Here is a 144179-nt window from a genome sequence, read left to right as displayed (position 1 = left end):
TTATTGATAAAGTCTGGAGCATGTTGCATTAGACTAGTCTTATTTTCTAAGCTACATATTACAACTAAAATTTATATTTCTAGCCAGAAGTTCATTCCTGGTTTTCATACTTTAATAAATATTCTTGATTTATGATACTAACTTTCCAAACATATTATTAATTGATCAATAAAGGTAAACTGCTCTAAGATGAACTTATCCACTTGATGTAAAATCAAGCATGTAATTTTTAAATGATGATCCATATAGCTGATAGTGATCTACAATATTTAAAACACCTACAGGTAAAAAATCATGCTAGTTGGAAGTCATCTATGAATGTATTATGATTTTTTTCTATTTTCTATCATGGTTTAAAAACAAAACTAGGATTTCAAATTAGGTTTAGACTGACAGCCCCCAAAGCTTATACCTCCAATTTTAAAACTAAAGATAATCAACCCTCAATTTAAAAAGCTAATGCTTGTACCTCTGATTTAATCAACCTCTGGTAACAAACAAGGAAAGATAATAAGTAATCAAAAGTCTAACATACATAAAATCAGCAATCAAAGATCTAACATGCATAAAAAGCCTGGTTAAATCAAAGATCTAGGATCCATTGTCTCCATTTTCCTCTTAAATATCAAATTAATTTTTGCGATATTTACAAGATGTGATTTTCTTACCTGAGGAGAAGGAGGAGGAAGAGGAGAAGCTATGGTGGAGGGCTCTATAGAGGAGGAGAAGAAGGAGGAGGAGGATGATGACTCTCAATCGGAGAAGAGAAGATAATTTGGGGCTCTTGGCCGAAAAAGAGAAAGGATTTGGAGCTCTCAGCCAAAGAAGAAAGAAGGGTTGGGCTCTCCATCGAAGAAGAAAGTAGAGTTGAGGCTCTCAACCAGAGATAACGTGTGGATTTTGGGCTTCGGTGAAGGTTTTGCGATTGCCACAAGAGGAATTGGGGTTGGAGGAGGATGGAGGATCGAGTAGGGTTGGAGAAATATATGACTTCCGACGATGCTTTTAAGTGTCATCTTGTTATTGGATTTCGACGATACTTAATCGCGTCGTTTAATATCATTGATGCTTATATGCGTCGGCTAATTTCTCTTTCAATGACAACGCTTACCAAAAAGCATCGATAAAATCTTGAGGTCCATTGCCGATGCTTTTAACCATCGTTATTTGCCGACGCTAATAAACAACAAATTTTGGTGTGATACACAACTTACCAACGCTTTTTTCTAATGTTGGCAAATAATAGTCGGCATTACCTTTTATATCTGTTGTGACTACATGTCCATATATCATTTTTAATTTTATATTTTAACTCACTTTACATAAATATTAATATAATATAACACTCAATGTTATAATCATAACATAATATATTTTAGAACATACGACTAATATAGAACATTTAATAATAAAAACTATTGTTTAAATAAAATATTATATATATGAATGATAGATGTAGTTATTATGGTGATTTTTTTAAAATTATAATTACTATGTTATAATATATCAATAATTACTATAATATATCCTGGTACATTGATATATTATATATTATAATATTACAATGTTTACTATAGCATTAATTATAATAATATTTTATACTAGTAATTCTATATGATTTATTATATTGTATTTATAAGATTGATTATCGTATTATAATATTTATACAAGATAATTGATAATATAAAATTAAAACTATAGGTACTCTCCAGAGATGAAATTGCAAGGATGGGCACAAGGCTATTGCAACATGGATATGAAATAAACTATATGCAAAAAAATGGTAATAAAAAGTTTTGATCAAGCATTATCTATTCCAGATCTACTCATATTTTGCCAATGGTTTTTCACTAATATAAGATCTTGTTCCAAATCACAAGATGGATATGAAATAAACTATATCCAAAAAATAAGTATAAGAAGGTTCAACCAAGGATAGTCTATTCGAGGGCCATGCCCAATTTGCAAATGGTGTTTGATTGATATAAGATCTCTTCCGGGTCTTATGCTCCTATCAAACACAGCCTTAAAATTTTATTTTTATTACTATTATGTAATTGTTGGGTAAAATCCAGGTATATAGTGTGGCATAGGATCTTGGGCTGTATATATTGGTCTCTTTGTGAGATATAGCATTAGCTCCTCTACAAGATCAGACATTGTATCATATTAATTAAAAACGAAATATGCCATCATAAATGAAATTAAAAGAATAAATTAGAAGAAAATGCTATGAGTGGATTGGCAGTCTGCTATATTTTTTCAGAATGGTGGTTATACATGGTGCTAATGTGTCCAGCAGCAGGGGCGGCCCAATGTATTTTGGGGCCTAAGGCGAACTCACTAAGAGAGGCCTTTTTAAAAATAATAATAATAATAATAATAAATTTTTAAGAAGAGAAAAATTATAAGAATTGTAACAAAATTAGATGAATTAGAAGCAGGAGATTATAAATTTAAAAAGTATGTTTCTTTAGAAACAAAAAATAGTGAAGGAAATTTTATTGGAATAAAAAGGGGATCAAACTATCCTAGTATAACAGCACCTGGAGCCCATTCAATCAGAAATTCTCCCTTCACTGCTCCAGAAGATTGTTTTCGTTAGTTATAATTCTATGTAAGTTGTGGAGACCATACATGAGATGATAAGTCAATAGTTGCAAAGCATAAGAATGTTCATGCTGTTTTCCATCAAATTCTCCTACTAACTATTAACAGCTTCTACTAACAAATAACCTATTTGCTCGAGGTGCCAAGGCTGCAAGGCATATCGATCATAAGAAGGATCCCATGAGCTCCCCACGCTGACCAATTTTACAAAGAGAAAATGATTAAAATTACATGATAGATTACATGATAGATGAATCCAATGGACTTTCGGACTTTCCCATCCTTTGCCTAAAAAACAGAAAGAAATAACATATGGTTTACTGGTTTAGGCATTTCATCAAACATGTTTAAGCCAGAGAGAGACTTACAAGTTACAACTCAAATGCAGTGCAGGCTGCAGCAGCGAGCGCCGAGCGGGTTGACGACCTGATCTGCTGATCACCTGACGTGAAGAAATCAAAAAGATGGGGTCGTAGTGTCGCACCGTCGTCCGTCGCAATCTCACAGACGTGAGTCAGGGGACGGCCGGACGGGAGCCTGGAGGGAGGCGAGGAGGTCGCCGGTCGCGGGATGCCAGGGAGGCGGGGACGACGGGGAGGCAGAGCCGCAGAGGAGACGACCTCGCCGGCTCGCTGGTGCGGCGAAGACTTGCAGGCAGCCGGGAGGGAGGCGAGGAGGTCGCGGCCTCGCGGGATGCCGGGGAGGCGGGGCGGGGAGGCGGAGGAGATGACCTCGCCGACGAGGCAGCGAAGAGGATTTTAAAGTTTAAAGGCTTGGGCCGATGTTGCAGAGGATTGAGGAATGAGGAGGAGTGGAGCTGTGGAGGAGGATGATGAGGATTTTAAAGAAAAAAAATGATGAGCGATGGCCGATAGGATTGGGACGGGAGTCACCGTTCACGGAATGGCGTCGCGGCGAGACACCCTCACTCCCTCAGTAGCTCAGGCCTCAGGCGTCTTGTCGTCGAGGTAGCCGTTGCCTCCTGCCGTCCTGCGGCCCTGTACTGTACACTATAGGCTGTAGCAGTGTAGCTAGGAGTGGCCGAGACTGCCGAGTGGGACTGGGTGTGGGAGCTGGAGCCTGGGACGCTAGGATTAGGAGTCGTGGTCTGCGGCATGACGGCATCTGCCGGTCTGGCGGGGGCCTTCCTTCAAGCCGGGGCCTTGGGCGACCGCCTAGGTCGTCTAAGGCTTGGGCCGCCCCTGTCCAGCAGAATACTTGCTTTAAATTTTAAAGAGTGTTATTATAGAAAGCTGAAAAAGAACCTCCAAGAAAAAGAGATGACCTAGCCATGTCCTCCAATTGGAAAGAGCTGCTAGCCCTTCCTAGATCCTAGAAGGGTCTAAAGGCTTTCTGATGGGTGGCAAAGCAGTGGGAGATGCAGAACTAGTTGCCCAACGCAGTTCAAAAGTTGCGGGCACTGCTTAAAGGGAATGGAATGAGCATTCCAAGGCAGGAAAATTTTGAGGTTTGTAGTGGGGAGAGAGAGAGAGAGAGAGAGAGGGGCTGGTGGTGAGTTCATGGTCCTCGCCCCCCAAGGTGGAAGAAGCGTTCGAGGAAACCTCCAAACGTACAGTGGGGTGCTTCCTCCGTTGTGTTATCGTCATCACCTGAAGAGGAGAGCCAGCCATCTTTTCACAACACTTCGTAACCCGTGAAAAGGTTTTTGGATTGGACTGCTCAAATACGGCTTCCACTATCACCCTGAGTTTGATTGCGCCGTAACTAGCGATAAAAAAAAGAGATTCCCGTCCCTCTTTTTTTTTCTTCCTTTTTCTTCTATTTTTCTAGTACAAGTAGGGCACCGAGCTAGAAATCTGAAAAACTACCACCCAGCATATTACCTTATTACATCTAAATGCCAAGAGCCACAGCCCATATTAAACAGAACATAGCAACTTGTACACCAAAACTGCAGCATAAGAGCTTATCTGTATGATGGATTAAAGAGTCTCCTTGCACAGCTACCTTCGCCAGAAAATCTCTCTGTTGATTAGCTTCATGAAAGATATGCAAGGCGATAAAACTCCAACAAGATAATTTCCTGGCTATGATATCTCTAAGAATCACCGGGGTTCATGTTTGGTGTCATGCCTTATTGAAAGAATTTCTCAAAAAAGAAGCCTGTTGTTTTAAAGCTAAGTCCGGATCTCTTTTGATAATGATAGCTAATTTATTATTAGATACAGCATATAATGATAGTTATATAAGTACGATGCATAAATTTGCTCATGCTCTGAAACATTTTTAAGTGTCATGATCCAATTTTTTTCAGAAAAAATATAACTATCTACGTGGTTTTTCCATCCACAAGCGATACTTGTAGGCTACTTGTCGGCTTGTGGGCTAATATACAACAATTCTTTGGCCATTTTTGACTATATGTAGTAAAAAAATCTCAAAATATCATACTCAATATACCAAATGACTTTGAAGATATATGCTGCTTCCAACTGTATATTTACATGAACTTATCAAATTATCCAAAATGAAATAAAAGAAACCATCTAGTCCTATTATTGATAGCTCCGCTGCCTTGTACCTTCTGAATGGTACCCTTTCTCTAAAGTTCTAATCATACCAGTGGATGCTACCAGATTGAGCCATCTCTTGAAACTTTGAAACCAATCAAGCATGGAATTCAACCCCTTCCCTGAAAAATTGATCTGTGCCCACCTTATTGAACTCCATTGAAACTTCAAAACCAAATGCACAACACTACCATGAAATCGACTTCGAACTCCTTCAAGCTTAAGTTCATCAATGCTGAGCAAGAAATAAGCTTATGATGAGCTTATAAAAAGGCCACGGATGATCCTCTTGATGCTCTTGCTATCCTATATCGTCCGTAGCAAAATTTTCACTTGGACGAAACTTGAATTGGCATATTTTTGTCCAATTAATTTTGTAATCAGCTATTTTAGTGGCTCGAGAATAAGTACCTTTTCATCAAGAATTATATCAGCTTCAACTCCCAATATAGAACTCTAAATTATATCAGCTTGAGGTCTTTTGCTACACACCAAGAACTTGATGAATCGATGCACAAAATTGATCTAAGATCAGATGGTGTTTATTGGAGGTGTAGCACACCTTCTATATGTAGAGACCCCACTAACTCCACCCCAAATAAACTTTTTCAATTAGATGTTCAAAACCTTAATGATCGTTATAAAGAAAACTAGGTTCCGAAACTTGACTCATCTTCGGAATCCAGGCATGGAAAAGCAACTGGGCTACGGCTGCCTTACTGACGGCCGACCCAAATGGATCAAGGGGAAACATTATATAAGGGTGAGTGGGAGTGTCTTGTAAGGATAGGAGTTGTATCTTTCACACAAAAAAAGGATTCATCTTCCTACACGCAATCCACCATTGGATTGCGCAATGGTTAATTTGAGATCCGCACAGGTAGATAAATGAAGGAGTTTGGAGTGCTTGGACATATGTGCAGGGTACGATCCAATGGCTAATGTCATGAAGGAAGATTAATCAATATTTGACTTGAAAGATATCCAAGCCCGTCTTGTAGAGGATAGAAATCCTCTAATAAGGCTCTTTTAATATGTCTTACAAGGAGTGCCTCATGGCAAGCCACATTCCCCATCTCACACCTCCTAAAACATTCTAAGAGACAAATATAGAGAGCTAAGTCCATTAGCTTCCTTTGCTATAAGAGCATATGGGAGATCAAAAGAATTGGTGCTCTTAGAAAAGATAGCATGGATTAATCATGGTATATTGATGTATCTATCATATCCACTAAATTTCTAATATTCTTTTTAAAATTGTGACAATATATTTGAAAATAAGAAATAAAAAACTAACTAGAAGATTAAGTTGCCAAGAAGTCACCAAATTTAAAGTAGAACTAGAAAGAAAGAAAGAAACATAAAAAAGAAACAGAAAGTTGTCCAAAGTTGCACCAAGACAAGAAGGGCCTTCGAGTCATAAAAAGGATGCTACGGAGTCACTACAGTAAAATAAAGTCACACCCTCCAAAATACTCCCAAAGGCACTCAGAAAGTTCGATTCAATTTACCATGATACAAAGAAAAAAAAAGGAAAAGTACATAAGTATTTATAGAGGATATTTTCAAAGACCCTAGACTTTCCTTGTTTCCATAAAATAAAAATATAATAATAAAAGATAGTCTTCTAAGTCTAATAGGACTCATAGCATATCTAACAAGTATTTCTAGAACAAAAACTAAGACTAAAATTATAAGAAAACCATCCTTGTTTCTAATTGCCACAAGATGATATTTTTTCTAAATAACGACAACTTCACTGACAAAGGTACATCTGCAATCAATCGATCATAACTTTCTCATCCAATGATCAGGTAGATTCTTCAAACTTGATGTAGACCATTTTGGCCACTATAAGTAGAGTTAGATAGGATCCAAGAGTGAGATTAGCCCCATTGGGTAGCTAAGTCGCAGGTCAAATTTTTTGAGGCCATACTTGGTCATAAAACATCTAATTGAGATGATCTTTTTTTTTTTAATCGGTTTTTTTTTGAGATCTACGATGTGGCCCAAGCCCTTTAGGGAGCGGCGCCCCCTAGTGATCGAACCCAAAATTCAATGTTTATGGTCTGAAATGAGCCGGTCAAATCAAAAAAAAAAATGGTTAAAACTTTGATTGGATATAGCTTTCTATCCGAAAAAAATCAGGCGAAGCGATAGAAGGTAGAAGTCGAGATCTATCTCCTCAAATCTTTAGCTTTTTCTAAAATATTACTATTGATGTCTATTTTAGGAAAGAAAGTCCTACTAGAATTAGAAAGATTAATCTAATCCAAATTGTTCAAGGGTGGATCTCATCACTATATATAGAGGCTATGTACCTCAGTTTTTAATCATCAATGAAAGAGAAAAGAATATAAACCCTACTTTCACAATTCTTCCATCTTTTTCTTTTTTTTTTGAGAGATTCGAGTTAAACAGGTTGAAAAAAATCTTCCTTCTCTCTGATCAGATCATCCAATCTCTAATTAATATGATTCAGAATGCATTGAAAAAGTAATCAGAAAGAACTTTTATCCTAAATTTTTATCTACCCAACTTTGATGAATTTGAAGTTATCCATACCCGTAACTCATCTTAAGTCTGCAAAAGTTTGACCTTTTTATGCACTGATGAATCAACTGTCACCGAGGCTTTCTACTAATTACCCATGTTGTCTTCGTGCTGCTCATTTGTCCCTAGCGCAAATCTCAAAATATCGATTTTTGGTTTTATTCCAACTTCTTTTTGGGTATATTCTTGTCATCTTCTTGATTTTTTAGTGTTTCTTACACCATTGTGTGAATTTGATGCAAGAGAAATCTGAGTCACATAGCCAAAACCTAGGGTTTTCTAGCTCCCACCAATCTCCAGGTAGCCAATGAGGTGGATGTGGAGGCAGTGCCGGGATCCACTTTCACTCTTATGTTAATATTCTATTTTAGTAATCTTAACCCAAGATACTATAGAATATTGCATATTATGAATTGGGGTCAATTTGTGAATATAGATAAGGAGGGCATTTAGATGTAATAAGCATACAATATAAGAGACAATATATAAAAATTTACCATGGAGAAAAGCTGAAAGGGTTAGCAATCCCCATGCTTGTACGTTGTTACCAAACTACAACAACTTGACCAACTGAACTAGTTAGCACCCACCAAGCATTCCCTTCCTCGGCCAGACCAATTGCCTTAACTCACCGGCACCAACAGACCCCTTAACTATTGATGATCAAGGGCGAGAAAATTTAGGTAAACAATGGGGCCATTTTCAGATATATCTTGCCAATGCTACCTGGATATTTGTTAAAGAGGTGAAATTCTGCTACGATGTTAATCACTCTCCAATTTGATTTCATAAATTCTGCTAGATGACTTGTGTCATATATTGGGTCCAAGGTGTAACTGAAGGATATCTCCATGTTTGCATTAATCGAGCCTTATGTTGCCTATCCAAGCTAAAGTCGAAGAGTCAACATCTTCCCCAATTCTTATCTTGGTGAGTCTCCTACAAATTTCAGTATCCATTGCTTGTTTATATATTGGCTATATCATTAATGCATATAGAGTTATATTGATTCCCTTGCTATCTGTTACTAGCATTTTAGTAAGTGCATCTAAGCGGACCTTGTTTCATAGCAATTAGCAAATTTATTCTGTTTTGAGGAAAAAATAGGAAGCATATGCGACTATTGACAAAGGATTATAATATTGTATTTTTTGTGTATGTAATATAAATGGCAATATTAAGAATAATTAGTTCTTTGATAGATGGTTGTCAGATATCTCACTCGAAAATGTGTTTATCCAACAAAGGATTGCACTTCACTTGTCTAACACCCCTAAACTTTTCCAACTTGTATAAGCAATTTTAGTTCATTCCTTGGCTAGAAAAACTCTCTCTTAATCTGAAATAAACATATCCCATGCCTGCGTCCCTAGTTTTGAGTCATTTAATGCTAGGGTCTTGCCATGTCTTAATTTGTTTCCACTTTTTATCAATATCAAGATTTTACACATAGTGTCTTCTTGCTATATAAACATTTATATACAAGCCCAGCACTAAAACTTTTGTGCTCATCAAAATTAAATATCAAGAATAGATCTGTGCTCAACAATCTTTTGATCGCATTATGATAGGCTGCAACTGAAGTGGTCCCTATTTTTTTTATATTATTAGCATAAAGATAGTTCAGCTCCTAGACTAGTTCTTGGTGGACTACAAATTAATGTTGTGTCTGTTTATATTAGATTATTATGCATTCATTTTGAAAAACTCTTTTAGCTATTGAGTATCTTTAAGTGATTATATATGGAGCATATTTGGTTTGCAATCGGAATCAGAATCAAAAGCAGAATGGATTAGAATGAAAATCGGAATAGCCATATCCCCTGATGTGTTTGGACTATGATCAAAATAGAAATGAGATAAATCGAAACGTAATTTAAATACTAAAAAAAGTACGGATTAGGTTTTAGAAGATTAGAGCATTTTCATTCTGTTGCTGGAAATTGGACCCGAGGGTGACCACTGGCTGAGGAGGGGAAGCTCCGACGGGTGTGTCAGTGGGCAGTGTTCTCCGAGGACCTGCAAGAAGCCGGTGGCCAGGGTTTCCGGCGCCGGCCCTCCAATGCTTAAGTCAGAGGGGGCTTAGCTTGGAGAAGGTGACAAATATAATGTTACTGGAAATCAGCGAAAAAAAAACCCCTCTCACGGGGAAGAAGTTCCCCTTTTATAAGAGGGGTGCCGAGTTATCTGAGATATGACTGGACGAATTAATGAGTTACCGTCATGATTGGGCATGATCGTGCGCATTAATGAGTTGCCGTAGATGACTGAACGGGGAAGAGTGAGTCAACGAGTTACCGTGGATGGTCTGAGATTTTGAGTAAGCTGGAGATCCGTAGAGAGCATGCGCATTTATTGTTGAGTAAGCCGGAGATCTGTGGAGGCCATGCGCATTAATTGATGGCAGTCGTTCAGGGCATATGGTCCCCGATTTACATATCGTGGCATGGCTGGTGAGCGAAGCATGACGCGGTGAAGTTGCCGCAGGGCGTGGTAGCATGTGGACAACAAGGTCGGCCTTCTGAGGTCGGCTCGGCATTTTGAAGTCGGGGATGCCGAGATCGGGCGCCTCAGGGTCGGGCGCCTTGAGGTAGGGCGCCTCGAGGTCGAGCGCCTTCAGATCAGGCGCCTCGAGGTCGGGCGCCTTCCATCACGTGCCGGTGATGCATCCACGTGTTTCGAGGCAATCCATTTTTCTCCAATACTATCTTCCGACTTTCGAGTTCAAGCCGCTTACGAGCTCGGACGAAGGAAGTAGTTGCCTTTATTGTAGTAGTGGGGGCCAGGCAGCTTTAAATCGTTCCGCCGTTCCGCGCGCTTCGGGGCGTCTTTAATGGGAGACGACGGGGCGACGCCCTTCAGCTTTTCAAGGATGCTCCGGGCTGTGGGCTCATCATGAGGCTCCGGGATCCGATGGGATGCCGCCTCGATTCTACTTTTAAAGCGTCGATCCAGGTTGATACGCCGTTTCGATTTTCGGAGCTGACACGTGGCGCAATCCGGACGGAAGGCGGAATCTGGTCCTGCCGATCTGGGCCGTCAGGAGGGTCTATATAAACCCTAGGCCTGGCCCTAAAAGCTTCTATTTGGCCGTTGCTGCTGTTGCTCTCCTCTCCTTCCTTTGTCTCCCTTCTTCCTCTCCCATTCGCGACTAAATCCTCCCAGTGGTGCCCCAAAGTGATTTCCGGCGGACCCCATAGTAGGTCACTTACCCTCATTGGCTCAGAGGATTTTTCTTCTTCCTTTTTCTTCCTTCTTCATCCTTTGTTTTCTTCCTTGCCTTTCTTTCTGAAATGGGTCGCGGTCTAGACGAGGTCAGGTCTAGCCTGACCAAGGAGGAACTGGAGCTGGTCCGCATCCGGTTTTTCCTCCGGAACGGGTTTTATCTCGAGCTTGCAGGGTCGGAGGACAGGATAACGAGACCTCCTCCAGGTCGGATTGGGGTGTACATAGAGACACTCTGGGCCGGCCTTTAGTTCCCCCTTTATGAGTTTGTGAACGAGCTTCCAGTGGCGTATCAGCTTGTCCCAGCGCAGCTCGCGCCGAACTCATGGATGACCATCATCAGGTTCTTGTTCCTTTGCCTTGCGCACGGGATACCGACCTCGGTGAATGTCTTCCGCCGGTGCTTCATGTTGAATACCAGCTCGGTGGATAGGGAATGGTTCTACTTCCGAGGTGCCCCTTCTTCCATTCGTGGGTGGAAGGAAAATTTTTTCTTTCTTTCCTCCGAGCGCTCATGGGAATTTGACCCAAGGTGGGAATAGCCCCGGCTCAAGGCCGTCAATAAGCTTTCCCATCTTTCGGCGGACGAGCAGGGGGTTCTCGATGCTCTTCATGGCCTCGGAGGAGATATCCTTCCGAACGACCTCCTGAGCGAGGAGGCCCTGGTGAACGTCGGCTTAAGCTCGGCACACCCCGAGGGTAAGGGCGGTTGCACTGCTCCTTCTCTATTTTGTCATCCTTCGTACTATTTAATCCTTCTCCTTTTTTATCATTATTTTTGGTGCCAACCTGATATTTGGAATTTTCTTCTTTTCAGACATTGCCAATATGGTAACTAGCAACACGGCCCTCTTCGCTCGACTTAAAAAGAGGGTGGCCGAGGCCGGGGGGCCTCATCCCGAGCCCAGAAAGAAGGCCAAGTCGGCTTCGACTTCTGCCCCTGCCGAGAGGGCAGGTCTTGAAGCCGGGACTTCTGCCCCTGCCGAGAGGGCAGGTCCTGAAGCCGGAACTTCCGGATCCGTCCAAAAGGAAACCCCATCTGCCGAGCATGCGGGCTCGAGCTCACGGGGGCAAGGGATTCGGCGGCCCTAGCCTGCCCGGCCCCCATCTCTCAATGGCCGGGTCGGCAAGTCATTCGCCTGCGGCGCTCGGGTCCCAAGCTAGGCCGCTGCCTTGGGGTCCCGAGCTCCTCGCATCCTTCTGCTCCGAGCTCGGGCAGGCCAAGCTCGTCGAGGGCCGACGTCCCGAGCTTGTCCGGGGTCGGAGGCCGCTCCGAGAGAGGGCCTGATGGCTCGGAGTCTCCGATCGGCGAGGGCGATTCGGCCCTCCGTGATAGCAACGTCGCGCGCGAGATATTTCGCCATGTGTTGCTCCCAGCTGACCGGGCCAAGTTCGAAGCCATCGATCCCGGCAGCTTCATCGACCATACTTACTGCACTGCTATTCGAGTAAGTCATTTTTCGTTTTTATTTTCTTGCTTCAATTTTTGCATCTTCCCGACCTTTACTTATCGACTTTTTTCTACAGCATCTTCATGACATTGACATGCTGGTGCTCACAGCGTCGGAGTGCCAGAACAATGCTCGGAGGAGCTAGAGGCACAAGGAGGAGGCCCAGGAGAGGCTTGCCGAATCCGAGGCCGTGCGGAGGGAGGCCGTCGCGAGGATGGAGGCCGCCGAAGCCGAGCGGCGATCGGCAGTTGACCAGCTGGAGGAGGAGAAGGCCTCGCATGCCTTGGTGAGATCGGAGCTGCGCGCCTCCAATGCACATCTTGCCGAGGCCCGCTCCGAGATTACCGACCACAAGTATGAGGAGGAGGTCCTCCGCTTGAAGATCGAGCAGCTCGAGGTTCGAGAACAAAGGGCACTAGAGCAGGCTCGAGACGCGGTGCAACTCTTCTAGGAGTCGAAAGAGTTCCGCGATTAAATGCAGGAAGAGGCCGTGGACGGATTCATCCACGATTTCGAAAACTTTCGGAGGCAGATGCAGCGGTACTGCCCCCAGCTCGACCTCCAAGTTATCCGGCCCAGAGTGGGGCTTGCTGCGGATGAGGATGAGGGCGAGGGCGAGCATGCGGGCTCCGATGCCAGGATCGACTGTGTGCCCGCAAGCCCTGGGGCCGGAGCCGAAGTTGAGGCAGCCGAGGAGATAGCCCAGGGCGTTCCTCCTGGAGAGGTTGCTGTGGGCGCTGCCAAGGAGGTGCCCGAAGGTGCTCCCGAGGCCGTCGATGAGGCCCCTACCGAGGCTATTGCAGATGATCTCGGGACAGCTCCTGCCGAAGCTTCCGAGGTGATCGTTGTGGACGACCCCAAAGCCGATGCTGCTCCCTCCGCTGCCTTTTAGGACTTAGTTTCTTCTTCTTTTTCTTCTTTTTTGTAAGTGAGGTTAGCCTTCGCAGTTATTGTACGGCCGAACCTAAATTTTGTACTTAGCCTTCGGGCCTTTATCAATGAAAAACTTTCTTTTTCATCTTCTATCATGTGCTTCGACTTGTGCAACCAATAAGCTATTATCTTTGATTGCCTGAGTTGAGTTTCTGTTTGGCGAATTTCTCCAAGTCTTCAAGCTCGGCTAAGTCTTTAGACTTAGGTTCCGGTAGAATTCGCTAAGTCGTTAGGCTCAGCTCTGAAGAGGCCCCGCAGTAAGCCATTTAGTCTTGACTTTCGGAGAAATTTTACCAAGTCCTTGGGCTCGATCTCCGAAAGAACCTATTAAGTCCTTGAGCTCGGACTCAATAGTGTAGGCCGAGGTCGGGTCGCCATCGGAGCTTGCATGCTCCTTGATCTCGAACTCGGTCGAGGCGTCATCCGGCAGAACTAGAGTTCACAGCCAGTGACTTGGCATTTTCGAGCCCGGCCGGGACATCATCGGGCAGGGCTCGAGGTCGTCGTTGCAGGCCATCTCGGCCTAGGTCGGTGTTCGGACTTGGCCAGGCCTTTGTTTGGAGAAGTCTGAAGTAGGTGAAGATCGAGCTAGATATTGGCGGTATGGAGCATTTTGAGCTTAGTCAGAAGGTCGCGCGCGAGTTCGAGGGAGGCTTGGCCCGCTAATCGACTCGGCAATGCTTTCTGAGGCCGAGGGAGCTTGGATTCGTTGTTGACTCCGCGAAGCTTCCTGAGGTCGAGGGAGCGTGGGCTCGCTGTCGACTCAGCGGGGCATCCCGACCTTAGTCAGGGGACCGTGCACGAGGTCGAGGGAGCTCGGGCTCGCTGTCGACTCAGCGGGGCATCCCGACCTTAGTCGGGGGACCGTGCTTGAGGTCGAGGGAGCTCGGGCTCGCTGTCAACCCCACGACGCTTTCCGAGGTCGAGGGAGCTTGGGCTCGCTGTCGACTCAGCAGGGCATCCCGACCTTAGTCGGAGGACCGTGTACGAGGTCGAGGGAGCTCGGGCTCGCTGTCGACCCCGCGATGCTTTCCGAGGTCGAGGGAGCTTGGGCTCGCTGTTGACTCAACAGGGCATCTCGATCTTAGTCGGAGGACCGTGCACGAGGTCGAGGGAGCTCAGGCTCGCTGTCGACCCCGCGACGCTTTCCGAGGTCGAGGAAGCTTGGGCTTGCTGTCGACTCAGCGGGACATCCCGACCTTAGTCTGGGGACCGTGCACGAGGTCGAGGGAGCTTGGGCTCGCTGTCGACCTTGCGACGCTTTCTGAGGTCGAGGGAGCTTGAGCTCACTGTCGACTCAGCTCTCTTGAGAACGAGGTCTTCCACTTTGAAGAGCTTGGCCTTGTTAAATGTATACCTTAGAAGCCAATCTGGCTGACACATTGTTAATTCTAGGACATAATTTTGTACTTGACTATTTATTATTGAATAAATAAAAGGCAACTTTTTCATTCATATTGTTTATGTGTCTATGAATCGTCCAAGAAATTAATAAGATGATGATGCATATTCTCAAGAGTTGAAAATTTGAGCCATGTATCATTGGTGACTAATTTCTAAATGCTCCTGATCGATGGATCATCACGAGGACGGTGATCGATCCGATGAGATCAGTTCACACATTACTTTTCTTGTGGAATGGACGAGACTCGAGTCCACGGTGTCGCGACATTGAAGTAATAGTGCAGGTGCTTGTTAGAGAACAAGGGTACTGAGCGTGACTAAGATAAGAAGTCACTTGGATGTCTATCCACTCGTCAGTGACTTGCTTGATGTTGCAGTAGTGTGACTAGTCTTTTGACCTGCAGTACTTCGGCTACTCACAGTGAGGTTATTGTAGTTTGACTGCACATATACATGGTCTCTAGACATATGGATCCATGTAGTGTAGATTGGCTGCAATAGGTTCACTGTAGGAGTAGGGTATGCACTTATATGGAATCTATCGACCTTGATAGATAAGGAGAGATCTTATGTGATTTATAAGACTGAGTTCGTAAGACCTCGGCCGGAGCAGTAAAAACAGTGAAGAAAGAGTTTTTCACTCTCGAACTTAATGTTAGGATCTGATGCATGCCGCAGAAAATTTCAAAAATTTTTCAGATCTGCAGCGGAAGGCATACAAGATCTCGTTCATCGCGTGAACGTATTTTAAAACCGTCGTTTATAGATAGATTAGGATTAAATTCTTATAAACCATTTACGTGGATTTGTTGAACGTTCGATGGAAGCCGCAAATCTGATTTACGTGGATTTGTTGAAGGTTTGATGGAAGCCGCATACGCGTCCGGCCTCTATGGGTATCCACACAAAGTAGTGAGTCGATCGAAACTTTTGGATCTTCCCGATGTGCTAGCTTTCTTGCAGAGAAGGCTATTGATGGCTGAAGTCCTCTCCTTTGAATCAACCTTTGATTGGCTTGAGAGGAAGAGTAAGAAGGAAGAACCAAGGAAGAAGATTGAATGCCTCTGCGCAGCCTTTTTCTTTTCCTTTTTTTGGAACCAAGATGAAGAAGGAAGAGGGCGTCCTAGGCTCTTCTTTTTCTTCTCTTGATTGCAGCTCAAAGGAGGAAGATGGAGGAGGGTGCTCATGGCTGGAATGAGGAGAAAAAGCATGAATAGTGGCCGAAATCCCATGCTCCCTTTTGAAGTATTAAGGGATAAAGATGAGTTCGTATTTTTTAGGAACTCATTCTTATCCCTTTAGATGGCAAGCAAGGAGGGGCGTAGTCCCCTCCTTTTCTTCTCACGCAAGCAAGGGAGGGGCGTACGCCCCTCCCTCTTCTCCCCTCTATTCCCACACCCCACTTAATCACATTAAGTGGGGGGGGGGGGGGGGGGGGGGTTAGCCACATAGGTTATGATCCAATCCTTTTCTAAAAAGGATTAGATGAACCCAATTTAATTCCTCCAAATCCTAATCCAATTAGAATTTAATTGAACCATGACTCTATTGAACTCTTCAATCCTAATCTAATTAGGAGTCATTTAATTAATTAGATTAAAATTAAAATAAAAGGACTTAAGAAAATCCTAATCTAATCAAGACTTGTTTAAATTTCAGCCCTAAGACAATTAGGACTTTAGAAATCCTACTCCAAGTAGGACTTTAATTTAATTTGAAATTCTAATCTAATTAGAACTTCAAGGATCCTACTCCAAGTAGGACTCGTGATCAAGTCCAATTAATTAAAATAAATTGCAATCCGATTGCATTTGTTCTTTCTTCTAACCACTAACTCTTAGCGAGTTATCCATTTATCAATCTAATTGATCATATGTGATTCTTAATCACAATTCAACCATCGGATCGATCAATCTTATAATGTGTATGACCCCATAGGTTCTATTCTGACTGGTAGTGAGATATATTGTGATCTCTATCACAATATCATTGAAAACTCCTTTCAATGGGTTGAAACAATTCCAACTCAACTCACCAGGAATTATCGACCATCAAGATGATCCCTGTGAGTCTCACCATCCACCAGTGACACCTAGCAGTATGTAGTGGCTACTCAGCAGAATAGAATGATGAACCTCTAGGTACAGTTATCGTATAATACAGTCCTTCTATCGTGGATCCCTACAGACCGGAGATCATGGATAACTCGTCAAACTCCGTCGTATGTCATATATCTAGATTTATTCGACTTGAGTCCGATAGTGAAAAACTCTTTCTCCACTGTATATTACTGCCCGGGCCAAGGTCTTAGAACTCAGTCTAATAAATCACATAGGATCACTCCTCTTCTATCAAGGTCGATAGATTCTATGTAAGTGCATACCCTACTCCTACAGTTAACTTACTGCAACCAATCTACACTACAATGACTCATATAACTAGAGACCATGTATATGTGCAGTCAAACTAGAATAACCTTATTGTGAATAGCCGAAGCACCGCAAGTCAAAGGACCAGTCACACTATTGCAACATCAAGCAAGTCACTGACGAATGGATAGACATCCAAGTGACTTCTTGTCTTGGTCATGCTCAGTACCCTTGTTCTCTAACAAGTACCTGCACTATCACTTTAGTGTCCCTACACTGTGGACTCGAGTCTCGTCCATCTATAAGGAAAGCGATATGTGCACTGATCGGATCGATCACCGTTCTCATGATGATCCATTGATCAAGAGCATTTAGAAATTAATCACCAATGATACATGGCTCAAATTCTCAACTCTTGAGAATATGTATCATCATCTTATTAATTTCTTGGACGATTCATAGACACATAAACAATATGAATGAAAAGATGCCCATTTATTATTCAATAATAATAAAGTCAAGTACAAATTTATGTTCCAGAATTAATAATGTGTCTGCCAAATTGGCTTCTAGGGCATACATCTAACACTTAAGTCGAATAAATCTTGATATATGACAGACGATGGGGTTTGACGAGTTGTCCATGACCTTCGTTCTGTAGGGATCCACGATAGTAGGACTGAATCATACGATAACTGCACCTAGAGGTTCATCATTCCATTCTGTTGGGTAGCCACTACATGCTGCTAGGTGTCACTGGTGGATGGTGAGACTCACAGGGAATATCTTGATGATCGATAAACCCTGATGAGTTGAGTTGGAACTGTTCCAACCCATTGAAAGAAATTTTCAATGATATTGTGATAGAGATCGCAATACATCTCACTACCAGTCAGAATAGAACCTATAGAGTCACACACACTAGAAGTATTGACCGATCCGATGGTTGAAATGTGATTATGAATCACGAGTAATCAATTCGATTGATAATCAGTTGAAGAAGGAACAATGGAAATTGATTAATTAGACTTAAAACACGAATCCTACTTGGAGTAGGATTTCTGGAGTCCTAATTGGATTAGAACTGAGAATCCTACTTGGACTAGGATTGGGAGTCCTACTTTGAGTAGGATTCCTACAATCCTAATTAGATTAGAATTTTGAATTCAATATGGATTCCTACTTAGAATAGGATTCCTAGAAGTCCTAATTAGATTAGGACTAAAATTAAATAAATCCTAATTTGATTAGAATTTCTTAAGTCCTAATTAATTATTAATCTAATGAATTAACATGACTCCTAATTGGGTTTGGATTGAAGAGTTCAATTGAGTCATGGTTCATTCAAGTTCTAATTGGATTAGGACTAGCATTGATTAAACCCAAAATTGGTTCACCCTTGGTCTAAGCCTAATTAGATTAGGACCTAACCATAAGTGGCCTTCCTAATCCTCCTTAGAGGAGGATTAGGTTAACCTAGAAGGAGGGGCGTATGCCCCCTCTCTTTTTCCTCCTTGGTGCGGCAAAACAAGATGGGCCGGCGCCCCTCTTGGAATATTGTCAAGGAGCTCCTAAAAGTTAGGAGCTCCACTTCCTTTATAAAGGGGTATGGGGCGGCACACTAGGGCAATCAATCCCTCTCCCTCTCCAAGCCTTGGCCCCCCTCTCGTCTTCCTTGGTTCAGCCGCAAGCAAGGAGAAGAAAAGAAGAAGGCCTTGGCGGCCTCCTCCTCCTCCCTTCCTTCTTCCAACGTAGGAAAAAGAAAAAGGCTAGGTCTTGCCTTTGGTTCTTCATCCTTCTTCTTCCTCCTCCCAAGCTCAATCAAAGGTTGATTCAAAGGGAGGACATCAGCCATTAAAATTATCTCTGCAAGGGAGCTAGCACCCAAGAAAACAAAAAAGCTTGGATCGGTTTTTGCTTCGTGTGGATACCCGTAGAGGCCGGACGCATGTGCGGCTTCGAGCGAGCCTTCTTCCAAAACTACGATCATCAGTTTGCGGTGATCATCTACCCACACAAGGTGAAGATTTGATCTTCCTAATGTTATTAAAAGTTTTTAATCCTAATTCATCTACGAACGGTTTTTGAATAACGTTCATGAGATGAATGTTGATCCCGCTCATGCCAATTCCGTTGCCGTCTGAAATTTTTTAATTTTTTGCGGCATGGGCAGGTTCCCAACAGTGATATCAGAGCCTAGGCTTCGTACTTTAAGGTTAGAATTAATTATTAAAAGGCGTATAAGATTTGAAATTTGAAAGGTTATGCATGCTGAAATTTTTTGCATGCAGAATTTCAGGGTTGCTGATTTTTGCATGCTGATTTTTATGTGCATAAGTTAATGATTCTATTGCATTGTTAATGAGATTACAAAGGTTTAGAATCATGTACTGCACGATCAGCAACTCATGTGATGATGTAATCAATTAGAATTCAAGTTTAAAAATTATAATTGTTGCATGTGGTGATGATCATAGGATTCAAACCCTTTTGGTATCAAATGTAAAGACCTGCGATGTGTTCTGTGATGTCATGTAATTTTTCAGATGCTTGCATGCATCTTATTTGATGTTTTGAGAGGCCTGCATGCCTCCTAAAAGGGATGTAATTATTATATATCTGGTTGTATTTCTGTGATGTAATGTATGTCAACGATCAGTCGAAGATAGTACATGAAATGAACGGCGATCTGAGCGGTTGATGGTGATTGGATCAAGAGTTGATCAGGGATCGAATCAAGGAGGCTCGGGACCAATTCAAGAGTTGAAGACCATCTGATCGATTGATGTGCATGTGCTTGTAATATGACCTAATTAGAATCCATGATCATCACCTATTTAAATTCAGCTTTTATTTGTTGCTGCAATTATAACTGCCTGCGATGTGCCGTTTGCATGTGATGCGAATGTGAGCGGGGTAGATAGATTTACATATGATGCAATCTAGTAGACCAATCCCAATGAGACCTAAACTAAAACCTCCTCAATCAGTCAAGAGTGAACCAACATAAGCAAGTCATATTAGATTAATTGATCTGATTGGTATCTAGAAAAGCATGAAAGGTGGTTACTTAATTAGGACCTTACTCTCTGAGTAAGGGAGCCTCCCACCTGCTTACCTGGTCAATTGTTCGATTACCTCTTATGAAAAGCTCAAGTTGCAAACACTAAGACATGATTAACCAATATTAAGTCCATAGGTCTTCCACCGTAGTAGAGTTGCTACGGTCTTTCTGGTGTTGACTTGTCTCAGCTGGACACAGTGGGCAAGTTGCATCGGGGGGCTGGACCTCTCTATAGACATGTGATGTTGTAGGGATAAAGATGGGGTTGGGCACCAATAACTGTTAGGTGAGGACCCAATGACGACTTTATTTCTACGGTTATACGGTGGGTCTAACTTAACTAAGGAATGGGATCAATAACTGTTAGGTGAGGTCTACATGACTTAGAGACCAAGAAGCACTGCAACATGCTTGAGAAGCATTGTACAATAATTGTACACTCATCCATTTATGTGTCACCAATAACTGTTAGGGGAGGTGGCATGTAAATCAGTGGGACCGCAGTACCCACTAGAAATTCTAGTCGTGTAGGATTTTCGTTTTCCTACCAGGGGAGTGTGAGAAATTTGAGAAAATAGTAGGAGGTGCATTTGTTCTAAAAGACCCTAGAATAAATTAGGATCAAGTATAAAAATCTAACTATAATCTTTACTCTCTGCAGATCACAATGTCACCCTCAAACCCTTTGACCTGTATTCTTGAGACCAACCGACTGACCAGTACCAATTACAAAGACTAGCTTAGAAATCTCAAAATTGTTCTGAGTTGCGAGAAAATAGGCTATGTGCTCGACAATGATATCCCCATATTACCAGCATGTCCGACCGCTAATCAGCGTGCGACGCATGAAAAGTGGACAGACGATGACATTAAGGTCAAGTGCTACATCATGACATCCATGTCCAATGAACTCAAATACCAGCATGAGAATATGAAGACTGCTAGAGACATACTGGCACACCTGCAAGAGTTGTATGGTGAGCAGGGTCGCACAGCTCGTTTTGAAGTGTCCAAGAGGCTCTTCAAAGCAAAGATGCGCGAGGGGCAGTCTGTCCATGATCACGGTTTGACTATGATCAAGGACTTAGAGGAGCTTAAGAAGCTCGGTATGAACATGCACAAAGAATTGCAAGTAGATCTGATCCTGCAATCCCTTACTGATTCATTTGGACAGTTTATAGTAAAACTACCACATGAATAAGATTGAATGCACTAAGACTGAACTGTTAAACATGTTGGTAACTATTGAGGGAGCCTTGAAAGGTTCAAGGGGCAATGTCCTTACTGCTGAGTTGACTTCTGGTTCCAAGAGAAAGTCTAGTTGGAAGAAAAAGAAGCCTGCAAAGAAGCAGAAGAAAGACAAGAAGCCAAAGAAGGAAGTTTAAAAGAAAAAAGCTAATGACAAAGAAAAATATTTCCACTGCAATGTCGACGGCCACTGGAAGAGGAACTGCCTTCGTATCTCGAGAGCCTGAAGAACAAAAAGGCAGACACGCTTTCGGAAGGTATGTTCGACTTGCTCGTGATTGAAACTAACCTTACGGTTTTCTCTACTTTGAGTTGGGTTATAGATTCTGGTTCTAGTGCTCACTTGTGCACTACTATGCAGGATCTAAAGAAAAGTAGAAGGTTGGCGGAAGGTGCGGTAACCCTTCGGGTTGGCAACGGGGCAAAAGTTGCTGCTGTAGCTGTGGACACCTACCCTCTGCGACTACTGTCTGATTTTAGTTTATTACTTAGAGACTGTTATTATATACTTGCTGCTGGCAGAAATTTGATTTCTGTTTCATGTCTAGCACAGGAAGGTCATATTTTTATATTTGACAAAGACTGTTATTCTATTTATTTCAAAAATAAAATAGTTGCACGTGGTTTTATGATTGACAGTTTCTACCATTTGCATATAGATGTATCTGTAAATATTTCTGAGCAAGAAGTGAGTGCCAAAGGATCCAAAAGATCCAGGGATGAGATAAACCAAAAGTATTTGTGGTACCTCAGACTTGGCCATATTGGAGAGAACAGAATAAACAAAATGGATAAACATGGGCTTCTCGGCTCATTGACTTGCGAGTCATATCCAGTTTGCGAGTCCTGTCTTCAAAGAAAAATGGCTAGATTGCCCTTTGTAGGACATAGAGAGAGGACCACTGAAATACTTACCCTGGTACACACAGATATGTGTGGCTCATTTGATGTGCAAGCCAGGAGTCGTTATTCGTACTCCATTACCTTTACAGATGATTATTCACGGTATGAGTATGTGTATCTTATGAGATACAAATCTGAATGTTTTGAAAAGTTCAAAGAGTTCAGAAATGAAGTAAAAAAACAAACTGGAAAATCTCTTAAGACTCTTCGATCAGATCGAGGAGAAGAATACCTTAGTGAAAAATTTTGGAACTATCTCAAGAAAAATGGCATAATCTCATAATGGACTTCTCCAGGTACACCTCAACTCAATGGGGTGTCAGAGAGGAAAAATCTGACTCTATTGGATATGGTTCGATCCATAATGAGCTTCACTAATTTACCTATGTTTCTTTGGGGAGATGCTTTACTTATCGCAATTTATCTATTGAATAGAGTTCCCTCTAAATCCGTTCCTACCACACCGTATGAGATATGTCATGGTAAGAAATCAAGTCTTGGTTATCTCAAGATTTGAGAATGTCCAGCCCACGTCAAGCGACTACAGGCAAACAAACTAGAGGCTAGGACCATAAGTGCTCGTTTTATAGGATATCCTAAAGAGTCATTAGGATATAATTTTTACATCTCAGAGGATCACAATATTTTTGTGAGCCAACATGTCATCTTCTTGGAAAAATAATTTATCCTTGATAGAGGCAATGGGAGAAAAATTGAGCTTGAAGAGAAAGTCTCTAAAAGGCAACGAGTCATGGATCCTATAGAACCCATTCATATAGAGCCAGTACACGTTGTTCCTCCTCCACCTCGCAGATCTAGTAGGATCTTCCATCCTCCTGATAGATACTTAGGTATGCTTGAAGAGAACACTAAGAAAATATTCCTCATGGGAGATAGGAAACACATAGAGGATCCCAAAACCTACAATGAGGCGATATCAGATATTGATTCCGAGAAATGGCTGGAAGCTATGAAGTCAGAGTTTGACTCCATGCATTCCAACCAAGTCTGGACTTTAGTAGATCCACCAGAAGGTATTGTACCTATTGTTGCCCAGATAGACAACCCAAGAGGGGGGGGTGAATTGGGTTTTAAAATAATTATTGCAATTAAATGGTTTGTGAATAACTAATTAATACTTTTTGCAAGTTGATTAATTAGATGCTATATGCAGTGAATGAAATGAAAGTAAGAGACAACAAAGCAATCACGAACACAAGGAATTTATAGTGGTTCGGAGCTAACCCTTGCTCCTACGTCCACTCCCCAAGCCTCACTTGAGAATTCACTATAACCCCTCGGATTATAGCCGGTTGTTTTATAAGCTCACAACCTAACTTGTTGTTTTACGAGATCACAACGAACTCGGTCGGTTTTTCCAGGCTCACCGACTAGAACCACCCGATTGTTTTGCCGGGATCACAATCAAACCCTTACACGTTGGTTTCAACCTAGGCTCACCAACAAACCTTTACACCCTTGATTCAATCCCCTGATTGAATCAAGTAAGGAACAAACGATTTGAACAAGGACAAACAGAAAAATAAAGCTTCTAAACAAGCAGATATACAGCGATATAAATAAGAGAGAAGTTAAGAGCCCTCAAACAAATTTATGAAGATGTAGTGAAGGGCTTCTTGAACTCGAGGTCTCCTCTTGAATATCTTGAAGACTTGAAGACTGAAGGAGACTTCTTTAATGCTGGAAAGAGTTGGTTGGATGGAGTTAATGGCCCTCTTCCTTCTTTTCCGTGTATGCTCTTTGAAATCAAATGGTAGCTAGAGATTTCTTGTTTTCTTTGAATGGAATGTCGCTTCTTTGCCTTGCTACAGTTCTCTGTGGCTATTTAAGCCATTTTTCACGGAAACTAGCTGTTAGACACAATCTTCTAGCCATTCTGCACATTCTGCACATCCTGACAATGTTTCCGTTGGGATCGGAGTCGACTCGCGCGATCTGGAGTCGACTCAGCTGCAGCAGGAGTCGACTCATGCTTTTCTGGAGTCGGCTCGGTAACTGTTCCGGATTTGAATTAAAGTGCTCTTCTCGACTGGGAGTCGACTCGACTTAACCCGGAGTCGACTCCCCAAAGTCTGGAGCTGACCTGGCACTTTTGGAGTCGACTCATTCCAAGGAATCCATAGATGTATTCTTCAACTTTGCTCACTCGAGTCGACTCGAAAATTCTGGGAGTCGACTCGGTGCTCAGAGTCCGAACTCCCGATCTTCTGTCTTTTGACACGTGCCGTCCTGGAGTCGACTCGAACTGTTTCGGAGTCGACTCGGCTCTCAGTATCCAAAAAATAGACTTCTGTCTTTTTGGGGTAGCGCTGTCTTGGAGTCGACTCGAACTGTCTTGAAGTCGACTCGCCTCTCAGAGACGAAAATACTGTCTTCTGTCTTTTTGGGGTCGCGCTGTCTTGGAGTCGACTCGAACTGTCTTGGAGTCGACTCGCCTCTCAGAGACGAAAATACTGTCTTCTGTCTTTTTGTCTGTAACTCCCTGGAGTCGACTCGTACTACCCTGGAGTCGACTCGGCAGTATCGGAGTCGACTCGCGCTCTTCAGGAGTCGACTCGTTGACAGATTTTGAGTTGGATCTTTCTGTCTGTCTGTCTGTTCTTAGTCGGAGTCGACTCATAATGTACAGGAGTCGACTCGAGCCTGTGCCAGTGCTTCTGATATGCTTGGAGTCGACTCGTAATCTTCCGGAGTCGACTCGAGTCTCAGACTTTGGTTCAAATTGACTTCTTAACTTATCCAAAATGTCTTTAACCAAATCTAGAGACACTTAACCATAAATTTACAAAAATTTCACTGAAACACTATATTGAATTCATTAGTAAACATAAGATATACTCAAATGCTTTGAGCTCATCAAAATCAAATAGGGTTATAATCAATCACTCCACAATCTCCCCCTTTTTGATGATGACAAAACATTGAGTATATGTAAAGTGAATTGCTCAACAAACAAGGAGATTTATAGTAAAATTTTAAAATGAATTCAAGTGTCTAGTTATTTTAATTTATCCAAAACTGAAAGGTGTGAAACAGTAAATTTTGAAGTTAAAGCTCCCCTTTCATTTGGAATTATATAAGCCTTCATGTCATGCAATCGATTGTTTGGCTTATATATGTTTAATGAGTTTGTTTTTCTGAAATTTCAGATTCTCCCCCTCAACACATGCATTCAACTTTGTTTTGATTCTCTGAAATTTCTTTTAGTGTATTGAAGCTTTTGAACTTAAATTTTCGGTTTTTAGAGGAAAAATCTGTCAATTTGTTCTTGAGTATGATTCAACTAATCTCCGAATATCTCTTGAATAGATTCTGGAGATTACTCCGTTAGGAGCCCCAACAGAGAGATAATGAGCCTCGAGGTATCGAATCCACTAAGAACAAATTATTGTGTGTTTTAAAAGTTTGCTTTTTATTGATTTTTTTCATTGATTTCCTTTACATGTCTATTCAATATATTTTCTCCCCCCTTTTGTCATCATAGCAAAAAGGAAGAAAGCACATCACACAAGCAATTAGAGATTAAATTTGCACAATATTGAAGAAAATTGTCTACTCATTGTATTGATGTAGATGTAGGTACAAAGAGTAAAGCAATAAATACATGTCAAAATGAAAAAGCAGGCTAGGGTTTCTTCGAGGAGGATGTGGCTTCCTTGCTCAGTCTTGATTGTTCCATAAGTAGACTGACCCCATCTGTGACGTTCCCCAGCTGCGTGATGATCGCCGAGGTGGCCCTACTGTGGATCGAGGAGAGCTCAGTCAGACTCGCCTGGAGTGTGTCCAACTAGGCGATCAACACATTCGCCAGACGCTCGGCCCCCTGACTCTGGCTGCCCATGTCGTGTCGGATGTCATCTCGCATCTTTCGTGTGTTGCTTGTGACATCGCTCATGTTTGAGAATTGGGCTTGTATAAGACTTCTGACATTGTAGATCTCCTCCCTCAGATGAGTCGTCATCTCGGTCACGGCTGATAATGAGGGAACTAATGCAGAAGAGGGGGCAGTGGCTGGACCTCGGAGCTCCCTCAGTAGGTCATCCCGAAGATCCTGTACGATCTCCTGCCGCAACTCCCGGAGCTGCTCAGGAGAGATCCGGACCTCTATCGGCTGAGTGGGTGGTGCTGAAGAGGAGGGTCCGGCTGAGGTGGATGGTGCTGAGGTGGAGGGATAGGTGGGAAGGTCAGAATCATGATCAGGACTGGGGGAGTGTCGAGTGGTAGGTGTGGAAGAGGATGATTTCCTAACCCAGACTCCCTCTACCTTATCAAATTCCATCCTGTGAAGGGTTCCCTCACCCATGCGATCTGTGTATTGCAGTGCGCGAGAGGGTTCCCCCTCAGGAATGGGGATCTCGGACTCCCTAAAAAATCAGGGTATACATCATCCCATATGGAAGGGTGAGCCTAGGTTTGTTTAGTGGCTCACATAGGTATTTGTAGATCAGCTTAGGAAAGTTAATTGGGGTATCTTGGAGAATGTAATACATGATGGCTAGGTCCCTCTCGGATACAAAGTCAAAGCGTCCGGTCTTAGGAAACAGGGTCCTAGAAATAATACTCAAGAGGAGCCACATTTCAACTGATAGTGAACTAGCGGACACCTCATCTAGTGGGGACTGGGGTGGACTCCCTAATATGGCCGTAAGGGCCTCAGTCCTATCGGCCGGGTGAGTAGGAAATACCCCTACTTGAGGAAGATGTAGGATTTGTGCTATAAAATCCTCTGAAATGAATAAAGGGACACCCGCTACGGTTCCCTGTATTCCACCATTACCCCTAGACACTGTCCCATAAAACTCCCTAACTAGCCCTGGGTAAGTGGGGAGATCTAGGGAGCAAAAGAACTCTAGTCCTTGGGCCTTCAACCTATGCCCTATAGTGAAGCCTTCTCGGGAGAGATAGTCGAAGTTGACATATCTCCCGGTGGAGACCGCCTTCCCGGTGCACGGACGCGAGGGAACCGGCCTCGGCGGGGAACGAACCGGGGGTTGTGGCCTCACGGGATCATTCCGAGCCTTGGACCGTCGCTCGGCGCCGCTTGCGGATTGGGGCCTCTTCCGGCTTGGGACAACCATCTTACGAGGCATGCTTGACCTAGAGATGGGGAAAAACCCTAATGGTCCGAAGAAGCTCGACTGAAAAACCCTAATGGAGGTCGGAGACGAGCTCGGAGACGGCTCTAGGGTTTGTGAACAGTGGAGGCGGTGAATAGAAGTGTTGATTAAACGCTTCGATTAGGGTTAAAACATCAGATTTCCGACCGCGAGTCGACTCCAGTAAGTCGCGAGTCGACTCGACCTCGAGTCGACTCCAAAATATGCGCGAGTCGACTCTCCCTATGTTGCCATCGACCTCGAGTCGACTTCCGTCTGTGTGCGAGTCGACTCCTCCTCATGAACCGACTCTGAAACTTATCCGAGTCGACTCGAACTCTGGCATTCACCTAAAAATCATGTTATTGTCGTGCCAAACAAGGGATAATCACTAAGTTTATGATCTGATTTGATGATCATAGATGATAAACTCTATCTTTAACACAAGCTAATCATCAAAATCAATGAACCAGAGGAGAACATCACTAGGATGGATCAATCACTCCTAATCCTCTCCTAAGCACACTAAATCGCTCTTCACTCAAGGGTTTTGTGAAGATGTCAGCTAGTTGATCATCAGTGCAAATAAATTGAAGTGTAACATCACCATTCAGTACATGATCTCTTATGAAGTGATGTCTTATTTCAATGTGTTTGGTTCTTGAGTGCTGAATTGGATTCTTAGTTAAGTTAATCGCACTTGTATTGTCACAATTAATGAAAATTTTATCTTGTTTAATTCTATAATCTTCCAGTTGTTGTTTGATCCACATGATTTGAGCACAACAACTCCCGGCAGCAACATATTCAGCTTCAGCAGTAGATAATGCAACCGAGTTTTGTTTCTTGCTAAACCATGAGATTAAATTTTCTCCTAAGAATTGACATGATCCGCTGGTGCTTTTTCTATCAAGTTTACAACCAGCAAAGTCTGAATCTGTGTATCCTATTAAGTTCAGGCTAGATTCTTTAGAATACCATAAACCTATATTTTTGTTCCTATCAGATATTTAAAGATTCTCTTGACTGCAATTAGATGAGATTCCTTAGGATTAGACTGATATCTAGCACACATGCATACACTAAACATGATATCAGGTCTACTTGCAGTGAGATATAATAAAGATCCTATCATACCTCTATACATCTTTTGATCTACAGATTTACCTGATTCATCTTGGTCTAGTTTGCATGATGAGCTCATGGGTGTGCTAATTGACTTGTTTCCCTCCATATCAAACTTCTTAAGCATCTCCTTGATGTATTTAGCTTAATTGATGAAGATCCCTTCTTCAGATTGTTTGATTTGAAGCCCGAGGAAATAGTTCAGCTCTTCCATCATGCTCATTTCAAACTCACTCTGCATCAAGTCAGCAAATTCTTCGCAGAGGCGATTGTTAGTAGCACCGAAAATAATATCATCAACATAAATCTGCACTACTAACATATCTTTGTTTTTCTTCTTTAGAAACAGTGTTGTATCTACATTTCCCCTAGAGAACTCATGATCTAGTAGAAATTTGCTAAGTCTTTCATACCATGCTCTAGGTGCTTGTTTCAAACTATAAAGTGCTTTGTTCAATTTATACACATGATTAGGGTATTGATGATTTTCAAAACCAGGAGGTTGTTCTACATACACCTCCTCATTAATATACCCATTTAAAAATGCACTTTTTACATCCATTTGAAATAATTTGAAATCCTTAGAGCATGCAAATGCTAGTAACAGTCTAATTGCCTCAAGTCTAGCTACAGGAGCAAAGGTTTCATCAAAATCTATACCTTCTTCTTGATTATACCCCTTTGCTACTAGTCTAGCCTTATTCCTAATTACAATTCCATTTTCATCAAGTTTATTTTTATATATCCATTTGGTACCTATAATTGAATATTCAGAGGGTCGTTCAACTAGGTTCCATACCTTGTTTCTAGTAAATTGGTTTAGTTCTTCTTGCATTGCATTTATCCAATTTACATCTTTTTCAGCTTCTTCTATGTGTTTGGGTTCAAAATGTGAGACAAAAGCTAGATGGTTATTTAAGTTCCTAAGAGATGCTCTAGTCCTAACAGGTTGAGATGGATCATCTAAAATTAATTCCTTAGGATGCTCATGAGCATACCTCAAAGCCTTAGTCAGCCCATGATCCACAATAGCCTCTTGGCTTGATGATGCATTTCCAATTAATTTTGTTCATCATCTTGTAATGTCATCTCATCAATCTTTTCTTCAAGAATTTCAGCATCATCATCAAGATCAACTCTCTTGCTAGAAGAGATATCACTAGAATCATCAAAAACAACATGTATAGATTCTTCTATAACTAGGGTTCTTTTATTAAAAACTCTATAGGCTTTACTAGTTGTAGAATACCCCAAAAATATACCTTCATCAGATTTAGAGTCAAATTTACCTAGATTGTCTTTTTCATTATTATGAATAAAACACCTACATCTAAAGACATGAAAATAGTTTACTTTTGGTTTTCTATTTTTCCAAAGTTCATAAGGTGTTTTCTTTATAATGGGTCTCAATAAAACTCTATTTAATATATGACATGAGGTATTAATGGCTTCTCCCCAGAAGTACTTAGGGAGGTTACTTTCACATAGCATGGTTCTAGCCATTTCCTCTAGGGTTCTATTTTTCCTTTCTACAACTCCATTTTGTTGTGGTGTCCTAGGTGCAGAAAAATTATGAGTTATTCCCTTTTTACTACAAAACTCATCAAATAAATGATTTTCAAATTCGGTTCCATGGTCACTTCTAATAGCTATGACTGAAGTATCTCTAGCATTTGTTACTTTCTTATGAAATTTCTTAAAAACTGAAAATGCTTGATCTTTATGAGCTAAGAACATGACCCAAGTATATCTAGAAAAGTCATCTACAATAACTAGACCATATTTATTTCCTCCTAGACTTGTGGTTCTAGTTGGTCCGAATAGATCCATGTGTAGTAGTTCTAGAGGTCTAGAGGTAGAGACACAATTTATGGATTTAAAGGAGTTCCTTGATTGTTTGCCATATTGACAAGCTTCACATATTTTATTCTTTTCAAACTTTAGTTTTGGCAAACCTATCACGGAATCTCTTTTAACTAGTTTTGATATTGTGTCCATACTTGCATGACCTAACTTACGGTGCCATAACCAACTAGCATCATTATCCTTAGTTTCATTAACAACTAAATATGGGTTATGTTTGGTAAGATCCTCAAGGTCTACTACATACACATTCCCACGTCTTATTCCTTTAAAAACTAAACTATTGTCATTTGAGTTGGTTATGATGTATAAGGATGGTTTGAACAAAATATCAAAACCTCTATCACACAATTGACTAATGCTAAGTAGATTATGCTTAAGACCATCAACATATCGAACATTATCAATAAAGGTTGAAGGGGTGATTTGTACTTTACCTATACCAATGATGTGACCTTAGTTATTGTCTCCAAAAGTCACAGCACCTCCCTTCTTAGCCTCAAGGGTGAAGAATTGGTCTTTGTCACCCGTCATGTGTCTTGAGCAGCCACTATCCAAGTACCAACAATTTTTGTCGACCTTGGCTGCAAGACACTCCTACACAAGCAAATCATATAATTTTAGAAACTTGAGGGACCTCTCCTTTGATGTGAGGACTTCTTCCGGTTGATAAATCTACGGAATTTTCTTACAAGGAGAGCCTCATCATCATCTCCCTCATTGTCTTCCTCTTCACTGCTACTGCTGCAAGACAAATCTTTGTTAGTAGAAACAGATTTAAGTGCTATTACCTTTTTCTTGTGAGAGGACTCTTCTTCATTGTGTTGTTTCATCGTTAGCTCATGCGTCATGAGGGATCCAAGTAGCTCCTCTAGTGGCAACTTGTTTAAATTCTTGGCTTCTTGGATTGCCGTCACCTTGGCTTTCCATGACCTTGGTAGACAACGAAGAATCTTCCTGACAAGCTCACTGTTAGTATAATTTTTGCCAAAGCTTTTTAGGCCATTGACAATGTCAGTAAATCTAGTGAACATGCAAGTGATTGTTTCATTAGAATCCATCTTAAATAATTCATACTTATAAACTAATATATTTATTTTGGATTCTTTTACTTGATTTGTGCCCTCGTGGATCACTTCAAGTCTATCCCAAATCTCTTTTGCAGAAATGCAAGTAGAGACTCTATTGAATTCATTTCTATCTAATGCACAATAAAGCACATTCATTGCTTTGGCATTTAGTTGTGCCTTCCTTATGTCATTGTCATCCCAATCCTTTTCAAGCTTGAGTATAGTGACACCCTCTACAAAAATGGATGGGATGTATGGTCCATTTAGAATGGTGGTCCACATCTCATAGTCTTGGGCTTGGATAAATATTCTCATCCTAGCCTTACAATATGAGTAGTCGGTTCTATTAAAGAATGGAGGTCTATGTGTGGACTGGCCCTCAATGTGAGAAGATCCAAATGGGGTTGTCATTTTGATCTTTTACTCTTTGGGTAATAGAGTTCCGGCTCTGATACCACTTGTTGCCCAGATAGACAACCCAAGAGGGAGGGGTGAATTGGGTTTTAAAATAATTATTGCAATTAAATGGTTTGTGAATAACTAATTAATACTTTTTGCAAGTTGATTAATTAGATGCTATGTGCAGTGAATGAAATGAAAGTAAGAGACAACAAAGCAATCACGAACACAAGAAATTTATAGTGGTTCGGAGCTAACCCTTGCTCCTACGTCCACTCCCCAAGCCTCACTTGGAAATTCACTATAACCCCTCGGATTACAGCCGGTTGTTTTACAATCTCACAACCTAACTTGTTGTTTTACGAGATCACAACGAACTCGGTCGGTTTTTCCAGGTTCACCGACAAGAACCACCCGATTATTTTTTCGGGATCACAATCAAATCCTTACACGTTGGTTTCAACCTAGGCTCACCAACAAACCTTTACACCCTTGATTCAATCTCCTGATTGAATCAAGTAAGGAACAAACGGTTTGAACAAGGACAAACAGAAAAATAAAGCTTCTAAACAAGCAGATATACAGCGATATAAATAAGAGAGAAGTTAAGAGCCCTCAAACAAATTTATGAAGATGTAGTGAAGGGCTTCTTGAACTCGAGGTCTCCTCTTGAATGTCTTGAAGACTTGAAAACTGAAGGAGATTTATTTAATGCTGGGAAGAGTTGGTTGGATGGAGTTAATGGCCCTCTTCCTTCTTTTCCGTGTATGCTCTTTGAAATCAAATGGTAGCTAGAGATTTCTTGTTTTCTTTGAATGGAATGTTGCTTCTCTGCCTTGCTACAGTTCTCTGTGGCTATTTAAGCCATTTCCCACGGAAACTAGCCATTAGACACAATCTTCTAGCCGTTCTGCACATTCTGCACATTCTGACAATGTTTCCGTTGGGATCGGAGTCGACTCGCGCGATCTGGAGTCGACTCGGCTGCAGCAGGAGTCGACTCATGCTTTTCTGGAGTCGGCTCGGCAACTGTTCCGAATTTGAATTAAAGTGCTCTTCTCGACTGGGAGTCGACTCGACTTAACCTGGAGTCGACTCCCCAAAGTCTGGAGCTGACCTGGCACTTTTGGAGTCGACTCATTCCAAGAAATCCATAGATGTATTCTTCAACTTTGCTCACTCGAGTCGACTCGGAAATTCTAGGAGTCGACTCGGTGCTCAGAGTCCGAACTCCTGATCTTCTGTCTTTTGACTCGTGCCGTCCTGGAGTCGACTCGAACTGTTTCGGAGTCGACTCGACTCTCAGTATCCGAAAAACAGTCTTCTATCTTTTTGGGGTAGCGCTGTCTTGGAGTCGACTCGAACTGTCTTGGAGTCGACTCGCCTCTCAGAGACGAAAATACTGTCTTCTGTCTTTTTGGGGTCGCGCTGTCTTGGAGTCGACTCGAACTGTCTTGGAGTCGACTCGCCTCTCAGAGATGAAAATATTGTCTTCTGTCTTTTTGTCTGTAACTCCCTGGAGTCGACTCGTACTACCCTGGAGTCGACTCGGCAGTATCGGAGTCGACTCGCGCTCTTCAGGAGTCAACTCGTTGACAGGTTTTGAGTTGGATCTTTCTGTCTATCTGTCTGTTCTCAGTCGAAGTCGACTCGTAATGTACAGGAGTCGACTCGAGCCTGTGCCAGTGCTTCTGATATGCTTGGAGTCGACTCGTAATCTCCCGGAGTCGACTCGAGTCTCAGACTTTGGTTCAAATTGACTTCTTAACTTATCCAAAATGTCTTGAACCAAATCTAGAGACACTTAACCATAAATTTACAAGAATTTCACTGAAACACTAGATTGAATTCATTAGTAAACATAAGATATACTCAAATGCTTTGAGCTCATCAAAGTCAAATAGGGATATAATCAATCAAAATGTTTGATTTCATCAAGAACGAAGAAGAACCGTGTGTTTACAAGAAGGTTAGTGGGAGTGCTGTCGTATTTCTCGTACTGTATGTGGACGACATCCTCCTGATAGGGAATGATATTCCCATGCTAACCTCGGTCAAAGTCTGGTTATCAAAAGAGTTCTCCATGAAAGACCTTGGGGAAGCATTCTATATTTTGGGGATAAAGGTCTATATAGATAGATCTAAAAGGATGCTTGGCCTATCACAGAAGATGTACATAGAGAAAATGCTGAAAAGGTTCAGCATGGAAAACTCCAAAAGGGGTCTCTTACCCCTTAGGCATGAAATTCATCTCTCCAAGAAGATGTGCCCCAACACATCTGAAGAGATTCAACGCATGAGCAAGATCCCTTATGCTTCGGCAATAGGGAGTCTCATGTATGCCATGCTGTGTACACGACCTGATATAGTCCTTACTGTGAGTGTCGCTAACAGATATCAGTCGAATCCAGGTGAAGAGCACTGGACAGCTGTGAAGAATATTCTTAAGTACTTAAGAAGAACTAAAGATTTATTCTTGATCTTTGGAGGAGCATCAGAGTTAAAGGTAGAAGGATACACAGATTCAGACTTCATGACTGATATCGATGATAAAAAGTCTACATCTGGATATGTGTTCTTGTGCAATGGTGGTACGGTAAATTGGAAAAGTTCTAAACAACCGATCATTGCTGATTCTACTATGAAGTTGAATATATCGCCGCCTCTGAAGCTGCTAAGGAAGACTTCTGGTTCAAGAAATTCATTGCGAAATTGGATGTAATGTCATCAGATGCTATAACACTCTATTGCGATAATAATGGTGTCATAGCTCTTGCTAAGGAGCCAAGGTCTCATCAGAAGTCAAAGCATATAAAGCAGTGCTTTCACCTCTCCGTAGACAACATGGCGGACCTGTTCACTAAGCAGCTGAGTCAGCAAAAAACTGAAGCCCACCTTGAGAAGATGAGACTTAGATATATGACTGATTGGCTTTAGTGCAAGTGGAAGATTGTTAGATGTATGCCCTAGAAGCCAATCTGGCTGACACATTGTTAATTCTAGAACATAATTTTATACTTGACTATTTATTATTGAATAAATAAAAGGCATCTTTTTCATTCATATTGTTTATGTGTCTATGAATCGTCCAAGGAATTAATAAGATGATGATGCATATTCTTAAGAGTTGAGAATTTGAGCCATGTATCATTGGTGATTAATTTCTAAATGCTCCTGATCGATGGATCATCACAAGGACGGTGATCGATTCGATGAGATCAGTGCACACATTGCTTTTCTTGTGGATGGACGAGACTCGAGTCTACGGTGTGGCGACATTGAAGTAATAGTGCAGGTGCTTGCTAGAGAACAAGGGTACTGAGCGTGACCAAGACAAGAAGTCACTTGGATGTCTATCCACTCGTCAGTGACTTGCTTGATGTTGCAGTAGTGCGACTGGTCCTTTGATCTGCGGTGCTTCGGCTACTCACAGAGAGGTTATTGTAGTTTGACTGCACATATACATGGTCTCTAGACATACGGGTCCATGCAGTGTAGATTGGCGGCAATAGGTTCACTGTAGGAGTAGGGTATGCACCTATATGGAATCTATCGACCTTGATAGATAAGGAGAAATCCTATGTGATTTATAAGACTGAGTTCGTAAGACCTCGGCCAGGGCAGTAAAAATAGTGGAGAAAGTGTTTGTTGGGAATTGTATCCTAAATGTCAATCGTCAGCATATTGATGATTCAATTTTGTAAATGAATTGACAAATTAATAAAGTATTATTTGGCATTATTCATCATTTCATCTTCAAATGAACTCTTATATGATGAAGTCCTTAGGACTTATGTTATGATAAAGGAGGATTTATCTTTGAGTCCTTAAACTTGTTCGCGACCAAATGATATGTTGTTACTAGGACGACAACATTATCGAGATTAGGTCGTTGTGTGACATATACGTTGGTTGTCCTCTTAACCAAGGAGTGTGGAGACACTGGTATGCCATACAGGTGAAGTGTAGGAGTACATTTCACTGAACGTGACCAATTCCGGAACGCTCTACTGTCGAGAGATGTTCCGAGTGGATATGGGTATAAGTTTGGCCCTCTGACCTGAGACCGCAACCTGTGACTAGCAAGCAACTCACTGTACTTTGGTACCGGACTACCTGAATTTCTAATTCAGTGACGGAAGGTCACTGGGTGCAGTCAAGTACTTGCATAGTCAGTTGTGAGTCAAGATGGAATTGACCCCTCCTAGAAATAGGAGATAATGTCTTGTGATTAATTTAGCAAAACCTTGGCCAGGGTAATCCCAGTGAGGAGTCACGGGATATCTAAACTTAATCACATAATGGATATACTAATTATAGGGTTGACAGTGAGCTCTAAGTCATCCTTGCATTAGGAGTCAAAGGGATTGAATTATACAGTAACCATAGTCCAGGGTTCCAGAATATTTGCTTCGCATATATTCGGCCTATCCGGACGTCGGGTACCATTGCTAGATGGTCACATCGATTAGTATAGGAAGACGTTCCTATACTACCGGCTTAGGTTCGAACCTATGAGGTCACACGCATAGAAGTTTCTAGGTTGATCAAATGGCTGATTGATGATTAAGAATCATTCAGGAGTAATTTGGTCAATTCGATTGACAAATTATCCAAAGCAAAAGTTGCATTAAAATAATTATTGAATTATTTGAGGATTAATTAGAAATTAGATTGCTAATGAACTCAATTTGATTGAGTAATTAAGCTTAGGTTGAGCCAAATTGAATAGGATTCAATTTGGGCTGCATCAGGGTTTGACCTAATTGGATTGGGTTCAACCCTAGTAGATTGAGCTTGACCCAATTGATGGGACTTGATCTAATTGGATTGGGCTTGATCCAAATCAATTAGAAGACCCTATTTGATGAGGATTATGAGTCCAAATAATCAGAATTGGATAAGGAGAAGAATCCCTAAATTTTAGGAACCCATCCTTATCTTCTTGGAGAAGAATGACACCTTAATTTATTCCCAATATTTTCTACGCCTATCCTTTTTATTTTTGGCCAAAAATTGGCATGAGAAGAGAGGAGGCGTGGGGCTATAATTCCTATAAAAATGGCGCCTTAAATCTTTCTAGAAAGATTTAGATGAATTTTCTAATTTGTAGGGATTGCATGGTGCATGAAATAGGGTGGTCTGCGGCTGAAATTTGGACGCATGAATTCCTATCTTTTAGGGATCCAAAATATACAAAAATTGGATATGTTTATCTTCTCTTAGCTGTCAAACCACCAGAATTTTTTGGGAATTTTATCAGCCAAATTAGTTGGCTAAATTAGGTGTGACACGTGGGGGGATCTTTTGGCTATAAATGACCCCCATGCCTTGGGTTCAATATATACCATATTTAGAGGTTTCAAAAATTCTGAAAAAAAAAATTCCCTGAGGGCCTCCATCCCTTCTTCTCCTTCTTCCTCACGTCCATCCTCCATCTCCTTGAAGAACAATCAAAGGTTGAGTGTTTAGAAGGAGAAAGCTTCAGCCATTGCTGCGTTCCTGCGCGAGCTAGCACTCCCGCGGAAGACGATCTACCTAGGGCTTCGCGTGTACTTCTCATAGAGGCCATTCGTGTGCGTGGCTGCGAAGTCAAGGATCAGATCCATAAGTTTCTTCCATCATAAAAGGTATTAATCCCACATCAATATTTTATTTTGGAGTCAGGGTCTAGGTCTGATTCCCGGAGGTTTTACCCTCTTTTGGAGCTCCTCACGGAGATATCTCCAGAATTCATTCAATAGATATTCGGAGATTAATCGGAATAGAGTTCTTAAGTTTCAGATCTGATAGTTAATCATGCATGAAAGTTTTAGCATAATTGTTTAAACGATTCCGGCATAATTCTATGTGTTCTTAAGGTGCTGATTTCTAGATTTGATCTTGTAAGCATGCATGAATAAAATTGTTTGATTCGATTTTTCCGCTGTATTTTAAAACTTAAAAAGAACTACGTATGGCTTGATCCCCCTTATGAAGGGGTACGTAGGCAACCCGATCAGGTTCAGCCATGGTTTTTAAAAAAAAAAAAACAACATGCTTAACACCGTATAACCTAGGATTCACTTTCATTTTCCACTCTCAAACTTAAGTTGAATAAATCTTGACATATGACAGACGATGGGGTTTGATGAGTTGTCCATGACCTCCGTCCTGTAGGGATCCATAATAGTAGGACTGAATCATACGATAACTGCACCTAGAGGTTCATCATTCCATTCTGCTGGGTAGCCACTACATGCTGCTAGGTGTCACTGGTGGATGGTGAGACTCTCAGGAAATATCTTGATGATCGATAAACCCTGATGAGTTGAGTTGGAACTGTTCCAACCCATTGAAAGAAGTTTTCAATGATATTGTGATAGAGATCGCAATACATCTCACTACCAGTCAGAATAGAACCTGGAGGTCACACACACTAGAGGTATTGACCGATCCGATGGTTGAAATTTGATTATGAATCACGAGTAATCAATTCGATTGATAATCAGTTGAAGAAGGAACAATGGGAATTGATTAATTGGACTTAAAAAATGAATCCTACTTGGAGTAGGATTCCTAGAGTCCTAATTGGATTAGGACTGAAAATCCTACTTGGACTAGGACTGAAAGTTCTACTTAGTGTAGGATTCCTACAATCCTAATTAGATTAGGATTTTGAATTCAATATGGATTTCTACTTAGAATAGGATTTCTAGAAGTCCTAATTAGATTAGGACTTCGGATTCAAATTAAAGTCCTAATTGGATTAGAACTAAAATTAAATAAGTCCTAATGAGATTAGGATTTCTTAAGTTCTAATTAATTATTAATCTAATGAATTAACATGACTCCTAATTGGGTTAGAATTGAAGAGTTCAATTGAATCATGGTTCATTCAAGGTCTAATTGGATTAGGACTAGCATTGATTAAACCCAAAATTGGTTCATCCTTGGTCTAAACCTAATTAGATTAAGAACTAACCATAAGTGGCCTTCCTAATCCTCCTTAGAGGAGGATTAGGTTAACCTAGAAGGAGGGGCGTACGCCCCTCCTCCTTTTCCTCCTTGGTGCGACAAAACAAGAGGGGCAGGCGCCCCTGTTGGAATATTGTCAAGGAGCTCCTAAAAGTTAGGAGCTCCACTTCCTTTATAAAGGGGTATGGGGCGGCACATTAGAGCAATCAAGCCCTCTCCCTCTCCAAGCCGTGGCCCCCCTCTCCTCTTCCTTGGTTCAGCCGCAAGCATGGAGAAGAAAAGAAGAAGGCCTTGGCGGCCTCCTCCTCCTCCCTTCCTTCTTCCAAAATAGGAAAAAGAAAAAGGTTGGGTCTTGCCTTTGGTTCTTCATCCTTCTTCTTCCTCCTCCCAAGCTCAATCAAGAGTTGATTCAAAGGGAGGACATCAGCCATTAAAGTTTTCTCTGCAAGTGAGCTAGCACCCCGGGGAAATAAAGAAGCTTGGATCGGTTTTTGCTTCGTGTGGATACCCGTAAAGGCCGGACGCATGTGCGGCTTCGAGCAAGCCTTCTTCCAAAACCACGATCATTAGTTTGCGGTGATCATCTACCCTCACAAGGTGAAGATCTGATCTTCCTAACGTTATTAAAAATTTTTAATCCTAATCTATCTACGAACGGTTTTTGAATAACGTTCATGAGATGAACGTTGATCCCGCGCATGCCAATTCCGCTGCCATCTGAAATTTTTTAATTTTTTGCAGCATGGGCGGGTTCCCAACAGGCCTTTACCCTGGAGTTGTAGTATTGTGCCGCTTTCTGCTGGTATCTCGCCATGCGGACTCGGGCGGCCTTCCGTGTCTTCTCAATGAGGTCCAAGTTGCTCCTGAGCTGAGAGGAGTTGGAGGCTGCATCGTAGTTCTCCACTCTTAGTGAGGGGAGTCCGATCTCCAAGGGAATGACAGCTTTCGTTCCATATGCCAGGTTGAAGGGAGTCTCATCGGTGGAAAGTCAAAATGTAGTTCTGTAGGCCCAGAGAACATTGTAGAGGTCTTAGACCCATTGCCCTTTAGATTGATCCAGCCTGGCCTTGAGCCCCTGAAGGATGGTGCGATTCGTCACCTCGGTTTCTCCGTTCGTCTGTAGATGGGCGACCGAGGTAAAGCGATAGTCGATGCCGAGCTTGGAGCAAATTTTTCTGAAGCGGACGTTGTCGAACTGACGGCCGTTGTCAGATATAAAGATGCAGGGGAGTCCGAATCTGCAAATTATTGACTTCCAGACAAAATTCTGCATCTTTGGCTCGGAGATCCGGGCCACCGGTTCAGCTTCGACCCATTTGGTGAAATAATCGATGGAGACGACGAGAAACTTTCTCTATCCGGTAGCTAGGGGGAATGATCCCAAGATGTCGATCCCCATTGGGCAAACAGCCAGGAAGCGCTGATCGAGGTCAGCGGGGTTGAGGGTCGGCGCTGAATGTTGGCATTCCGCTGACACCAATCGCATCTTCGGATGAAGTCTAATGCATCCTTTTGAAGTGTGGGCCAATAATATCCTTGGCGCAAAATTTTGTGGGCCAGTACTCATCCTCCCAAATGGTTCCCGCAGATCCCTTCATGAACCTCCCGGATGGCATAGTTTGCCTTTGACGGGTAGAGACATCTGAGGAGGGGAGAAGTGAACGATCCGCAGTAAAGCTTGCCTTCATATAGAATGTATCGGGAGGCTTGACGCCTGATTCGGCGGGCCTCGAGCTCATCATTGGGGAGGACTTCGTTCTGCAGATAGTCGACGAACGGGTCCATCCAGCTCGGCTCGGACTCGATGCAGAGAGCTGGCTCGGGTTCCTCGGTGCTGGGCACTTGGAGATACTCAAGTGTTGTGATCTTCGGGAGCTCACTCATGCGAGAGGTCGCTAGCTTCGATAATTGGTCCACCCTTGTATTTTTTGCTCTAGGTATGTGCTGAATGTTGAAGGAGCCCAATGCGGATGTGATGTCTCGCACCTTTTGGAGATATTTCTGCATTGATGGTTCTCTTGCTTCAAAGTCTCCCAAAATTTGGCTTACAACCAGTTGGGAGTTGCTGAAGACCTTGAGGTTCTCGATCCTCAGCTCCTTCGCCAGTTTGAGCCCGGCGATGAGTGCCTCGTACTCTGCTTCATTATTCAAGACGGAGAATTTGAAGCGTAGGGCCTGCTCTGCGACTACCCCGTCTGGGCTAGTGAGAATGAGGCCTGCTCCGCTACCCCCTGAGGTTGAGGAGCCGTCCACATGTAGAACCCATGGTTGTCCCGTAGTCTCCTTCATTGGCGCGAGCTCGGGCTCGGGATCATCCGGCAGAGTGCATTCCACAATAAAATCGGCGAGCACCTGGGCCTTGACTGCCGGCCTTGGGCGATATTCCAGGTCGAACTCCTCAAGCTCGACAGCCCACTTAGCGATCCTCCCCACACGATCTGACTGTTGCAGAATTTGCTTCATAAGTTGGTCGGTCAATATGGTCACAGTATGGGCCTGAAAGTAGGGTCGAAGCCTTCGGGCTGAGATGACTGGCGCGTAGATTGTCTTCTCTAGCTTAAAATATCGAGTCTCAGCATCCCTCAGGATCCGGCTGGTGTAGTATATCAGTCTCTGAAGCTTGTCTTCTTCTCAGACCAGGACCGAGCTTACCACCACCGGGGAGATGGCCAAGTACAAATAGATGGGCTCGCCTTGATGGGGCTTTGTGAGTAATGGAGGGGAGGCAAGAAGGCGTCTGAGATCTTCGAAGGCTCGCTGAGATTCCTCCGACCATAGGAAGTTCTTCAGCCGCTTGAGGATTTTGAAAAATGGGAGGCACCGCTCGGCCGACCTGGAAACAAATCTTTCTAGGGCTGCTACTCGTCCAGTGAGCCGCTGTACCACCTTGACTGTTTTTGGTGGCACCATTTCAGTGCTCGGATCTTCTCGAGGTTCGCTTCGATCCCGCGCTGGGTTACCATAAAATCGAGGAACTTGCCCGAGGTGACTTCGAAGGCGCATTTGGTGGGGTTGAGCTTCATTTGGTATTTTCGAAGGGTGGAGAATGCTTCGTCGAGATCGGCTATATGGTGCTCCGCCGTCCGACTCTTCACTAGCATGTCGTCTACATAGACCTCCATATCTCGGCCTATTTGATCTTTAAAGACCTAGCTGACCAGCCTCTGATATGTCGCTCCGGCATTCTTCAGCCCGAACGGCATCACCTTATAGTAGTAGAGGCCTTTATCAGTGATGAAGGTCATCTTTTCCTCATCCTCGGATGGCATTCGGATTTGATTATACCCCGAGAAGGCGTCCATAAAGGTCAGCAGTTGTTGTCCCGAGGTGGAGTCGACGTGCTGATCGATACTGGGGAGAGGAAAACTATCCTTTGGGCAGGCCCTATTCAAGTCGGTGTAGTCCACACACATGCGCCATTTTCCATTAGATTTCTTTACGAGGACTACATTGGCGAGCCATTCAGGATAGGAGACCTCTCAGATGAAGTCGGCCTCGAGGAGTTTGTCGACCTCCTTGACCATCACTCGCTGTCATTCCGGCGCAGAGCTCCGCTTCTTTTGCGTTATGGGCTTGCAAGTTGGCTTCACCTGGAGTCGGTGTACCATGACCTTAGGGTCTATCCCCAATATATCCACAGGCGACCAGACGAAGATGTCCAAATTGGACTGGAGGAACCTGATCAGGCGACCTCGCTTGTGAGAGCTCAGGCCGGAGCCGATTTGCACGGTTAGCTCTGGATGGTCCCTTCTCAAGGAAATTTGAATGAGGAGCTCAGCGGGTTCTACTCGCTCCTCCTTGGAATCATCCTATACTTTTAGAGTTTCAATGGGTAGCGGCTGGTCTGAGGCTTGTGCTGGTGCTTCAGTCGATGGTCCTGCTCGGCTTGGCTCTTCAGCCGGGTGCTTTGCTTTGGGGGTGGCCATGCAGCATTGCTTGGCCACCATCTGATCCCCATGAACCTCGCCTACTCCTTGTTCAGTAAGAAACCACACGAGCAGATGGCAAGTCAAGACTACGGCTCGGAGGGCATTGAGTCCCGGTCGCCCAAGGATGGCGTTGTAGACTGAAGGCAGGCGGACCACAAGAAAGTCCGTCTTCATGGTGCTCTCTCGAGGGGGCGAGCCCGACCGTGACGAGTAGGCTAACTACACCTTCAACCGAGACTGAGTCTTCGGTAAACCCGACCAGCGGAGCGTTCACTCTTCGGAGTTGGTCTTCTGTCATCCCCATTTTTTGGAAGGCATCGTAATACAAAATATTTGCTGAGCTTCCATTATCAACCAGGACACGTTTTACATCAAATTTATTTATAATCATGGAGATGATCACAGCGTCATCATGAGGAGTCTCAACTCCTTCTAAGTCCTCGTCCGAGAACGAGATTGCTTCAGAAGTGCGTGGACGCTTCAGAGGGGTTCTTCTCCCTACTGGTTCTCCAGCCGAGCCTCTTCCGATGGTGTTGATGATGCCGGCAATGGGTCTGTTGTCACTTGGATTTTCGGGCGGCGCGGCATTCTCTACTGGCCTCCTTTCCTCATGCCGGTTCCGCACGAACCGGTTGAGTACTTCACGGCATATGAGTGCTTCGATTTCATCTCGGAGCTGGAAGCACTCCTCCGTGTCGTGGCCGTGGTCCCGGTGGAAGCGGCAGTACTTCCTTGAGTAGCATCGGGCTCCTGTCTCCCGCATCGGGGGTGGTGGTCGGAGGTAGTCTCGTCCTTCTATCTCCATGAGGATCTTTGCCCGAGGTGCATTGAGGGAAGTGTAATTCTCGTACCTCCCTGGGGGCATCCGTGGCCGAGGTAGAGATCTCGGTCGAGGCGGCGCTCGCTGTTGAGGTGGACTCATCAACCGAGGTAAGTTCTTATCTCGATGGGGAGACCAGCTTCTCGGACGGCCGCGCTTCTCGTGGCACCTTTTCTGCCTCTTCGGGGCCTGCTCGGCCGTACCTCGCCTAGAGGCAATAGGCTCCTCGGCCTTCGCATACTTTCAAGCTCGGGCCAGCATCTCGATGAAGTCGGTGGAGAATGTTTTCTCAATAGAGAAGAGAAATCTGTAGGACCGAGCTCCAGTCTTTAGCGCTGACATAGCTATCGACTGGTCGAGCTCGCGGACCTCCCAGGTTGCGGCGGTGAAGCAATCGAGGTAGTCTTTGAGGGACTCTTCCTCCTTTTGCTTGATATCGAGGAGGGAGTCCGACGTTCGCCGTTGGCGTCGGCTGGCAGCAAAGTTGGTGGCGAACTGTCTGCCGAGCTGTTCAAAGGAGGACACAGTGCTCGGCTTCAGTTCGAAGATCCAAAGCTGAGCCATTCCTCGGAGTGTCGCCGGAAAGGCCTTGCAGAGCACGGTCTCTGAGGACCCTTGCAATGCCATAAGGGCCCGATAACTCTCCAGATGGTCGAAGGGGTCGGTAGTCCCATTGTAGGGCTCTACCTGGGGCATTTTGAACCGTGGTGGGACCGGTTCCTCCTCAATCTGGCGGGAGAAAGATGACTTGGTGGAAAACTCGAAGTCACCCTCGCGCCTTGCCTTCTGGCTGTGGAGCGCCTCGATCTACCGCTCGAGCCTCTCGACCTTCCTATCGAGTTCCCCATCCTGGGGGACTGCCACGGTGGTCTGCTCTGGCGCTAGTTCACCTAGAGCCGACTCTGCCTCTGAGAGCTGTGGCCATCTATCCGGGTGCCTCCCTAGTGGTTCTCTATGAGGAGACGCCCGGGTTGAATCCTGATAGCCATGCTGTTCTCCGTTGTTGACCCTCGAAGAGTCATGGAGGTTTTGACCTTGGGGCGTCGATCCGTCTGGAGGGAAGACTGACTGGGCCTGAACCTGTGGAGGCGGCATAGGGAGAGCCTCCACACGCTGCAGGCCTTGGACTACTGTGGCCAAAGCTTGAACTTGCTGTACCAGAACGTTGAATTGTTCCGGCTAGACTTGGGGGACTGGATCCGTCGGAGGTCTTGGCGGCGAGTTCTGGACTGAGTGTCCAGAACTTAGTACGGGACGCCGGGAGGCGTTGGAGGCTCCTTTGCTCCTTAGCTTCATGATCGCAACTCGGGCCCTTCCTCTAGCGCCAACTGTTGCTGAAAATTGGAGAGAGTTGTCGTAGATGACTGAACGGAGAGGAGTGAGTCAACGAGTTACCGTGGATGGCTTGAGATTTTGAGTAAGCCGGAGATTCGTGGAGAGCATGCACATTTATTGTTGAGTAAGCCGGAGATCTGTGGAGGCCATGCACATTAATTGCTGGCAGTCGTTTAGGACATAGTCCCCGGTTGACATGTCGTGGCATAGCTGGCAAGCGAAGAATGGTGCGGTGAGGTTTCCGTAGGGCGTGGCCGCAGCATGTGGACGACAAAGTCAGCCTTCTGAGGTCGGCTCGGCGTTTTGAAGTCGGGGATGCCGAGATCGGGGGCCTTGGGGTTGGGCGCCTCAAGGTCGGACGCCTCAAGGTCGAGCGCCTCGAGGTCGGGCGCCTCGAGGTCGGACACTTTCCATCACGTGCCGGTGATGCGTCCACGTGTTTCGGGGCAATCCATTTTTCTTCAACACATTCTTTCTTAAAATCGAAATAAGGATGAGACTCCCTCTAATCAAACAGCTGAAATGAAAGTCACTTGTTTTTATTATTATTTTAAAATCCAACTCCTTCTAAATAAACATTCACATAATTATATATAATATAATTAATTTTGGGATCACACATACATGTGAAGCATCTCTCGATTAATCATTTTGGTTGTTAATGCTGGCTCGACAAAGAAAAAAAAAAGAGATTTGCATTGCTTGAGAAATGAAAACGTCATAGGTGGCATGGGTCTTCCTGCCAATAAGGTAGGTGGCCAGCAGGATCAGAGCTGTACATGGACTGTTACGAGGAGAAGTCTTGTCATGCCATCAGCTAAGGGTCACCATTCAGCAAAGAGTGGGATCCACGCCTTGGCCCGACCGTTAGTTCTCATGCTTTAAATCAAATCACAACTTTATGGCGCCCAAATTTTTATACTGGTGGATTCGAAGGAGTCCCACTCTCACTTACCCTGATGCCATATAAAAGTTTCAAATCCTTGGGGCAATGTTAGTTCAATGTCAGAAAAGATTCTTAGGTTTCATGGACGTTTCACAGAGCATTAATTTGATTAATTTTTTCAAGCTTGTCTTATCAATATGATTTCTTAGATTGCTGTGTTAGTTAAATCATATTTAATTAGTTTGTACTTCTTTTACAGGGAATAAGGATAGTAAAGCTTCTTTTCATAACTCATAATTAAAAAGCATGCAGGTGGTCCCCATACAAATCTTCATTCATGATTTTTTAATGGCCATTGTTGCAACATTATGGCAGCCACTGCGACCCTTTCATAGTGTCTCAATTCATTCTTGAACTCCTTCAGTGATTAAGAGCATTGTTATATAATTGCCATCAGAACCAGATTCTAACATTATCACTAATTAGACTTCTTAGTACAATCTATCTACAGCTCAAAAATAAAAATTATACTTCTGAAAAAATAAAGTATCCACGAGAGTATTCTCTTTTGTTGCTACAAGTATGTATTATCATATCAACTAATATTAATTGTTACATCACTAAATTAAAATAATTCATAAATGAGCTTCTTAAAGCTTCTTGGTCAAGTAACCAATGTGTTATGAGCAAGGTGACGGAGAATGGTTCCATGCTATGAATGTTATATAGTCATTAGAAAAATAATAAAATCATAGATAGTATCATTTTTTCCAAAATTAGGTGAAATAGCAAGAAGATGCACTCACATGCTACCTCGCATACAATTGGCCAAATAAGAAAGTAAAACACTAATAAATAGATAACAAATCATGCCTGCTATTGTCGCATCTAAAGAATTTTATTTGAACCATAGCATATTATAGTTGCATCAAGGATATGCTTGTTAAATTGTACGGGTTAGGATTGAGCCAACAGAAAAGTATTGTAGAGGAGAACTCTCTCATCTCTGATTATATCGAGAAAGGTTCACATGTGTGTGTGCGCGCATGTGTGTATATATATATATATACATGGTGATTATAATAATCGGGTGATGAACTAGCCACCTAAAGGATTACATGCATATAATATACACTATGTAGTATGTGTAACTTATGATACTCTAGCAATACAATAACATAGCGATAGTACAGAGAATAAAATTTGAGGGTGCTTTTGGATCAAGATTATATTAGTGGGTTACAAAGTGGTTCAAGATTACAAAATAATTTATTGCATTAATTAGATAGAATATTGGCTTCAAGAGCATAGATACATGATTAAGATTTGGGGGTCAACAGGACTTGGATCCTATGTTTGCACCTCTCAAAGTTTTGATCTTGGAAGAGATCTACAGTTCAAACCCTAGTATAAGATAAAAACCACAAATTATCACTTTGCCAAAGTGATGACCTTCACTTAGATTTATCAGTTTTTCGCATAGTTATGGCCTTTTTTTTTTTTTTTGCTAGACTGGGTGATTCATACAATACGTATACGAATGCACCCAATAAAATTAGAAAATAAAATATCACGGAGCTCTCGAGGCAGCTCCTCATCCCCCGCTCACAAGGTGCCGTCAGCATGGTTAGCCACGTAAGTGGCCACCTAATTCGCAGCTCCGTTGGCTTCTCTAAACACATGCTTCGCCTGGACATCCTAGTTATGGTCTTTGCCATAAGAACATATTTCAATTCTTGATAACCTAAAGAACATTCTCCTTGAGCCTAAGAATCCTCTAGCTGAAACCACTCTCTCTCTCTCTCTCTTCCTCATGTGCACATGCAATAATAAAAGTTTATTTATAGCATATTTAGTTATTACCTCCAGTTAGATCAAGGTTCTCAAATGGAAAAGAAAATATTTCCTTTTATTTATAAACACAAATGTACCCAGATAGTGATTGACATTAGATCTTACATTGGACATCAAAACAACAACCATCAAACCTATGCAGCCATTTTAGCATTCAACCTACTATATAACTTTGAGATTCATTTTTGTCCATATGATGTTTATGTCTTATTCTTTCAGTCCAATTATCCACCAATTGTTAAAGCAGGTCCACCAACCATCGATTAGCAGGATCAGTCAAATGGATGTTGATGGTTTACTTGATTCAAAGGGCGCCAAAAAAAAAAGGAAAATAGAAAGGGAGGGTCTTTTGCCCATTTCTTGGTTGATCCTAATATTGGACTTTATAATTTCTTTTTTTCTTTAACATTTGGTAACTAACATAGCCTAAGAAGATAATCAATAACCATAATTTAAAATAAAGATCTCTCTTTGTGTGTGTCTATATATGCATGCACATGTAATGCAAATCTTGCAAAGTTCATAATAATGGTTTGATAGTTTTGTACTAGTCTCCATTATAAAATACAACTACCTATGAAAACTATTATATCTGAAGATAAGATGTGAAAGTAAAAAATAAATAATTATTTATGATCTATAAGGGCTAAATGCTTTAAAGAGAAAAAAACCACTCTAGGAATCGCTAGCTCAAGTCATCTCCAATGTGTAACTTTATATTGTACCATCGAAAGCATTGAATTTGGTAATTTAAATTGTATGAGAAGTGAAAGTCATTAGAGGAATCTTTCTTCTTTTAATATTTCACAATAAATTGGATTAAAAATTTAAAAATAGAACAAAATGTTATATAGATATGGAGAACAAAGAGAGAGGACTATACTTTTCGTGAGAAAAGAGGGTATACAATAGTGGGGCATCTAAATAGAAAATAACATCATTGATTATGATCTGTATAATTAAAAATATTTCGAAAATATATATATTCGGTAGTCTGTAACCTATGCATCAAATGAGTGTAAAAATGAATTGTTAAAATGATGCAAGACCAGATTTTCCTATGATCTAAGAATTATAGTCTATTGATTTTTAATCTATACATATTTACTGCTTATAGATCATAATCAATGAGGTGGTGTCTCAATTTAAAAGCTTTATCATGTATTTTAATATATTAGTATAAAAAATCACCCATTTTCATTTTGTTTTAGAGATTTTTATTAGCATAGGTCATATTAAACAATATAGATCTTCAATTTAAATGCCTCATTATAGATTTTAAAATTGAGAGGAGTAGAAATTCTCTTCCCTAGAGAGAAGAATAGTCTATCATAGATGTATGTGTGTATGTGTGTATGTGTGTACATATGTACGTATGTATATATGTATGCATGTATTATATATTATTTTTTAGCCAAATGGCAGTGATTTTAGAAAGGAAAATCACAATTTGGAGATTAGGTCAAGATAACAACAAATTGCTCCATGCCTAACCACCTCTTGCACAATCAAACAACAATTTTGTATATCTACTTTTTCCTTGATTTTCTTGTATAACTAAATAACATTTCTTTTGACAATATATTTATTTCTCCCATTTAGCAACCAAACAAAATCTAAAATAACCAAGCCACAAGCACGAATGTTACTTGGCCCAAAAGCTTTATAGGAGAAACGGAGTGCACTGACCTGCTTTTAGTTGTGAGACTTTTTAAAAGATAAAGGAAAAGAAAATGATTGCGTATTTAATTTTGGAACTTTTAGCCTATGTTGCAATCATTTATGAAATGGCAAACCATATTCCTACCAAAAAACCATATTAAAATCAAAAAATCAAGAATAAACGAGAGATTTTTAGAAAGTGAAAAGACAATCATCTAATAAATTCAATCGAAAGGGAACATACTTATCATTTGAGTCAAATAAAAAGCTTACATAAAAGTCCAACGTGAGTTAACTGACAAAGGAGCAGATCAAGCTAAGAAGTTCAAGGGTGAGTATTTTTGATAGGCATTTAGAGAAGCAAGTCATGGATACCTTAGTCTATAAAAATCTTACATAAAAGTCATTGTCCTTGTGGTACATCTCCATGCCCTTACATGGCAAATAGGTCATGTACATAGACTACTTCAATGCAAGATTCCGTTTGAAACAAGAAGAAAAATAGGAAAAAAATAGAAGTGCTTATAAGTAGTTGTCTTAATGTACCATATTCATAAATTAGTGCAATTGGTAAAGTCTTTGCAGATGACGTGCCGAAGATCTGGATTCGAGCCTGACCTTCACTAAATCCGGTCAGGTTAACACAATGGGGGCAAAATGGTATTGCATAATAAGAACAAACATTTGGTTTCTCATGTGATAGCAAAGACCTACATATTGCAACATCATGAGCGACATGTTTAACAAACTCTCCATTGGTGTACTACCATGTCTGGAAGTACTTTAAAGTCATGGATTTTAGGTCACACAACCCCAAATTATCACCATCAAGTTATCTCCAATCATATGCATACAATAAATAAAGTACTGAAAGCAGCTCAAATGACGAGTGTGTGAGCTAGCTCACATGAAGACCTCATAGATTCTAGCAGGCAGGGGATAGAAAATGGTCAGAAGAACCCTATTTGACTGTCAAGACAATGACCATCCCCCCCATTAGCCTTTACGCTGCTTAGAGTGGTCCTATATAGTGTAAGCGACTATAAGGCACAGTGAAGGTTTCAATCTGTGCCATAGTTGAGGGCCACATCTCTTATTCAGTGTTGTCGAACCCGAGGCCTGATATGTGGTCCAAAATGTCCAATTTACCATGCTAAAATTTATTAAGAGATTGATCAAAGCTGTGTAATTGGAATATTGAACTGTGTATGTGGTAGGAAACGTGGGCATTTACCCAAAGTTACTGTATGTGAGAAAGTCTTGTGGGTCATATCTCCAGTAGTAGTTCTGAATGATATGGTACTTCTCCAGACAATTTGTTTGTCCAAGAGGTTTGGCCCTAATGGATGGATCTAAAAGCCTACACAAATTGTACATCTCTCTCTCTCTCTCTCCTGCTCATGTGCACTCGTGTGCAAACACGTGTGCGTGCCCACATGCAAAGCACTAATTAGGATTGTTATTGATTTGATTCTTGATTTCATTCAGAGATGCATGCATGATTTACATGATTTGAAGTTGAAGATTTCATTCAGAAATGCATGCATGATTTACATGATTTGGAGTTTTTCATGCATTAAGACAGCTGATAGTTTGCAATATCCAACTCTCTTTTTTTGGTAATTAATATTGAGCTCTCTGAAATGTACTCTATGTGAGTTGAATTGACATGAATTTATAGGAACCATTTGATCTGCTCTATTGCCTTCATGGCATGCATGCCTTTGTCCTGCTTTCGCAAGCATCTACAGATCAAATCTTGGACCTAGTTGACGTTAGTAAACGCTTTAAATGTCTTCAAAATAAATGGCATGTATATGTGACTCGAAATTGTGAAAGGGCTGACAATGGTTATAAGTAAGTTCATATGATGGGCTACTTGCAAGCTCATTTGTGATGATGAAAGTTTTAGCTTGCTTAGTCGACGTATAAGACAAGGGAGACTGGAAAACAAATGGGCATCAATTTATTTTAGTTATATTCCTTTGGTGAAAGTTTTCATTATTCATTTTGCAGTTGAAGAATGTTACACCAACATAAGCATGCATGCTAATACAACCAATCTATATGTCAAGTAAACTACAATTGCTCCCTTTGTTTGGACCCTACATTATTTAAACTGGGGTCCATACAGAAAAAAGGGCTTGGATTTAGCTCCACTCTTGTTTCTTAGGTACATGTAACTATATATAATATTTTAGAAGTGATATCTTCTTTTGGATACTTATACCTAACTATTTCCTAACTATTTTCAAGCAAGCATTGTCTCTCTAAAAAGAAATATTCAATTTGTATATAGAGATATAGGTTGAATCATCTCAGCTAAAACTTACAAGATCTAACCTTCTCTTCAAAAAAAAGATAAATAAAAGATCAAACCAAATTGGAGGAGAAGAACCAAGGTATAGATTGCTTAGGGAACTGTCACCTTGTTATATAGCATGCGAAAAATTTGGTCATGTAATAAAAAGTGGATTTAAGCAGGTATTGTCTTTTGAATGCATCTGAATTTTGTAAAAAAGGGGTATGAAAAATAAAAATCTCGCACTTGACATTCAACTTGATCCATGATTCCAAATTTTGTATTGCACTTGTTCCCAACATACTGCTGCCTCATCATTATTTATTTATTTATTTACTAGTACTGAATATGTGGAGGCACAATATGGTTTTCATTTTTCTGTCTAATTAAAAGAGCTGTTGTACTAAATTTTAACTTGATAAATATACTAACTTCAAGACGTACATTTTTCTTGTTTCTCTTCCTTCAGAGTAAGTGAAACATATTTAGTAAAAGATAAGATGGTTATAAAGCTGAGAGTGGTTTTCCCAAGGATAAGCGAAAATAGGTGCATTATAGCAATATTAGAAATATTTGCATTAAAAAAAATCAAGTGTACTCTATCAGCCACACTACATTATATCAAACAATAGATCCCATAATTTAATTGAATCATTGTCACAAAATCATTATAAAATTCATATCCTGATCTGACTCATCTCTCTCTCTCTCTCTCTCTCTCTCTCTCACTCTCACTCTCTCTCACTCAGACACATACTAATTATGTGTCATTTAGCAGCATAACATAACATCGTATTATAATTAGTACGTGATCTAAACGATTGCATCCAAATATTATAAAAGGGGGTATATGAGATGGAAGATTTGTGTGTGGGACTTCCTACGTAGATGGTTGATTAGAAATTGAAATAAAGAGATGCCATAAAAAACACATAACAATGGTTGTAATGAAAAAGTATGATGAAGGGATATAATGGTGAAGAACTGCACCCATTCATACATAACTACTAATAATCTATAACTATGCAAGATTAGATCCCAAGCCGCTCACTTTTTTCCATTACCACAACCATTATTCATACTACCATTCTCTTCATTTCTTTCTTTTTTAAGAAAAAAGTTTATATTGCAAACACCATTGTATAGTCACCAGTCCAACAACAATCACACGAGGATTTACTTTCCAATTCCAAGCCATCAACATATCTTTCTCTCTATGTGTGTGTGTGACTGTCTGTATGTTTGTCTGTCTGTCTATCCATGGATTATTGGCTCACTGGTCTACTAGCTGATTCCATGCACTGCAAATATAAAATATCTCCGTATCCTTGAGACTGGAGCACCTTGACTAAGATCCACCTACATGTATGGCCACTAGATGAGTTGCTGAGGAAACCAATGAATCATAATACAATACGTGCCCCGAAGCTCCCAACATGCCGCTCCATCTCTCAATGAACCTGCGGAATCTACACCTCATCTGACTTGGGAGGTCTCATCCATCCCTTTCCCTCCCCTTGTCAGCTTTCACATGGAACCACACCCCTCTCTCTCTCTCTCTCTCTTTCTCTCTCTCTCTCTCATTCATTTGGGACTTACTTGATCCCAGTTCACTCCCTTTTTCCAACCTTTTTGACCACAAAGGAGACAATTGTAGGAAAAAGGGTCATTCCATTATTGAGTCATTGATGCTGTTTTGTTGCACAGTGTCGTCCATTACACATATACAAGTGTTGGAGGGTGCCGTGGAATGAGTGTATGAGGATAAGGACAGGATATTTGATTTGGAAAGTGGGATGAGAAAGGAAAGGTGAAAACAAGAGGAAAGATATCTAATCTGCTTTCTTTTAGATCAAGCCCAATAATGCTGGTGAAAGGAATAGGACACACCTTAGTTGGGCCCCCACTGCTTCTGGCCTCTTGTTTGCAGGAGAAAGGGAGGCAGCCCTCAGCTGTTCAGATCCCTATCATTGTACATCACTTTGACCATTGGTCTCCCATTTTTTGTCCCTCTCTCTCTCTCTCTCTCTCTCTCTCGGTTCTTACAGTCTCTATAAAGGATTTACATTTATCTCATAGCATGGTAAAAGTTTTGATTCCTGCTTTGGGTATTGTTAATAGCAGCTGTCATGGCCATGGAACGGCTTGCATCCCTTCCTCTCTCTCTCTCTCTCTCTCTTGGCCTCTCTCTCTCCTAGAATATATCACTATGAGTATAATATCATTTTTAAAATTTGCTATACATAAATACATAAGAAAGTGATATCGATGGGCCAGGCCGGTTCGGGCTCCCAAGTTCAAGTTCAGCTCAGGGTTGAAAGCTTGAACTCGAGCTCTACCGGTGCTGAGCCGGAACCATGCTCAAATCAGGCCCCATTCATTTTACACTAATATATAAGGCTAGATTAACTGCCCTGCAACTGTTTGGAATTTCTAGGGTTGAGGAGCACTTAAAACCCTAATCTCCCCTCAAGCGAGCCTTTTGGTCTGATCATTGGGCTACTTGGGCCTTCCTCACCTGTTGGTGGCCCTTACTTTTATGAGGCTAAAGGAAGAATGCTACATAGAGCATTTCAAGCAATTTGCTTCTACCAAAAAGGTTTTTTTTTTTAATTAAACAAAGTCATCAAGTTATATCTTATCATATGTTTGCAGATATAGATATTATTTTGGCCAACACACTACATATCGCAATAAATGATAGACTAGCATTGTGTGAATCAAATCATCCACATCTTCATCAGCAATTCATTTACAATTGCTTGAAAGCTCTCAAGCATCTTGAAATGGTTTGAACTTTGAACCCCTTATCTTCTCAAACTATAGAAAAGAAATACCAACGGTTCATGCTAGGCCCCAGTCGAAGAAAAGTTGTCAAGATAGTTAAGGTTAATCTGATATGAAAAGCAGTCGGGCTTTAATGTTCGATTTCGAAAAGATATTTTTAGTTATGACATCTAAATTTTATTGCATTTACTTTCACATGTAGATTTTGATAACTCTCTGTGAGAAACCATTGCTTTGCATCATAGGCCAATGCTTCTCAAACGGGGTAAAGGAGTTTTTGTGACTTATCTTTTAAAAATTATTAACATTATTGCATGCGGATGCTCAAACAGAGTATTGATCTTTTGAGAAACAATTTCTATGCCACCTCAATTGGCAAGTTCACTTCTTATCTTCTGTGTGAGAAGACTTGGTCCTCCAAAATCCTTAGGGCAACAAAGCAGTAAAACGCTTCATCAGCCTCAAACAAGCAAGCTCATCATGCAGACATTTAGGACTTGGTTAGAGATCCATCGGATGCGAGTCAACCACGATTCAACATCTTTGCATGGATGACTTGTTTGCACTACACTTGTCACCTTGTGCATTGGTGGGTAGCCAAAGTTAAAGAGCTAAACCAAGATAAGCATTGTTCATAAGAAAGGTGATTTTGGTAGGGCTTGCCTCGTTATTAGAAGTGCTAGTGGTGTACTTGTAGCGGCAAACAATGTCAGATTATTTGATACTACAGTCACGATGGTAGAATTACATGCTGCTTGGAAAGATTTAACATATATTATGAAGCGGTTAAAGGTTTCTCATATTATTCGTAAGAGGGATTCTTAGACAGTGGTTAGGTGGCTATCCAACTCATCATCTATAAATGCTAGGTCTCAACCTCTAATTCAGGAGCATAGGAGCAACTCTATATTCGTATGAGGTGACACATGTTTATACAGAAACTAATAGTGCTACAGACTGGATGGTACCATATATGGCCAATCATAGAGGGACTATATTGTAGACTGTTGTAATAGATATTCCTTCTGATTTTTTGTATATTTTATTTTCTAATTCCCATGGATGTGTTCATTTTAGATTGGTTTAATAAATCGGATTGACCAAAAAAAAAACAAGATAAGCATTTCTTTACTGTGACTTCTTACAAGGCCCATTTAATGTATGCGTAGGAGCCTCAACAGAGGGCTTGGGATGAGTTCATCATAAGTACATACAAACTTTGTCAATGGGCCTGACAGGAGGCCCAGCACAAGTTGATGGCACAGGCCCATGGGCTACACATATCCGGCCTACCTTCCCGACTAAGGGCCCATTTCTCGTGGTACCCACGCAGAACTTTAGACAGCAAAAATTTTAGCAAACAATGAGCACTCCTCCAGCCTATCTGTTCCAGCATTTGAAACTTGACTCTAAGCTGCCATGCAAGAAAACTGGAGGTCAGGAATGCACTTCTTGCTAAATGAAAGAATGGAATTTAATAACCAAATCTCTTGAGCTCTTTCTTTGAGTTGTTAACCAGTAACATACTAGAACTTGGAGCACAACTAGCTTATAGCCTAAGAGTTTTTTACTCCTTTGAAGCTTGAGCTTGCTAAGAGCATATTCTCCTTGATACTCTCAATTCCCAACCTTAGACTTGGTGAATCCAGGGCCACAGTGTCCTTTTGTGAACCATTCCACCAAAGTGGTTTTCCTTTTTCTTTTGAAATTGTGGGTGCGTGTGAAGAGAAAAGTGTGAACACCCCAAGGCAAGGTAACTATGGGTAGCAAAACATATGAATCCAGCCCGTCTTATTGTTTAAAACCTCACATAAAGACATGAAATTTACTTGGGGACAACCAAAGTTCAGTATAAATCCACTTCATCTGTTGTTGGATAAACTCCTGGTGCAGCAAATTCTTGGCGTAATTGTTCTACATTGCCCAGAGAGGGAGAGACAAATGTGAAATAAGAAGAAATGCCAGGAGTAGCACCCTGTAAAAAATGGATACAATTTTGCCCCATGAAGAGTCCGAAATTATTACAATTATGTCGAGTTTGAGGACATGCTTTGGCCTCATGAACACATAGTTAGGAAGATAGAAATAATGAGAAACACCGAGATACATAATATACCAAATATCTGGTCAAGGAGTGCAATATTTTTATATATTTTGAATGATAATTATAGCAATATATTTTGATATAATAGCTTTTATCAGGAATTATGCAAGTTGTAAATGACAACAATATTTTGTTACAGTATAATAAAAATCCTTATACAAAAACCGTCTCTGCATGAAATTCACATCATACTTGTGATGATGAAATTTTTTTATGAAAATAAATTTTATCACTAAAAACTACAAACAATTGTTTGGTGACAAAACTTTACTATCACTACAAAATTTGGAATTATTGGCGATGCTATTATTTTTGGCACGAACGGTATTCATGGCTAATTTCTAAATTTTGAAAATAAAATAAGAATAGGTGATGAAAAGTTTAGGCCACCAAAAGTATAAATATTAAGTGACTAAAAATATTTCATCACAAAATTTGCAAATTCTTAGTGACGATAAGCTTTATCACGATATAGCAAGAATTATCACCAAAAAAGATCCCTTCATATAGCAGGAATTGGCACAAGATGCTTAGTGATGTTGTTATTTTGTTTATGAAAGCAATCATAGGTTATTTTTACTTTTATAAATGAAATAAGAATAGGAGATGAGAAATTTAAGTTACCAAAAGTCAAAATATTTAGTAACCCAAGATATTTCAGTACAAGATTTATTAATTCTTAGCGACGATAAATTTTGTCACAATATAGTATAAATCGTCACAAAAGAAATTTCTCCATTTGACAAAAATTGGCAACAAATATTTGGTAATATGTTTTTTCGATAAAAATAATTTTCATCATAAAAAAATTACTAACTCTAGTAGCATGACGAAAGTTAATTTTCATCACCAACATTATATTTTTATTAACAAAATTTCTTTTGCCATCAAATTTTTTTTATCACTAATAACCTCTTTTATTATAGTGGATCAATAATACATGAAGGAAGAGCTATGACATAATTTTTCATAGAAGAGGTGGCTAATCAAGGATTTCCTCCATAAAATTTTATTACATATTGAATTTGAGATCTAACATATGCTAAAATTTCATCCGTGCCCTCCTCCTATCATTCACCCTACTCATATAATTGGTTTTTATTAAAATTTTATAAAAATACGACTCTATTACACTTTTATTCCTCTCTTTTAAGCTGAGGTCATTCCATCCTTCTTCTTTTTTTTTATACTATTCCTTTCTTTCTCTCTTCTTTTTATGATAAGCTTCTTCTGTCAACAACAAGATTGGGCTCCGTAGCACTGCCCATCAAATTTATGACAAACAAAAAATGGATTTACTGAAGTGAAGACATAAAATGTCTCTTCAAAACTGGATCATTCTATTCTTTTTCTTTATACTATTCCTTTCTTTCTCTCTCCTTTTTTTCTCCCTGACCCTAATTTATTGAATAATAATAATTATGACAGTCATTATCTATCCTAATACATGCTATTTCAAATTATTTATTATTAAAATAATAATTATGATAAGCTCCTTTTGTTAACAAGAAGATTGGGCTCCAATCTCCATCGCACTACCCATCAAATTTATAACAAATAAAAAAAAAGATTTATTGAAGTGAACATATGGTTAAATGTACAGGGGGGTAACCTAAGTTGTCAGAAGTGGGATTTGAACCCACGCCCTCTCTCGAGGACCAGAACTTGAGTCTGGCGCCTTAGACCACTCGGCCATCCTGACTTCTCATGCAAATTATCTCAACCAATAAGTATAGGAGGGACGTTCGTTTTTTTTTCCTTTAATGGAGTGCCCGATCGGCTCGAGGTCCTCCGAGGTGGTCCCCGGGCGATCGCTAGAAAAGTTCTCCTTCGCGATCATTGGAGGGGAGGCTTCCGACCCACTACCGGTGGTGTGGTTATCTTTCCTTCTCGGGACCATCCTATATTCCTATGGACGTAGCGTCTAAGATTCGCAAGACTTTAACCATAGATTGCAGTACAAAAACCTTAACGAGTTCGCAGCCAACTCCCACCAACCCGAGTTTAAAGGCCAGCGCAAAAGGTCGTAAACAACAGCTTGCAAGGTTATTGTCCCAAGTCCAACCAAAGGGGTCCATCAACTGCAGTTAGGACAAAATCTGATACCCCATATTCAACTTTGTCTTTAATGAAACACTAAAATATATGCCCTCAGTCTTCCCCATAAGATTTTGAGATCCGAAGAAATGTACCCTCTGTGAGTGTTTTAAAGTTACCCAAAGCATGCTTGGATGACTGAGCTCAAAATTTTATAAAATTTATGGGTTATACCAGTACAACCGGTAAGGTCATAGAATTACATACGGGATTAACACCTCATTTGGAACTCTAAAAATATTTTTGGATGAAAAAAAAGGGTGTTTGGTAAAAAAATTAAAAAGCCTTTTAGCTTTGTCAGTAAACTGAAAACGTCTGGCTCTAAAATGGAGCTTTTTCATAAAAGTACTTTTAGAATGCATTGAAAAGCTATTTTGGTTTTTAGAATTTTTCTTTTTAGACCAAAATACCCTTAATAAAATCATATAATTACAGAAAGTGTCCTTTTATATTATTATGCACAAAGAAAGAAATATGTAGAAGCTCCAACAAATAAGAAACCCTAATCGGCCTTAGCTTTCTCCCTTACCAGGTGACTAAGGTATTATTTCTTGTCTCCATTTATTTATCCATCGTTTTGAATAAGTAAAATATTGAAAGAAAAGAATCATAAAATCTCACTTTTGCATGTATGATTGTGTGCCTCTATATTTTTTCCAAAAATTAGTTCCTAAAAATATTATATTAATAAAATATCAATATACAATGATAATAATTATAATATTTTATAGCAAAATATTGTATTATACTATAAATACAATATTATTTTATAATATATTATGTTATGTTATATGATATCGAATTATGTTATATTATTATGCTATAGTATATAATATTACATTAACTATATTAGAATAATATTATTTTACATTATAGTAATATTATGCTATATCATATATTTATATATTAATATATTTTATATTTTATTATGCTTTATTGTATAATACTATGCAATATCTTTTATAGTTATTTTATCATACCAAAAGTACTCTATCAGTTTATTTGTCAAACGCATGTTAAAATTTTACAACACTTTAGAAATATAGTTACCAACAACAAATAACTTTTTATAAATACTCTAATTTAAAAAGTTCTACTTCTGAAAGCTCTACTACCAGCAGCTCTGCCAAAAGGAGCCTAAATCTATAATTATAAATACCTAGAAATAGCTTTGGAGTGCATATACGGCTAACCTGACATATACTCTCATGATCTTGCTAGTTATACTGGCCCAACCTACGAATTTTATAAGATTTTGAGCTTAATCATCCACGGTGGGCTTATTTTAATAAGGGAAGATAAAACATCCACATCAAAATAATTAAAGCGACGAGAATAAGAAACCCACCAAACAAGCAAGGGAATCAGATCACACTACGCCTTGTGAATTGTGATGTGAGTCTAATGTGTGATCCTTTTCATTTTTGTTCTTAGTAATTGGGTTGTTGAGGAACAGGGATCAATGACAAAGGACCTACCAACCCTTATCTGGTTGACGGCCAGTACCTACGGCCAAGTGGATTGTGAACTCAATGCTAGCTGACTCACAGCACAAATAGCATTTTCCCCAACAGGAACCCAACACGTGTCCAATGTGGGTGGGGCAATATCCAAACAAGAGTTATAGTTCTCATAATTAAGATATGGGTCCGGCAAGTGGCGCTCGTTGAGAGGTATATGACAGCCTGCTAGTCTTGGCAGGACATCTGATTGTGTACCAAGGAGGTGGGGCCATGACATAGGGAACCCTAGTCAAACTTTTCCTGAAATGAAAATAAAAATAATAATTTCCGCATCATTAACTTGCTTCTTTTTTATGCCTTTTGGCGTTATTTTCTTTTTTTAAACTTAAAAATGATTTTTTATTTCTATTTTTTTAAAACTTTAAGAAGATAAATATATTTGATGCGTTAGTTATTCTAAAAATATGAATATCAGAATGGTAACGAAGGAAATAGTAGTAGCAACAGTGGCAGATGTAGCGGAGGCAAAAGTATTGGTGGCAATAGTTGCAACAAAAGCAGCGACAGCAGAAATAATGACTAGTGGGACCAAACTATATGGCATAGGTGAGATGAGAATAGTAGTGGTGGTATCGTAGAAGTGGCGACAATAGCGGTGGCAGTGGGGGGTGCCGGAGATGTGAAGAAGGTAGCAACGATGGTAGTGGTGGTATAGTGAAGGTGAAACAAATGGTGGTAGTGGAGGGGTGCTGACATTGTATTGGAGACAACAACAAAGATAGTGGTGAATATAGCGATGTTGGTGCACCAAGAGCCGCGATAGCAATGGAGGTGGTGGTGATGGTGGTAGCAGTATAATAGTGAGGTGATAGAGGATGATGGTAGTAGTTAAGGTAGTTGCAACGGCGATGGAGGTGATATTGATAGTGGTAAATTAATGAAAGTGGCATTAAAATTTACATATAAAAATAATAGCAATATATATATATATATATATATATATATTTCTCTTGACTTCTATAATTTTATTTTGAAATAAAAATAATAAATATAAGAAATACCAAACAAGTTCTTACTTACTAATTTTCTGTCTAAAACCTCTATTATTCATATCATTGTCACGCCCCTGATTCGAGATTATGAACTGGGGGTCGCGGCAACCGCTGCATACTCATAGAAAACTCTCCCCACGAGCATACAAGGCATCTCAACATAATATCATCAATATGCAACAAAATAATTTAAACTAATAATACGCAATCTTTATTCATTTACAGACTCAACTTACAATGTGTTACAAGTCTAAAATTAGTATAAGATAATACATCAATTTAGATAAATTCTAATCTAAGATAACTTGTGCTACAATTCTTCTAGTTGCTATTCTATATTGAAAAACTCTGAATCGAGCTAATTCTTTAGATATGTAAAAGTATTAAGAAATCATATAATGAGCTAGATAGCCCAATAAGTAATAAATACCTTAACTAGACAATTCATATAGTAATATAAATACAAATTACGATGAATTGGTATAAAGACATAATCAATTTTATTTCAAAATATAAATTCATTGAAATTCTTATCTCTCAAATATCCATATGCATAGTCATAAATCTGATTCAAAACAAATCATATTCGACTCAATAATCTTTAACTACGGCCATACTTATACTATGTGGCTAGGATAGAAATAGAACTGCACTTATACCCTGCGTAGTGGGCAAAATACCACACTTATACCTTGTGAAGTGGCCCATAATACTACACTTATATTCGGTGGAGGGGGCCAAAATACTACACTTATCTCGTGGAGTGGGCCAAAATACCACATTTATACCCTATGGTGGGACCAGAATTGCCAATGCATAACCTCCAATTGGTAGGGTTCAGAACATAGTTAGTCTGAGAGTTCCAAATCTAAAGCACATCAAAGTTCTTTTTGTAAAATAATATATATATCATAATCTGATCAAAATATGCATATTCAGTAAATATAATAATAGTCCGAAAAGTATTACTCTGATATTACATATCTATTTTTTCATTCAAATTACCATCTCATAAAATTCTTAAATCACATATAAATCCATTAATAATTTATTCGATATAAAATAATATTATATGAATGCAGAATCTAGAAAAGACAGATTATTACTTACCTTACAAATGCAATCCAACTAATAGATCTAATCAATCCCGAAAATTTTTCTTAGGGCCTAATATTCCAAAATTATATTTTTCATCAAAATTTTATCATAATTAAAATAAAAGCCCTAAATTCCAATATCCTCACTTGGCTGACCAAGCAATAGTGTCCGACATTTGGGTCGGTCTGATCAAAATGATATTCATCGAATCATACTCAGACTAGGGTACAGATGGTTCAATAGAAATCGGAGGTGATCAAATCTAATAACGTTGGCAAGGACCAGGGTGGGGGCCGACACGCTGCCGACGACTATGGATTAGGGCTTTTCACCAAAATCAATCCAAAATCACTATGAATATTTCTACTAGATCCAACTACCCTAGAGAGAGTAGAGAAAGTCTAGTAGAGTGAAAAACATTATAGAGAAAGAAAGGATGGAGAAGAGAGAGAATCTCAATCCGAGTTCAATCAGGAGTCACTAGTCAACCTCAATCAATCAACATGTCTAGCCATGAATCAAGAGAGAGAAAGTCCAACAAGAAAGAAAAGAGAGAGAGAAGGGAGGAGAGAGAAGGAAGAAAGAGAGGTTCTCTCTTTCTCTTCTCCAAAATAGGGGATCCGTTCCCCCTCCTGCTCGATCGAACCCAAGGGCGGATGTGGTAGCTAACCCTGCCAGTGGTAGGAGGTGGCCAGGTAGGCTTGGCCAACCTCGGAGGCCGACAATGGTGAACAAGGCCGGCGGCGAGCAAAAATAGGCTGAACAGGGCTCCCCTGTTTTAGGTGAAATTCTAGCGATTTGCTGGCTCAAATCCATAACAAATCATAACTAAAATACCAGGATATGAAGAGAAGAAGATGAGGAACACTTACCTTAGTCCGGCAAGGTTCCGACACCCCTTTCCGGCGATGAATCACGGAGGAGATTCGGAGAAGAATCATTGAGATCGGTAGCGATTCTTAGAGAAACTAGTGATGGAGTTCAAAGGAGGAGGAGAAGGCCTTAAATAGATGGAAATCCCGGGGTTTTTGATAAGGTTTGCTCGCCCTCAGTTTTTTGGCTTCCGGCAACATCAGGGAAGGAAGAAGACTTCGATCGGGAGACTTCTCCTCCACCCATTGCATGCCACAGGCACACTCAAGTGCCAATGGGCCTGGCCTCTTCAAGCCAGCCCACTAGCCCAAAATAAAACGGGCTATTACAACCATTCTTAGAGATCTTTCTCACCCTTTTTGAGAAATTTTTATTCATCAAGAAAAGATTAAATTCATGAGGATATTACAACTATATTGTTATTAAATAATAGCTAAATCATGGTCAATATTTTTTTCTTATCTTCTTATAATTTTAGGTAACTTGTCAAAAGTTTTTCCTTTTGTTTTACTAAGTAGTTGCCTTTGACTACAATTCTTTTAGTTGTTCTTAAATATTGAGGCGATCCCACTAAAAAAAATTTAGAAGCATCCAAAATATTTAAAATCACTTAAAATTTTATTAGTTAGCTGAGTCCTAGATGTGATATATGCTTCATCTTACTTTGAGAATAATGAACTGAGAAAGTGAAGTTTGGTTCCATTAATTATGTCAAAGTGTAGGTCATTCTCAAGAGAATAATTAGACAAGATCCAACCATATTATGATGTACAAACCTTATTGTCTATAGTGTGTAGAATATATAGTATATTCAATAATCTAACTTTTTGTGCTTCTCAGGAAGAAATATATGAAATATAGTTCTTTGACTATTCTTACCCATTATTCCCCTCTTTACTAATTCTTGAGACCACAATGTAGCCATTATCAGTGAACTTGTAATATTGAGATGTGGCATGTGCAATTCACTATTAAAAAAGGTACATCTCAAATGGCTAGTGGATGAACTCTTTTACAAAAATGAGCGCCTCTAGAATCTTCTCATAAAGAGAAACATCTAATATGCATGGTACTATTAAAAAGAAAATAGTTGACATTTAAATTACTGAATGATCTTTGTTTGTATTGTCATGTGAATATTGAGATAGGAAAGTGCAACTCCATGCAGTTACGAAATAGGGACTTATAAGTCACAGAGGACCTTCAAAAAATTTTAGTTAATGAAAAGAAAAATTCATCAATAGAAACCACAAACTACTATTTTTTTTAAAATTTATACTTATAGCATATCAGAGGCAGCTTTTTTTTTTTTTTTTGCTTGGCTTTCTCTTAGCCAATGGTCTTTCTCTCATTCTATATCTTTCTCCTTCTCATGAATCTTCTGAATTTTCTAGTAATTAAAGCCACCTCCTTATCACCCTCAATATCATCTGAATCTTCACTCTCTTATACTATCTCCTATGATACAAGGGCAACATGTATATGCAATAGAAGGAGCGAGCATCATGCTACTATCTCTTGTGAATCACACTTAGGTTGAAAAGGTCTCCAATGGATGAAATGTCTCCTAAATTTTAAGCCTCTAGTTGTTAAACATGGCAGAAATCAATGCGGATATATGCATAGTTTGCGGCAATTTAACCAGAGCAATAGCATCTAGGAGCATTGCCCATCTAACATTAACCTGTTCCTTGGACACAAACAGGACCAAACCATCTTTCCCTCAAAAAACTCCATTACCAATCTGGACCTCTCACCTCCAATCTCAACCACCCATTGCTAAACTCATGAATACCCTCTCAGAGGCGGCCCAATGCATTTGGAAGCCTAAGGCGAACTCACAAACGGAGGGCTTTTTTTAAATAATAATAATAAAAAAATTTTAATAAGTGCAACATACTTTAAACATTTATTTAAAAATTATTCATCTAGCTTTTTGAGTTGCAAAATTACTAATCAAACTTTTGTACTCAAGATTTATTAAAATATTATTTTTAATTAAAATATTATTTGTGATATCATGTTGAGATGCTTTGCATGCTTGTGGGAGAGAGTTCTCTATGAGTATACGACGGTTGATAAGACTTCCGGCTTAGGATCTTGGGTCAGAGGCGTGACAATATGGCTGGCCAAAAAAATGCATATAAAGCCATTCAAACTCTTCTCTAGTTGTTGACAACTTGGACCACGATGCATGCGATTTTCTTATATGTGCAACGTGCAAGAATCCACAATTGAGATGCATGAGCATGATGCTCGAGCGAGATACACAGGCTGTTACCAAAATGGCCAATGCATACGTCTAATTTGCTCGGCGACGAATGTCGATCTTCGACTATATAAAGCACACCTCGGGGGACCCTTAGGTAAGTTCTCTAGAATTTTATTACCATACTGCCATTCTACTATCTCTAAAGTTCTGTTATTTTCTAAGATTAGTGCATAACTTAGGTATTGGAGGATTCCTCGTTGGACACTCTCTGAGAAGTAGACTTCCAAATATTTGTTGTCATAGGTTGGATCCAGCACAGAAAACTCGGGCCTATCTTGCCGACCTAAATGGATAACTATTGATCTTCCACAACCATCTAGCTTAGTCAGCACCGAGATTAGGCTGGATTTCAACTGCAGCAGTATCCAACTAGAAATTTTAAACACGTCTCAAAGATATCAAATTTGCAATCCAATTAGGTTCCAAAAATATTGACCTGAATTCGAATCAAGTACACAAAGATTCTACTTTAATGTAGCCATTATACATATATGTGTGCATATATGTCCTGAGTTACTCCCAGAGAACACTAATACCAGAAAATCTGCGGTACGATAAGTTAACCATTAAACAGAGAATAATCTATGTATTAAAATTTAACGAAAGAGTGAACTAAGAGGTCAAATTCAATTAAATATAAACAATTGAATCATCTCGGTGTCACATGAGAAATGTTAACCTGATGACTAGGGAACGCGGGGGCCAGAGGCAAGACATCTTGCGGTATCATTGATCTATAAAATTTATAACCTAGCAATACCAATCCAGATTTTTAATCCAAGTGAAAAAATCAAACTCGTTCACACAATTTGTCAAACAGTTGTTGGACCACGAAAAGGCTCACGACGTGAGATCAAGTAAAGCCAAGCCAAGCCTCGGCCTGGCCATTGCATGGAGGAATGGTTATCACAAAAAGAGTTCAGAGAACGAGACAAGAAGAAAAAATGGCATATCTTGCAAGCGGAAATCAGATCCGGGGCGAGTGGCCTCGACTTCGGTGGATTCGTCTTGTTCTCAGGCCTAACGAGAAACGATCTACACTGGGCCCCAAGTTTTAGGGTCGTGGGCTGGAATCCTGGATATTAAGCCGTCGAGAGCGAGCAACCACCGCGGATCAGCAGATGGGATTGGGAGCGGCCGAGGACTTGGGAAAGAGATGGGAAATGTGATTTTGGCGGAAGGCTCCTGGCTCCTGGGTCCTGCGACCCAGACGAGAAGACGCCGGACTGCCGAAGTGGGATTTGGGAACGGCGAAGGGAGCTACTAGGATTTGGGACCAAGGACGACGAAGGAGGAAGGAAGAAGAGCCTAGTCTTCTGACTTCTCTGTTCGCCTGTAACCCTGTTCCTGGCTCTGGCTGCGATGCGATTGGGACGGCGAGTCGGCGACTTTCCCACGTCTTATCCCGTTGTCCGTTGTCGTCTTGAAGGCATGAGCTGGTGGTGGAGCAGACCAGCCATGGACCGTAGCCCCTAGCCTTGGCGACTTCTGTTCAGCTTTCACAGGGCCTCATGGGCGGCTCACTGCGGTGGGCCTTTTTCACCCTTCATGTGATCTTTTCTTTTTTTTGCAATGAGCGTGTTGAGTGGGTTCTTTCTTCACTCCCAAGGGTCCCAAAGAATTGAAAGCATATCGGAGGTTCACCAAACACTGGCATCCTCTCTCTCGCTCTTCCTCTTCTTCTTTTTTTTTTTTCTTTTTTATTTAACAAAATTCGAAAAAAAAAAAAAAACTATACAAGGACTGAGACATGGACACGTGGTTGTCTCAAATGAAGCCTTCGGAGTAGCGCGTGGCTTCCAAATTTCCAAACTCAGTGCACTTTCTGCCGATCGCAATTTAAGATGGTCCTATCTGGTGGCAAGCACTTGTCAGGATTTTGTAAGTCACAAAATCTGCGGTTATGGTCACAACACCAAAGAAATTCCACCGGACACCAGGGAATATATATAAACGGCTCCCTTTGCCTTGTGCTGGGGGGCTTTTCTATATGCCGTAGCTCTGTTTCGTTGGAGAGCGAGCGAGCGAGTGAGCGAGGCATAGAGAGATTAGAGATATGAAGGAGATGGTAGTGGGATCTGAGGCGGGGCGGAGGGCGACGCCGCCGCCGCCTCCGCCGCAGGCGCTGCTAGAGAGGCTTAAGGACTACGGCCAGGAGGACGCCTTCGCCCTCTGGGACGAGATCTTACCGGAGGAGCGCGACCTCGTCGTCAAGGATATCGAGGTCGGTCCCCCTCCCGTCCTCCAAGTTCCCTCGTTCCTCGGTTCTCGATCTATTTCAGCTAGATCTAGTCTCCTCCCTTCTCCATTGTACTGTTTAACGAATTTAATCTCAGAAATTGGGTTTTGGGGGGTTTTTTCCTGTTAAATTTGATGGGATTTTTTTTTTTGCTCAAGTAGTGTCCTTTTTTATCTAATGTTTTTCCTATTTTCATAAAGGAGTATGGATTCATTCTCCCCGTTTGGGCTGTAGCTTTTTGATAAAAAAGAGATTTTTTTTTCTCCTTGTTTGTTTGGATCCGCACGGGTTCTGTTTGACTTGTTTTGCTGTCTTGATAAGTTTTTTGTATTTTGATAATAGTGGAATTTAGTGCAAAGAAAAGAATTATTATCGGAATTTTAGTTTATATTGTAGATATTTTAGGAAACTGCACACCTGTAATAAGTGAAATGCTTAATTCTCGTAACACGTTGATAACAGAGCTTAGATCTTCCGAGGGTTGATCGAATCATTCGATGTTCTCTTGGATCACAAGGTGAGTAGTTTCACTTTCTTGAATTAATTCATGCAAAGGTCTTCTTTTATGAATGCCATGTTTAAATCCTTTTTCTTTGATTTGCGTCTTGGAAAAACATAGGCCATCCTTTGCCTGCGATTGAGCCTGTCCCAGAAGCTACTGTCTCAACAGTGGAAGAGAGAACCCCTGAAGAAAGAGAGAGGTGGTGGAAGAGGGGGCTGAAAGCCATTTCGGAAGGGAAGTTAGCTGTTGTCCTTCTGTCTGGCGGACAGGTATTCTGTTAGTTTTGTTGACCTTCTTTTCTACTGTGGTGATTATTATTTGTTCTTGCCTCCAACCCAAGGTGTCAATAGTGTTTCCAGGAGTACTTTATGCTTCTTTCAATATTAGTTATTTGTGCTCGGTGCCTGTTTTTGGTACCACTCCGCCTTGATTGGAAATTCACTTGTTGTTATATAATTATATTTGACGCCGATCAATACCATGACAGTCATCCCTTTAAACAAATTTAATGTAACATTGGTACATATCTTTGTTTCATTGTGCACATTAAATTATTGTTTGTTATTGTTTGTATGTATATTGTTCAAGTCAATGTATACCATGTGCAGGTTCTTCCTCTTTTTTCTAACTATTTTTATCATTATTCCATTGACCTCTCCTCTAATTTGATAGCATGGCTTATACTTTTGATCCATCAATTTGCGCATCCTATTTATGTATACTAACGAGTACAATGGCGATTTTCTTTCAATCATTGATTTTACATCTTTCTGGCACAAATACTAACCAATTTGACCTTATTTCTTTCATGATTTCCAGAATTTAAATGTATGCATTATGGCCTTTATGGCATATCTTTTGCTTCAACCCTAGAGTAGGTTCATGTTAAAATTGATTGTACAATATACATTGTTCTTGATTTTAGTTTAGACCGGAAATTATTGAAAATTTGAAATTATCTTGAAATTGCACAAAAATTATGTTAGAAATTTAACTCAATCCACATAGGTGCTTCCTCAACCTGAAAGAAGAGTAAGAGAGGGAAGAAGCAAAACAAAATAAAAATATTTTTTTTTCAAAACTTGACTAAAATTAGAACAACATAGCTTCTTTTTGAAAACCTTGATTATCTCTTGAGAAGTTCTTTCCTTCAATTGGGGCAAGACTCTTATTTACTCACATCCTTTGTAACCAAACAAAAGTAAATTTTGATATCATCCCTCAATTGAAGAAGACAAGAAAGGGGAGAGTAATTTATTTTTTTTGTCCCATTAGAAATGGTTTTGTAATGGTTGTGAAACCACCCTTATTTTCTGATTCATGTTTTCCTATTCCTTTCCTTTTGCAGATATTCATAAAAAAACTCTTAGACAACATCAACTTCAAATATATTTGTGCTCTTTTTTTTTCGGAGTAAGATGATGGAACACCTGATGTGTTACTTGACATATCCCAATTGTTCGAATCTTTGAACTCCAAAAAATCCTAACATAGTTGCTTCCATACGATAAGATCATAAATATCAGAGTCAGTTAAAGAAAATTTATACTTATGCCATAACATTAAGAAGTTCAAAAACAAGTAGGTTAATAATTCACAACCTAGGGGTGTGATCATACCAACACTACTGCACTGGATCCCATCAGGGATATTTCACAACCTAGACACTTAGTTGATATTGCTTTGTATTAGCATTGTTCAAAATTCAGTTGTCTCCAAAAAGGACTGCCATGTGCCAACTCGTTAGCCAAGTTAAGAAGAAAGCTTCATTTTTGGAGCGCCACCAAGTATTGTGCCATGGCATGTCATGTCGAATTGTGAAAATTTGTCAGCACTCTATAACTCCCAAATGGAACTTTCTCGGTAACAAAACACATGACAACTCCTTGGTAGTAATTAACCTAAACAGATTTGTGAAGTATTCCTTGTTCAGCATTTTTTGGAAATAATCTTTTTTTTTTTTTGACATCCCCATCTTTCACAAAAATCATACTAGATTCAGTCTTAATTCATTCAACTTGATGTGTGCCTCTATTTTCCTTCTCCAACCAGGCCAGTTTGTAAATTTTCTCTTTTTATGTGCGGGTATGCAGTTGACCTCTACACACGCTTCATACAACACTTCTGCAGTTTCTTTGGTTCCCATGCCAAATATCTCATGGGACCCACAAAAGTATTATTTTGTTTGGCTGCACCGTTGCATGCTAGTGCTGTTATCTCAATTCTAACGTGCATGAAAATTTACAGCACTTATCTCATAAATCTGTATCATGTCTTGCATGCACATACTCCAAAAACCAGAGATGCTATTCCCATATCTTTCATGCACATGCCTGAAACACAATTCCTATCATAGGTCTCCAAATCTAAAACCATGTCTCACTTTAACAAATACTGGGAGACACAGTAAAGAAGTAACATTAAAAATTACTTAAATGTGTATCCACTCTTTCGGTAGTTAATTCTCATTTCATATACATTGTGTTGCACTACTCAGTCTTATTCTTCGGACACCCAAATTTTTGGACAACAAATTTCAGGCATTGCCCCTTGACGTAGAACAACTTCTTTACTAAAATAACTCGCTCACTGTAGCTATATCTGGATCAACTGGCCCCAGGACAGCTAGCAAGATAGTGTCTTAAACTTGACAGATTCAGCTCTCTTATGATTTAGGTTGTTCCAAAAGCTTGGGCCAGAAGCTTCGTAAACTAGCATTAAATTGTTAGTAATTTTTAATACCTGTAATATGTTTGATATTCACCCATATGCACTTTTGTATCGCTGTAAATGTAATTGTTTGTTTCTGTTATTAAATTCTTTGTTCCATATATTTTCATCTTTACTGATTTAATTTTAGTGCATAATTATTCTTTTATGTTTTATATAGATTGTTCCGGACCAAATGAATATTGCAGTTATGGTTTTTATATGCTAAATGATGCAGGGAACCCGACTTGGAAGTTCAGATCCCAAGGGATGCTTTAGTAAGTTGTTGAGCTACCCATGCCATCTGATGCTATTTAGTTTCTTCTGATTTATTGTTATTTTTGTCAATATTGCAGTCTTAGTTTGGTCAAAAGGTACCATTGCACAGAAATAATGAATATCTAAAACAATTTATTTTGTTTGGATAGTTTCACGTGTAAGAACAAACATTACATGGGCATCTTGTAACTTACCTATGATTTGCACCAGAGAAAATATAATGATTATATATGGAATAAACTATCTGACAGAGAACAGTGACAGCCTTTTTTCTTACTTAATCCTCTATCTGACAGAGAACAGTGACAGCCTTTTTTCTTACTTAATCCTCTTTCACCTAGAAGGAAAAAACTTGGGCAGTAAAAAAAAAAAATATCATAGATGAATTTTAGATAGTTATAGAAAGCTTAGAAATTTAAGACTGCTTTAATTTTGGTTGAGTTTATCAGTCTGAAATGATATGTATCCATGAAATTTAAAACTTTCTGATATAGTGAGTTATAGATGAGGTTGACCAGGAGTCCTACTTTGCGTATTTTGGGCCCTAGATCCATTATAGATAAGTCCGAGTCTTTTGGGATTAGATAGCATTGTCAGAAATTATGACTTCTGAGATGTCTATAACAGAACTTTGTGTAAGGTCGCTAGCAATGCATGTTTAATGGATTATTTTAAGTAAATTGTTTCTTCATGCAGATTCTACATATATTCCTCAAATCTTTTTCCCCGTGCCTTTATTTTTCTTCCTCTTAGCTTCTTGCCAAGCTTCATGTGCAACGCTGCTCAGTCTTTTCTGTTGCGAAAAATCTTCCTTTCTGATTAATGTCTTTTTATGTCCTGTTGATAGTCAACTCCAATCCTCTATCAGATCTAATTACATTCTACTTTCCTTCTATAAGTAATCAACTCTTTACCTCATCCTCTCCTAGGATTAATTTTGAATTAGTAACTTCAATCTCATAATTACCACTTAACTTTTTGTATGATGAAATTTAATTTTGAGAAAAATTCACTTTAGTGCATCAAATTCATATTTGGCTGTAAACAGCAATTCTCTTGAACTTCTTGTACACTATTTACATGACAACATTAAAAATGTGTCCATGCAGTAGCAGAGTAGTGATACAGCAGGGATAAGTTGTTCTTTAACTTCTGTAGATTTACCATAAGCAGCAACCTGTTTTGTAACAACAACAAAATCTCGTACTTGACAGTTGCAATGGACATGAATGTTTCAATAGGAAGGAGTAATTAGGGAAAGGTTGCGATTTCATCAACTGGTGAAATGTCGTTTGCCCTTCAACAGTACATTTTTTTCTTTTTGTTTAGATTACCAAATACACTTGTACTTTTGGTTGATGTACTTCCCTCCTCCCCCCTTCCCTCCCTTCTTTGCTCACTCACACGTGAACACAGAACCTTTCCAGAGAAAGAATCAAGAGGAGTGATTTTTGTAGTTGACACTTGAGAGTGCATTCATGGAAATGATCCTCATTGCCTCCTGCAATTATCTAGTCTTGCAGTGTTTTGTAGAGATGTGCAGTACACCAATCTTAACTGGCATCATTTCTGCACTTTCTTCTGATCAGGAATTACTTCCCTTTGTTGGGGTTCGTAGATGGTCTCTCGGTGACCAACTTAGTGGATATTATATGCAATGTCAAAAACATTGGTTGGCTTATGCTCCTTCATCTTTGTTATAATTTCACACAAATACTTTTGCAGGACCTTGGCTATTATGTTTCTAGAATTCCAAGTTTTGTTACCACATATGGTAATTATATAACAATTAACATGTGCCAAGTTACTCATGCTTGTTATTTTATCTTTTGCTTTAGATATTGGTCTTCCATCTGGGAAGTCACTTTTTCAGCTTCAAGCTGAGAGAATTTTGTGTGTCCAAAGGCTTGCAGCTCAGTCCACAGATGGTAAGAAATATATACTTGAACATTTGTTTTACCACAATCAATATGTCAGCTTAACCTTATACCTGTGCTACTAGCAGGTTCAGCAGGTACTGTGCCAATACACTGGTACATAATGACTAGCCCATTTACTGATGAAGCTACACGCAAGTTTTTTGAGAGCCATAAGTATTTTGGTTTGGAAGCTGATCAGGTAAAATTATTAACATATCCTTGGAGCTTGGAATTCGGATTTTCTGGGCTGACAATTATTTTTTGATGCAGGTCACCTTTTTTCAACAAGGTACTCTTCCATGTGTTTCTAGAGATGGTAGATTTATTATGGAGACTCCATACAAGGTATGTTCTAGCTTTTAGTTCTTGTATTTTGTTTAAAGTCTGGATTTTGTGGTTTGAAACTCAAGTTAAGATTATCTGTTTCTTTTCTAATAATTTAGCTTTGCTATGACAACTAGTCATTGTTTTCTCTTGTTGGATGCTAACTTGTAAACTGGATGCTCATGCGGGCTTCAATCTTTATATGCCCACCAATACTAGTCAATCCACAGTGATACGGGCTTGTTGATATTGTACAAGCGTACAACACTGGTAGACCATTATACTATGCCCATAAGCTCTTGGAGTGGAAAACACTAGGGATATTTTATAGCATTGATCAGCACTTCAATCTTTGATCCAAACACCCCTACAAGTGATATCTTGTAACCTTTTGAATGTTCTCAATATGTATTATTATAATCAATATAAACTCAAAATTATATTCATATAAACTTTTTTCTAGATTCTACTATCTAGAGTTTAACGAATTTAACCTGTGTTGAATTCCTCCAGTATAAAAATCTGATTACTGGCTTCTCCGGGAGTTCTACAATAGATGGATTTTTATTAATGGTCATTGGATATATGAATATAGATTTGAAAAGATTCATATTCCTTGTTGGAAAAATGTAATGTTGGATGCTGTTGACATTTCGGCCTGCATAAATGATGTTGATTTCATCAATATAACAATTTCCAATTGCTACTAGTGTGGTTGGATTCACTGCATTTTTTGTTTTCTTTGTTCATTTTTGGATATTTTATGGTTTTGAATGTTAGTTAACTTTTAATGTTTCAAACCCTTGATATTCTTTCACTAGGATTGTCAGTAATTGACTTCTGTAATTCTCATGTTTTGTTATCTTGGATCTCATGGCATTAAAGGACATTATTTCACCCAATCATAACAACCTTATTTTGTAAAGCTAGGTGGCAAAGGCTTCTGATGGAAATGGAGGACTATATGCTGGTACGGTTTTTAGTTTTAATTAATAATATCTGATTGCCAGTTCTATCTTTCTGCAATAACTATTTTCCTTTGCTTGGTTTTTAATATTGTTTCTCAGCTCTAAGGTCTTCAAGATTACTGGAAGATATGGCTATGAGAGGTGTGAAATACGTGGATGTCTATGGAGTTGATAATGCTCTGGTGAGATCTGATGGTGCTGAAAAATTCTAGTGAACTGTCTTCCTGTGTAGTATACTAATTTATCCCCTGAGGGCAGGTCCGTGTCGCAGATCCACCATTCTTGGGATACTTTATTGATAAAGGTGTAACTGCTGCAGCAAAAGTTGTTCGCAAGGTAAAAAATAATATGAATGATAAAAGTGTAACTTGTTGAAATATTGCTCTTGACATTAACCTTGCATTGCAGTTGCAATTTGAGATTACCTTGAACTTCCCTACCATCATTTTAATTATTAAAGCAGCTGTTCAAGCACCAAAATAGATTATTTTTTATGTGCTCTTGTACTGTATCTTTTATGTTAAGATATCCAAAGTCCAAACATTAAATGAATTGATCTAAAATAACCATACAAAATTCTCCATGCTACATAGCCATGTGTCACCACTGCTTGCATATATTAAATTAGAAAAATGTTTTAAAAGGTCCAGAATTAGATTTAGAGTTTATTGGTATTTCCAATACAAAGTGCTCAATTGAAGCTACTATAACAGGATACGGCTTAAAGTTTATTGGTATGTTAAGCCATCTTCAACTCTTATTTATTTACTCTTTTCCGCATCAGGATGAAAACTGAAAAAATTTATTTTTTTGCTTTAAAACAATAAGAAATGCCCCATCTGCATTCCTTCTTTTTTGCACTAGAGGCCACCACAAAAAGCCTTTCCAATCCCGCATCCACAGAGGCGTCGAAACAGCAGATCCCTTTTCTCTTTTTCCATGGGTTGTTTCATCTAGAAGGCAAAAAAAAGAGCGCTACCCTGTTACTGGGGCCGCCGCGGGAATGATTTGAAATGATGTTTGTTCCATTCTCAACGACGATCTTTGCTGGAAGACAGCAGATGAGCAGATCTTCTTCGGTAGGAAGAACAAGCCGAAAGGGAAAGAACCTAGAAAGAGGAGAGAAGAAACCTGTAATGCTCTAAGAGCTTCTAATAAGAAAAATTACTAATATGAGAAGATTATGTTAAGCTTATATTGATACTACGTTTCTGTAAACTCATACTATGTATAGGCTTTGATCCCAAAAGTCTTATTTGTGGTGCATTCATTAGGTGAGCCATGTGAATATGTTACCATGCCCCTGAGTTCATTGATCTTGAAATAAGCCGGTGCATGATTTGCGAGACTTGTTATTTGTATTGAAGTTAGATTTTTTCTGCAGCTATGGATTGATCACTTTGTGCCAAAAGGTTGTGTTGCATGTATGCCAAAATATGTCCTACTTTCATTATCTTGTTTAGATTGGCTTCTTGGCTCTACAAATGTTTTTGTAGAATAAACCTCTCTACACTCTATATCACTCTTTTACTAAGAATCTACTTTCCAATTTGGACTTAAATTCAGGCTTACCCACAAGAGAAGGTTGGGGTCTTTGTCCAGCGGGGTAGAGGTGGGCCTCTTACCGTGATTGAATATGGTGAAATGGATCCATCAATGGCTTCTGAGATCAATCAGACTACCGGGCGCCTTCGCTTTTGTTGGAGTAATGTAAACTACTATGCTCTTTAGTACCTAATATCTCAGCTCAAAGCTTGTAGTTGTGGATTGCATATGTATTGAAAACATCAGTTTCTGGGATAAAATATTGAAAGCATAGATGTCAAATGGATTTCATTTTATTAGTTTTAGTATCTATTATCTAGAATCGTTTATTATCAGTTACAGTGCAAATAAAAAATTGGTTAGCTAAAGTCACTGTAACATGCTAATGAAACAATTTTATCTTTATGATTTTCAATACATTACACTTCCGTGTGACATTATTTTCGGAGTTTTCTCAGAGTTTCAACCAGATGCAATATTAATAGGTAAAATTTTGATTACATTAATAGGTTTTAATATTAATATTAATAGGTTTTGCGTCAACACTGTTTCATTGATTCTGCATATTTGTTCTTCTGGGAAAAATTTAAATATTACTTAGTTATCAGAAAACATACTGAACATAAAGTTGATCAAAAATCCTCTCTCAACTATATAGTGTCTGTTATAGGAATTATCTTTCTCTCAATAAAGTTAACACAGTAACAAAGTGTAGTATTTCAAGACATTTACTCATGACATCTTCTTTGCTATGTTCTTTTTGTCTCTTTCTTTTATGGTCTGAAGGCACTTGCTATGTCAAACATAACATCGCTAATTTTTTATAAATCTCATGATTGTGAAATTCGTGTAACAAAATATAAATGAATCATAACACAGTATTTTTATCAGTTACAGGCAAGGTTCGCTGTACCGGTCGGTACCGATCGGTACCGAGCGTACCGTACCCATACCGATGGATACCGGTATCGGTACACCAATGTCGGTACGGTCGGTACCGAGCGTACGGTACCGTACCGACACTCGGTATGCCTATACTAATGCGGCACCGGTACGGAGTTCGGTACTGGTATCTCCTTTCGAACCACAGCCGTGCACCACGTGCTCTCAAGCGGCCTCTCAGCACAAGAATTTGAGAAAAATCATAAAAGAAATTTTATTAATCGAATTGATTGATTGATTACTGAGTACAACGAAGGGATTTTTATTACAGATATTTTCTAAGGCCAATAGGCTTTTCCTAACTTCTACAGGATATAATTACCTAAAAGAAAATAAAAAGATAAATATCAAAAAAATAGTATAAAACAATTTACCGAGTTGTGTTGGACTTTTACCTCATCTAACATCAGTTTCTAGAAGAAAGAAGCAAGAAAATTTGGGTAAAAATAAAAGAAAAATCGTTCTTAAATTATTATGGCATGGAATGGTAATTTCATAAATATCTGGATTCATCTGCATGGGCACCTTTTCTATAAATGGGCCATATCTCCGTCATCCAAACTCCATTTTAGACAATTCAAAAGACGTACTGCAATTAATTTCATCCGAATTTAATCATGCTAATACTAGTGAAACCTCCTTTTGGACTGATATGCATAAAGTTGCTCTTTTCATGTGGATTAACTTAATCTTCAAAAACGTGCCGTTAGATATTTGTGAGTCAAGTCTTACCTTGTATCCTTCCGTAGAGTCATACTAGAGGTCAGATGGATGGCCAGAATGTGTTCCATCCTATTAGTGAATCATAGCATGAATATCAAGGAATCTGTTTTCAAGTTTATTTAAACACAGTTTTTGGTGTAGCCATGCTAACCTCTTGAGCTTTGACAATCTTCCATCGCTTATGTTACCTTCAGAAGACCTCTTTCTGCATATATTTGAACCCTGCTTGCTCCTAGTTTTGCCTTGGGTTTGAAGATGTGGCAATGGCAAGTATGGTATACTTCTGGATTGCTTCCTCCATTCTACGATCGCCACCTCCATTAGCTAGATTGAAGAGTTCAATTCCTTTGTTCCATAGGATAATATTGTTCAGTCTCATAAGTTATCATCAAAAAACTTGTTTTCTTTTCATGAGGAGAATCATATTTCAAATGTTCGTTAAAAAATCATAATATTATTATTATCTGTGTTCAGTATTGTATGAATGCTTAAATCTAATGAAGATTTCTTGAACTTGTTTGTTTGATTCAGCTGTCTTTATGCTGATCTTGAGAATTAAATCACTGCTCTATTTAGACCTGAGAATGCCAATGATTACATGTATATTTGTTCTAGGACTTGCTTCTGGAATTCATGGTTCTTCTAGCTATGCCTAATGTAAAAAATAGGGATACAAAAAGGAAGCGAAAATATCCATCATATAGTTCAGCAAGCTTGTGCCTTGTATGTCCGAAGAGCTCATTTTGATCAATATGACTGCCAAGAGAAGTTAATCATATTAGTTAATTCACTCTATTTTAGATGCACCATAAAAAAAATTGTAATCTAAGCATCATGGTTGGATCACAATTTTTCAATGATCTACACCAGATGAAAAGTTATTACTAAAAGATTTGAATAGTTGAGATGTTAGAACAAAAGTTGCAAGGGCAGAATCATAGTTTGTGAGATTTTCTTAGTGGCATCATCTACTAATCATCTCTTCAATGGTAGCCATTTGCTTAGAAAAATCATTGTAATTTGTCTTAATCTGCATTGTTGGATTTCATTGTTACCTCTCATCTTGTTCTTATTTCTCACTCTGGAGAATGAAGCTGTATTTACACTCTTACATCTTCCACGTGTATTTTAGATATGCTTACATATGTTCACGCTGGATTTTCTAAATCAAGTTGCAAATGGCCTTGAGAAAGACAGCATGTTAGTAATCCTTCGTATTCTCCCTTCTCATGGTTAACTCCACCTTAATCTATTGACTCTCTCTTTTCTTATATCGCATTAATCATTTTTCTAATTTTCATCTATGCTGTACTTCATATTATATTTGTAACCTGCATTTTCATCTGTCTAATCAGATTCAGTTTGAAACTTTGAATAAATGAGCATTAATTACCTTTAGTTTACAAAGTTTATGGAAATGATTATGTTGTAAGATTGAACTGGATGCTTTCCATACCTTTAGTTTACATTAGTCATATATTTGAATATATTTTATTTCTGGCTTATGATGCACTATTTGTCCAATTTATGTATGTGCTAAGATTTATATTCTTCAGACTAAAATAAATTGGATTTTGTGTTGTGAACATGTACATGATAATTGGTTTAGCCAATGTATAATGTCATATTTAGTTAACAATGAGCTAGTATCACCCAATTCAACAATGGTTAATAATTAAGAGTATCTATGAATGTAACTGCAGATTCACCTACAAATACAAGGTGGCAAATAAGGTGTGGAATAAAAGGAGAAACCAGATCAATTATATGAGTCATGATATGAGACCTCTATCAACATATTAGATCACTAGCCAGTTGGATATAAGGGGTCTGGCTAATAATGGAAAAATGGTTAGAGTAAAGCTAAAACCAATATGACAAGTCGAGCACACTATGCATGGCATTAGAAGCAAAGTCCTAACACTATGGTTGTATCTGGTTTGGGAATAAGAAAAAACGGAATAGGAACAATTGTGCTTATTGTAATAGTTATTCTACAACCCCCCCCCGCGCTGTTTTCTCCCTTTTGGCAACAATCTTTGGAACAACTCTAGGGTGAGGGTGTTTTTGTCCATCAAGAAGAGGTGGCAGATATAAGTGAGAACCCTATGCTAGGAATAGCTTATGACAGCTTTTCTGTGGAATATTTATGCTTGGCAGAAGCAGGTTTGACCATAATTCTTATTCCTTGGGTATGCCTTTCTTTTAAAGCTGTTTGACAGGCATAAGTCCTATTCTTGTGCGTAATTTATTCCCAAACCAAATGCTGCATAATTGTGGTATTGTAAAGAGAAGCCCAACATATCCTCTTATACCAAATTTATTTAAAGTTTTCTGCCTCGATATATCATTTTGTATAACAGCTAATCTACATCAAAGTTAGGTGTTGCACACAAAGGACCAAGCTCACCATACTGCTATATACCGCCCTATGTCGGGCATACCATGCCGTACCTGTTCTGAACCAAGTCTCGGTACGCCAAGTCTCAGTACGCCGAACCAACCCCCATATCGGGGTATAGATACTATATCAGCATGATATCGGTACTGGGTTTGGTACCGAGTTTGTGAACCTTGTTAAAGACTTCATTGTATGTATCTCCTTTTTTTTAGATATGGATATTAACCATATTTTAACATCAATGTTCCCTTCAAAATACTGCATAGTGTCTTATATAGCAAGATATGTATGAAATGAGATGATGTTCATATTATAGCGATATTTTGGACATGAAGTACCCAGCTTCTCCGTTAATGATAGATTCAGCGTGGCAGAAAAAATCCTCGGAGGTTTTAGTGATTCTAGTGAAGCTTCGACCTTTGTTGGTTTAATAAATGTAAAACTAAGTTAGCTTTAAGAATCATCTTGCCATTTGTCCTGATTCATAGCTGCTGCCTTCATCATAAGAACCTTCCTCAGATCCATCTCACACTTATCTTCTATGGTCTAATTCTTATAGATGAATCATGTCTACTTCGATCTTCCTAGTTTTTGTACAATTTACTTGTAAAACAATTAACTGGAAGCACTGCATTCTCATCTCATCTCATGGTTTTAACCTAAGAACATGGCTCTGTCCTCCTAACAAAGTGCTTCACCATTACAGGGTAGTACTTGTGAAGTCTGTGTTTAGGCACATATTTCCTTGCATGAAATAGGCTTGTATGGTGAAAGGATCATCCAAAATTGTTGGTGTTAATGTGCTCATAAAAATCAACAAAATAAAGATAGTTATGACAGAATCACTATGAGAACATATAGTAATGAAATTAGGGTGATAGACTTGCTAACAAGCAGTAAAGTTGAAAATGAAGCTTGAGAAGCATGGAACACGAAATTGACCAGTTTACAAATACTCACTAGGCTAAAAAATAGCAAAATAGACTCCAAGACACAATGTAGCTATATATAGTGCTAGGTAGCTACAGGAGGAAACCAGCAATGCTCAAAGAAAAGGAACAAACTTCAAGACCAAAAGACAAAAATTGGGCATGTAAGATTTCGGATAAATTATGAGTTGCAATCATTTTTGCAAGCCTTCTCTTATTCTTGTCTAGTGTCATAGCCTTCACGATGTTTGTGCCCCTTCATATCCTCAATTGTCATTCAGTGTAAGTTGATGTTTCCCCCTTAAACTTGCCAAACTCTTTGACCCAATTATCACTCTGCCCCCACCCTTGCAGCAAAAAAAAAAAAAAAAGAAGAAAGAAAGAAGGATTATCTACCTGTTACTGGTATATATGTCTATTGCACGTAGGCATATTACCCATAGTAGTTCACCATCACTCAATAATATTTGCAAAAAGACAAACCTATGTTTGATGGAATAATTAATAGATCTTTATATATTTTTCCACTCATGCCATTAGCAGCTGGAATATGGTTCTCTAGATATTGGAGAAGTAAATGGCTTAAATAATGCATATAGTTTTATGTGAAATTCATAGTCCAAAGTACTTGCAATCATGACCAATAATTAAGCGCTTTCAAATAGTATGCTGGGTGCACGACATCAATTTGACCATACTTGGAACATAAAATAGTCTATTGAGAAACAAATAATAACATTATTAGGGGTAACCACTAAACACCTAGGCCAGTACAAAATTCCATGAAATTCCTCTATTCTTGGAAAGAACATTATCTTCGAATATTGTTCTCATCATTTGGTTGAAAATAAACTTGTATTTGGGCATGTGAACCCTTATTTTCGGCCCTCAATCTCAATGTAGGTTTAATTTAGGAAAGCAAATTGCAATAAAGAATGTATCTTGTGGTCTATTTCTTTTGCAGGTGGACTTTGGATTAAATTAGAAAAGCTTATAGAATAGAGGTCCCTTAGGTTATTTCTAGATGAACTCTTCAAAACAAGATTTTAAATTCGGTGGGACAAGGCTATTGCGGTTTTTCATGGAACCAAGGAAAGCCGTACCGGCCGGTACGGGCTGGTACGTACCGGTCCGGTCCTTGACCGGTACCGGAAACAGATGAACACCGGTATTTTCCGGTTTTCATCTGCGAACTGGCCGGTACGGAGCCCGTACTGGCCGGTACCGGCCGGTTCGCACCCGTACGGTTTTTTTTTTTTTTTTTTGGGAACCACAGCGCCACGCGCTGTGGTTTTTTAAAACCACGCGCCCGCGCGTGGTTTTAAGGAAAGAAGTGGCCGTCAAAAAAAAAAAACCTGCAATTTTTTTTTTAGGGGGAACCACAGCGCCACGCGCTGTGGTTTTTAAACCACTGCGTGGCGCGTGGTTTTAAGGAAAGAAGTGGCCCGTGGGCCACTTCTGTCAAATAAATAAATAAAAAAAGCTGTGGCCGAGGCCACAGCTTTTTTTTTGATGGGAAAGGAAGTGGCCTCCGGCCACTCATTCCCATAAAAAAATAAATTTTTTGAGTTGACAGCTTCGCTCGTTTGGTTATAAAAACCGAACGAGAGGCTCTGTTAATAACTCCAGAATAACTAAAATCCAGGAATGAGCCTCTGAAGAGTAATCAGAGATGGAAAGATTTGAAAGATAGCCCACAAATTGAGGAGGAGGTCCTGCCCAAAAAATCCAGCGGAGACTATTTAAGGTGCGGTTTTTTTGTCCTATGTTATTTCATTAATTTTGTTAATAATTTATTTAAAAAAATAGTTTATAAATTACTTAAATAATAACATAATGCAAAAATTTACTTTATTAGCTTAAAATTTTTTTGATAACTTGTCCTTTTATGATAGAAATGGAGCTATCAATAAAAACGAACCCTGCAAAGCGTAATATTGGCTGGTCTTATGGGCAAAGACTTGGAAGTGAGGGGCAACAACACCAGTTTCAATGCAAGTTTTGCGACAAGGTTTTCAAGGGAGGAGGGGTAACCAGGTTGAAGCAACATTTAGCCGGAAATTCTGGTGAGGTTGCTACGTGCCCAAATTGTCCTAGCGAGATTCGTGTGCTGATGAGGCAGAATCTCGCTGAGGCCAAAGAAGCGAAGGAGATGGCTTCCAAGAAGAGGGCGGAGGTCGATCGCCAAGCGGCAGAGCCACCTTCTTATCACTCTAGGGAGCCAGAGGAAGTCGAGGATCTAGATGAGGAGGAGGCAGATATTCAGGCGGCCATGCATGCAAGTCTGGATGATCAGTGGCAGCAGGAGGAGGTGGCCAGGCATAAGACTCGATTTGGGCCCTCTGCATACGAGTCGGGCGGCGGTTCTGGGAGCACTAGACAAGATCCAGAGTTCTTGAGGGCAACTTCAGTCAGCAAAGAACGTGGCCGAATTGCATCTATGCTGGGTAGTTTTGGTAGCCGAAAGAAGTCATCTAGAGGAATTCCACAAGGTGCGACAATTCATGATGTAGATCCGCATGCTTTCTCCAGTAGAGATTCAAGGCAGCAGAGGGTAGACACAATGTGGATGAAGGATAAGAAGAAAACTATGTGGCGAGCTATTGGATCCTGGTTTCACTTCAGCCACATCCCAGCGAATGTGGCAGACAATACATACTACAGGTCTGCCATTGCCGCCATACAAGCTGCCGGTCCCGGTGTAGCTCCTCCAGGCCCGAAGGACATATACGGTGAGCTTCTTGACAACAATAAGGAGGAGCTGGAGAATTGGATTGACTCCTACAAGAGCAAGTGACCCATTTATGGACTAACCATCATGTGCGATGGTTGGACCGGTCCGACCAGGCGGAGCATCATCAACTTTCTGACATACTGTGATGCTAAGACCTTCTTCCACAAGTCGATTGATGCTTCGGCTTATGTGCACAACACCTCGTACATGCTGAAACTTATGGAGGATGTGATTGATCTGGTAGGAGAGGAGAATGTCGTGCAGGTCGTCACTGATAATGGGCCGCAATATAAGGCTGCCGGGCAGGTTTTGATGGAGCGGTGGCCACACATTTTCTGGACCCTATGTGCTGCACATTGTATCGATCTTATGTTGATGGACATTGGAAAGATCCGTAGGGTGCAACAAACGGTGGAGACAGCCCAACGCATTACCAGGTATATTTATAACCATAACTGGGTCCTTTCATTGATGAGAAAGTATGCAGGGGGAGAGATTCTGAGACCAGGAGTCACACGGTTTGCTACCAACTTCATCGCACTTGATAGCATACTCGAGAAGAGAGGAGCCCTACGTCAGATGTTTGCCAGTTCCGAGTGGTATGATAGTAGATATTCTTATGCCGGCACTGAAGGGAGCAAGATAGAAGACTTGGTGACGAGACAGCCATTCTGGCAGTGGGCTACTACAATAGTCAAAGCTATCAAACCATTATATGAAGTGCTGCGGGCCGTAGATAGCGAGATCTACCCCCAGATGGGGTTTTTGTATCACATGATGGTCAAGGCAAAGGATCAGATTATGGAGGCAGATCCAGCACATGGCCGGTCATACATCAACATCATTGAGCAATGGTGGGGAACGCAAATGGGTACGGAATTACATCTAGCAGGTAAGCTAAGATATAATTATAGTGACAATTATAGTGATGGATATAATTATATAATTATGCTAAGATAGTCTCGTATATGTGCAGCATACTACCTAAACCCCCGGTTTCAGTACAACATAGATGGAATTGGTATGGATGAAACACTTCTGGATGCTTTGCGTAATGTGATTTACAAGATGGAGGCAGATCCAGAAAAAGCGGCCCTATGTCTTGAAGAGGTAATTATGATTTAGTAATTACCAGTATGTGTAAGTATATCGGCATCTTCAATTATTAACATGGTTTTCTTATGCTTATTTTTCACAGAGCAAATTATTTAGAGAGGGCAGCTACAGTTTTGGCCAACGAGCGGCTGTCGTCAGCAAACACAATATGAATCCAGGTACATGACACATCAGGAAAACATTCACCTGGTGTTACTTAGTTACTATTATGGAACTATCATATATGTAATTTTCATAAATATTTTTGCAGCTGAACGGTGGGTGCATTTTGGCGGATCCGCAAGAAATCTAAAGCGGATAGCTATCTGGATCTTCTCCCAGTCAGTCTCTTCTAGTGGATGTGAGAGCAATTGGTCCACCTTCGCCCTTGTCCACAGCAAACAAAGAAACCGTTTGACGCAAAAGCTCCTCAACGACCTTGTTTATGTGCATTACAATTTGCGGTTGAGGCTAAAGTGCATCCAGGAGGAAGTGGAGCTCAAGTATACAGATCCGATTTACGGGTCCTTCACCGCTGATGACGATGATCCACTACTCGGCTGGCTTGTAGGCCAGCAGCAGGAGCCCGAGTTTGACGAGCCAGGATCGCCTCCATGACCAGCTACCTTCATAGCCACCGAAGCTGGGGTCGATCCAGAGCAATGGGCTGAGCGCAATATTCCACGCACTCCCAGAGCTGATCAACCGCAGGCACAGGGGAGCCAGACAGAGAGGGCCAGGAAAGAAAAATAAAGAATCCCAATGGAGAGTGTCGAGGAAGAGATTTGGACTAGCAGTGATGAAGGTTCTGGTGGTGATGGATCTTCTAGCCATGGAGGGAGCGGAGGACAGTATGGTACTCATGAGACACAGCCGGAGGGTGGTCTTTATTTCACCGGTGAGTCCCAATTTATGGGTGCTACACAGGATACGGACCACGGTCGACCACCTGATAGATTTCGTAAGGATATTATTGGATATAGAAGACGGGCTCCTCGAGGTCGTTCAGGAAGACAGGATACGACTGCAGATCCAACAACATACGGATAGGGATTCTATTATCCACAGCCTCAGCCTGACGAATATGGATATGGTGCATTGGATTTTGCTTCCCCCATATTTGGATGGGCCCCTACACAATCAGAGGACACCTCTCAGAGCCAAAGCGTGAGCGAGAGATCCGACAGTTCTTATAACCTGGCGCGCGTTCCTTCTGATTGGGTTGATTTGCCTCCTCCTGATTATACTTATGATCCAGATATCTACGAGAGCCATCGGCACTCGTCCCGATTTTAAATATCCTAGAGTACTTTAAATGTATGTAAATGATTGTATCTTAATTTGAAGATATTTTATGTGTATGATTTTATCATTTGGAACGGGAGAAAAACATAACATGCAATCATGCATCATATATGTTTCAAATTTCAACCCTAAATTTAAATATAAAAACATCAAAAATCATGAAAAAAGCAATAAAAAAACATCAATTTTTATTTAATTTAAGATCCAACAGAGACAACATTTTTAAAAAAAAAAAGTTTGGCTCGCGGTACCGGCCGGTACGGTACCGGTCCGGACCGGTACCGTACGGTCTGGCCGGCCACCGGTACGCCGATCCGGACCAGTACGGCGGACCTTGCATGGAACGGATGCCCTGCGTCCCAGTACTTGGATAGTAGATATTCTGTACCATCCTAGTCCATTTCCTAAGTCATCCGATCTCGACACTTAGAATGGTGGGGTGCCCCACCATCCGACCGGTATTTAAAACCTTGGTTCAAAATGTCACAGTTAGGGATACAAAATTATCATTCTTTGATAGTGCACTAACCTTTATGTGCTTTATGAATTGTCATACTGATCAGGTTTGCCCTTTAATCCACTTGCAGAAGGTATTCTTAGATTCCTAGCTTTTTTATATTATCTGTAAACAAGCTAGAGGAAGACCTCAAAGATATTTACTGAGACCAGACGTACTCTGGACAACAGAAGAGATCGTTTTGAGCTCTGTATAATAAAGCCACCATTAGCTGTGGCATCCATAGTTCATATAAGATTTCATCAGCCAAAAGACACCGCCGAATGGTAACTAGTTTCATGGAAAGCATGACCAAAATTGATCTGATATGTTGGGATTTTGGAACTCGCGTGAGTCCGATAGGGATATCTCCTAAACTTACTCTGTATGACATTGTCAGAGGCAATACAATAATATTGATCTGAAAAATAATGCTATTAAGTGTATAATATCTGTGTGCATTCTCACTCAGGTAGAAATATGTGGAGGCAATCACATAGAGGCAGAAGAATACCAGATTTGTTATACACAAGGTCCAACATATAAATTAGCATGACTTGCAGTTGTCCAACAATGCCCTTGTTTAGGCATGGGGTGATTTTTTCACTTTATAAGCTATGTTACTTTTGCAGATATATGTCGTCGGTGCTCATGATTTTAATATGAATTACAGGTTGGTAATGGTTTAGATCAGTTTGGATGTCTCTTTCCTTTTACCTTTTCAATCTCACACTTGTAGAGTGGGAACTATACTATTTCACATAATTTATCATGTCATAACGAAGTTATAGGTGTGACAGTGTCCATCGATCTTCAGTATAAACATCTGTAGTTTAATGCTACTTTAATCATCTGCCTTACATGGTAAAGCTTTATATAAACTTAAATCTCTGGCTAATTATTTACAAGAACAGCTTTTTTGGCATGTGCTATCATTTTCGGTCTTGTTGACAGTGTTCAACCATGTTGTATTTTCTTTTCTTTTATCTGCCAATATGAAGGTTTTATTTGCTTAGATGCGGAGAAATAGGAACCTTATTTGTCTTGATTTGTAGTGTAGATTGTAATAACTATCTGTTCTTGATATGGATGTGAGGGGTCATGTGTGCTAACTTTGGAGAAACTAACAGATTGACTTGTCAGCAATTACATTCTGGCATTTCCCCCCTTTTTAAATGCCAGCACCAATTTGTAATGCTATTGCACCTTTTTTACTTCTACCAAATACTGTATGCGCCCCAAGTATAACTGATAACTGTTGGACACATGTTTGTAGACACTATTCTCAGAGGGTATAATGTCCATTTTGGTCACTAATTCTTTCTGATATCATATGTTTCTGAAATGCTTAACCCCTTGTCTGGTCACTTGTTGATATGACGATGTGGATGAACTGATATTACTGCATTTTTTCATGTAATATGCATCTGATATATATGGAGTGCCTTGTGAATGCAGTTACCACCTAGCTGAAAAAAAGATTCCTTCTATTCATGGATGTACCATAGGTTTGAAACTTGAACAGTTTATATTTGATGCATTTGCATATGCTCCATCAACGGCACTATTTGAGGTTGGCTTTCTATACATTCTGTTTGCATTCTTCTGTTGAGAAGTAATTTTATTTTCATTGGGAATTAGTATGGCTATATGCATTATGACTTGTTATTGCTGCTTTGATGAATATCTGGGGAAGACAGTTTAGTGGTGGGAAATGAAAGAACAATGATGTAAGTTGCGATCTTTTCTCATCCTGTATTGCTTTTGAAAACAGGTCGTCCGGGAGGAGGAATTTGCACCAGTTAAAAATGCTAATGGGGCAAGTTATGACACTCCTGATAGTGCTCGGCTTATGCTTCTCCGCCTCCACAGCCGCTGGGTGGTTGCTGCAGGTGGCTTCTTAACACATTCAGTGCCACTATATTTAACTGGTAATCTTCCCATTGACTATAGTTGTTATTCTGTGATAATAATAATGTTGTGGTGGATGCCTTTAGGCTTTGAAACAAGCATATTCTACTATTGTGTGAGACTTTGCTTCCTATGCAAATTTAGTAAAAACGCAGTCCTGCAATTTGATAGATATCTTTCTCAGGTGTGGAAATCTCACCTCTATGCTCATATGCTGGAGAGAACCTTGAAGCTATATGCCGTGGAAGAACGTTTCATGCACCATGTGAGATTGCATTCTAGGCGGAGTAATTGCCAGCCAATTTTTGAGTTGCCAGCCTTCTCTGGTAATACAAGCATCGGATTATCCTTGAAATTAACATAAAATGTATTGTACAACACCATATGATCCCTCAACTTGGATGCGATTTGGTCTTATCACTTTTAATGAGATGTGTGATTCTTACTGCTTATTCAATTTTTCCTGTTAACGGTTCCTGAAGTGTCTGCGTTACTTGTTAGTGTTGATAGTTGAAATCAAGTTTTAGCATATTTGGTTTGGGGTGCAATACTGTGCAGTGAGAGAAACCAATAGTCCATATGTAATTCACTAATCTTTGTTACCCGTTTCTCTCAATGCTATATCATTTCATTTGACTATCATGCTAATTGTTTGCAATTTGGTCGACACAATACCAAATTGGTTTGTGGAAAGACTTCATGTAACATTAAAGAACCAGACCTGTCTGGAATATCACAATCATGGTGAAAGAGAGACCAGAAGCTGCTTGTATTTTCAATTACACCTGGAGTTGCACTCGGTAAATTAAGCATGTCGACATCCAATGCTTGATAATCCAAGTTGGCATTAACTGGCCTTCCTTTGGATTGCTAGATTGCTTTAAGAATGCAGCATGATCGTAGGAGGTTCCACTGCCGAATTCTCACCATTGTCAGCTACCAAGGCCTTATTCTAGTTGACTATTATACCATATATTTACCACTAAGGCTCCATTTGGGAGAGTTTTTAGAGGGCCAAAAAAATATTTTTTTGACCCTTTTGGTCCTCCAAAAGTACTTTTAATATTTTTTGGCCATCCAAAAGTATTTTTAGATGAAATAGAGGTGTGGTAAAAATTTTGGAAAGCAGTTTTAGCTTTTTCAGAAAGCTAAAAATAGCTTTTTGGGAAAAACTCCATTTTGGAGCTTTCCGAAAAAACATTTTAAGGATCTGTAGGAAAACTTTTTTTAATCAAAATATCCATAATAAAATATAACAATTACACAAAATATTTCTTTATAATTTTGAAAATTTGTAGAAAAGTGAAAAATTAATTTATACTAATATTTGAAAAGTTAGATATTAATATATTTTATACCTTTATTATCATATTATACTATAAATATAATATTATATTACATTATATCATAATATATTAATATGTTATGTTAAATAATTTAATATTAGGTTATATTATGAAAAATTAATTTATGCTAATAAATATAATGTTTTATACCTTTGTTATTGTATTGTACTATAAATATCATATTATATTACATTATATCATAATGCAGTGATATGTTATGTTAAATAATTTAATATTATATTAAATTATTATGCTATAGTATATAATATTATATTGCTATATTATAATAATATTATATTATATTACAGTAATATTATACTATATCATATATTTATGTATTAATATATGTTATATTTTATTATGCTCTGTTGTATAATACTATGCAATGTCCTTTATGGTAATTTGTCATACAATGTCCTTGATGTACTTTCTTTTTATTAGGCCTCTGCTAAGGTCAGTGTAAAAGTTCAAAACTAATGAAAATAAATAATTTTTCGAAATATCTAACTTCAGCTTTTGTTTTTGTTGTTTGTTTTCTTTGCTTGAGTCTAGGTCGTTGCCCCAAGCTTCGACCTTTTCTTGTAGCTCTTTTTGTTTACCTTTTGCCGAGGTCAACATATATACCAAAGAACAATGAAAGTAAAGGAATTTTTCAAAGTACCTGACTTTGGCCTTTACTTGTTGTTGTTCATTTTTTTGTTTGAGTTTGGGTTGCACACCGAACTCTTCCCCTTACATTTAATTTTGTCCAGGAAGGTTCGGTCTGGAGCTCAGCTTCTTGGTCGATCTTGTTGAAGTTTGGCTCCCAAAGAATTTTGAGTGAGCTCAACTTGAGGAGGTCCCATGTCAGCTCGAGATGTCTTTCTTGCTGACCTTCTCCAAACTTCAGTTCTAGAGAAATTCTGAGTGAGCTTGGCTTGAGGAGGTCTCAGGTCAGCTCGGGTTGTCTTCTTTTTTTGTCATATCTGAAGTCTTGCTTCAAAGAAATTTTGAGTGAGCTCAACTTGAGGAGGTCCCAGGTCGGCCAGGGGTGTCTCCTTTGTCGAGCATCTCTAGAGTCTTGCTTTAGACAAATTTCGGGTGAGATCGGCTTGAGGAAATGTCTCCTTTGTTGGTCATCTCTGGAGTCTTACTCCAGAGGGATTCCAAGTGAGTTCAATTTAAGGAGGTCCCAAATCGGCTTGGGGTGTCTCCTTTCTTGGTCAATTCCGAAGTTTTGCTCTAGAGGGATTCCAAGTGAGCTCGGCTTGAAAAGGTCCCTGGTCGGCTTGGGGTGTCTCCTTTGTTAGTCATCTCTAGAGTCTTGCTTCAAAGGGATTTCGAGTGAGCTCGGCTTGAGAAGGTTCCAGGTCAGCCTAAGGTGTCTCCTTTTAGTCGGTTGCATTGCCGGACTATCGTTGATCTCAGAAGTCTTAGGTCGAGGCCTAGGTATTTTCAAGGTGTCCCGAGTCGAGTACACTTGTTACAATTATTCGACCTGAAAGGCAAACACAACAAGATGTATTTTATTGAAAATAAGCTCAGACTACAATGAGCCTTACTGATAATAGACGCAAAGGTTGTCAAAGTTCCAACTCTATAGGATCAGAGTGCTATCGAGCTGCTCCATCTATGCTCTCCCGGCAAGTCGTACAACTTCGGCTATTCCATATGGGCCTTCCAAATTTGGGCTCAGCTTTTCGAGCTCTTCTGGTTGGGACGCTTCAATCTTTCTCAAGACGAGGTCGCCAGGTCGGAAGAGTTTGCCTTTGACCCTTGACTCAAAATATCTAGTTGCTTTCTGCTGGTACGCCTCCATGCAGATTTAAGCTTCTCTGATTTTTTTCTGCAGGTTGCGGTTTGCCTAAAGCTGATCTAAATTTGTTGAGTCATCGAAGCTTTCCACCCGAAGCGATGGAAGTACGATCTCCAATGAGATTACTGCCTCCATTCCAACGGCAAGGTTGAAAGGTGTCTCCCCGGTAGAGAACTGAGACGTTGTTCGGTATGCCCACAAGATATTGGGGAGATCTTTGGCCCACATTCTTTTTGCTCAATCCAGTCCCGCCTTTAGTTCCTTCGGTATTGTCTGATTGGTCACTTCGGCCTCTCCGTTAGACTAGGGGTGTGCCATAGAAGTAAATCGGTGGTCGATTCCGACCTTGGTGCAGAATTCTTTGAATCGGGCATTGTCAAACTCACTCTGTTATCTGTCATGATGACCCAGGGGAGTTTGAACCTGTAACTAATGGCTGACCAGATGAAGTCTTGAGCTTTTGCCTCGATAATCCAAGCCACTAGTTTGGCTTTTGCCTATTTGGTGAAGTAGTTGACTGCTACAAAAAGAAACTTGTGCGGCCCAGTTGCCATCAAAAAAGATCCGAGGATGTCAATCCCCCATTGCACGAATAGGCAAGAGGCGCTATTTGGCTTCAGTGGCACTGTTGGTCACCGTTGGATGTTTGAATAGCATTGACATTGATTACACCTCTTGATGAACTCGGTTGCATTCTTTTGCGGGGTCAGTTAGTAGTATCCCTACTGCAGGACCTTGTAGGCCAGAGATCTACCCCCTAGGTGGTTGCCTCAAATGCCCTCGTGTACATCTTGAAGCGCATAATTTACTTCGGATGGATAGAGGCACCTGAGGAGCAGAAACTAAAACGATCTCCGATATAACTTATCGTCGAGGAGGATGTAGTGGAAGGCTTGTCACTTTATTCAGCAGGCCCCAGCTCGATCTACAAGCACTTTTTCGTCCTTCAAGAAGACGACGAGAGGGACTATCCAGCTTGGCTCGATGGCGGTGTTCATCACGACCTCAGGCTTGTTGATGCTCGGTGTCTCCAAAATTTTGAGATAGGTCGCTTTGGTCAGTTCGGCAATCTCTGAGGTTGCCAATTTTGATAACAGGTCATCCCTTGCATTCTCCATCTGAGAAATTTGATATATGTTGAAGTTACAAAAGGTTGAGGTGATGTATTTTACCTTTTGTAGATATTTGATCATCGATGGCTTCCAAGCCTCAAATTCTCCTCACACTTGGCAGACTACCAATTGTAAGTCGCTAAAAATCTTTAGTTATTGAACCTCGAGCTCCTTGAAAAGCTTGAGGTCGGTTATTAATGCTTCGTATTTGGCCTCGTTATTTGAGGGCACGAATTCAAACCGAAGAGTGTACTCTGTGATCACTCCCTTCGGGTTGGTGAGTGAGAGTCTAGCCCCGCTGCCCCCAAGCTTGATGACCCATCTACGTGTAGGATCTACGGCTGCTCTGTCGCCTTCAATTTCTTGACGAGCTCAATTTTCCAAGGTGCTTGGGACCCCAACGGGGCTGCCATCGATTGTGTTGATGACTCCAGCAATAGGACTATTGTCAATCGGTTCTAGGGGCGGTGGATTAAAGATTGAAGCATGCGCTTTTCAGTCACGCCGAGCGTGGACGTATCAGTCCAACCGTTCACATCAGGTGAGTGCCTCAATCTCATCCTTGAGCTGGAGACACTCCTCAGTGTCACGGTCGTGGTCTCGGTGGAAGCGGCAATACTTCTTTTTGTCCCTCTTGAACGTCAAGGCCTTCATTTGCTACGAAGGGCATAGGTAGCGTCAACCCTCGATCTCCATGAAAATCTAGATCCTCGGGATAGTGAGAGGGGTGTACTTTTCGAACATTAGAGAGGAGCTTTTGACTCATCTTGAGCCCCTTTCACGCCGAGGTGAAAAACTCCTCGACTGTTTTCGCTCCTCACGCCTCCTCTTGTCTCCTCGGGGAGGTCTATCGCTAGCAGACTTGTGATGAGATGCCATAGCTTCCTCTACAATAGTATACTTGTCTGCTCGCACTAACATTTCGACAAAGTTGGCTGGAAAACGCTTCTCTAAGGAGAAAAGGAAGCGCGATGACCATAAGCCGCTCTTCATTGCCGACCAACTGATCTAGGTCGCGAACATCCAGAGTCGCTGCATTGAAGCAGCTGACATAGTCCCTAAGGGACTCTTTCTCCTTTTACTTGATGTCGAGCAGTGTGTTCGAACCATAGCGTCTTCTTCGGTTGGAGGTGAAGTGTGCCATGAAGAGGCGGGCAAGTTGCTCAACAAGTGGACAGATTTGGGCCGAAACCCTAGGAACTAGGCCAAGCCACCTTGCGAAGGGTTGTGGGGAAGGCCTTACAAAGTGCGGCATCGGTGGCTCTGTGCAGCATCATAAGAGCATTGAAGCTATCTTGGTAATCTAAAGGATCTGAGGTGTCGTCGTACATCTCTACCTGACAATCTTGAATCGAGGTGAGATCAGTTCCTCCATGATCCACCTGGTAATGGAGGGCTTCGAAGAGAAGTTGAGCTTATTACTCACCCTTGGAGCCTGTCCCCTGGGGGCTGAATCTGTTAGCCCATCTCCTCGATTCTCCTATCGAGGTCGACATCCCACTAGGGTGGAGGCTCCGCATGGCGAGGAGGCGAGATGCTCGAAATGGGGTCTTTGCTAGAATGGGGGTTTGGAGTGCGTTGTTTCCCATCCCGACCAAGACTCCTCTGCTGAGTTTGTTGACTCTAGTGAGGCTGCTCCGAGTCTCAACCTCGAGAGCGGTGGTTAACCAAGTGCATGTAGTGTGCCGGAGATTGAAAGTGGTGCCTAGGCTGACTGGATTCTGTGTGGACCGGTTTTGGTCATGCCACCACTTGCTGCAAGCCCTATACCACTGCCATCAGCGCCTATACCTATTCAATGATCAGGTTAAAGTGCTCATTGCCCACAAGCGCGGAGGGTTGTTTCAGTGGAGCAGGTTCCAAGCTCTGCAATGACCCTTGGATGGTCGAAGCACGGTGTTGCGAAGCATGCGATGCACCACGGGCTCTTAGTGACCTCATGTTGGTGGTTTCTCCCTTCGATCAATATCGATATAGCAGGGGTGGGACCCTTTCTCTAGCACCAATATGTTACTGCTGAATCCTGGACCAAGGTCGAAGCGCAGCTCGGCTAACTTTGAGGTTAGTGGGGACCGACCTGAACTAGCTAACCAAGGTCTAGAAAAGCTGGTCTTCTTTGGATTGGCCCACAAGAAGTCTACTTGCCGAAGAGTTTCCGGCAGAGAATCCTCTGATGCCTAAGTCAGAATAGGGTGGCAATAATGTGAAAGGAAAGTATCATATTGTGTTATTCTTGCATACTTGAGATTTTCCAAATCACCCTTTTATATAAGAGAGTCGATTTTATCATTATCTGGGTCGGCGTGGTGTGCACCAGTCTCCAGGTAACGGCCGGTAGTACGGCTAGGATTTGGGTGGCATATAATACCGTTGCGCATCGAATATAAAACTGCCATTATGGCCAATTGCCCGGACTGTCTGTTCTTGTCGGCATGTGTTGATTGGTCCTTTGGTCGGTGGCAAAGTTGTTCACTTCGATCGGTTGGCTCCTCGGTCAAATTGCTCCTCGTCTAAGGCCCAAGTTGCCTACCTCAATTTGTACTGAGGTTGTCGAGATCGGTTTGGTCCAAGATTGAGGTGTCCAATATTTCCTCCATCAATCATTATAGAAAAATCTAGGTTTGTCCATTAACAAGAAAGAGAACAGTTCCAAAAAATTAAAACCCTCAGTGATGAAATATATATGTTCCCAGACTCCCTCTGTTTACTGTCTGAATGTGAAATATATGTGAAACGGAGATACAGTGAGGAAAAAATCAGGAGAATCATTTGATGTGTAAACTTGCCTCAAGATCATGACCATTGCAATGACATGGTATTCCTGCATGCATTCGGCAGTACTGCAAGTAGATCTTTGTTCCATTAGAACCTGCTTTGTTCCAATATTCTTTTCAAATATGAAGAAAAAAAATATTTGAAACAGAATTGTGTCATGAGTATGAATACTATTTATATGCAAGGGTTTTGCATATGAACTCTTAAAGTGGTTCAAGAGCTGTAATTAGAGAAGCAGCTTCTGGATTGTTGAAATGATGGAAATGGTGCAAGATGGGGGCAAGAGCCAAACATACTCATCCCATCACATTATGACATGAAAATCACTATACATATTGGTCATGCGAAATATAGTTATAATCGCGCAAATCAAATTTCTAAAACTTCTCTCCAACTCAAAAGCATAAAGAAATGCTTGCTAAATTGTTCTCTATAGTGGGAGGTAGAATGAGTCCTCATGAAGGTCTTGATTTGTGATATACTAGCAAACCTGGTTATTTGGTACTTGGATAGCATTTTTGTGACCATAATAGAGAGGATTAGGTGAATATATTATGCGAAAGTCAGAATCAAGGTGTCAAAGAGGATTGATGGTAAAGAATGTGAAGCAAAAGTTGAATTAAAGGTGTTAAAGTCAAATAATCTGTGCAGCAACATGGGTCATCACATAATTGCTGCAATCACAATGCCTAGTTAAGAATAGCCATGGGTGTGATCCCATCTTACACAAGAAGGATTTGAAGCTATTGTAATGGGACAAGGAAATTGTCTTGTAATTCTCATGCCATGCAACTTAAAAAGGCAAGCATTGGAATGTTGCAGTAACCCAAAAATGTGCACTTGCAGAAGGCCATGGCCCCTCACATATCATATGAAATAAGTATACAAATATATAGTCATCTGTAAGATACAAAATATGGATAACACCACTTTATATACAGCCCAAATTTTCAGAGAAATACATACTGTATGTGATAAGCTAACAGTTCCAAAATAATATAACATCTATCATAGGGGTCGACAATTCTTATTCTATATAAGAGAATATCAGATTCTTTTCCTCAGATAAACTTCCTTGAAGCATAAAAAGGTAAATAATATCATTTTTTAAGAAATATCATTGAGCTTCGTATGATGCTACCAATAATCTATCTAACAAAAGGCATTTAATATTGAAGCATGCTTAAGTAGCGAAAAGCTATCAAAATAACTACGAAATATTCATAACTGAGTTGGATGGTACTATTAGATGAACAATTATCCTGGAAGTGATGTAGGACAGTCTTGTAATAGGGCAGGAAATGCCTCTCCTCTACCAATATCTTCATCTCTTTCTAATTGATAATACGAGCTTGGCCTCGATGAATCATCTTATCTTCTATACACTTATTGAGACCCATTAAAGCTAAATTAAACAAAAAACGGAAGAAAAAAATAGCAAATTGAAAACTAAAAGCAAATCCAAAATGAATCCCTAAGTCAGGCTACCTTGTGATATTTGTCTCCATCATTCACTTCTTCTGTGCAAGAACTAATTGCCTCGAGTTTCATTGACAAACCAACTGATGATTAAGTTGGTCATGAATGCCCCACATTGGATGTCACAAGATGCTCCAAATAGAACTTGAACTGCAGCTGACATGTGATCCCATCAAAAAAAAAAAAAAAAGATTGTTCTTCAGTCAAATAAATCATGATTTGCGTTGAATCAGCCCTCCTTCCATCAATTAGTTTCGTCCACCATGATATCATCCTGAAGGATATAAAAATTATCAGCATATGTTTCATTTCAGGCAGCAGTATCTTCAAACTTTGGTGGATGCTATGTGTCAACTTGTTGTTTTCAATTGATGCATAAAAGTCCCTTACATGACTCACATATTTAAAGAAACAAAAGACCCTAAGAACCCATTTTCTAACTCCCAAAAATACCCCTCGTAATGCATCACTTACTGTTCATGGTTTCTATCATGAACAGTAATCATTACAGTAATTGTACTACCACTGACCTATTTCAACTGATATGGCTTATATTATTAATTCATGCCATGTCACCACTTCATCTAATTATCCAGTGGGCTTTGAGATAATTTAATCTCAGCATACATTCAATAAGACCCATAAAAGTTTAACTTAAATAAAAAAAAGGAAAAATACAGCAAACTGAAAACTAAAACTAAACCCAAGAGAAATCCTTAAGTCATGCTGCCTTCTGATCTTGGTCTCCATCACAAAATCATCCTATGCTGAAGTATAGAAAGAAATATGGTTAAGTCACCCTATGTTCATGTTCATGCTCATTATGAAAATGTTATAAACTCTATAAAATATAGACTAAAATTCCTATAGCCATTACTGTTATCATCCAAGCAAATTGGCATCAGCTATGGAACAAAAGTTTAAGCCAAGATTTGTTGGAAGGACTAAGCGGATTTTTATGACCAACTGTCAACCTGATTTCAACCCTCTACATGTTATGAACTAGTTCTTGATTTCTGGCCATGGCAACTTGAGTTAAAAGAGGAGCCTACCAAACCGACATGGTATCCCTGCATGCATTAGATTATTTTTAAATTAATTAACTAATTTCAGAATCCAAAAGAATTGATTAATTAGAAAAGGAATGGTGCCTTTGATTGTTCGATTGTTCTTTAAATTTGTGAAAACAAAAATCATGTCGTAATATAGTTGATATGAGCAATATCTTTGCTTAGAAGTTCATGAATGGGCTCATTAAGTTAGTTTAAATACTGTAACCTGAGAAGCAAGTGTTGTTGCAAGGATGCACCAACACCATCTTGTGGCAGTGGCCAAAATATACATAGGTCCTCCCTTATGTGATGTGAAATATATTATACATAGTTGTGTGAATGTAAAAGAAAGGAATAAAACAATACTGTTGAGAATCATATTGCTTTATTAATAAAGATCAAGGATCATGCTACTCTATTAAATGAACAATTCTGTTGGGAATCAAAGACCAAGGATTTACTTTATCAAAAGTGGCACGTAGAATGGGCCATTTTGAAGAAGTCTGCAGGTGCTCCATGGCAATATATTAAGAAGGCTGAAAGAGTCAAATTAATAACATATGAAGTATAAAACCTACCACTAAATTATGTGGTAGAAGAGAATTACTGAGTCAAGAAATAAAGGCTGATTGGTACGCTTGTATAGCTCAGACTCCCATTTTTCTCCACTTTCATGACACCACTAGTGATCCAGCCTACAATGATCCAATTTGAGTCATAAAAGATTTCTGAATACTTGCTTCTGGGAGTACCTAGCCGTTGAGAAACAGGCCACAGGATCTGGGAAACATGCTTTAGGAAAAAAATATAATTAGGAAAAAGGGATAGCTAATTGAAATGTTGAAGGTGAATTATGATAATAAATATCGTTATATGCAATTAACTTAGCAATATCATTATATGCGATTAACTGATCATAAAATGCATAGAATTCCACTGCATCTTTTGCTTTAACTTAGCAATATTTTTACAATGGACATTAACTACCTTCGGAAAGGAAAAGGAGCTGATCTTAGGCCCGTGCAGTTGTAGCTCTTTCTGTAACCTAATATTGTGGCATAAGTCTGCATGCACTTTTGTGGAGGTACCATTATAATTCATATATTTCATGAGCATTTTTTCTTGCTCTTTAGATATTATTCTATTTATATAAACTAACGAGCTTTTAAAAAATAAACTCTTATGCAATTTCAAAATTAGTTTTAAGTATTTGCCTTTGAAGTATCACCTCCATCCTAAAGTTCAAACCATCAGATTGATTTTATCAACCAGTATTATATTTTATTCCTGGAATCACAGGTTAGTCCTCAGCACCATATAGAAATAAGCAAGTTGCAATGAGTAGCAACACATCATGCTGATGTCCAATAATAAATTGAAGATACCTATACTTTATATTGCCGCAATGGTTGACACATGGTGTAGAGCAAGCTTGTAGTTAGCCATTAGATTTTCACCCTGAATGAATGGGAGATGACATTCTAGCTACTCATAATTAGAGGCATCTATTATCTTATGCATTTAAGCCTGGAGTTGGCGGCCTAACATAAGTTAAGAAAGTCCCTGAAAGAAAGATCATAGCGCAGGTCTTAGATCTTGCTGATGTTTGATGGAAAAGATTTTTTATTTTTTTGGTAAACCAGAATTCATTAGACTAATCTAAAGTAAATGTATCCATGGGAATCAGAAAATAAAATATCTAACAATTGAGAAGGAAAATCAAACATCCTCAGTGTTAATCCCATATGAGCAGTAACATATGATACCATTCAATCCGCAACTCTATTAGATTCCCTAAAAACATGTCTTACTTCAAAAGACTGAAGATATGCACTCAAACTTGAACAATCCTGCCTCAACAGGATGAGAAAGGTTCAAAGTTAGCAATAGCTACCGTCCTGAGGTGAACGGGCATCACCAGCAAACTAGATCCAAATACCTATTTTATGTTTTTTTCTGAAAAAAAAAATCTAAATTGAATACAAAACAGCTCAACACAACAATATCTTTGCTTGTTGTGGTTGAGCACCAACATTTCTTCAACAACTTCTAAATTGCACCCAGCTATTCTGTAATCATGCCTTCTGGATTTTGCAGCAAACAACATCAATCATGGATGTCTGCATTATAAGTGCTTTAGAAAGGAAAATTTTTTGGGACACCCATTAGTGCACACAAAAAAGTTTCTCAAGCTAACCTAATGCTATCTTGGCAACTCTGGATTCCACCACACCTTTATATCTCACTAATTCTAACAAATCACACATCAATCCCCTCATGCCACATAGCAAAAGAAATTTTTCTTCTGTGCAGAATTGGTGTTCCATAGTGTTATTTGTGAATTGGCAACAACAATCTTGGGAATTGCTTGGATGACAACCAATTTTTTTGTCCGATATTATTGAAACCGATCTTCATCCACACAGACCAACCCAGATTGATCAAAATAGTTTATAGATAGGGGTGTCACAAAGCCCCAAAATAGTTTTTGACCATGACCACAAGTTGGTAGAGATACGGAGAAGGTGTGCGTGCATGTTTAAGACTTCCGAGACTTATTCTGGGTTGGTATAGCCGGTATCGACATGATACAAGATTAGTCGGAATAAAGTTGAAGTAGGGATAACTGCGTTTCTAGAGACTAGGGAGTTGCTGATTCTCATTTATCGCTGGTTTGACCAAAATATCGTGGATTAGTGATTCCATCCTTTTTGTATGGCTTTTTAGTGTTTGGAGTTTGGAAACGGGATAAAATTAAAGAAATGCCGCATTATACTATAGCTGACGGCAAGATGAATATGTTTGGCTTGGGATGAAAAGAAAAAATTGCACTCTGCTTTGTGAATACTTTTTATTAATTAAACAATCTTTTATCATTTCAAAAATGCAGGTGCGACAAAATCCTACGATAACCCTCGATCCTATAGGATTCCAGGAGTCGTTCGTCCTAGAGCGATCGATAAAGGAGTATGGGTTCAATCACGAGATAGGATTGTTAACAATATATTTCCTAACTAAATAAATAAATTTATAAATTTAATTAATAAAAATCTTAAAGGAAATAATATACATGCATATCATTCGGCATCCAAATAATTCTATTTTAATACAAAATAAATCTATTCTAGCACAAAATAAATCTATGCATTTAATAAGTTTATATCATAGAATTTCAAATCCTACCAATCTACTAATATTAAATTAAAAATAAAGGTAGAAGAAAGTAGCCTGATTGAAAGCAGGTCGAAGCGTGTAGACGCTGTCCCAAAAAAGTATTTGTCCCCACGTACGGGTCACCCGGCAATCCTTCTCGGAGATACGACGACCCTACAACCTCTTCTTCGGCACGTCTCGGAAGAAGTCAAAACGAACCCGATCGGACTTGCAGATCCAGCAAAGAGCAGTATGAAAAGAATAAAATAAAACTGAATAAAAATGTAAAAATGAAAATCGGAAGTGGCTAAGGAGAAGAAGAATTTTTCCAGAGTTTTTCCACTATTTTTCTATATTTTTTTCGTACCCCTAAAGAGATGAAATGGAGGGGTTTATATAGGGATTTAATCGGGGGCAATATGGTCTTTTCGGCGGACGCGTCCGCGGAACGCGGACGCGTCCGCGCTCTTCTCGCAAACGTGCGCCAACGGGCGCACGCGTCCCATTTAATGCAAACGAAAACGCCAACGAGCGTTTTCGTTTTCAAACGAGCACGCGGCCGCGGCCGCGGCCGTTTCCAGAATGAAATGCGTAACGCCCGCTGGGCGTTACCTTTTTTTTTTTCCTCTCAAACGCGCACGCGGCCAAATTTCGGGCCGCGTGCGCATTTAAATTTTTTCCAACAATCCCCCACAAAAATTTAAATAATTTTAAAATCAAAATAAAATGCTGGATATCTTATATTATGTAATAGGTGTAGGTACCTTTCGGTTTGAACCTTCACTTAGTGACAATTGATTACATCTGTGGAGCCAAGGTGGTCTTAACCTTGAACCTCGGTCCATGGCTCAGATTAAATCAACAGCACACATAATATAGCCCGATCTGGGTTCTAAGCGGGTTGCGCTATTATGGCCATGCGCAGGTATCTTTCATGTGCTTTTTAGGGAATCGCCCATTTCCCATAATCGCGGCCTCACGACTGCACATATAGGTGAGTCCTAATAAGGATGCTAGCAAGGAAGCTCCTGCCTTTTGGGTCTCGGACTCATTAAGAGTTATACAAACGAACTCATCCTACCGCTTGCTTTTATGAGCACTAGCGCCATAGGGATGAGGACAACATAAAATAGTGCTCCTCTTAGTCACACTTCGGTTTGTTTCTACCCATTGAACCTTTTAAGGTTGGGTTCCCACCGTGGTGATCTATCTTTATGGGCTAAGCCCCATCCCCCTCGACGACTCTAGAACCACTGTTCTAGATAAACCTTTTGTAAGCTGATCAGCCAAATTATTTTCTGATTTTACAAAATTCAAGGCAATAACATTATTTTTCAATTTATATCTCAATGATTTATGACGTACTTTTAAGTGCCTGTTCATTTTTACATTGGCATTTTCTTGGTTGCACTTATCTATTGCAGATTTACAGTCACAATGTAAGGAGACAGGTGGTAAAGGTGACTCATCTACAGGAAGGTCTATAAGTAGATCTCTGAGCCACTCAGCCTCAGTGCTAGTAGTGTCTAAAGCTATCAGTTCAGATTCCATGGTACTCCTAGATATTAAGGTTTGTTTGGTGGATTTCCAAGACACAGCAGCACCTCCTAGGAGAAAGACGTATCCTGTGGTGGATTTAACATCTAAGGTATCGCTGATCCAGTTGGCATCACTATAGCCTTCTAGAACAGCAGGAAACCCACTAAAGTGCAAACTATAGGACTTGGTACCCTTAAGATACCTAAGAATTCTCTCTAATGCTGTCCAATGATCTCTATTTGGATTAACAGTATATCTACTAAGTCTATTTACAGCATATGCTATGTCTGGCCTAGTGTAGTTTGTTAGGAATCCTAGTGAGCCTATGATTTGAGCATATAGGCTTTGAAGGACAGGAGTTCCTAAGTTCTTCTTAAGATGAGTAGAGGGATCAAATGGAGTAGAGACAGGATGACAATCGGAATAATTAAATTTATTAAGTATCTTGTCAACATAATGACTTTGGGACAACTCAATACTTTTTGCACTTCTAATTATTTTGGTATTTAAAATTAAGTCAGCTTGTCCCAAGTCTTTCATATCAAACTTATTACTTAAAAATTGTTTTACTTCATCAATTATCTGAAGATCTGTCCCAAAGATCAGTATATCATCTACATAAAGGCACAAGATCACAAATTTGTGTCCAACTCTCTTATGATATACACATTCGTCTGTGCTATTGATTTCAAATCCAAATGTCATTATGGTTTCATCAAATTTCAAGTGCCATTGCTTGGGTGCTTGTTTAAGACCATAAAGAGATCTGACTAGTCTGCAAACTTTATTTTCTTGGCCTGGGATTTTAAATCCCTCTGGCTGGTCCATATAAATTTCTTCATTTAAGTCTCCATTTAGAAAAGCTGTCTTAACATCCATCTGATGAATCACTAATTTATGAATAGAGGCTAATGCTATAAGGACCCTAATAGTAGTAATCCTAGCTACAGGTGCATAAACATCAAAGAAATCTACACCAGGTCTCTGAGTAAAACCCTTGGCAACTAATCTAGCCTTAAATTTATCTACAGAGCCATCAGGCCTAAGTTTTTTTTTTAAAGATCCATTTGCATCCTATTGTTTTACAACCAGGAGGAAGATCAGTCAATTCCCAAGTATGGTTTTGGATAATTGATTGCATCTCATTGTCCACAGCTTCTCTCCAAAAAGATGAATCCAAAGATTTCATTGCGTCCTCAAAGGTAGTTGGAGAGTCTTCTATTAGGAAGGTATAAAAATCATCTCCAAATGTTTTCTCTACCCTGGATCTTTTACTCCTCCTAGGTTCTGCTTCTACTTCTATTTCTCTTGTCCTTATTCTACTAGAGCTACTAGCTATACCGCTATCTACTCTAGTCTTAAGTGGAAAGGTGTCTTCAAAATATGTTGCATCTCTAGCTTCTATGATAGTGTTGTTACTAATATCATTTACTTCTGAACTTATCACCAGAAATCTATTGGCATTACTATTGGCTGCATAACCTATGAATATGGCATCCACTGTTTTAGGGCCTATTTTCTTTCTCTTAAAATCAGGTATTTTTACTTTTGCCAAACACCCCCACACTTTTAAATAGCTAAGATTAGGTTTTCTATGTTTCCAAACTTCATATGGGGTTAGATCATTATTTTTAGAGGGAATCCTATTAAGGATATAACAGGCTGAAACAAGAGCTTCCCCCCACAAATTTTCTGGCACTCCTGAGCTTATAAGCATGGAGTTCACCATATCCATTAAAGTCCTATTCTTCCTTTCTGCTACTCCATTTGATTGGGGAGAATAGGGTGCAGTCACTTCATGAATGATTCCATGATCTTCACAGAATTGAGTTATGTCATTTGATGTATATTCACCTCCCCGATCTGATCTAAGAATTTTAATTTTCTTTTCCTGTTGGTTCTCAGCTTCAATCTTAAAAATTTTAAATTTGCTGAGCACCTCATCCTTGGTTTTAATTAGGTAGATGTAACAGAACTTCGATAGATCATCTATAAATGTTACAAAGTATCTGTTACCTCCCCTAGAAGTTCTACCAGAGTCACAAACATCACTATGAATCAACTCTAATAGATCAGAATCCCTATTAACAGATTTAAAAGGCTTCCTAGGGAGTTTGGCTTCTACACAAGTTTGACATTTCTCATGGTTCTTGAGATCACTTTTTGGTATTAGATTTAGGTTCATAAGTTGCTTAATTGAATTATAATTTATATGACCTAATCTACCATGCCAAATAGAAGGAGGCTCTATATTCATAATCAAAGGATTTTCATTTATTGAAGGAGCTATTACATTCAATTTGAACAATCCTTCACTAAGGAATCCTTTTCCAATAAACATAACACCATGAGAAATTACAACCTTATTGGACTCAAAAACAAGACGAAAGCCTTGCTGGACAAGCAAAGAACCACTAATGAGGTTTCTCCTAACAACTGGAACATGTTGGACGCCGTGCAGTGACAGGACTTTTCCAGAGGTAAGCTTTAAGTCCACACGTCCTACTCCTAACACACGTGCCTCCGAGCTGTTTGCCATGATCACAGCTCCTCCACTTGAGATCTGGTAAGAAGAAAACCAGAAACGATCCGAACAAATATGAATACCAGCTCCGGTATCAATCCACCAATCTAGTGATTGTAAAGTCATGTTAACTTCAGGAGTGAAGGAAACAGACCTGAAAGCTGTCTCAGAGGAGCCAGCGCCGGAAGTCACCATGTTGACTTGAGCACTGGATGTGTGTGGACCCTTCTTCTTAGATTGAAGAGGTGCAGTCTTCTTATAGAAGCACTGTGGAGACAAATGGTTGGTCCGACCACACACATAACAGAAACGAGCACCACCTTCCTCTTTCTTCTTCTTCTGCTCCTGGGATTGAATAGGCTTCCCATTGTAGTGGTGGTTAGGGTTTCTAGGGTTGTAGGGTTTCTTCTTGAAATTCTTACGGAAGGGTCGGTTCTGATTTTTCTTAGGAGGAGCTTCTACATTACATGCATTATTTTTAGGTCCAGTAGAGGTATTATTTCTAAGCCTATGCTGCTCTTCAATCCTAATGGAGTTTAAGACTTGGGTTAGGGTGAGAATTCCTTGGGTATGGCTCAGGGTCTTAGCAAAATCAGACCAGGAAGTAGGTAGTTTATCTATCAAACAGGCTACCTGGAAAGATTCATCCAAATTGGTTCCATTAGCCCTAAGCTGGTGGATCAGGGTTTCAAATTCATGAATTTGGTCATTCATAGGCTTTGAGTCCACCATCCTAAACTTATTGAAATCGGAGGCCTTGAACCTCTTTACCCCAGCATCATCAAGACCATATTTGCTATCTAGAGTGTCCCAGAGTTCTTTGGCACTCTTGGCTGTATAATAGATATCATACAGCCTCTCAGAAAGAGCACCTAGGATTCTATGGATACAATGATAATCTATCTCATCAGGTGTCCTAGAGGGTGTGCTAGTGGAGGCAGAATGTTCAGTGTTGGAAGAGGTAGTTGGGTTGGATCCGTTATCAACTTCGGTCGTACTTTCACCTATGGCTGAGATTAACCCTAATGTGGTGAGCCAGAACCGCATTTGGTTCTGCCACCTCCTAAAGTTATGGCCATCAAATTTTTCAGGTTTGGCACTAAGATGGTCACTAGTGTTTGAGGCCATAGGATCAGGGTTACAGAATAGTGACAGAAACCTGATTGAAGGCAAAAAATCTATGTCAAAAGATTGCACTAATATTTATATTGAACTTTGGATGTCTAATTGATATATCTAAAAACTAATAGCCAGATCAGCTCCAGATCGGTGGTGGAGCACTAGGCTCACTTAAGTACCAGCCTTTCTTAGGCACGTATGCCTTTTTGACAAGCTTTTCTTAGACACTATTAGTTAGTGGATATAATCACTAGAAATCACACAAATTCAATATTTAAAATAACCTAAATGCAAATTTAAACGAATTAACTAATTTTTGATTTTTTTTTGTTTGACCTTTCCGAATTAGTAACAATTGATTACTAAATTTAATTCTAGCAAAACAATTATTGTAATTGAAATCTAATTTATCAATTCAATAAATTATATATAGTAGAATTGATTTATTTTCTTATTAGAATAATTAATTACTAATTTTGTAGCAAATCAATTATTGTAATTAAGATGTCAATTCGATGAATTAAAAGATTTATTTCTTTATTAGAATAATTGATTAAGATCTAATAAGTCAATTCAATAGATTAATTATTATATATCAACCAATTTCCGAATTTTCCGTTTGAATGGGATCTGCAAATTACTCCTTGAGGAGTCCAAATGGAGGTATAATAAACCTCTTGGAGGTTAACCAAATTATTAACTCTTTAGAATAATTTATTATTAATGATGTGCTAGCAAAAACAATTATTGCAATTAAAATCTAATATGCCACAATTGTAATAAAGAATTTAATTAATTATATATTACTAACAAAAAACAAATACTTCTTTGCATTGTTAACAATATATCTCCTAACTAAATAAATAAATCTATAAATTCAATTAATAAAAATCTTAAAGGAAATAATATACATGCATATCATTCGGCATCCAAATAATTCTATTTTAATACAAAATAAATCTATTCTAGCACAAAATAAATCTATGCATTTAATAAGTTTATATCATAGAATTTCAAATCCTACCAATCTACTAATATTAAATTAAAAATAAAGGTAGAAGAAAGTAGCCTGATTGAAAGCAGGTCGAAGCGCGTAGACGCTGTCCCAAAGAAGTATTTGCCCCCACGTACGGGTCATCCGGCAATCCTTCTCGGAGATACGACGACCCTACAACCTCTTCTTCGGCACGTCTCGGAAGAAGTCAAAACGAACCCGATCGGACTTGCAGATCCAGCAAAGAGCAGTATGAAAAGAATAAAATAAAACTGAATAAAAATGTAAAAATGAAAATCGGAAGTGGCTAAGGAGAAGAAGAATTTTTCCAGAGTTTTTCCACTATTTTTCTATATTTTTTTCGTACCCCTAAAGAGATGAAATGGAGGGGTTTATATAGGGATTTAATCGGGGGCAATATGGTCTTTTCGGCGGACGCGTCCGTGCCTTCCGCGGACGCGTCCGCGCTCTTCTCGCAAACGTGCGCCAACGGGCGCACGCGTCCCATTTAATGCAAACGAAAACGCCAACGAGCGTTTTCGTTTTCAAACGAGCACGCGGCCGCGGCCGTTTCCAGAATGAAATGCGTAACGCCCGCTGGGCGTTACCTTTTTTTTTTTCCTCTCAAACGCGCACGCGGCCAAATTTCGGGCCGCGTGCGCATTTAAATTTTTCCCAACAAGGATTTGGTCTTGCTTTCTTTTTTTTTCTCTCAGATGGATGTATCGTACATAATAGATATGAATATATTTAAAAAAAATAAAAAAATAACAAATTTTGAAATGCACTAAATAATCTTCTCTCCCAGCCAAAGGGTTTTTTCAGAATAATCAGCTATATAAGAGGCTACTCAATATGCTGCTCCGTTGGCCTCTCGGTAGATTTGATCTTGCCTCAATAACAAGATTTTCACAATTTCTAGCAGCATGAGAAATACACAAGGAATAAAAGAAATAAAGATAGCAATAACATAAGAGAAACTTCCAATGAAGTTGATTATAATATGAAGAGGTATTTGAATACATACAAGGTTATGCAGGATTGAATACTTCGTCATGCTAGAGAACTAGGATACAAAGAGTTAATGGATGCTTCTATGGAAGACTCCATGCAAATATAGGGTAATTGCATTAAGATGTCGATGATCCCCCACCTACGAACATGAACTCGTTCTTCTATACTTGATAATCATAAGAAAACAACCTCGAACAATTATGCCATCTTCATCATATTGAAGTGCCACAGCGTAGATGTCGAAAAGTTGGCTAACATAAAAAATAGTCTTCCAGTTGGCTCAACTGCAGCCGGTTCTTGGAACCAACTCGATACTCGCGTGCTTATGATCAGTTCTCAAAACTACTTCAAGATTCACATGCTTAAAATCGGTTCTTAGAACTGAATTCCTGCAAATTTGGTTCTCAACCGATGCAAACTTGGTTGAGCCAATACCCAATTCTGCTTTATAGCTAAATTCCTGCCATCATTTTATCACATAACTACAAACTAAAATTCTAGAGTAAATACCACTTATCCCCGGGCTGACCAAACTCTTAAGAGATCAACAATTTCAGGATCAAAATATCATGTTTCTCATTTATTTCCAGTCAGGAGAGCTAACTCAGGAGCAGCCCAATGTATTTGGGGGCCTAAGGCCATTTTGTCTTTGAGGTCTTTTCTACAGTGGGCCGACCTAAGGCAAACTTACAGAAGAGCCTTTTTTTTTTCATTTTGTCTTTGAAGTCTTTCCTGTGATAAGTTTTTTTGGGGATGGGGCCTTAGGCGACTGCCTCAGCTGCCGCCGCTAACTCTGCTATCCCACTTCTTATCCTATTCTCCAAATAGGTATCAAAGTAACCGAGGGATAACTCTCTTATTCCGGATGCTATCATACTTCCAGACTAGGTCTACGAGTATGACAACCTTAGCTATCCGGTTGCTCCTCCTGCCCGCTAATCAAGCACACGGGTGGAAAGGTCAAGAACCGAGTGGGATCCACCCCAACCAAAACCCCCTAACTAAAGCCATGCCTTTTAAATATTTTAATAATCCTCTCTGCCTTAGCCTCGAATACTACATATTAAAATATATTTTTAGATATAATAATAAATTCTCGGTCATAGCTTTGACTCTTATCCCTCCTTCTCCCATCATCCCCGACGTCATCGCCTCGTCGGGTTTCGGTGCGGCGGGCCCCACGGCCGGCGCCGTGCGGGAGACTCAAGCAGCGCCGTCTTCCGCGAACCGCCCCTTCCCCTCTCCCTGCCCCTCGGCACCAAGTTAGTTAAACCGCTTCCATGGATAAGACGAATCGGTTGGCATCATTTTTCGAGCGATGCACGCAAATTAAAGCATTATCGTGGGTCGGCCGTGGGATGAATAGAATGGTGGCGTGTTCGAGTGTGGAATTGGGTATACGTGCACTTGAAATATGTGGAGGAGATTCGGTTTGGAACTTTGGAGCATGTGCGCGTTTAGGTCAGGTATCAAGCTGATTAGGTTGCGGACTTTGACCGGACCTTCTACTGGAAAGGGACGGGATGGGCTAAGCTTGTTGCAGTGGGAAAAGGCTGTTGACTCTTCTTAGCGAAGGATCCATGCAAATTTGGACATGCATGTATACTTTTCGAGGAACAAAAGTTAGCCATCAAGGTGATAGCACAGTTAAAAAAAAAATTTATTTTCATCAGCGCGGTTTAGATTCGAAATGCATGGAGCGCTATTCGGTCCAACTGGCACTAAGAGCAAAAAAAAATTCTACCTATATCAAACATTATTTGGTAGAAGGAGGGCTCAGTAAAGACTGCTATGCGGGTGAGGTTTTCTCTCTCCCCTCCTATTATTCACCAGAGAAAAAAGGAACAAAAGTTATATGAGGCCGGCTCCGGAAGAAGAAATATGCAATAATTTTTTTAGTTTGCCATTTTTTTAGTGTTTATTTCAAAAAAAATCTAAAAATTAAAGATTTTTTTTTACTAATAGAGTTAATAGTTCAGTCCTGTGATTAAAAAATTTATAGCATCCTCTTTTTTTCTTATTTTTAGAATATACTTTTTATCGCTATACACTAGATGATTTAGATAATACACACCAAGCAAATTACTTATTTAATAAATTAATATATTTTGGAGAGAGAGAGAGAGATCATCTATCTTTTAGCTTGTTTTTCATCGAGTTACATCACAAGTATAGAAGCATGTTGAAGAACTCTTTCGGTTGGTAGCCGAACTTGAGGGGGAAAAGAAAAAGAAGAAGAAAAGGATAAGGAGAGGTAGACGGTGATTGACTCGTTTAGATTTTCAAACATGACTTAACATACAAGCCAACCTCCAAAATATATTCAAGTTATCCTTTTAGGAATCCTTGCAATTAAGAAAATGCCTTATATTGATCAAATCAATTACAACCCTATTTTATGGCGATCTTCCCTTGTTCCATGAGGTACTGCATTGTTTGGGAACTAATCATGCTAAAACTGCTACAGTATAAATTCAAAGTAGACTTTACTTGATGCAATTGGTCCTCATGAATCATCGGGTTGTATTAGTGACCAAGCCTTAAATATTTTATGATTTTGGATGTTGCTGCCAAGGCTGATCTGTCTTTTTAACATTAAGGATGATATAATGTTGGACATGCTTTTCAAACATTGATGTGGAATAAAGAAGCTCAAGCCTTGAGGTTCATTCCCTTATTGTTTCTTGAGAATAATGCATGCCAAAATCAGCATAGGGTGGGGCAGGTATCTTAGGCAGCTCAACTCTATTGACACCAAATGATAAGATGAATGTGTAGTGGTACTTGAGTTATCAAGTAGCTTTGCAGTGCTAGTCTTAAGAGGATATGTTGTGATTATCTTCATGCTGTGAAACAAATAACTTTTGACAAATATAGTGAGAATTATCATAATTACAAACTATTTAATTCAGAAAGTGTTAATAACCAAGGAGATTATGATGAGAGAATGCCACTGTCATCATTTCAACAGTAGCAGTATAACATTTTGTAGCTTGTAAAAAAGATTCATGGTCTATTGACATGCATGTAGTTATGTATTCTTCAAAAGGGGCAAAAAGAAAGTAAAGATGCAACTTACCTGTAGTATTGGATTTTGACCATACTCTCAGAAATCCACTACCAAGTGGACTTCCTTTTCCCTTCCAGATTTAAACGTGTCTGTATTTTATCTTCTCTGGTAAAATAATAGTTGAGATGTTCTCATAAAAAGAATGAATCACGATAAGAAAAAATTTGGCATTATTTTCTCATATCAACATTTTGCAATCAATTTAAATAAATCTTGCATAAGGCTGTTCCTTCCATACAAAATGGCCATTTAAAGGCAAACTTTTTTTTGCTGAAAATACAAATTCCAGGGCATTTGTGCCATACTTAAAATGCATTTACTGTGTTGTATGAAGTGAGAGTCACAAATGTATGTGCCATCAACTCAATGCCCCCTAACTTGTCATATATTTCTGGTGACTTCTTGGGTTTTTCTTATTGCATGCATTCACTATAATTTGTAAGAAGAACCAAAAAAACTAGATAACAAGCTAGCCATCCCAATTAAGAAGAGAATCATTTAGCTCATTGAAATGCATCTTAGTTTCTATCCCAATTCAAAACAAGTGTGTGTAGCCTATGTATGCATAAGTTATGAAACATGAAGAAGGACATTTCATGGTGCTTCCTCAATGTTTTTCTATGAAAAGTGAATTTTAAAGGAGAAAGAATCTATTGAAAAAGTAATTTTTGATGGTTTATATTATTGCATAACAAGAGAGAAGTGAAGAAAGGGAGAAGAACATTTATTAACCTACATCCACGGGCAGAGACAATACAAAAGCTTCACCATAAAAAAAAAAAAAATAGAGACTACAGAGCACAAAATTATTTCACAAAGTCTAGCCCCTACTAACCCGATCTCTTAGACAATCAATTGCACTCTTTTTTTGAGGTTACAAGAGATATATAGAGAGAGAGTGACTCGATTTAGACTCGAACGGGTATTCCTAGAATAATTGGGTTAGGCTAATATAAATTGGTGTTTTAAGTCGATGTGGACTTGAACTGATATCCAAAGTTAACTTTCTAAAAGTGATGTAGACTCAATCTTGTAGAACTTGTAAATTTAAGACATACTTAACAAATTTTTCGATAGTTTGAAATTGTTGATAATGATTTATATGATAGGCATCTACTTCAATATATACGAGGATAAGAAGATCCTTCAGTATAACAAAATTCACATTAGCATAACAAAATTCATAGAAGATTTTGCATAAACTGGTATCATGAAAGGGATATAAAGATTCCTATATTGTCAGTTATATTTGGTTCCAAAGGGGGTAAGTACTTTGAATTATATCATATCAAATGAAGTAGACAAGAAAAAACACCGAGTAAAAAGAAAAACTTATCAGTCACAAATGAATTATATCTACGATGCTTCATTTACACTAATAAAAAAGACGTGGAAATCCTACATACATCTTAGCCTCTTTGTTAGATAAACTCATTTGCTTTTCTCATGATATACTGTAATCTTAGCAAGGATCTTTAGATGTCCTATGGTTTACAACATCTTGTATGAGGTTTTTCTTTGGAGACAAAATAATAATAATAATAATAATAATAGCAATAATAATAATCAAATATGTGGATAAGAGAACCTTTGCTTCATCAGATGAATTGGATTTTCCAACTACACCTTATGTCCGGAGTATCACAATTTATTTGAAAGGTAAATTGTGGTAATCTCAAAAGTCCTAAGGCCTATCAACCTCTTTAATCCATCCTACAATTTTTTCCTCTGCTTGTCATCCTAGCCAAACAGAAATTGAACTCTATCTTCTACTCACACATATAAGACTTGAGCTCCGAAGTCCAACCCTCCATGATTCACCAAATGAAAACTCAGGCAACTCAACTTCCGATCCTCCGGTTGGCGGTGATTTGATGATGGAGATCTGCTTTTGTGTATAGAAACAAAATACAAGTATATGTGAAATTAAAGCAAAGTTAAATAAAACATGGCTAAGTGGCCATTTTCTCTTAAAAAGGTAGAAAGTAAATCATGACTGATCTCTAATTGTTGAATCCAAGTCAAAAAAAATGCTTCCATCTCTGATGCTGTTGAAGTGTAGATCAGCAGCATGGAATAACATTTTGTACCATTAAAGAAGTTGGATAGAGAGAGAGGGTTAGAATTTAGACTGTTAGTTAAGCCAAGCCAACACCACATCCCCATTCACACAGGTCAGTCACCAACCCATGACATAACCACTCAGAAACCGCCACGTCACAGAAATTGATCAACGAAGCTTCCTCGAACCTAAGCTCCTACGAGAAGGTCACGCCAAGCCCACGCATGGGGAATCTCAAAATCCCACGCGGCATCCCCGCAGCCCCTTGATCCGAACCCTCTAAAAGCCCGACGGCCAAGATTTCATCTAGGATCATCATCTTTGACAGCAGCCCATGGTCATCCTCTCTCTATATATATACCCGGCCGGCCTCTGCTTCTTTTCCCCCTCCACCATTCCACCCATCCATGGACGTCAGCGACACGAGCTCAAGCCTGGCCGAGTGGGCTCAGCTCTACCAGCACGGCCTCGGACCGCACCCGGCGGCCACGCCGGCCGTTTCCGGCGGCGTGTCGGCCGGAGCCGACTCGACGGTGGTCACCACGACATCGAGCCCGGCTATCACCGGATCGAGCAGCAGCCCGGCTTCGCACCCGGCCATCGAGGGCCGGGTGGGGAAGTCTGCCCGCCGGCGATCCAGGGCCTCCAGAAGGGCTCCCACCACCCTTCTCAACACCGACACCACCAATTTCCGGGCAATGGTGCAGCAATTCACCGGCATCCCCTCAGCAACGTATTCCTCAAACTATCAACCCGGCAACGGACCGATGACAAGTTTTGGTCTTGGTTTCAACGATCCTATTCGTCAGACAGCCACCGTGATGCCTTTTGGACACCTCCAGCATCAATTCCAAGGGCAAGCTTTGCAGCACCAACCGCAGGGCCAGCAACAGCAACAGCAACAGCAAATATACGATGGTAGTATGTTTACGGTAGGCAATCATGAAAGGAATGATGGTGTTTTTCTTCAAGGGTTGAGCAACCCAAGGGCTAACTTGGAGGTGACGGATGGCTTTTTCTTGGAGACTATTTCCAGCCAAATGATGCCAAGGCCAGCCTCCACTGACAGCAGGACCCATGGATTCTTTTCATGAGGAAAAGTTACTTGGGAGAGGTTACCTTTTGCTTTTGTAAGAGAGGAGAGGAGGAGGAGGGGGAGGGAGAGAGAGAGAGAGAGAAGCATATTGACCCATGTAAATATTATTATGATATAATATTATATCTCTTGCGGTAAATGGAGTCTTTCTGGGATGTGTTTTTTCAAATTGTTGGAAGGAGACCTCACTGTCGTAGAGTTGTTTCCAAAGGGGCCAAACATTTGTCCTTCCAAAACGTGCTTGCCGGGATGGAGTGGAGAAGGGGACATGGATGGAGACTTTGGTGGAGTCCACCTGGGTGGCACTCCCGATGCTACGGTCAACTTGCACGCTGGTTAATGCTTCGTTTGAATTAGTCCTTGGATTTGATGAGACAAATTGTTGTTTTTCTTTTCCGTAAAGAGATAGGAACCCTCTTTAAAGTTTAAAGTCATGCACCGAATTTGTCATCTTCTAGGAACCCAAACATTGGTACACGTTTAACTCATAATCAATATAGATTAGAAGACTTGAATAAATATGAATCTGGAGAAGATGTTCTAGTTTAAATAGAAGGTATAAGTGGGGCCCATGCAAGAATATGTTTAGACCTACATCAGATATACGATTGGTAGATTCTATGTACTTATACAAAATTTAGAAATATAAATAATACTTTCTAATTAGTCTTTTTGGATGAGGCCGTACTGTATTTGTAGTAGACTAGTTTACATATAGTTTTTTAAATGGCTTAAAAAAATATTGGAGTCCCATTTGTCCCAACACATGTTTTGGACTTTTTAGTTATGTAATTTATCCAGATTCGCAATGCTATGTAGCACTTTGATAACCGCTATCAAAGGATGGATGGCTACCGATAGTGCCCCACCATATATGATATATAAGACCGTTTTATTTGATAGCCATCTATCTTTGAATAACAAGTGTAATCCATGCACTGCAGGGATCTGTGACCATGCAAATTTGCCTGCTTGGGAGCAGCAGAAATTTACCCTGTAAAGAGAGCCATGAGCAAGTTTTACAATGGCCGGCATTCAACGGGGTATATTGGTCAAAGCATGTGTTCAAAAAAGTGAAGGTGAGGTGGTTACCATCGCAGCTCACTCTGAAAGTCCCACAAATGTCCATAAATTAGCGTTTGTTGAATTGGCGGAGCGTTCTTCCTTTCAAGCCATGAGATCACCAGTTCAAACATCTTCTTTGAATGGATTCCATTTATACAATAACATAATGGCACGAATAGGCTTGTCAGTCCGCGTCAAGTCTGAGTTGAAGTGCAGTCCAATGCCATTTGATTGGGTTCAGGTCCAATCTTGTCCCAGAGAGAGAGAGAGAGAGAGAGAGAGAGAGAGAGAGAGAGAGAATTCTGGGTTCGTATTGTGATTTATCATTCTTGTCTTCTCGATCTTGTTTTCCCTAAAAAAAAACTTATCCATGATTCTTGTTTTGGGAATTTCCCTCTAGTGCATTTCCATTTTGCCAAGAAGAAAACTCTCGAGATTTTTCTTGGAACCCCAATCTTAGGATCCTAGAGAATGTTCGATTTTACTCGCCTACATGAAATAGATGTTTTGTCTAAATTAAGTTTATGTGGTTTTTGAAGATTCAAATGGTGTTCTATAGAACTTTGTTGGAATAGTCATAAATCCTGAGCTTAGAGGTTCATAAGTTAGATGTGCCCAACGGAAAGGATCAACATAACATAATATAATTGTTCTCGAAAAACATTAACAAATATAATAAAATATCCATAGAGTTTGATTGTCTACAGTATATAAGAAAGGAATCAAGCGAAAAGATGTTGAATTCTTTATTGGATAATCTGATCACGGTGAAAGAAGTAAATATCTTAACTCACTTAACTAGAATTTCTTTAAAAAATTTAGAAAAAGTAGAAAAAAATTAGGAAAGTAAACTTTAGGTCCTTTTTTTCTTTCATTAATGAATAACAAACATATAGTCTCTATCTATGTTAGTGAGTTTCATTGTTACATGATTCAAACCGAATTCCTGTTTTAGTTGAAAAAAGAAGCAACTTTCTCGAAATAGATAAGACTAGTAAAAATAATTATAAAAATCTAAAATTCTATAGGAGGCAGATCTCGCCCTATATATTGATTTTATCTTCAATCACTTATAATTCTTTCGGATTAGAAGATATGTCTAATCAAAGTCTTTCAAAAAAAAATATTTTAACTAACCTATTATAGGGTCCAAATGATGGAATTTAGTCTTGATTGCTTGATACACCACACCCTTAAGAGGTGGAGCAATGTCATAGGGCTCGGCAAAAAAAAAAAGAGCACCTCAATCGGGCATCGTCTGGACAAGTTATAGCCTTCGAAATTTAGCATGGGTTTCAATTTTCCAATATGGTGAATCTTATTTTGAGTCCGTAGTGTCCAAAATGATCCGCACCATATTTGATAATCTTCTTGGATCACATCAAGCTTGCGACTCTGTCTTAATATTAGCATGTCACATAAATTCAGCAGAAAGAAGAATATCTTGGGCATACCTTTCGAAGCCTTCTGGCTAAGATCAAGTGCAGTATCTAATCTTATCAGTTTAATATGGGATCCATCGGAGTCGGCAAGAGGAAATTGTTTTTAGCGATATGTGAATGTTGTTCTAGCTCATTTTTTTAAGAACTTGGAAGCCATGCCATTCTAATTATCCTGCCAATATATGAGTTTTCTTTTGGTTAGTTTTAAGAACCCTACGCCATTCTCCTCGTTTCATTCTTGTTTCCTCTAGCGGACCCAACTGGTACAACTTAAAACGAGGAAGCAAGTATATATGAGCGTTTCTCTAAATGAAGTTAATACCTCCTCATGGCCCCTTGCCTAGCATAATGAACCTAAACCATTAAGGCTTTTTTTTTTGATAAAACCTAACCCATTAACTTAATGCAAGCGAAAAAAGACTTGAGAAGATTGATTTTTTTTATCCTATAATTTATTTATTTGTGGTATAAAGTAACAACCTTACAATGATAAGGCACATTATAATTCAAGCCACATCTTAAATATATGTTGATTATATTATACCTAGAAACCCATCAAGCATCAGTTTTTAGCATGCTTTTAGCATGCAATTAGCCCGTGAAAGTCTCTGAAATTGTTTCAAAATAGAAATCAGCTATTGAAACATGGGCATAGGAGAGATCCAAGTTGGTTTGGTTCTGCAGTTATCAATTTAAAAGCAAAGACAAGCAACAACCTATAGCTTCATAATCTCGAGCGGACCACTAGGAGAACCCTGAACTTTGTCTAGTTTTTTATCTCCAACAACCATTCCACCCTAGAGAATAGTTGTTTGGAAACCACTAAGCAAGCTTTCATGCAATCAAATCTTTGTTGTTTTCTACATGAGAGTTATTACTTTCTTATCAATTTTTTCTTTGCAATATTCTCATATTGTTAGAAATTCTTAAGTCTTTCTATTAAGGCTATATGATCCTCATCCCATAACAACCTAGTTCTTGTGATCAATTTGACCGATCTAGCATGCCAGCAAGATTATTAACCACAAAATAATTTCTCAGAAAACATTTTTTTGGCATGTTCAGCAGAACATAATGAGATAGAATACCAAAGAAAAATAACGATGGACGAAACTTTCGAAGAGAATACCATATGAGCAATGTTGATATCACAACCGATGAGCAGGATGATAACCCTAACCAGAATTGATCATAAGAGAGCTGAGCAGGATGGCCAACATGGCTATTTGATACACTCACTATGGCCTCCAAGGCCAAACAATGTCCCAACACTGTCACCATGCAATATTGAACAGTATTGCCTCGTACTGGTAGTCTGCAAGCAGTCAGCATTTTAAACCATGCAACAGTCCTAGAAAGGCTTGCCCATGTAATTTCATAGGTAAACCTGGTATTTAGTCGAAATCCAAAAAGATAATTTTTTTGCGAGAGAAAAGTGTTGAGTTCTGTTTAAACAGCACTAGTTGAGAGTTTCTAAAAGCAATAAACGGGCTAACTCTGTTCAAGTGGCATTTAATTCATTCAAAGAGCTCAATTCAAACCTGGACCTACTTCATCCAACTGCAATATGTAAGAACACAATGTTAAAAACATCAGATTGCGGTGAACGCCTTCTTCCCACCACCTTTTGATCCAGCTGGAATGACTTTTAGAACATTGAACCTCACAGTCTTGGACAATGGCCTGAACAAAAAAAGTTATTTGCATGACATTCGAAACAGTTGACATATGTGTAAAGGTGAACTTTATAAGAGCCATGTTATAGACATTTTCACTAAACCAGCCCTATGACAGATTAGTAGAACAAAATAGATTCCTGTACTAGTGTAGCTGAACTAAAGTAAATGCAGTGAGCTCATTTAAAACCGTAAAAGCATTATGATCGGTAGATCATAGGGCTTACCTGCACTGGCCAATGATAACATGGTCTCCTTCCTTCACACGGAAGCATGGGGATACATGTGCTGCGATATTTGAATGCCTCTTCTCATACCTGGAAGACAAAATAGTCATTTAATTATAATACCGTGAACTAAGTAGCAGGGAAAACACAACAAACCCACCACAAGTTGGCCTACCTCTGATACTTCTTCACATAGTGGAGGTAATTTCTACGGACGATGATAGTTCTGTTCATCTTGGCACTATGGCATGTGCCAGCTAAAATGCGGCCCCTAATAGAAACATTGCCAGTGAATGGGCATTTCTTGTCAATGTATGTTCCTACACAAAATATATATATATATATATATGTTAGATTAAGGATCTGTATTGTGCATGATGTTCCATAGGCAAAGATAAATTGGTGTACCGCACAGCTTATTACACAATAGTAAGAGTGGTCAACACTTGGAGATCGTAGGCAATCCTTTTGTGGGCCTATCTAGCCCAAAGATCCAAGAAAAAAGTTATTGACCAGAAAAGGCACCTAAGTCAGCATTTCTGATGTTTCTGGACTAATATAGCATCTGTTTCTAATTTTTGAAGCTGCCATGTAACCTATAGAACATAGATCAGACATGAAAACTCTACCTCATCTTTTATCATACATCTGTTAAAATGCCATCGCCAGACTAGTAGCTCTACCCAACCTTTCTTGCTCCTTATTTAAGAAATATAATGAATAGAAAAATAAAAATAAAAAATATGGAAAACCAAGTAGAGGGAAAAGCTAACAACTCATATAGAAACAGCATGACTCCATGGGTAAGATAACGCTTCCTCATTAGAAGCCAAACAGGTGATTGGTAATTTGGTACCATAGGCTCCAACGATGATTTATATAACCAATAAAACAAAATAAAAACACACCTTTATTCTCATGATAACAAAAAAATGGAAACTGCATGGTGCGGACACCAGTACCGGACCGCCTGTTACGCGGGGCCACGGTCGTCGCAGGAGGATGGTCCAACCACTTTCGTTGTAGCTGGATTGATTTGATTTTATATTATTTTATTTTATGTTGATTAGGCTTATTTGCATATTGTCATTTTAGGGCTTTTATAGGATTGTTTTCTTTGTAGGGATCTTTTTGTTATTTTATGACCCTATATATATATATGAGTCCATGCACTTGATTAGGGTTAATGAATGATTGAATGAAAAGCCTCCTTTCTCTTCTTCTTCTTTCTCCTCCTTCCTCCTCCACTTTTCTTCTTCTTCCTTTCCTCTCTCCTCTGTAGCCGTCCTGCATCAACTTTGGTATCAAAAGAAACTGAACTCTAGGCATGCCAAATGGGTTAAGTTTCTCCAGGAATATACTTTTGTCCTCAAACACATCTCAGGTGCCTCCAACACAGTTGCTGACGCACTGAGCCATTGAGTGACCCTACTCTTGACCATGTCTGTGATTGTTACGGGCTTTGACAGCTTATAGAGGACTACTTACGTTGCCCTGATTTTGGGAAACTCTATAAACCCTCGCTGATGGACGAGGATCCTCGATCGATAGGTTTCATTTTCAAGATGGTTATTTGTTTAAAGCAGCAAAGCTCTGTATCCCACGGACATCAGTAAGAAATTTCTTGGTGTGGGAAGTTCATGCAGGTGGCTTTTCAGGCATTTCGGACGGGATAAGACCATCAAAGAGGTGGAACATCAATTCCTCTGGCCTAGCCTAAAAAGGAACGTTGCTAAAATCATTAGCCAATGTCGAACTTGCCAATTAGCCAAACACCGAAAATAGAACACTGGCCTATATACCCCTTTACCGGTCCCAGATCGTCCTTGGCATGACATTAGTTTGTACTTCGTGCTTGGTCTTCCCCGTATCGTCAGGAAACATGATTCCATTCTTGTAGTCGTGGACAGTTTTTCCAAAATGGCCCACTTTATCCCTTGTTCGAAAACCTCAGATGCCTCCAAAGTGGCCAAACTCTTCTTTGATGAGATTATCAAACTCTATTGCCTTCCAAAAACCATCGTGTCCGACCAGGATGTATGTTTCATGAGTTACTTCTAGAAAACTTTGTCGTACTCAGATGGTACGAAACTCAAATTTTTCACTGCTCATCATCCACAAACTGACAACCAAACAGAAGTAGTGAACCGAAGTGTTGGTAACCTCTTACAGTGCCTTGTGGGCGAACATAATCGTAATTGGGATTCAGTTCTTCCTGTAGCACAGTTTGCATACAATAATTCAGCCAATAGGTCCATAGGCATGAGTCCATTTGAGATCGTGCATGGTTACAAAGCTAGAAAACCTTTAGATCTTTTACCCATGTCACCATATGTTAGGATTTTCGAGTCTGCACATGCATTTGCACAACACAACACATTCATGAGTTACATCAAGAAATCCAAAAGCGCATCCATGCAAGTATATGCTCAATATAAACTACAAACTGATTCCTATAGGCGAGATAAGATATTCCAACTAAGGGATTATGTTATGGTATGTATTCGGCCTAAGCGATTTCCGCATGGAACCGTTAAGAAACTACATGCTTGTAGTGCGGGGGCATTTCAGCTATTGCAACGGGTAGGCACGAATGCATATGTTATTGACCTCCCATCTGATTTTGGTATCAGCTCTACTTTTAATATTGAAGATCTGGTTGCTTACAAGGGTCCACCATTCATCCCTGATGACCCTTTTGCTGAGCCCTCTCTTGAGCCCGCTGATTCTCCTATCCCTGATTCCATACGATCTCCACTTCCTTTGCCTCTCCCACCAGCACAAAAAGAACTCATTGATGCCATTTTAGACGAGCAAACCATTTTATCCAGTGATGGGAGCATTCAGCGCTTCTTGGTTCATTGGAGAGGCCGACCGGAATCCGATTCGACTTGGATCACACGGGAGGAATTCCAGCATATTGATCCGGACCTATTGGAGTATTACCAAAGCTACACCGAGCCACGTTCATCGAGGTTGACTTCTTCCCACCCGGGGGAAGTTGGTGCGGACACCAGTACCGAACCGCCTGTTACGCGGGGCCACAATCGTCGCAGGAGGATAGTCCAGCCACTTTCGTTGTGGCTAGATTGATTTGATTTTATGTTATTTTATTTTATGTTGATTAGGCTTGTTTGCATATTGTCATTTTAGGGCTTTTATGGGATTGTTTTCTTTATAGGAGTCTTTTTGTTATTTTGTGACCCTATATATACGATCCATGCACTTGATTAGAGTTAATGAATGATTGAATGAAAAGCCTCGTTTCTCTTTTTCTTCTTTCTCCACTCCTTCCTCCTCCACTTCTCTTATTCTTCTTCCTTTCCTCTCTTCCCTGTAGCCGTCCTGCATCACTGCATACTTCCGCAGATAAATACTGAATGACTAAAAGATAGATGTTGTACGTAAGGTAAAATGTTAAGAAAACAAAATAAAATGAAAAAGACGCATATTTACCCTTATCTATCCTACTATTACAAGGAAACTCCCGCAATGCCTTTGCTCATGTGGCTCCATTTGTGTGTCTCCAAATTTCAGTTCCCAAAATACCCTGTTATATATTCATATGTTTCCCAGCATCACCTCTCACCTGTTGTGGTAGCACGGAGCATGTGGTTCTTAACAATAATGTCAAGGGTTCAAACCATCATAGCTCACATTTATTATTTATTTTTTTATCATTTCTTTTAAAACCACATGCATTGCACGTGTCATGCTATAGTGTAATAAGATATTACATAGTACATGATCAAAACCTAAAGTTATATGTTCTCTAGTTTACGTCAGATCACCATACAGAAAAGGTTATGGCCACTATCAGGAAAAGAACAAAACTTGCTAAGGTGGATGCATGTTAGGATAGAAAAATCGATAGTTACGTTTATAGTTTATAGAGAGGTGAGGATCTTGCTTATTAACTGTAGATAACAAGTGCTACTTAATATCCAAGGACCAGCTAGATGCATATGTAGCCTATCTGGATTGATCTAAGGTTGTATTTATGTAGTATGCTGCTTTGCAATGATATTGGTATCAAGCAAATGCAGAAACATCCTTGCTTGGTGTGGTTGGAGATGACAACTAATAACTGGCAAATAGTCAAGCATCACTTGGCATTAAGGTCCATTAACGTCCATTGGATCAACTTGTCTCATCTCTTCAAAGATTTTCAAAAGAAACCAAAACAGAAAGATAATCAAACCACTGAAAAATTGTGAGCATAAACAGTAATTGGGATAACTGAGAAAAGGAAAATGCTAGCTTAACCTTTAAACCAAGAATAATATGAGAAGGTTCTCCATGATGTAGCACCTTGTGAATCTTAAACTTTTTTTTTAAAAAAAAAAAGAAAGAATAATGGTTGAGATATGTGACAGGCTTAAAGGTGAAACAAAAGTACCACTCTGTGCACATTCTCAGTTTGTTCCTTGTGGTATAAAACCTCATTTTCATTTCCTTATGCAGGACTATACTTCAATTTTGTATCTTTACCATCAAAATTTGTTGCAGATGAGATCTTCCAGTTAAAAGAAAAAATTGAAAAATATCTTATACTGAGATATAAAACAAAGAGTTTGGCACTTACCAGTTCCCAAATGCAAATGGCATTCACTAAAATGCAAGTTCAGCAAGTAAACTGAGAAATTTATATAAGAAAGGTTAGGGAGTCAGACCTTCAATAGCTTCCCTAGGAGTCTTGAATCCAAGACCAATACTCTTCCAGAAGCGGTTCCCACCCTTACCAGGTCTCTTCCCCTTACTAGGTTTCTTCGAGCTGCAACATCCGTAGCACTTGTCAAAGGAACATGTTTACATATAAAATTGTAAAAAGTGAGCAACAGGGAAGAAAGGTTTCTTACCTAAGGAAAACCTTTGGCTGCTTAAGGAATGCCCTCTCAGTCTGCATTTAAAATCCATGAATGCAAAGCATCAAAAATCAGAAAATATTATAAAATCCTAATTACTTTCTTGGATCCATATGCAGGATTTGCCCACACATTAAATGAAAAGAATAAGATATGAAACAAATAGAAGAATGATCTTCTCTATAGCAAGTAGATAAAGTTAAACCATTGAAAAGAAAAGAGATGTCCTATAAAAAAATAAAAATCTTCATTACCTCTAGAAAGATAGAATATATAATGTACTCAGGGCAAATAGATTTAAAAACAAGGTGAGGGGCAAATAGACTTAAGGTTTTAGTAGGGAACTTTGTTACATGCCACATAGCCACTACAGCCAACGCATTAGACATTTAGATGTTACATTTATAAACTTTAATATAATATTGGAGAGCATCTCAGCTAGTAAGGTTGTTAAATTACATCAGCTAAAATTTCCTCTAGGAAACAGTTATACATCAATTGTGATAAAACCAACGTTTGAAAGACTGTAGGTGGTAGGATGAGTGGCTGGGACCATCTAAAACTGATAGGCAGGAGCCAAGAGGTCAAGGCAACCCAAAAATAGCAAACTGAAAAAGCTATTACGTAGTAAGTCAATGGAGAGTACCACCTTGGTAATGTCTGATACTAGTTCATAAAGGGATTCATCTTCCATACTCAAAGATGAAGCAAAACATTAAGACATATGTATAGGTGGCGTTCTTTCAAAGCATCGGTCTAAAGAAGCTATTATGGTCAAAAATTCAAATTTTATACCAACTGAAAAATCCGTTTCTTTCCCTTGTCTAGATTCAACATCAAAGATTTCCAACCAAGATGTACCATTTTCTTTGTTAAATTCTAACATTGGATGCTTGTCAGAAATGTATTATCACCTCTCCTTTACACTGAATCAATCAAATATCATCTACTGTCTAGATTGAGATTGCTAATTATTCTTTGCACGTAGCCCCAAATCAACAATCTTGATGAAAAACTACAAAGAGCTTCTAAACACGCATGCAAGCAAGAACTAGGATTATTTTCCTGAATGAAAACAACTTCAGAGACGGGCTATTCAATCCAAACTATATCTAAAAGCTACACCAGGCGCATCCCCACACTCAAGAAATCTTAAAGGTGACCTACTTCCTTTATGACGAATTGGAGCCCATTTCTACCCCACTCTTGGGGAGCCAATATCCGATTCAGAAAGCCACTTCATTCCCTCTAAGATCTTAAATTTGATGCACAAATCCCCTATAAAAAGACTACAATTGCTTATGTTTAACCATTTCCGTGAGAAATCAACCCGCTATAGAGGCCTATGGATCGAGCCGTAGCGCTTCGACCAACCAGGCCAGAAAACAGAAGAGAAAAGAGAAGCCATGGAGAGAAAGGGAGAGAGATAATACCTGTTCCGCCATGATCGAACGAAGGAGAAGGACCTAAAACGGGAGAGAGAGAGAGAGAGAGAGAGAGAGAGAGAGACGGAGGAAAACGGCGGGATAAAAGGAGAGGCCGGAAAAACCCTAGTTTTATACGGTGCAGGTTTTAGGTTTTGGGTTCTGGGTTAGGGTTAGGCTTCTCGGCCGTCAAGCCCGAGAGACTTATGCCATTTATTTAACATAATATTATTATAAAAAAATAAGGGGGGCGGTGGAAATGAGATTTGACCAAAAGCACAGCAATCTACTCAAAAAAAGAAAACATAAAGAAATAATTGACACGTGGAAATGTGTTGATTTTTAAATTTTGAAAATACACTAGTTAGAAAAATTTTTAAAAATGGACTTTTTTTGCACGAATATCCTCCTAAATATCAAATTTTGCATAAATACCCTCACAAAATTAAGATTTACATATATACCCTCATAAAATACTTATTTTACTATTCTACCCCATTTTATCCTTGTTTTTGCATATGTACCCATACCATCTAACGCCATTAAAAAATTAATAGTTCCAAATTAAAATGAGTAAAATATTCCTAGTGGGTAGATGTGCGATAAGAAACATTTATAAGGCGATCGCAATGAAGGATAAAAAAGTAATTTCAAAATTTAATTTTATTTTTAATTAAAATAAATATGATTTTTATTAATGGTGTTAGAAGAACTATTATATTATGGGCATTTGTGCAAAAATAGTATTTTATGAGGATACAGAAATAAATATAAAGTTTAAGAGAGTATTCACGCAAATTTGAGTTTTTAAGAAGGGTATTCATGCAAATTTGTGTTGATTTTTAAATTTTGAAAATACACTAGTTAGGAAAACTTGAAAAAATTAAGGCTTTAGTGTTGCCATATGTGACTAGTTCTAAGACTTCGGCTCTAGGAATAATTAATTTTTGCACATGTGATGCATGTGGAGATGGATGGTCATGATCTCATCCTCTACTTCATATATAAGCTTTTTTGTTATTCTCCTTTTAAACATAAAATTGTGAATTATACACAACATGATGGACATATATAAGTAAAATAACAAGTTAGATTAAACATTTAAATTATGTTTGAATGGTCATTTAACTTACTTCCACTCTGTCTCCACCTAGGGCTCATTTGAGCATCTAGGTCAAATCAAATTCTTAAAAAGATAAAAAAGGCATTTCAAAAAAGAATAGTACATAATAATGGCTCTAATTTTGTCTTCGTAGCCTATTTATGCTTATTAACTGAGGGAAATTTAGAGGCATCATTGCATTTTTCAATTTTGTACGGGCTAAAACACGAAAATCAAGAAGAAAAAAAAGTGTTTGGCAGAATAGTTTTTTTCTTGTTCCAAAAGAAACCCTAATCTAATGTATTAAAAAAATGGAAACCATTAAAATGGCTCACTTTTTTTTAAAAGAGAAATAAGTTTTATTTACCTTTTACTTCTTGGATTGGGACCTTGTGATGTATCTCTTATTTCCACTTTGAGGGTATGCTTTCTTAATAATCTCTATGGAAGATTATGGTAAGCTGCAGTGAATTCTTTTACTTAGGTATTGTGAAGGCCTGTGTGAGTATGCGTTTACTCCTACATCAATTACGTACTAGATAGATTTTGGGTGCTTATATAGAGCCAAGAAATCCAAAAAAAATACATTTTGGTTAGTCTTTTTGGGTGACGTCTTGGGCTGTTACAAAATGGCATTAGAGCAAATCCAATCCATAACTCATGTAGACTAAAGAATATTGCAACACGGATCCATTTTGGCTGACAACGAGTTGATCGTAGTATTTGTGATTAGATTTGTGGTACTCATGAATGAATTTGCATGAATTTGGATCCTTATCCTAGCAAGGATGCGAAGGCTTAAAATAAAAAAGTATGTAAAGGCTTAAAATGAAAAACTATGTAAAGGCTTAAAATGGGAGAGTATGTGAAGATTCGTACAAGCATGTATTTAGCCCCACATTAGTTATGTACTGAATAGATCTTGAATACTTGTATGGGGACAAGGAACTCAGATAATACCTTCAGGCTAGTCTTTTTGGGTGAGGTAATGGGTTTTATAATTAGTTTTATAGCGGATCCGACCTATGGCTCATGTGGAATAGAAGATACTGCAATACGAGCTCATTTAAATTGACCACAAACCGATCATAGTATTTATGATTGAATTTAGATTCTTAGCTTGATAAGGATGCCAGAGCCTAAACAGGAAGAGTGGGTAAAGGTCTACGCAAGATGTTTATTCCTACATTGGTTATGCATAGGATAGATCTTGGATACTTATACAAGGCTAAGAAATTCAAATAATATATTCTGACCAATCTTTTTGAATAGGATCTCGAGCTGCCGTAGGTATTTTCTTGTCCTCCTCTTCTGTATTCCTCTTCTCCTCCCCTTCTTTGCCTCTCACATAACTATGTTGGGACAAGTCCTCTTCTCCTCTTTTCCTTCAAGCCCATCTAGATTTGGTCACATCTGATCATCCTTTTTTTTTCCCCTCCTCCTTTTTCCCTTCTTTTCCTCTCACCTTCCCAAATTTCTTCCTCTTCTTCTCCTCCTCTTCTTCTCCTTTCTTTTATATATTTTTAAATGAGTTGCATATACTCTCAATTTTATTTTTAATTTTTTATAGACTATAATTTATATGTTGGTCTATAATTGGTCAAATTGAAATTTGATGGGCTTGAATGAAATAGACACCACAAAACTAGTGTTCAATTTTGTATAAGAGATGCTTACATATAAAGAAAAAAAATGGTTCAAATAGTCTAGGCCAAGTTACAAGGAGTTTAATTTCGAACTTCAATATCATTGACAACTAGGACAGGTTTTCTAAATGAACCCGTTGGTGGTGGCATCATCAGGTCAGTCTCCAATGTTTGAGCCAATTTCCACTTCAACTTGTAATGATTAAGAGCTTGTTCCTTTGAATGGGCCAGCCATTGTCTACCCTTGTGCAAAACTAGTTGCACTACAAGAAGAGGTTGCACAGTTCCTATAATATGATAAACCTTCATTTGCTATATATTCATTCACTAGATCCACCACTAGCATTGTGATTGACTAAAAATAAAAAATCAAAAAAATCAAAAATAATTAACAATATTTAGAAAAATCAGATTAGCAAACTATGCATTGAATTTTGGTTGGTGTAAGCTTGCCAATTCACAACCTCCATTTACTATATCTCCATTCATTGGGCCCATCGCAAAACTCTGTGATTTATGCCACCTTCTCTCAAAGTCTTGTTCCTTCTAGTAAAGAAATAGTAGAAATTCTCATGTTGGGTTTTTCAAGGTTTGTTAAATAGTGAAAAAAAAAGAAAAACATAGAGCTGACAGATTATACTAGCAAGATAATTAAAGAAAGTGAATAATAATAGAAGTTATAGCTAGTAAAACAATAATAAAAATATAGCCAATGAATTAATTGTAAAAAAATGGTAGGCATATTCGTTAATTAGTGTGTTCCAGAATTTAAATACCTTACCACTGAATCATTCCAAACAAGAAAATTCAGCAAATACTATAATCCCTAATATAATCATGTTCAAGTTTTTTTAAAAAATGAAATTAATGCATGCAACCCAAAGATATTTCGAAAGAAGGGAAGTACCAATATTATATTCTAGGAGAAAATTAATTAAGTAAAAAACTATTCACATAAGAATATATGAACAACTCAAAAATAAAAAGGGTAACCAGCCACCTCATATTAGATATTGATATGCTTGTGGCTTAATTTATTACTCCAATATCTTATTTGTTTCTATTTTAGGATTTAGAGGCATAATATTTTATTTTAAGATTTAAAGGCATAATAATAATATTTATTTTTTTCCAATATCTCAAATAATCATGCAAGTGATTTCTCGATTTTATTCAACAGGGAGCTATGTCAACATTAAAACTGTTGGGAGAAATCATTAGAAAATAAAAAGGAAAGAACTTATATGATGGGAGAGGAAAATAACCATTTAAGTTCAATTTACGGAAAATATTACTGATTTTCCTAACTTTTTTATATTGTATGGGGTACAGAATCTTGCACCTTATATTAAAGAATACTAGCAACCAAATATATGCAATGTACATTTAAAAAATATTAATAATAATTCAAGGGATTGAGAAATAAGAGAGATTTTTCTTATTTTTAAATTTTAAAAAGAGTTCGATGGATTGGAGATATGGATTAGAGATAGGTACAACTTGTTCTTAAAATTGTCCAACTAGTTTGGGATGTTTAATATGTAAGAAATTATTTATTTTCATAAAGATAATTTCTTTAAAGTGATCTATATTATCACATTTTATTTTAGCCATTTAAGAAATTCTTATTAGGCTATTATTGATTTGGTAAATATTTCTTTATGGAGTTAATGTGGATTTAAGTATATATTTAATTCTGTACAGAAACATTTTATATTTCTTGATGGATGGAATATGTAAGGATTATTCAAGAAAGTGAAGGGTCACTAGTCTTGCCTATATATACAAGAGCTTGTGTATTTCTATTGGACATCGCAATCCAGAAAAGGGCAAAAATACTAGAAGTCCCTCTCTTAGTCAAAAAGCTTTTTCTTTCACTACCTTATCTTCTTGTGGGCAGATTTGAAATCAGTCAGACATCATGGCAGGAGGTAAATAAATCGTTTCCACTGTTTCTATGGATTTATATATATAGTGTATGGCTAACATTTCTTTCATGTGGTATCAGAGCCTATCCTCTATGTCACTGTTTGATGTTTACAAAAGTTATGAAAATTTCAAATCTGTTCATAGTTTCTATAGATTTTTTAATTGCTTGTTTGTTTGTAAAAAGTTATATGTATTAAAGATCTACGTTGATAGAATACTCATTGAATCTGTAGAATACCCATTATCATCCTTGTTTTGTTTCTTATTAAAATCTATTGCTGTATTTATTAAAAAAAAAAAGAGACAAGGGGCGCCTACTAGGGACTTGAATCCAAGAACTGGCTTTTAGGCACACAGCAGCTTATGTCCATCGAGATGACCGCTTAGCCACAACAATTATTTTTATACCTCATGTCTGTTCAATTTCTCTCGAACCTTAAAGTTTAGATATCATGCTGTAGTGATTTTTTCAGATTTCTTTTGGATTAGCCACAACATCCTAATTAAATTTGAAAATCACATCTAGTTGAACTTCATAAGGATTTGGTATCTATGTTTTAATTAAATTATAAATTTTAATAATTTTACCTCACAGATAAATTGTTAAATTTGTGAATTAATTAGAATATAAAAGAAAATTAACATTAATGTTGACCTCTTATCTACAGGTGTGGATAATTTTTATTTGTTAGTACTTATCCTATTACTAAAGTAAAGTAAATTTATGCTTGTTGCAACCTTTGCCCATAGGTAGGTTAGAATTTACTTTGATTTGTATCATAGCAATTTTATTTTTGATTACTACAGGTGGTTCAAAATCGTTTCTTGAAAGTGCTGAATATATTCCAATGCTTGATGGTCACAATTTTTTTGACTAGAAAGATGCTATTGAATTTACCTTAGGGTACATAGACATTGATCTTGCGCTCCGTGGAGACGAACCACCCGTTCCCATGGATAAAGATATGCAAGAAGTTATTGATAAGTACCATAAGTGGGAGCGAAGTAATCGCTTGGGACTACTACTCATAAAGTCTCAAGTTAGTAGGAGATTAGAGGTGCTATCAGTGATTGTACCACACTCAAAGCCTTTATAAAGGCTGTTGAAGAATAATTTGTTCGCTCAGATAAAGCTTTGGCTAGTAAGCCTAGTATCCTGATGAAGAAATTTACAGGTTTTTGATAGTTCCAAGGGCATGCGTGAGCACATCATGGAAATAAGAGACTTAGCTACACAACTTAAGTCTTTAAAGATAGAGATATCTGAGCCATTCTTGGTTTACTTCATCCTAAACTCCTTACCATCTAAGTATGGACCGTTTAAGATCTCTTATAACACACATAAGAAAGACGGGTCTATAAATGAACTATTGGCCATGTGTGTTCAGGAAGAGGAAAGGATGAAGCATGATCAATCAGAAAGTGCTCACATGGTCGTTCATGATAAAGAAAAAATTAAGAAAAGCATAAATGGCCTACATACAAAGAGGGAGCATAAAGTGCTATCAAAATTTGATGGCAATAAAGTAATCTGCTTCTTTTGTGTGTCATGAATCTTTTTTTACTAATGCTCTTAAGAATTCCTGGTGGGTTGACTCCGGTTCTTCAATCCACATTGTAAATACTATGCAGGGATTTCTCAATAGAAAGAAGCCAAGAACACGTGAACAATGGGTCTACTCAAGAAATAAAGGATCCTCACGAGTTGTGGCAGTTGGGATTTTGAGAATAATTCTGCAATCAGTATATGCTTTAAATTTATTTAATGTCTTTTATATTCTAGATTTTAGTAGGAATTTAGTTTCTATTTCCAGACTGGTTGTAAAAGGATATTGTTTTCTTTTTGAAAATGAAATGGCACTTTTGAAAAATAAAATTTCTATTGGTTTTGGTACTATGGTTGATAATTTATTCAAAATTGATTTAGATCCCTATTTTGAGCAGAATTATTTGTCTATGCATGCAGTTGGTAATAAAAGGAACCTTATAGATAAAAAATTTCTATATGTTATGGCATAAATGGGACATATTTTTATGGAGAGGATAAAGAGGTTAGTGAAAGAAGGAGTCTTGCAAACACTCGATTTCACTGGCTTCAAAGGTCGTGTGAACTTCATAAAAGGAAAGCAAACCAACAAATCATCTAAAGATTCTAGAAGGAGCTCAAAAATTCTTGAGATTGTGCACACAGATATCTGTGGACCTTTTTCTACTCTCTGTTGGAATGGTCAGAGGTATTTTATTTCATTGACCATTCAAGATATATGTATCTCTATCTTCTGAATGAAAAGGTTGAAGCATTAGATGCTTTCAAGACCTATAAGGCAGAAGCAGAGAATCAAAGTGAAAAGAAAATCAAGATCGTAATATTTGATAGAAGTGGGGAGTGCTACAGTAGGTACACAGAAAAAGGACAAATAATGGATCCATTTGCAAAGTTTCTTGAAGGTGAAGGCATAATTACACAATACACTATGCCCGGCATGCCACAACAAAATGGCGTTGCAGAAAGAAGAAATCAGATGCTTACGGATATGGTAAGGAGCATGATTAGTAATTTTAGTCTGCCCTTGTCCTTATGGAGTGAAGCTTTATAAACCGCAGTGTGTAGGGTCCCATTCAAGGCTGTGTCCAAGATACCTTTGAACAATGGAAAGGATGGAAACCTAGTGTAAGTCATGTACATGTATGGGATTGTCTAGTTGAAGTGCGGATTTACAATCCTCACATACAGAAACTAGATTCAAGGACAACTAGTGTTTTTTTATTAGCTATCCAGTAAACTCTAAAGGATACAGATTTTATTGTCCCTCACACAGCCCTAGAATTGTTGCATCAATGAATGCAAGGTTTCTTGAGGATGTTGAACCTAGTGGAAGTGTTTATCCTCGCAGGATTGAACTTGAGGATACACGAGAACAAGTTGTACTACCTCCTAATGGACATCCTTTGGTTGTAATAAGAGAAAATGGATCTAATGATCATGAGGTACAACCCAATTTAGTACAACCTGTTCATTAACAAGGGGTTCAACCTGATATAAATCAGCCATTACAGTCCGAGCCAATTGAGTCATCTCAAAGTGGTGAAGATGTGACTTTAAGAAGGTCCTTAAGATTAAGAAAACTTGTTATTCTTGATGATTACATAGTATACCTCATAGAGTCTGATTTTGATGTCAGACGTAAAAAAGATCCCATTACGTTTTCACAAGCCATGAATGGAGAACACTCCACACTCTTGTTAGATGCCATGAAGGATGAGTTAAAATCTATGGCTAGTAATAAAGTCTGGGATCTCGTCGATTTACCTGAAGGGGTAATGGCAATTGGCTGCAAATGGGTGTTGTTGTGGTTCAAATTTGGCCTAAGAGTGACCATACTGGTGGAGTCGAGGGAGCCGCCGGTGGTTGAAAGGAGAAGACGGGAGCCACCTCCTGCACGACGGCCGCAGACCTGCACAAAGCCTCAACGGTGTTTCCGGTGAGGGCCCTCCGACGATCAAGTTAGAGTGGAAGAAATTTGGTCTAACCAAAAAAAGTTCCTTAGAAGTTACCTGAGCGAGCTATTTATAGTTTCGGTGGAGTGGCCCATGCGGTAGAGGCACTATCAGCCCTCATCATGAGGGGGCGTGGCTCTGAGCCGGATGGCGCGCAGCTTAAGCTGGCTAGTGGCGTGCATTACTGCTCATTCTTGAGAACGGTAGGGTGTTGACAGTCACAGCAGAGTATGACCAGAGTAGTCAAAGTGCCATCTGACTGCTGAAGGCTGGTTATGGAGATGTGACACGGTAGTGTTGTGAAGTACGGTCATGTAGGTGGGCGTAGGCCCACACATGGGTGCGGTCATTGATGAGGCCGAGCTCGTTAAGTAGTCGCGCCATGCGTTTGACGAAGTCGGCTTGGCAGGTGCAGGGAATAGCTCAGCTTCTTGGATTCTGAGGCATGCTCGGTGGAGCGCCCCGAGCTTGGTTGGAGCGGGTCAACGAATGTCTAGAGGTACTCCGAGCTTGGTCGGGGGAGTTGGCGAATATTTGAAGTTGGTGGAGCTTTTGGCGGAGTCCCGAAGTCGAGTTAACTCTAGGCCAAAGTGAAGATTTAGCTGATTGTTGTTGACGTTTACTGGGCCGAAACTGGGCGGCCTTTTAGTTGTAGGCTGGACAATCCATTTTTCCTCCTATCACTTGCCCCCCACTTCCGAGGTCGAGCTACCTCACTGCTCGGACGATGGAAGTAGGCAGACTCCTGATTGTCCAGTGCTTCAGTTACATAGGCAAAAAGAGGTGTGTACTGAATTGGGTATGCATGTCAAGGGCTGATCCCTTCCGATCGCGCTTTGTGAAGCGAGCTTGGGTGGATTAGGTCGCCACGTCAGCTGAAGAGGAAGGGGTTACTAGAGTCCCTTTAATGCCTTGCGTGCGCACTTCCTTTCAAAGCGTCGTTGGGTGGAATGCGAGGGGCCTCATCAATGCCCAGCTTTTAAAAGTGCCCGCCATGATGATCGGCTTTTAGTATAACAGTCTGGGGGAAGATTTGCTATGACAGTCCCGAAGGTCGCCGCGTGGCGAAATTTGATCGTCCTATCATTTTAGAAAGTCGATCGGAGCCGCTGAAGCAGGCTATATAAAGCCTTGAGTGGGAGATCTCCAGGATCCCTATTTTTCTTCCTTTCTTTACTTGTCATCACCTCTTTTTCGAACCTTTTTGAAAGTTTGCAGAGCATTTCGGAGTTTCTCGGTGAAACTTTCGGCAGTCCTTTTTTGTCTCTTTTCTTCGATGAGTTCCTTAGGTAGGTGTTCTCACCCCTTATTGATTGCTCGAAGAGGCTTTTCTTTCTTTATTTTCTTCCTTCACTGTGGGCGAGGCAATAGGGTCACCCTCGAGGGCCCTTGTGCTTGGTGCGGGCCCATCTCAAGCTCGAATTTCTTCGTTGTCGGAGGAAGCTGAGCTTGATAGGAGCCCTGACCCGTATGGGCTTAGCTCACGCATGGTTGGGGAAGAGCTGTCCCAGGTTCAGGCACAGTTTTTCATTCCCTCGAGGTTCACCTTTGAACTCCCTGGTCTTGGGGCTCGGGTTGACGATCCTCTTGAGGGTCGGATCGGGGTGTACTCGGATACACTCTGAGCGGAACTGATGTTCTCCTTGCATGGGTTTGTGAGCGAGCTCTGGCAGCTTACTACTTAGTCCCAGTGCAGCTCACCCCGAACTCATGGAGGATGATAGTGGGCTTCCTCGATTTGTGCCTTGCACATAGCCTACTTCCCTCGATTAATGTCTTCCGGAGGTGCTTCATGTTGAAAGCTAACTCCACAGGCAAAGGGTGGTGGTATTTCTCTCCCCGGGGAGGCCACTCACTCTTCCGAGGTGGGCCTTCCTCCATTTACGAGTGGAAGTGCAAGTTCTTTTTTATTTCCTCCGAGCAGCCGTGGAGTTTTGAGTCAGCCTGGGATACGTCGTAGGTTACCGTTAATAACAAGCTGTCCAAGTTGTCGCAGCTCGAGCAGGCAACCTTAGATATGTTTCTCGGTTTGGACGAAACTCCAAAACTCCCCGACATGCTTACTGAGGAGGTCCTAGTAAACGTCGGCTTAAGCTCGGCCCATCCTAGGGGTAAGGGCGAAATATTTACTTTGCTTTCTTCTTTTTCTCTTTTTATTGTTGAATTTTGACAAAATTTTGTTTGCCAGAAATTGTAGGGATGCGCCTTGATTCCGAGGTTCTAATGGCCAAATACCGCAATAAGGTGGTTGCTTCTGATGGAGCTTGGCCTGAGCCAAAGAGGAAAGCCCGAGCTGCTTCGGGACCCGGCACCGAGAGGCGCCGGCTTGGAATCGTCATTGCTAAACCTGCTCGACCTGAGCCTGAGCAGGTTACTCCACTTGGAGCGAGGCCACCATCGCAGGTGGCAGGGAAGGGTGCAGGAAAGCAGGCGGTCACATCACTTACTAAAGCTCGTAGCGCCAAGTGAGTCGCTCGGTCGCCTTCGCTGGGAATAGGGCTAAGGCTCGGGCTTCTTCCATGGCCGCGGCTCCGTCCGGGGTTCAGCCCGCTCCCCCGGAGTCCGAAAGGAGGCCATTCCATCATGATTGCCAATTGTTCGAAGATGACACAGCACTGCAATCAAGTGAGGTCGCGCGTGAGGTCGTGCGCTGGGCCTCACTCCCGTGCGATTGGGCTGAGTTGGTGGAGCTCGGACTACCCGGGGTTGTTGACGAGGCATACACTACCGTTGTTTTGGTAAGTGATATTGCTTTTGCATAGGTATTTGACCTTGGCTCACTTTTGTTATTTTGTCCCGGATAACGCATTTGGTCGATATATTAGGGATTGCCATGACCAACTCCTGGAAAAAGATTCAGGATTTACAGTCGGACGTAGCCGCCGAGAAGCAATGGAGAGAAGAGGCCGAGGCCCGCATCGAGACTGAACTCGCCCGAATTCGGGAGATGGAGGCTAAGCTTCTTCAAGTGCAATCGACCGCCGAGGGTCGCATCTCGGAGTTGGAGTCTGCGCTAGCCAACTAGGGGCGCAAAATTAAAGCTCTAGAGCAGAAGGCCAAGGAGCTCGGCTAGCTCGCTAAGCAGCAAGTTTCGGTGGCTGTCCAGAACTTTCGAGAGTCTGAAGAGTATATGGACGAGCTAGCGGAGGCGACGGCGGACGCCATGGTCCGGGGTTTCGACAATTGCCGGGATCAAGCCTAGAAATTATGTCCCGGAGTTGACCTCAGTGGCTTATGCCCGTGTTTGGACGACGATGCCGAGGCGGGCGAGTCAACGGAAATGCATGGATTTGCTGTTGGGGCGGTGGACCTTGTCTAAGTTGCTGCAAAGGCCACGACAGCGGCCGCTACCAAGGCCGAGAGTGAAAACCTCTCTCGAAGTTGAGCCTGAGGTGGAACAGGCTGGTTAAGCCTTTGGCTTAAGTATACATTTTTTTTCCTTTTTTCTTTGTAAAGTTGGCCACCTGGGAGGCCCTTTGTATTTTGTCCGACCTTGAGATCAACTTTCTTTGTATTTGGCCCTAGGCCTTTTGGTATTAATAATGTAAGTTTTTCCTCCTTCGATTCCTCTGTCTTTGAGTTTTAGAATTCACATGGCTTTGCCTTTACAAACTTAACCATGTATTCAAATTTTTTTCGTCTTACGTCTGGTCATTGAAAACCGAACTGCGGTGCTTAGGTTCATATCTGGCCCATGCTAGAGGAACCATGCTAGATATCCACCGAGGTTTTTGTTTTGTGATCAGCGTTTGTTTTTAATTTCGTGGTCCATTATTCTTGAGCTCATCCGCTGGCGCACCTGGATCGAGTTTCAGCCCTATTTTAGCTCTCGTATTGTAGCTTATGATACTTTCAATACGGATGACTGTCGCGAACTTTGACGATTCCCAACTTTGGAGGATTTCCTCAAGTTTAAAAAGGACCTTTAGAACCGAGTTAGGTCGCACTCAAACTTTCCATCTCCCCGCTCAGATTGGGGGATGATTCATAAAAAGCCTGTGGACGGGGGTGCCATTCCTTCGCTCCTCGTTGATGCGGAAGCTCAAGAGATGACTTTGTAGATGCCCCTCACTCAAATTAGGGGCTTGCTTGTAGATTTCTGCAGAGGAGGGTGCTCTTCCTCGACTCCTCGTTGACGCCACAAGGCATCTCGAGCCAAGCTCAAGGGATAACTTTGTAGAAGCTCCCCACTCAGATCAGGGGCTTCTTTGTATATTCCTGCAGAGGGGGGTGCTCTTTCTCGGCTCTCCGTTGACGCCGCAGGGCATCCCGAGCCGAGCTCAAGGAATGACTTTGTAGATATCCCCCACTCAGATCAGGGGCTCGCTTGTAGATTTCGGCGGAGGGGGGTGCTCTTCCTCGGCTCCCCGTTGACACCGCAGGGCATCCCGAGCCGAGCTCAAGGGATGACTTTGTAGATGCCTCCCACTCAGATCAGGGGCTCGCTTGTAGATTCCTGCGGAGGGGGTGCTCTTCCTTGGCTCCCCATTGACGCCGCAGGGCATCCCGAGCCGAGCTCAAGGGGTGACTTTGTAGATGCCTCCCACTCAAATCAGGGGCTCACTTATAGATTCCTGCGGAGGGGGGTGCTCTTCCTCAGCTCCCCGTTGACGTCGTAGAGCATCCCGAGCCGAGCTCAAGGGATGACTTTGTAGATGCCCCCACTCAGATCAGGGGTTCGTTTGTAGATTCCTGCGGAGTGGGGTGCTCTTCCTCGTCTCTCCATTGACGCTGCAGGGCATTCCGAGACAAGCTTAAGGGATGACTTTGTAGATACCCTCCACTTAGATCAGGGGCTTGCTTGTAGATTCCTGCAGAGGGGGTGCTCTTCCTTGGCTCCCCATTGACGCCGCAGGACATCCCGAGCCGAGCTCAGGGGATGACTTTGTAGATGCCCCCCACTCATACCAGGGGCTCGCTTTGCTTCCGTAGTTGATGGGGCTTCTCTGGCTTTTAGTCGACTCTAAGGAGTGCCCGGGCCCGTTTTTGCATTATGATTATGAATTTGTCGCGAAGATGGCCATAATACGCCGAACTAGTCGGGCCGTTCTAGAAATACTTGGCAACTTTCAATAGCCGCCTTTATTGATAATATATCCAGAGATTTTCAGAGTGCCAAGTCCGAGAAATCGGACTGCCATCTAGGGATTCCAGCTTGTAGGCTCCCGGCTGGATTCGAATGACCTGGTATGGCCCTTCCCAATTTGGGGCGAGCTTCCCTTTTTTCAGAGGTCGGGAGGCTTCGGTTTTCCTCAAGACGAGGTTGCCGACCTTGAATGTCTTGGGCTTGACCTTGGAGTTGTAATATTGCGCTGTTTTTTGCTGGTATCTTGCCATGCGAATCTGGGCGGCTTCTCTTGTTTCCTCAAGTAAGTCCAGGTTGCCTCGAAGTCGTGCCGAGTTCATGGTGGCGTCAAAGCTTTCGACTCGGTGGGAGGGCAACCCGACCTCGAGAGGAATGACTGCCTCCGTACCATAAGATAGATTAAAGGGGGTTTCTCCAGTAGGAACTCGGAAGGTTGTTCGGTACGCCTAGAGGATATTGTAGAGATCTTCTACCCACTGCCCCTTTGCCTGGTCCAACCTGGCTTTAAGCCCTTTCAGGATGGCCTGGTTGGCAACTTCTGCTTCCCCATTAGCTCGTGGATGGGCCACCGACATGTAGCGATGATCGATATCAAGCTCGGAGCAGAACTCGGCGAACCGAGCATTATCGAATTGGCGGCCGTTGACAGATATGATAATCCGAAAAAGTTCGAACTGGCAGATGATCATCTTCCAGACGAAATCTTGTACTTTTGGTTCGGTGATTTAGGCAACGAGTTCTGCCTCGACCCACTTGGTAGAATAGTCGATGGCGACAATGAGAAATTTCCATTATCCTATGGCCGAGGAAAAGGGTCCCAGGATGTCGATCCCCACTAGGCAAAAGGCCAAGGGGAGTTGATCGGCGTTAATGGCTCCGCAGGTCTGTGTTGAATGCTGGCGTAGCATTGGCACCGGTCGCACTTTCGAGCGAACTCCGTCGTGTCCTTCCGCATAGTAGGCCAGTAATATCCTTGCCGCATAATTTTGTGTGATAAGGCTCGGCCGCCTTGGTGACTTTCACAGATCCCCTCGTGTACCTCCTGCATCGCGTAATCCGCTTTCGAGGGTCGAAGACTTCTGAGGAGTGGTGATGTGAAAGATTGGCGGTATAGCTTGCCCTCGTGTATGATATAATGGGCGGCCGAGCGCTCGAGTCGTCGAGCCGCAAGCTTGTCCGTGGGGAGGGTTCCATCTCGTAGAAAGTCTATTAGGAGATCCATCCAACTAGGTTCGATTTCTGCGCACAGCACCAGTTCGGGCTCTTCCGTGTTTGGCATCCTTAAGCACTCATGAAAGGTGCTTGTTGGGAGCTCGACCGAGGTGGAGGTCGCCAGCTTCAACAACAGGTCGGCTCTTGCATTTTCTGACCTGGGAATATGCTGGATGTCGTAGTTGTTCAAGGTTCAAGTGATGCTCCACACCTTTTGTAGGTATATTACCATTGATGGCTTTCGATCTTCGAAGTCTCCCAGAACTTGGCTTACCACGAGCTGGGAGTCACTGAAGACCTTTAAGCTGGGGGCATTAAGTTCTTTAGTCAATTTAACCCCAATAATTAGAGCTTCATACTCCGCTTCGTTATTGAAAGCGGGAAATTCAAAGCGCAGGGCTTGCCTGCCACTATTCCTTCCAAGCTGGTGAGAATGAGACCCTTGCCGCTGCCCACCGATGTCGAGGAGCCGTCGACATGCAGAATCCACGGTCGCTTGGATGCATTTTCTTATGTTTGGTCGAGCACAACTGAGGAGTCGTCCGGCAATGTGGACTCTACTAGAAAATCGGTGAGCACTTGGGCTTTGATTGTCGGTCTGGTGCGGTACTTCAGACCAAATTCCCCTTGCTCAACCTCCCACTTTGTAATTCTTCCGGCACGATCAGATCACTGCAAAATTTGCTTGATGGGTTGATCAGTCAGCACGACTATGGGGTGCACCTGAAAGTACGGTCGGAGCCTATGGACCGAGGTGACGAGCACATAGACAGTTTTTTTTAACTTGGAATATCTGGTCTCCGCATCTCGTAAGATCCGGCTGGTATAGAATATGGGCTTCTGGCTTTTACCTTCTTCTTGGACCAACACTGAGCTTATTGTCGCTGAGGAGACAGCAAGGTACAGAAAGAGAACCTCCACATGCTGGGGCTTCGTAAGCAAAGGGGGAGTGGCGAGGTAACGTCGGAGCTCTTCAAAGGCTCGCTGGCACTCTTCGGACCATACAAAGTCCTTAGGCTTCTTGAGAATTTTGAAGAAGGGGAGGCACCGCTCGGTTGATCGAGCGACGAATCTTCCAAAAGCCGTCACCCGACCAACGAGCTGCTGCACCTTGTGGACTGTCCTCGGCGGTGTCATTTCCAGCAATGCCTGAATCTTTTCTGGATTACCTTCAATTCCTCGTTGCGTCACCACGAAGCCAAGAAATTTTTCTGAAGTGACCTCGAAGACGCATTTCGCAAGGTTGAGCTTCATTTGGTACCTTCGGAGCATGGAGAATGTTTCTCCCAAGTCAGCAATATGGTGACTGGCCGCCTGGCTTTTTATCAAGATGTCATCGATGTAGACCTCCATGTTCCGCCCGATTTGATCTTTAAATATCTTATTGACAAGCCGTTGATAGGTCGCGCTGGCGTTCTTCAGTCCAAAAGGCATGACCCTATAACAATAGAGGCCATTGTCAGTAATGAAGGCAGTTTTTTCTTCATCTTCGGATGCCAGTCGGATCTGATTATATCTGGAGAAGGCATCCATTAAGGTCAAAAGTTGATGTCCGGAGGTGGCATCAACGAGTTGATCAATCCTTGGAAGAAAAAAGCTGTCTTTTGGGCAAGCTTTGTTTAGGTTGGTGTAGTCTACGAACATGCGCCATTTTTCGTTAGCTTTCTTTACGAGGACAACGTTGGCGAGCTAATCAGGGTAGGTGACTTCCCTGATAAAGCTGGCTTTGAGGAGATTGTTGACTTCTTCGGCTATCGCCTGTTGCCGGTCAGTTGCTAAGCTCCGCTTCTTTTGTCTGACCGACTTGTGGGTCGGCTGTACTTTGAGGTGGTGGACCATCACCTAGGGGTCTATTCCCGGCATGTCGGCAGATGACCAAGCGAACATGTCCGTGTTGGCCTGGAGAAACTCGATTACATGGGCTCGAATCTCCAGGCTCAAACCAGACCCGATCTGTACAATATGCTCGGGTCTGTCATCCCTTAGGGGAATGCGAAGGAGAGGCTTGCCCGGCTCACTTCGTTGCTGTCTCGGTTCATCCATCACTTCTAGCCCCTCAATGGGCAGTGCTTGAGGAGGGAACTCGGCTGGCTGCTTGCCTTTGAGCGCAGTCATGTAACACTGCTTCGCAGTTGCTTGATCCCCTCGAACTTCGCCGACCCCTTTGCTTGTAGGAAACTACATCAAGAGGTGATAAGTTGACACCACCGCTCGAAAGGCGTTCAGCCTTGGTTGACCGAGGATGGCGTTGCAGGGCGAAGCGACCCAGACCACAAGAAGTTCAACTTCATAGTACTTTTTCGGGGCGCGCTTCCGGCCGTGACTGGTAAGCTGATAACCCCTTCGACGACCACAGAGTCTCCTGTAAAGCTGACCAGGGGTGCTCATTCTTTCAAGCTGTTCCTCAGTTATTCTCATCTTTTGAAAGGCATCATAAAACAAGACGTCTGCAGAGCTTCTATTATCCACCAGAACTCTTTTTACATCATAATTTGCGATGGTAAGGAAAATCACTACAGCATCATCATGGGAAGTTTCAACACCTTTTAGGTCCTCATTGGAGAAGCAGATAACCTCCACAGTGCGCGGACGTTTTGAAGAGGCTCCTTCTTTTGGCCTAACGTCTCAGGCATTCTAGGCCGTCCTCCGCCAATGGTGTGAATAACGCCCGCGGCGGGGCGACTGTTGTTCTGCTCCTCGAGCAGTTCACGGTTCTGCTCCTCGGGCCCCCTCCTTTTAGGTGGTCGGTAACAAGTTGGCTTAGTCATCCACGACGGATGAGCGCCTCAATTTCATCATGAAGCTGATAATAGTCCTCTGTATCATGACCGTAATTTTTATGGAAGCGACAATACTTGTCCGAGCACTTTCGTGGAGCCGAGGACCGCATCTTTGGCGGGGGTCGAAGGTAGCCTCGATCCTCAATCTCTATGAGGATCTCTGCTCGGGTGAAAGAAAGGGGAGTGTACCTTCCGAACTTCGGAAGGGGAGCATACTTGTTGAACTTTTGGGCCGGAGACCTCAGGCCAACCGGGCTCCAGGGCCAGAGAGGATTCTTCTCACACCAAGAAGATCGGCTCCTTGGATGGGAGCGCTCCTTAAGGCATTTCTTCTTCATCTTAGCTGGCTGCTCGGCCGCCTCTCGTCGAAAGGCCATGGCTTCTTCGGCCTTGGCGTACTTCCGAGCTCGGGCCAACATTTCTGCAAAGTTGACGGAGAAACTTTTCTTAATAGAGAAGAGGAATTTGTAGGATCAAGCTCTAGTCTTTAACGCCAACATGGCGATAGACTGATCAAGATCGCGAACCTTCCATGTAGCCGAGATGAAGCGATCAATGTAATCTTTCAGAGGCTCCCCTTCCCTCTACTTAATAGCGAAGAGGGAGTTTGAAGTCCGGTACTGACGCCGGCTAGTAGCGAAATGGGTGGCGAGTTGCCTTCCCAACTATTTGAATCAAACTGGTTTTCAGCCAAGAGAACCAGAGGCGAGCTATTTTGCGAAGGCTTGCTGGGAAGGCCCTACAAAGCAGGGCATCTGTGGCTCCTTGGAGAGCCATGAGAGCCTTGTATCTCTCCAGGTGGTCCAGAGGATCGGACGAACCGTCATATGGTTCCATTTGTGGCATCTTGAATTTCTGGAGGATCGGCTCGTCTACGACCGAGCGCGGGAACGGAGACTCGGTCGTGAAGTCGACGTGCACATCGCACCTAGGAGCCTGGTCTCGGAGCGTTTGGATATGTCGCTCCAGCTCCTCGACCTTCCTGTTGAGTCCCGGTGGGGACGCCGTTGCTTGTGATCGGTGGGGCCTTCCTAGCTCTTGGTCTACACTGCAGGCGCCCCGACACGGGGCGGACCCTGCCTCCGACGGCTGCTCCTGCGACCGGAGGGTTAGACTTCGGCGCCGGCTTCTAGGAAGACGACGGCGCGGTGAGCTCTCAAAGTTCGAAGACTGGACTTGTTGGGGACTTTGACGATGGCGGGGCTCCCTTTCGCCCGACGTATGGTGTCTGATAGGGGAGCGACGCCACAGGTGACATCCTGCGGACTCACACCCATGGAGAGGGGTGCAGATTGGGCCCCACTTCATTGCAGATCCTGGACAGCTGCAGTCAGCATTTGAACTTGCTGAAAGAGCAGGCCAAATCGCTTTGGCTGGATTTGCGGGATCTGATCCGCTGGCGTCGAAGCTCCATTACTCCTTAGCCTCATGATCACGACTCAAACCCTTCCTCTAGCGCCAGAAATATTGTGGTTCAAATTTGACCCGAGAGTAACCACGCCGGTGGAGTCGAGGGAGCCACCGATGGTTGAAAGGGGAAGACGAGAGCTACCTCCTGCACGACGGCCACGGACCTGCACAAAGCCTCACCGGTGTTCCTGGTGAAGTTCCTCCGACGATCAAGTTAGAGTGATAAAAATTTGGTCTAGTCGAAAAAAGTTTCTTAGAAGTTATCTGATCGAGCTATTTACAGTCTCGGTGGAGTGGCCCAAGTGGCAGA

At 40.2% G+C, this 144179-nt stretch overlaps 4 protein-coding genes and 2 non-coding genes across 9 annotated transcripts; 4 read left to right on the top strand and 2 right to left on the bottom strand.

Annotated features, from left to right (window-relative positions):
- Window positions 1-58119: 58119 nt before the first annotated feature.
- On the bottom strand, window positions 58120-58203 carry TRNAL-CAA. The gene has a single exon. It is a non-coding gene; the product is annotated as a tRNA-Leu (tRNA).
- Window positions 58204-67103: 8900 nt separating this feature from the next.
- LOC103714970 (UDP-N-acetylglucosamine diphosphorylase 2-like) lies at window positions 67104-89016 on the top strand. 4 transcript variants are annotated; one of them, XM_008802459.4, is made up of 15 exons: window positions 67116-67580; window positions 68058-68112; window positions 68215-68366; window positions 71045-71084; window positions 72924-73013; window positions 73088-73203; window positions 73275-73349; window positions 74259-74298; window positions 74396-74478; window positions 74555-74632; window positions 75863-76006; window positions 78639-78706; window positions 87925-88039; window positions 88241-88397; window positions 88562-89016. In XM_008802459.4, the coding sequence occupies exons 1-15, from the start codon at window positions 67413-67415 to the stop codon at window positions 88657-88659; spliced, it is 1479 nt and encodes a 492-aa protein (XP_008800681.1). In that variant the 5' UTR covers window positions 67116-67412; the 3' UTR covers window positions 88660-89016. The 4 variants fall into 4 exon arrangements, with proteins under 4 accessions (XP_026663451.1, XP_026663450.1, XP_008800681.1 ...); XM_008802460.4 differs by having other exon boundaries at window positions 67119-67580; window positions 73091-73203; XM_026807650.2 differs by lacking the exon at window positions 87925-88039 and having other exon boundaries at window positions 67104-67580.
- On the top strand, window positions 83723-86079 carry LOC120112750. The gene is made up of 4 exons (XM_039132574.1): window positions 83723-84462; window positions 84547-84680; window positions 84769-84844; window positions 84937-86079. The coding sequence occupies exons 1-4, from the start codon at window positions 83778-83780 to the stop codon at window positions 85281-85283; spliced, it is 1242 nt and encodes a 413-aa protein (XP_038988502.1). The 5' UTR covers window positions 83723-83777; the 3' UTR covers window positions 85284-86079.
- A 24771-nt stretch (window positions 89017-113787) lies between the features above and the next one.
- LOC103714971 (VQ motif-containing protein 22-like) lies at window positions 113788-114630 on the top strand. The gene has a single exon (XM_008802462.4). It carries the CDS (start codon window positions 113819-113821, stop codon window positions 114503-114505), a length of 687 nt encoding a protein of 228 aa, XP_008800684.1. The 5' UTR covers window positions 113788-113818; the 3' UTR covers window positions 114506-114630.
- A 2392-nt stretch (window positions 114631-117022) lies between these two features.
- Window positions 117023-117227, top strand: LOC113463249. Its single transcript, XR_003387154.1, has one exon. It is a non-coding gene; the product is annotated as a U2 spliceosomal RNA (small nuclear RNA).
- Window positions 117228-118405: 1178 nt separating this feature from the next.
- On the bottom strand, window positions 118406-125391 carry LOC103714972 (40S ribosomal protein S11-like). Its single transcript, XM_039132573.1, has 6 exons — window positions 125216-125391; window positions 123777-123817; window positions 123591-123691; window positions 119093-119237; window positions 118918-119007; window positions 118406-118697 (listed from the first exon to the last, which is right to left on the bottom strand). The coding sequence occupies exons 1-6, from the start codon at window positions 125225-125227 to the stop codon at window positions 118607-118609; spliced, it is 480 nt and encodes a 159-aa protein (XP_038988501.1). The 5' UTR covers window positions 125228-125391; the 3' UTR covers window positions 118406-118606.
- Window positions 125392-144179: the final 18788 nt, after the last annotated feature.

This window comes from Phoenix dactylifera, chromosome 12, assembly GCF_009389715.1.
Source record: "Phoenix dactylifera cultivar Barhee BC4 chromosome 12, palm_55x_up_171113_PBpolish2nd_filt_p, whole genome shotgun sequence".
In the NCBI taxonomy this organism is placed as follows: Eukaryota; Viridiplantae; Streptophyta; class Magnoliopsida; order Arecales; family Arecaceae; genus Phoenix; species Phoenix dactylifera.
The sequence above is the reverse complement of the archived record's forward strand: the minus strand, read 5'-3'. Positions and strand labels throughout refer to the sequence as shown.

Bases quoted from the DNA above. Each gene is read 5' to 3' on its own strand.
- LOC103714972 (XM_039132573.1), bottom strand. The intron at 119,238-123,590 runs GTCTGACTCCCT...TATTTTGTGTAG, and splicing joins TCCTAGGGAAGCTATTGAAG to GAACATACATTGACAAGAAA. The intron at 119,008-119,092 runs GTAGGCCAACTT...TTTGTCTTCCAG, and splicing joins TATGTGAAGAAGTATCAGAG to GTATGAGAAGAGGCATTCAA.
- LOC103714971 (XM_008802462.4), top strand. From the start codon at position 113,819: ATGGACGTCAGCGACACGAGCTCAAGCCTGGCCGAGTGGGCTCAGCTC.
- LOC120112750 (XM_039132574.1), top strand. From the start codon at position 83,778: ATGCTGAAACTTATGGAGGATGTGATTGATCTGGTAGGAGAGGAGAAT. The intron at 84,463-84,546 runs GTAAGCTAAGAT...GTATATGTGCAG, and splicing joins TACGGAATTACATCTAGCAG to CATACTACCTAAACCCCCGG. The intron at 84,845-84,936 runs GTACATGACACA...ATATTTTTGCAG, and splicing joins CAAACACAATATGAATCCAG to CTGAACGGTGGGTGCATTTT.
- LOC103714970 (XM_008802459.4), top strand. From the start codon at position 67,413: ATGAAGGAGATGGTAGTGGGATCTGAGGCGGGGCGGAGGGCGACGCCG. The intron at 67,581-68,057 runs GTCGGTCCCCCT...CGTTGATAACAG, and splicing joins TCGTCGTCAAGGATATCGAG to AGCTTAGATCTTCCGAGGGT. The intron at 74,479-74,554 runs GTGAGATCTGAT...CCCTGAGGGCAG, and splicing joins ATGGAGTTGATAATGCTCTG to GTCCGTGTCGCAGATCCACC.